Here is a 139,440-nt window from a genome sequence, read left to right as displayed (position 1 = left end):
TTACTAGTATTACAATACACTATATTTCTGTCCCTACAAGTTACTTACTAGTATTACAATACACTATATTTCTGTCCCTACAAGTTACTTACTAGTATTACAATACACTATATTTCTGTCCCTACAAGTTACTTACTAGTATTACAATACACTATATTTCTGTCCCTACAAGTTACTTACTAGTATTACAATACACTATATTTCTGTCCCTACAAGTTACTTACTAGTATTACAATACACTATATTTCTGTCCCTACAAGTTACTTACTAGTATTACAATACACTATATTTCTGTCCCTACAAGTTACTTACTAGTATTACAATACACTATATTTCTGTCCCTACAAGTTACTTACTAGTATTACAATACACTATATTTCTGTCCCTACAAGTTACTTACTACTAGTATTACAATACACTATATTTCTGTCCCTACAAGTTACTTACTAGTATTACAATACACTATATTTCTGTCCCTACAAGTTACTTACTAGTATTACAATACACTATATTTCTGTCCCTACAAGTTACTTACTAGTATTACAATACACTATATTTCTGTCCCTACAAGTTACTTACTAGTATTACAATACACTATATTTCTGTCCCTACAAGTTACTTACTAGTATTACAATACACTATATTTCTGTCCCTACAAGTTACTTACTAGTATTACAATACACTATATTTCTGTCCCTACAAGTTACTTACTAGTATTACAATACACTATATTTCTGTCCCTACAAGTTACTTACTTACTAGTATTACAGTTACTTCTATACACTATATTTCTGTCCCTACAAGTTACTTACTAGTATTACAATACACTATATTTCTGTCCCTACAAGTTACTTACTAGTATTACAATACACTATATTTCTGTCCCTACAAGTTACTTACTAGTATTACAATACACTATATTTCTGTCCCTACAAGTTACTTACTAGTATTACAATACACTATATTTCTGTCCCTACAAGTTACTTACTAGTATTACAATACACTATATTTCTGTCCCTACAAGTTACTTACTAGTATTACAATACACTATATTTCTGTCCCTACAAGTTACTTACTAGTATTACAATACACTATATTTCTGTCCCTACAAGTTACTTACTAGTATTACAATACACTATATTTCTGTCCCTACAAGTTACTTACTAGTATTACAATACACTATATTTCTGTCCCTACAAGTTACTTACTAGTATTACAATACACTATATTTCTGTCCCTACAAGTTACTTACTAGTATTACAATACACTATATTTCTGTCCCTACAAGTTACTTACTATTACTACACTATATACAATACACTATATTTATTTGTCCCTACAAGTTACTTACTAGTATTACAATACACTATATTTCTGTCCCTACAAGTTACTTACTAGTATTACAATACACTATATTTCTGTCCCTACAAGTTACTTACTAGTATTACAATACACTATATTTCTGTCCCTACAAGTTACTTACTAGTATTACAATACACTATATTTCTGTCCCTACAAGTTACTTACTAGTATTACAATACACTATATTTCTGTCCCTACAAGTTACTTACTAGTATTACAATACACTATATTTCTGTCCCTACAAGTTACTTACTAGTATTACAATACACTATATTTCTGTCCCTACAAGTTACTTACTAGTATTACAATACACTATATTTCTGTCCCTACAAGTTACTTACTAGTATTACAATACACTATATTTCTGTCCCTACAAGTTACTTACTAGTATTACAATACACTATATTTCTGTCCCTACAAGTTACTTACTAGTATTACAATACACTATATTTCTGTCCCTACAAGTTACTTACTAGTATTACAATACACTATATTTCTGTCCCTACAAGTTACTTACTAGTATTACAATACACTATATTTCTGTCCCTACAAGTTACTTACTAGTATTACAATACACTATATTTCTGTCCCTACAAGTTACTTACTAGTATTACAATACACTATATTTCTGTCCCTACAAGTTACTTACTAGTATTACAATACACTATATTTCTGTCCCTACAAGTTACTTACTAGTATTACAATACACTATATTTCTGTCCCTACAAGTTACTTACTACTAGTATTACAATACACTATATTTCTGTCCCTACAAGTTACTTACTAGTATTACAATACACTATATTTCTGTCCCTACAAGTTACTTACTAGTATTACAATACACTATATTTCTGTCCCTACAAGTTACCCTACTGTCCCTAAAGTTACTTACTAGTATTACAATACACTATATTTCTGTCCCTACAAGTTACTTACTAGTATTACAATACACTATATTTCTGTCCCTACAAGTTACTTACTAGTATTACAATACACTATATTTCTGTCCCTACAAGTTACTTACTAGTATTACAATACACTATATTTCTGTCCCTACAAGTTACTTACTAGTATTACAATACACTATATTTCTGTCCCTACAAGTTACTTACTAGTATTACAATACACTATATTTCTGTCCCTACAAGTTACTTACTAGTATTACAATACACTATATTTCTGTCCCTACAAGTTACTTACTACTAGTGCAATACACTATATTTCTGTCCCTACAAGTTACTTACTAGTATTACAATACACTATATTTCTGTCCCTACAAGTTACTTACTAGTATTACAATACACTATATTTCTGTCCCTACAAGTTACTTACTAGTATTACAATACACTATATTTCTGTCCCTACAAGTTACTTACTAGTATTACAATACACTATATTTCTGTCCCTACAAGTTACTTACTAGTATTACAATACACTATATTTCTGTCCCTACAAGTTACTTACTAGTATTACAATACACTATATTTCTGTCCCTACAAGTTACTTACTAGTATTACAATACACTATATTTCTGTCCCTACAAGTTACTTACTAGTATTACAATACACTATATTTCTGTCCCTACAAGTTACTTACTAGTATTACAATACACTATATTTCTGTCCCTACAAGTTACTTACTAGTATTACAATACACTATATTTCTGTCCCTACAAGTTACTTACTAGTATTACAATACACTATATTTCTGTCCCTACAAGTTACTTACTAGTATTACAATACACTATATTTCTGTCCCTACAAGTTACTTACTAGTATTACAATACACTATATTTCTGTCCCTACAAGTTACTTATTTCTGTCCCTACACTAGTATTACAATACACTATATTTCTGTCCCTACAAGTTACTTACTAGTATTACAATACACTATATTTCTGTCCCTACAAGTTACTTACTAGTATTACAATACACTATATTTCTGTCCCTACAAGTTACTTACTAGTATTACAATACACTATATTTCTGTCCCTACAAGTTACTTACTAGTATTACAATACACTATATTTCTGTCCCTACAAGTTACTTACTAGTATTACAATACACTATATTTCTGTCCCTACAAGTTACTTACTAGTATTACAATACACTATATTTCTGTCCCTACAAGTTACTTACTAGTATTACAATACACTATATTTCTGTCCCTACAAGTTACTTACTAGTATTACAATACACTATATTTCTGTCCCTACAAGTTACTTACTAGTATTACAATACACTATATTTCTGTCCCTACAAGTTACTTACTAGTATTACAATACACTATATTTCTGTCCCTACAAGTTACTTACTAGTATTACAATACACTATATTTCTGTCCCTACAAGTTACTTACTAGTATTACAATACACTATATTTCTGTCCCTACAAGTTACTTACTAGTATTACAATACACTATATTTCTGTCCCTACAAGTTACTTACTAGTATTACAATACACTATATTTCTGTCCCTACAAGTTACTTACTACTAGTGCAATACACTATATTTCTGTCCCTACAAGTTACTTACTAGTATTACAATACACTATATTTCTGTCCCTACAAGTTACTTACTAGTATTACAATACACTATATTTCTGTCCCTACAAGTTACTTACTAGTATTACAATACACTATATTTCTGTCCCTACAAGTTACTTACTAGTATTACAATACACTATATTTCTGTCCCTACAAGTTACTTACTAGTATTACAATACACTATATTTCTGTCCCTACAAGTTACTTACTAGTATTACAATACACTATATTTCTGTCCCTACAAGTTACTTACTACTATTACAATACACTATATTTCTGTCCCTACAAGTTACTTACTAGTATTACAATACACTATATTTCTGTCCCTACAAGTTACTTACTAGTATTACAATACACTATATTTCTGTCCCTACAAGTTACTTACTAGTATTACAATACACTATATTTCTGTCCCTACAAGTTACTTACTAGTATTACAATACACTATATTTCTGTCCCTACAAGTTACTTACTAGTATTACAATACACTATATTTCTGTCCCTACAAGTTACTTACTAGTATTACAATACACTATATTTCTGTCCCTACAAGTTACTTACTAGTATTACAATACACTATATTTCTGTCCCTACAAGTTACTTACTAGTATTACAATACACTATATTTCTGTCCCTACAAGTTACTTACTAGTATTACAATACACTATATTTCTGTCCCTACAAGTTACTTACTAGTATTACAATACACTATATTTCTGTCCCTACAAGTTACTTACACTATATACTTATTACAATACACTATATTTCTGTCCCTACAAGTTACTTACTAGTATTACAATACACTATATTTCTGTCCCTACAAGTTACTTACTAGTATTACAATACACTATATTTCTGTCCCTACAAGTTACTTACTAGTATTACAATACACTATATTTCTGTCCCTACAAGTTACTTACTAGTATTACAATACACTATATTTCTGTCCCTACAAGTTACTTACTAGTATTACAATACACTATATTTCTGTCCCTACAAGTTACTTACTACTATTACAATACACTATATTTCTGTCCCTACAAGTTACTTACTAGTATTACAATACACTATATTTCTGTCCCTACAAGTTACTTACTAGTATTACAATACACTATATTTCTGTCCCTACAAGTTACTTACTAGTATTACAATACACTATATTTCTGTCCCTACAAGTTACTTACTAGTATTACAATACACTATATTTCTGTCCCTACAAGTTACTTACTAGTATTACAATACACTATATTTCTGTCCCTACAAGTTACTTACTAGTATTACAATACACTATATTTCTGTCCCTACAAGTTACTTACTAGTATTACAATACACTATATTTCTGTCCCTACAAGTTACTTACTAGTATTACAATACACTATATTTCTGTCCCTACAAGTTACTTACTAGTATTACAATACACTATATTTCTGTCCCTACAAGTTACTTACTAGTATTACAATACACTATATTTCTGTCCCTACAAGTTACTTACTAGTATTACAATACACTATATTTCTGTCCCTACAAGTTACTTACTAGTATTACAATACACTATATTTCTGTCCCTACAAGTTACTTACTAGTATTACAATACACTATATTTCTGTCCCTACAAGTTACTTACTAGTATTACAATACACTATATTTCTGTCCCTACAAGTTACTTACTAGTATTACAATACACTATATTTCTGTCCCTACAAGTTACTTACTAGTATTACAATACACTATATTTCTGTCCCTACAAGTTACTTACTAGTATTACAATACACTATATTTCTGTCCCTACAAGTTACTTACTAGTAGTTACAATACACTATATTTCTGTCCCTACAAGTTACTTACTAGTATTACAATACACTATATTTCTGTCCCTACAAGTTACTTACTAGTATTACAATACACTATATTTCTGTCCCTACAAGTTACTTACTAGTATTACAATACACTATATTTCTGTCCCTACAAGTTACTTACTAGTATTACAATACACTATATTTCTGTCCCTACAAGTTACTTACTAGTATTACAATACACTATATTTCTGTCCCTACAAGTTACTTACTAGTATTACAATACACTATATTTCTGTCCCTACAAGTTACTTACTAGTATTACAATACACTATATTTCTGTCCCTACAAGTTACTTACTAGTATTACAATACACTATATTTCTGTCCCTACAAGTTACTTACTAGTATTACAATACACTATATTTCTGTCCCTACAAGTTACTTACTAGTATTACAATACACTATATTTCTGTCCCTACAAGTTACTTACTAGTATTACAATACACTATATTTCTGTCCCTACAAGTTACTTACTACAATACACTATATTTCTGTTACAATACACTATATTTCTGTCCCTACAAGTTACTTACTAGTATTACAATACACTATATTTCTGTCCCTACAAGTTACTTACTAGTATTACAATACACTATATTTCTGTCCCTACAAGTTACTTACTACTATTACAATACACTATATTTCTGTCCCTACAAGTTACTTACTAGTAGTACAATACACTATATTTCTGTCCCTACAAGTTACTTACTACTAGTGCAATACACTAGATTTCTGTCCCTACAAGTTACTTACTAGTATTACAATACACTATATTTCTGTCCCTACAAGTTACTTACTAGTATTACAATACACTATATTTCTGTCCCTACAAGTTACTTACTAGTATTACAATACACTATATTTCTGTCCCTACAAGTTACTTACTAGTATTACAATACACTATATTTCTGTCCCTACAAGTTACTTACTAGTATTACAATACACTATATTTCTGTCCCTACAAGTTACTTACTAGTATTACAATACACTATATTTCTGTCCCTACAAGTTACTTACTAGTATTACAATACACTATATTTCTGTCCCTACAAGTTACTTACTAGTATTACAATACACTATATTTCTGTCCCTACAAGTTACTTACTAGTATTACAATACACTATATTTCTGTCCCTACAAGTTACTTACTAGTATTACAATACACTATATTTCTGTCCCTACAAGTTACTTACTAGTATTACAATACACTATATTTCTGTCCCTACAAGTTACTTACTAGTATTACAATACACTATATTTCTGTCCCTACAAGTTACTTACTAGTATTACAATACACTATATTTCTGTCCCTACAAGTTACTTACTAGTATTACAATACACTATATTTCTGTCCCTACAAGTTACTTACTACTATTACAATACACTATATTTCTGTCCCTACAAGTTACTTACTAGTATTACAATACACTATATTTCTGTCCCTACAAGTTACTTACTAGTATTACAATACACTATATTTCTGTCCCTACAAGTTACTTACTAGTATTACAATACACTATATTTCTGTCCCTACAAGTTACTTACTAGTATTACAATACACTATATTTCTGTCCCTACAAGTTACTTACTAGTATTACAATACACTATATTTCTGTCCCTACAAGTTACTTACTAGTATTACAATACACTATATTTCTGTCCCTACAAGTTACTTACTAGTATTACAATACACTATATTTCTGTCCCTACAAGTTACTTACTAGTATTACAATACACTATATTTCTGTCCCTACAAGTTACTTACTAGTATTACAATACACTATATTTCTGTCCCTACAAGTTACTTACTAGTATTACAATACACTATATTTCTGTCCCTACAAGTTACTTACTAGTATTACAATACACTATATTTCTGTCCCTACAAGTTACTTACTAGTATTACAATACACTATATTTCTGTCCCTACAAGTTACTTACTAGTATTACAATACACTATATTTCTGTCCCTACAAGTTACTTACTAGTATTACAATACACTATATTTCTGTCCCTACAAGTTACTTACTAGTATTACAATACACTATATTTCTGTCCCTACAAGTTACTTACTAGTATACAATACACTATATTTCTGTCCCTACAAGTTACTTACTAGTAATACACTATATTTCTGTCCCTACAAGTTACTTACTAGTATTACAATACACTATATTTCTGTCCCTACAAGTTACTTACTACTAGTACAATACACTATATTTCTGTCCCTACAAGTTACTTACTAGTATTACAATACACTATATTTCTGTCCCTACAAGTTACTTACTAGTATTACAATACACTATATTTCTGTCCCTACAAGTTACTTACTAGTATTACAATACACTATATTTCTGTCCCTACAAGTTACTTACTAGTATTACAATACACTATATTTCTGTCCCTACAAGTTACTTACTAGTATTACAATACACTATATTTCTGTCCCTACAAGTTACTTACTAGTATTACAATACACTATATTTCTGTCCCTACAAGTTACTTACTAGTATTACAATACACTATATTTCTGTCCCTACAAGTTACTTACTACTATTACAATACACTATATTTCTGTCCCTACAAGTTACTTACTAGTACTAGTATTACAATACACTATATTTCTGTCCCTACAAGTTACTTACTAGTATTACAATACACTATATTTCTGTCCCTACAAGTTACTTACTAGTATTACAATACACTATATTTCTGTCCCTACAAGTTACTTACTAGTATTACAATACACTATATTTCTGTCCCTACAAGTTACTTACTAGTATTACAATACACTATATTTCTGTCCCTACAAGTTACTTACTAGTATTACAATACACTATATTTCTGTCCCTACAAGTTACTTACTAGTATTACAATACACTATATTTCTGTCCCTACAAGTTACTTACTAGTATTACAATACACTATATTTCTGTCCCTACAAGTTACTTACTAGTATTACAATACACTATATTTCTGTCCCTACAAGTTACTTACTAGTATTACAATACACTATATTTCTGTCCCTACAAGTTACTTACTAGTATTACAATACACTATATTTCTGTCCCTACAAGTTACTTACTAGTATTACAATACACTATATTTCTGTCCCTACAAGTTACTTACTAGTATTACAATACACTATATTTCTGTCCCTACAAGTTACTTACTAGTATTACAATACACTATATTTCTGTCCCTACAAGTTACTTACTAGTATTACAATACACTATATTTCTGTCCCTACAAGTTACTTACTAGTATTACAATACACTATATTTCTGTCCCTACAAGTTACTTACTAGTATTACAATACACTATATTTCTGTCCCTACAAGTTACTTACTAGTATTACAATACACTATATTTCTGTCCCTACAAGTTACTTACTAGTATTACAATACACTATATTTCTGTCCCTACAAGTTACTTACTAGTATTACAATACACTATATTTCTGTCCCTACAAGTTACTTACTAGTATTACAATACACTATATTTCTGTCCCTACAAGTTACTTACTAGTATTACAATACACTATATTTCTGTCCCTACAAGTTACTTACTAGTATTACAATACACTATATTTCTGTCCCTACAAGTTACTTACTAGTAGTATTACAATACACTATATTTCTGTCCCTACAAGTTACTTACTAGTATTACAATACACTATATTTCTGTCCCTACAAGTTACTTACTAGTATTACAATACACTATATTTCTGTCCCTACAAGTTACTTACTAGTATTACAATACACTATATTTCTGTCCCTACAAGTTACTTACTAGTATTACAATACACTATATTTCTGTCCCTACAAGTTACTTACTAGTATTACAATACACTATATTTCTGTCCCTACAAGTTACTTACTAGTATTACAATACACTATATTTCTGTCCCTACAAGTTACTTACTAGTATTACAATACACTATATTTCTGTCCCTACAAGTTACTTACTAGTATTACAATACACTATATTTCTGTCCCTACAAGTTACTTACTAGTATTACAATACACTATATTTCTGTCCCTACAAGTTACTTACTAGTATTACAATACACTATATTTCTGTCCCTACAAGTTACTTACTAGTATTACAATACACTATATTTCTGTCCCTACAAGTTACTTACTAGTATTACAATACACTATATTTCTGTCCCTACAAGTTACTTACTAGTATTACAATACACTATATTTCTGTCCCTACAAGTTACTTACTAGTATTACAATACACTATATTTCTGTCCCTACAAGTTACTTACTAGTATTACAATACACTATATTTCTGTCCCTACAAGTTACTTACTAGTATTACAATACACTATATTTCTGTCCCTACAAGTTACTTACTAGTATTACAATACACTATATTTCTGTCCCTACAAGTTACTTACTAGTATTACAATACACTATATTTCTGTCCCTACAAGTTACTTACTAGTATTACAATACACTATATTTCTGTCCCTACAAGTTACTTACTAGTATTACAATACACTATATTTCTGTCCCTACAAGTTACTTACTAGTATTACAATACACTATATTTCTGTCCCTACAAGTTACTTACTAGTATTACAATACACTATATTTCTGTCCCTACAAGTTACTTACTAGTATTACAATACACTATATTTCTGTCCCTACAAGTTACTTACTAGTATTACAATACACTATATTTCTGTCCCTACAAGTTACTTACTAGTATTACAATACACTATATTTCTGTCCCTACAAGTTACTTACTAGTATTACAATACACTATATTTCTGTCCCTACAAGTTACTTACTAGTATTACAATACACTATATTTCTGTCCCTACAAGTTACTTACTAGTATTACAATACACTATATTTCTGTCCCTACAAGTTACTTACTAGTATTACAATACACTATATTTCTGTCCCTACAAGTTACTTACTAGTATTACAATACACTATATTTCTGTCCCTACAAGTTACTTACTAGTATTACAATACACTATATTTCTGTCCCTACAAGTTACTTACTAGTATTACAATACACTATATTTCTGTCCCTACAAGTTACTTACTAGTATTACAATACACTATATTTCTGTCCCTACAAGTTACTTACTAGTATTACAATACACTATATTTCTGTCCCTACAAGTTACTTACTAGTATTACAATACACTATATTTCTGTCCCTACAAGTTACTTACTAGTATTACAATACACTATATTTCTGTCCCTACAAGTTACTTACTACTATTACAATACACTATATTTCTGTCCCTACAAGTTACTTACTAGTATTACAATACACTATATTTCTGTCCCTACAAGTTACTTACTAGTATTACAATACACTATATTTCTGTCCCTACAAGTTACTTACTAGTATTACAATACACTATATTTCTGTCCCTACAAGTTACTTACTAGTATTACAATACACTATATTTCTGTCCCTACAAGTTACTTACTAGTATTACAATACACTATATTTCTGTCCCTACAAGTTACTTACTAGTATTACAATACACTATATTTCTGTCCCTACAAGTTACTTACTAGTATTACAATACACTATATTTCTGTCCCTACAAGTTACTTACTAGTATTACAATACACTATATTTCTGTCCCTACAAGTTACTTACTAGTATTACAATACACTATATTTCTGTCCCTACAAGTTACTTACTAGTATTACAATACACTATATTTCTGTCCCTACAAGTTACTTACTAGTATTACAATACACTATATTTCTGTCCCTACAAGTTACTTACTAGTATTACAATACACTATATTTCTGTCCCTACAAGTTACTTACTAGTATTACAATACACTATATTTCTGTCCCTACAAGTTACTTACTAGTATTACAATACACTATATTTCTGTCCCTACAAGTTACTTACTAGTATTACAATACACTATATTTCTGTCCCTACAAGTTACTTACTAGTATTACAATACACTATATTTCTGTCCCTACAAGTTACTTACTAGTATTACAATACACTATATTTCTGTCCCTACAAGTTACTTACTAGTATTACAATACACTATATTTCTGTCCCTACAAGTTACTTACTACTAGTATTACAATACACTATATTTCTGTCCCTACAAGTTACTTACTACTAGTGCAATACACTAGATTTCTGTCCCTACAAGTTACTTACTAGTATTACAATACACTATATTTCTGTCCCTACAAGTTACTTACTAGTATTACAATACACTATATTTCTGTCCCTACAAGTTACTTACTAGTATTACAATACACTATATTTCTGTCCCTACAAGTTACTTACTAGTATTACAATACACTATATTTCTGTCCCTACAAGTTACTTACTAGTATTACAATACACTATATTTCTGTCCCTACAAGTTACTTACTAGTATTACAATACACTATATTTCTGTCCCTACAAGTTACTTACTAGTATTACAATACACTATATTTCTGTCCCTACAAGTTACTTACTAGTATTACAATACACTATATTTCTGTCCCTACAAGTTACTTACTAGTATTACAATACACTATATTTCTGTCCCTACAAGTTACTTACTAGTATTACAATACACTATATTTCTGTCCCTACAAGTTACTTACTAGTATTACAATACACTATATTTCTGTCCCTACAAGTTACTTACTAGTATTACAATACACTATATTTCTGTCCCTACAAGTTACTTACTAGTATTACAATACACTATATTTCTGTCCCTACAAGTTACTTACTAGTATTACAATACACTATATTTCTGTCCCTACAAGTTACTTACTAGTATTACAATACACTATATTTCTGTCCCTACAAGTTACTTACTAGTATTACAATACACTATATTTCTGTCCCTACAAGTTACTTACTAGTATTACAATACACTATATTTCTGTCCCTACAAGTTACTTACTAGTATTACAATACACTATATTTCTGTCCCTACAAGTTACTTACTAGTATTACAATACACTATATTTCTGTCCCTACAAGTTACTTACTAGTATTACAATACACTATATTTCTGTCCCTACAAGTTACTTACTAGTATTACAATACACTATATTTCTGTCCCTACAAGTTACTTACTAGTATTACAATACACTATATTTCTGTCCCTACAAGTTACTTACTAGTATTACAATACACTATATTTCTGTCCCTACAAGTTACTTACTACAATACACTATATTTCTGTCCCTACAAGTACTTACTAGTATTAATACACTATATTTCTGTCCCTACAAGTTACTTACTAGTATTACAATACACTATATTTCTGTCCCTACAAGTTACTTACTAGTATTACAATACACTATATTTCTGTCCCTACAAGTTACTTACTAGTATTACAATACACTATATTTCTGTCCCTACAAGTTACTTACTAGTATTACAATACACTATATTTCTGTCCCTACAAGTTACTTACTAGTATTACAATACACTATATTTCTGTCCCTACAAGTTACTTACTACTAGTGCAATACACTATATTTCTGTCCCTACAAGTTACTTACTAGTATTACAATACACTATATTTCTGTCCCTACAAGTTACTTACTAGTATTACAATACACTATATTTCTGTCCCTACAAGTTACTTACTAGTATTACAATACACTATATTTCTGTCCCTACAAGTTACTTACTAGTATTACAATACACTATATTTCTGTCCCTACAAGTTACTTACTAGTATTACAATACACTATATTTCTGTCCCTACAAGTTACTTACTAGTATTACAATACACTATATTTCTGTCCCTACAAGTTACTTACTAGTATTACAATACACTATATTTCTGTCCCTACAAGTTACTTACTAGTATTACAATACACTATATTTCTGTCCCTACAAGTTACTTACTTACTACACTATATTTCTGTCCCTATTACAATACACTATATTTCTGTCCCTACAAGTTACTTACTACTAATGCAATACACTATATTTCTGTCCCTACAAGTTACTTACTAGTATTACAATACACTATATTTCTGTCCCTACAAGTTACTTACTAGTATTACAATACACTATATTTCTGTCCCTACAAGTTACTTACTAGTATTACAATACACTATATTTCTGTCCCTACAAGTTACTTACTAGTATTACAATACACTATATTTCTGTCCCTACAAGTTACTTACTACTAGTACAATACACTATATTTCTGTCCCTACAAGTTACTTACTACTAGTACAATACACTATATTTCTGTCCCTACAAGTTACTCACTACTAGTGCAATACACTATATTTCTGTCCCTACAAGTTACTTACTAGTATTACAATACACTATATTTCTGTCCCTACAAGTTACTTACTAGTACAATACAATACACTATATTTCTGTCCCTACAAGTTACTTACTAGTATTACAATACACTATATTTCTGTCCCTACAAGTTACTTACTAGTATTACAATACACTATATTTCTGTCCCTACAAGTTACTTACTAGTATTACAATACACTATATTTCTGTCCCTACAAGTTACTTACTAGTATTACAATACACTATATTTCTGTCCCTACAAGTTACTTACTAGTATTACAATACACTATATTTCTGTCCCTACAAGTTACTTACTAGTATTACAATACACTATATTTCTGTCCCTACAAGTTACTTACTAGTATTACAATACACTGTCCCTACAAGTTACTTACTAGTATTACAATACACTATATTTCTGTCCCTACAAGTTACTTACTAGTATTACAATACACTATATTTCTGTCCCTACAAGTTACTTACTAGTATTACAATACACTATATTTCTGTCCCTACAAGTTACTTACTAGTATTACAATACACTATATTTCTGTCCCTACAAGTTACTTACTAGTATTACAATACACTATATTTCTGTCCCTACAAGTTACTTACTAGTATTACAATACACTATATTTCTGTCCCTACAAGTTACTTACTAGTATTACAATACACTATATTTCTGTCCCTACAAGTTACTTACTAGTATTACAATACACTATATTTCTGTCCCTACAAGTTACTTACTAGTATTACAATACACTATATTTCTGTCCCTACAAGTTACTTACTAGTATTACAATACACTATATTTCTGTCCCTACAAGTTACTTACTAGTATTACAATACACTATATTTCTGTCCCTACAAGTTACTTACTAGTATTACAATACACTATATTTCTGTCCCTACAAGTTACTTACTAGTATTACAATACACTATATTTCTGTCCCTACAAGTTACTTACTAGTATTACAATACACTATATTTCTGTCCCTACAAGTTACTTACTAGTATTACAATACACTATATTTCTGTCCCTACAAGTTACTTACTAGTATTACAATACACTATATTTCTGTCCCTACAAGTTACTTACTAGTATTACAATACACTATATTTCTGTCCCTACAAGTTACTTACTAGTATTACAATACACTATATTTCTGTCCCTACAAGTTACTTACTAGTATTACAATACACTATATTTCTGTCCCTACAAGTTACTTACTAGTATTACAATACACTATATTTCTGTCCCTACAAGTTACTTACTAGTATTACAATACACTATATTTCTGTCCCTACAAGTTACTTACTAGTATTACAATACACTATATTTCTGTCCCTACAAGTTACTTACTAGTATTACAATACACTATATTTCTGTCCCTACAAGTTACTTACTAGTATTACAATACACTATATTTCTGTCCCTACAAGTTACTTACTAGTATTACAATACACTATATTTCTGTCCCTACAAGTTACTTACTAGTATTACAATACACTATATTTCTGTCCCTACAAGTTACTTACTAGTATTACAATACACTATATTTCTGTCCCTACAAGTTACTTACTAGTATTACAATACACTATATTTCTGTCCCTACAAGTTACTTACTAGTATTACAATACACTATATTTCTGTCCCTACAAGTTACTTACTACTAGTGCAATACACTATATTTCTGTCCCTACAAGTTACTTACTAGTATTACAATACACTATATTTCTGTCCCTACAAGTTACTTACTACTAGTGCAATACACTATATTTCTGTCCCTACAAGTTACTTACTAGTATTACAATACACTATATTTCTGTCCCTACAAGTTACTTACTAGTATTACAATACACTATATTTCTGTCCCTACAAGTTACTCACTACTAGTTACAATACACTATATTTCTGTCCCGACAAGTTACTCACTACTAGTGCAATACACTATATTTCTGTCCCTACAAGTTACTCACTACTAGTGCAATACACTATATTTCTGTCCCTACAAGTTACTCACTACTAGTGCAATACACTATATTTCTGTCCCTACAAGTTACTTACTAGTATTACAATACACTATATTTCTGTCCCTACAAGTTACTTACTACTAGTGCAATACACTATATTTCTGTCCCTACAAGTTACTTACTAGTATTACAATACACTATATTTCTGTCCCTACAAGTTACTTACTAGTATTACAATACACTATATTTCTGTCCCTACAAGTTACTTACTAGTATTACAATACACTATATTTCTGTCCCTACAAGTTACTTACTAGTATTACAATACACTATATTTCTGTCCCTACAAGTTACTTACTAGTATTACAATACACTATATTTCTGTCCCTACAAGTTACTTACTAGTATTACAATACACTATATTTCTGTCCCTACAAGTTACTTACTAGTATTACAATACACTATATTTCTGTCCCTACAAGTTACTTACTAGTATTACAATACACTATATTTCTGTCCCTACAAGTTACTTACTAGTATTACAATACACTATATTTCTGTCCCTACAAGTTACTTACTAGTATTACAATACACTATATTTCTGTCCCTACAAGTTACTTACTAGTATTACAATACACTATATTTCTGTCCCTACAAGTTACTTACTAGTATTACAATACACTATATTTCTGTCCCTACAAGTTACTTACTAGTATTACAATACACTATATTTCTGTCCCTACAAGTTACTTACTAGTATTACAATACACTATATTTCTGTCCCTACAAGTTACTTACTAGTATTACAATACACTATATTTCTGTCCCTACAAGTTACTTACTAGTATTACAATACACTATATTTCTGTCCCTACAAGTTACTTACTAGTATTACAATACACTATATTTCTGTCCCTACAAGTTACTTACTAGTATTACAATACACTATATTTCTGTCCCTACAAGTTACTTACTAGTATTACAATACACTATATTTCTGTCCCTACAAGTTACTTACTAGTATTACAATACACTATATTTCTGTCCCTACAAGTTACTTACTAGTATTACAATACACTATATTTCTGTCCCTACAAGTTACTTACTAGTATTACAATACACTATATTTCTGTCCCTACAAGTTACTTACTAGTATTACAATACACTATATTTCTGTCCCTACAAGTTACTTACTAGTATTACAATACACTATATTTCTGTCCCTACAAGTTACTTACTAGTATTACAATACACTATATTTCTGTCCCTACAAGTTACTTACTAGTATTACAATACACTATATTTCTGTCCCTACAAGTTACTTACTAGTATTACAATACACTATATTTCTGTCCCTACAAGTTACTTACTAGTATTACAATACACTATATTTCTGTCCCTACAAGTTACTTACTAGTATTACAATACACTATATTTCTGTCCCTACAAGTTACTTACTAGTATTACAATACACTATATTTCTGTCCCTACAAGTTACTTACTAGTATTACAATACACTATATTTCTGTCCCTACAAGTTACTTACTAGTATTACAATACACTATATTTCTGTCCCTACAAGTTACTTACTAGTATTACAATACACTATATTTCTGTCCCTACAAGTTACTTACTAGTATTACAATACACTATATTTCTGTCCCTACAAGTTACTTACTACTAATGCAATACACTATATTTCTGTCCCTACAAGTTACTTACTACTAATGCAATAGACTGTATTTCTGTCCCTACAAGTTACTTACTACTAATGCAATAGACTGTATTTCTGTCCCTACAAGTTACTTACTAGTATTACAATACACTATATTTCTGTCCCTACAAGTTACTTACTAGTATTACAATCACTGCCAGTCCATCCAATCTCACATATGCACATTCCTGTAGCAGGATGGCAGGTGGAGTTATTTTTACAGTCACAAGAATTATTACACTCTGGACCCCAACGACCTCTTTCACAGTGACTGTTACAATGTAAACCTAAGAGAGAATGGAAAGATAAAAATTAATTGAAACTCTAATTGCAAACTGAAAATAACTTTGATTGTGACAAAATGTAAAGTACTACTGCTTTTTTATAGGTGAGATTTAATAACTGATAACAAACGAAATTTCAGATTGTAAAAAATAATCGACCACTCTCAAAACTTACATTTTTACTCAGGTTTTGTTGTGTTGACTAGGGATGTTTTCTTAGTAAAGATAAACTTATACATTGAACAAAGGTGATAAAAATTTACAAATGACACTCTCTGTACAGGTATCATAGTTTGAACATATTTTTAATTTTTCTTCGCAAATGAATACTAAATAAATGTGATGTAATGACATAATATGATTTCTAACACCACTGTGAGTTAAAAATTGTTTAAATATAGTTAGATTTAACATATCTACATAAGCAGTAAAATTTCACAATTTAAAAGTATATCCGGTATGTATAGAATTAACCCTTTAGCTACAGGATGAGAATAATATACATAAATTTCTGCACACGTTAAGAATTTTCACTATAGCCTTTGATATAGCAATTGTACCTTCACAAAATTTGGTAGACATCTAGTGAAGACTACAAGTATTTTGTATACAAAAAAATCAGATTTGTCATGAAATATTTTGAGTGCAAGGTGATTTCAAGTTATGATAAAAAATATATTGTTTGTCCCTAAAATCAAATATTGTTTGAGTAAACACTGAAACCCTAAATAGATTTCAAACGTTTGTTTTCAGTAAAACTTTATATTTTATTTTCTAGTAATTAACCAACCTCATAACCATCATGAATATTAGGAAATTTCTTCATGCTAGAATGAATACATATTATGACACAAAAATACAAAACTTTAGTCTAAATGGCTTATGTATCATAACATTATACTAACGTTCCAGTGACACCTAGCTAACATTATACAATTTGCATTGACATGGTGGATATATCCAGTAAAATAAAACTGACTTTTAGACCTTGTTTTAGATGTTTTAGTGGACTAGTATTTTGTAATATACAGTTACATTCCAATTATCATACAATATTTATTACTATTTAGAAATAAATTATTAAACTTATTTTTCTTAAAATATAGAACAATAAATCAAGAAGAAAAGTAAACAATTATATCTTCTCACTATGACCTTTATACTCTGTTGTTAAACCTTATGACCTTTATACTCTGTTGCTAGACAAAGGTCATTAAGCCTTTTAAAATTTTGCATGGGAGGATATCACATTTTTAGGTTTTATAAAACAAAATAAAGATAGAAGGTACTTATTTCATATTCTAGCTTGTCAATATTAATAATTTGAGTTCCTTATTTGTACAAAATTATAGACTTTGACATCACAAACATCTAAATTTAAACAGTGCTGTATTCAACATACCATGTGACTCACTAAAATATATATTTAAATGTGTTCTTTTAACATTTACTTTGATATTAAGAAATTAACTCATATATAAAGTCTTAATTATAATCTACAGCTTGATTCCAAACTTATTGACATAAATTCATAAAATAGTAGTTCAGTGGAATTTTTAATACAAGTCAACAAATGCGATAATAGGGCCTTTGAACATTGACCTATTGCCAAAGAATTAATTCAAACCAACAGTTCACTTATAACCACCATGACTGATAACATGTGCTTTCAGTAAAATATCTCTACTTTTTAAGGATTAAACTTGTTGTTGAAGTCTTCCTGGGGTCACAGTGGACATTTCAGTTTAAACAGTGTTCTACAATGTTTCCTCTAATTTCTTCAATCCATGTGCAGAATGAATGTTTTCCTGTGCACCAGTATCAAGACAGTGTGCAGATGTTTTCACGTGTGTGTGTTGTTTTTTGAGGGAGGAGGATATATTTACTGACCATCCATCATATTGAATTCTTAGGTCACTTACCACCAGTTGTTTATTTAAGCTTACTGACAGCCAGAATCATTAAAACCATCTATGTAATGTGACTCCTTACCATCACTTAGGATGTGTGTGGCTGTAATAAGTATGTGGCATTTGATTGGTTGTTTTGTAGCCTAGAGGAAATACCATTCTGCTGTAATAAGTATGTGGCATTTGATTGGTTGTTTTGTAGCCTAGAGGAAATACCATTCTGCTGTAATAAGTATGTGGCATTTGATTGGTTGTTTAGTAGCCTAGAGGAAATACCATTCTGCTGTAATAAGTATGTGGCATTTGATTGGTTGTTTTGTAGCCTAGAGGAAATACCATTCTTCAACAATAGAACAAACTTTTCAAGCTTTTATATTTTTCCTCTCGATAAAAGAAACTCTGCATACTGAAACTTCAATCATAGCAAGTTAATAGGGCTTTTACAAATAAAACAAGTAATTTAAAGTGCTTTAGCAACACTGAATCTTAAAATAATAAAAAACACATTATGTAACATTGAAATAACAGGAATCAGTAAAACTCAAATAATTAACAAAGTTAACCACCTTTAAAACCTTCCATACATCTGCAGTGTCCTGTTTCATGGTCACAGAAAAACGAGTGGTTCTCTTCACAGTCACATTCACGGCTACAGTTCAGACCAAACTGTCCTTCCTGATAAATGAAAGTAAACATAAATAATGACCTGACCACTGACAAAGAGACAAACCAAGATTAGACATATTAGTTATAACACAATAAAACATAGCTTCACACTTGAGACTGCTTTAACTCAAATGTTTTCTTAGAAGCTCAGAAGAGCAAGTACAATAAGGCCTAGACCTTAAACCATGCTGTCAGTAAGTAATAATAAATGAGGTTTTACAAATCTTTTGACAATAAGGAATACACTAATATCAAAAACACACACTGACTCGCACATGGAGAAAAATCAGGGCGAATATTTCTTATTGTCTCTGTATTACTTTGTCAAAAATTCAAGCTACCTCATGGTTTTGGTATAAAATAGTGCTAGAAGATTTATTTAGTAGACTGGAAAAGTAGTTTCCCATTTCTGTGTTCCATGTAATATGAAAAAGGCATGATGTTGTGTTTTGTATCTATGAATTAGTACTGTATGTATTTACTACCATTAAGTACCAAATTAAGTCTACATTAAACTATTAACCAACTAGAAAATGTTTCTTCATTTGCCACAAAACTCTATTGAAGTATTTCAGCAATACGTTTACAATAAGCTGTGTTTACAATGATATAATAATTTTATTAAACTTGTTCGTATCATAGAATTAACAGATTATTAAGGTATTCACAAGAAAAATATTGTACTTTAAATAATTTATTACCAACCCGTTCGTGCAGGAGTATTAAATTTGTTCAACATATTTTCTATTGTTCATTTTAAAAATGTACATAAAATATTACGCATTAGAGCAGATAAGTCACAACTTATAGAAAAATCGTTTTCGCTGATCAACTTCACAAACCAACCTGACGATGACCAAGAAGGTCAAACGTTGGTTCGCGAACCTCTATGTAAAGTGTTTCAAAAGACGAGCTGCAGTACAAATCTCAACAAGTGGGTTTCTCGTCATCACTGAAGTCACAACTTACCTTGCAAGTCTTGTCACACAAAAGGCCCAAGTATCCAGGCCTACAGCTACAAGCTCCAGTTACAGGGTCACAACCTGCATCATTCATACACTGACAGTGTTGACTACACTGACTGCCAAATCTACCTAGAGGACAGAGCATGTTGCAGTAGAATCCATGAAACCCTAGACAAGATATAAAAAAATAAATGTTAAAATAATCCAAACAGTTGAGACTTTCAAATAATTTTCATTAAAAACAAAACAATATACACACACTTTGACTAAACACTGATCTTACTCCATTTTTCATGGTTTCTATTCAAACTTGTACACTGTTGTCTTTAAAAAACAGAACAGACAAATGTTAAAATGACACTGTCCAACTGAAAGATACACAGAATTGGTTGGTTTCTATTCAAACTTGTACACTGTTGTCTTTATAAAACAGAACAAACAGACAACTGTTAAAATGACAGTGTCCAACTGAAAGATACACAGAATTGGTTGGTTTCTATTCAAACTTGTACACTGTTGTCTTTATAAAACAGAACAAACAGACAACTGTTAAAATGACAGTGTCCAACTGAAAGATACACAGAATAGAATGTCAACAAACCAAATGTTCACCAATGCATCTATAAGTTCTCAAGGATTTAGCCTAATACAAATTTATTTTATTTAAAACTGAGTTAAATTATTTAAGCCCAAACCACAAACATGTCCAAATCTGAAGCCACACTAACAGAAATTAACCGAATGACACTGAACTGTTATTAAAAAGTCTTGAATTTCTCAAGATTATTTTGAACTTGTCTGAAATCTGTTGGAGTTAATAATATACAGATATCAAAGTACACACTTGAAAATACACACTCGTACCACAAACCAATATGTGCAGTTAAAAACACACCCACTCATCAAATGATGCATAAACCCAAAAATACATGATACTTTATATGACTTTACACCTTGCTGGATATGAAGGCTTGTTTAGAACATGATAGTCACAGCAGACTTGGGTGGTGGTTGAAAGCTACACTAGTTTGGTTTGATAACTGAGTGGGATGCTGATATGGTTCATTTGCTGCACTGTCAATTTATGCCTTTCTACCTAATTGGGGTCTGAAATGCTAATTTAAAGAGGTAAGTTACCCCCTACCTTATTTCCTAGAGGTAAGTTACCCCCTACCTTATTTCCTAGAGGTAAGTTACCCCCTATCTTATTTCCTTTTTCTTACTTTTATTTCAATTATTTTTTTTTTTCTTCTTCACTTAGGACAGCAGTCATCTTCCCACAAATGTTTACAGGCAGTGAAGGGTGATATAGATATGGGACATTATGGGCTTAAAACCCACATCTAGTTCTGATAATTTCTATTTCTATATATATTACTACTATTTTGTTTCTTATGTGAGACTGGCGAATGGAGGTAAAGACTGATAGATGGTGTATCCCCACCACAATGTGGTTCCTACTTCTCAGTCACCTCCAAAACCTAGGATACATTTATTAATCCCACATTATAACTTGTGCCCTGGGATATTCTTAATTGGTACAGCATATTTTATTTACTTTATTTCTGTTTAAGCTTGTTTTTTAAGTTATAACAAACTCTAACATATGCATTTCAAAAATGTTTGATTTTATATATATTTGTACATCTTTATGAATACCTGTATCAACACACACCAGTATATAAATACGTTTTCATACAAACATTACCACACATACATTTGTTATCATTATATTTAATTTTGTTGAAACAGTCATATAGACTGAAATAATTACTTTAATTACAAAACTTCCTTTGCTAGTTCTATTAATAGAAACATTTGTTGCAATCCAAAGCAGAAACAAGTTTTCCAATCCAGCAGCACATATCACTTCTGTACACAATAAGAAAAACTGAAGTTTAAAATGTTTATGTATTTCCACTTTACTACACCATAAAAAAGTGAGTCAACACTGGTCAAATTGTAATTAGAAATGTCTTACGATTTTAGCCAAACAGCCATCATAAATGCAGTTAACATTTTGAAAACATGTCAGTCATAAGAAGCTCCCAGTTAAGGTGAAATACTGTTAACATTTCTGTCACAAACAGTTTTACATATTACACTGATGCAGGAGCAATGAATTATTATTTAGACTTTCAAGCAAACTATATTTGAGAGCAAGCCCTTGTTGTGCTACACCTCTTGTGCTTTGGAATCAGCAAGTTATAGATATGTTTTTCACTCACCTGTTTAATGTTTTTGCAAGCAAACTGTAGTATTTTGAATTTTTTAAGTCTAACAGTAACACAGAGATTTCTTGACGTAACTGTTTAACAAGTCATTCACTTCTATACGTGTTATTTATTGAATTGCATACAAAGCTAATCAAGAGTTATCTGCACTAGTTAACCCTAATTTAGGATTGATAAACTTGAGAGAAGGTAGCTAGTCAACACCACAGACCAACAAATTGTTGGACTACTTGTTTATCAATTAATAGTATGATTAACCATCACATTTTATTGCAACAAAGGCATTACGGGTACTTTCAATGATGGAATTCAAACCCTCAATTCACATCTTGACAGCCAGGAGCCTTAACTAGTAAACCATACCAGGTCTTTCAAAATACTACATAAAATAACAAGTTATTAGTCCAATAACTATGTTCTAAAATTCCTGTTTTACTGAAGAAACTTCATTATAAATGTCTGAGCTCAAAGAAAGCTATTGCGTTTACTTGTACACAGAAAAAATAATTTGTAAAAAAAATATGTCAGTGAAATTCAAATAGAGAGAACAATTCTTAAATGTTTCTCCAAATTTCTTACCTGGAGGACATGTACACTGTCCAGTAATATGTGAACAAGTTCCTTTGTTACTGCATGCACAGTTCTGAGTGCATCCTAATCCAAACTTGTCTTGAAGACACTGAACTTCACATCTAGAAAGATAGGGTTTAATCTTCTGTCACTGAAATGTTTACTCATTTGTTAAATAACTCTGAAAGTTTACGTACACTTAACACTAGATGTGTTTATGTTTTATGGTGTGAGTGAACCCGAAACTTTACTGAAAGTTTACATACACTTAACACTAGATGTGTTTATGTTTTATGGTGTGAGTGAACCCAAAACTTTACTGAAAATTTGCTTTACGTACACTTAACACTAGATGTGTTTGTTTTATGGTTTGCGTGAACCCAAAACTTTACTGAAAGTTTGCTTTACGTACACTTAACACTAGATGTGTTTATGTTTCATGGTGTGAACCCAAAACTTTACTGAAAGTTTGCTTTACTTACACTTAACACTAGATGTGTTTGTTTTATGGTTTGCGTTAACCCAAAACTTTACTGAAAGTTTGCTTTACGTACACTTAACACTAGATGTGTTTATGTTTCATGGTGTGAACCCAAAACTTTACTGAAAGTTTACATACACTTAACACTAGATGTGTTTATGTTTTATGGTGTGAGTGAACCCAAAACTTTACTGAAAGTTTGCTTTACGTACACTTAACACCAGATGTGTTTGTTTTATGGTTTGCGTGAACCCAAAACTTTACTGAAAGTTTGCTTTACGTACACTTAACACTAGCTGTGTTTGTTTTATGGTTTGCGTGAACCCAAAACTTTACTGAAAGTTTGCTTTACGTACACTTAACACTAGATGTGTTTATGTTTCATGGTGTGAACCCAAAACTTTACTGAAAGTTTGCTTTACGTACACTTAACACTAGATGTGTTTATGTTTCATGGTGTGAACCCAAAACTTTACTGAAAGTTTCCTTTACGCATTACTTAACACTAGATGTGTTTATGTTTCATGGTGTGAACCCAAAACTTTACTGAAAGTTTCCTTTACGCACACCTAACACTAGATGTGTTTATGTTTTATGGTGTGAGTGAACCCAAAACTTTACTGAAAGTTTGCTTTACGTACACTTAACACTAGATGTGTTTGTTTTATGGTTTGAGTGAACCCAAAACTTTACTGAAAGTTTGCTTTACGTACACTTAACACTAGATGTGTTTATGTTTCATGGTGTGAACCCAAAACTTTACTGAAAGTTTCCTTTACGTACACTTAACACTAGATGTGTTTATGTTTTATGGTGTGAGTGAACCCAAAACTTTACTGAAAGTTTGCTTTACGTACACTTAACACTAGATGTGTTTGTTTTATGGTTTGAGTGAACCCAAACTTTACTGAAAGTTTGTTTACGTACACTTAACACTAGATGTGTTTATGTTTCATGGTGTGAACCCAAAACTTTACTGAAAGTTTCCTTTACGCATTACCCTAACGCTAGATGTGTTTATGTTTTATGGTGTGAGTGAACCCAAAACTTTACTGAAAGTTTGCTTTATGTACACTTAACACTAGATGTGTTTGTTTTATGGTTTGAGTGAACCCAAAACTTTACTGAAAGTTTGCTTTACGTACACTTAACACTAGATGTGTTTATGTTTTATGGTGTGAGTGAACCCAAAACTTTACTGAAAGTTTACGTACACTTAACGCTAGATGTGTTTATGTTTTATGGTTGTGAACCCAAAACTTTACTGAAAGTTTGCTTTACGTACACTTAACGCTAGATGTGTTTATGTTTTAAGGTGTGAGTGAACCCAAAACTTTACTGAAAGTTTGCTTTACGTACACTTAACACTAGATGTGTTTATGTTTTATGGTTTGAGTGAACCCAAAACTTTACTGAAAGTTTACGTACACTTAACACTAGATGTGTTTATGTTTCATGGTGTGAACCCAAAACTTTACTGAAAGTTTACGTACACTTAACACAAGATGTGTTTATGTTTTATGGTGTGAGTGAACCCAAACCTTTACTAAAAGTTTCCTTTACGTACACTTAACACTAGATGTGTTTATGTTTCATGGTGTGAACTCAAAACTTTACTGAAAGTTTACGTACACTTAACACTAGATGTGTTTATGTTTTATGGTGTGAGTGAACCCAAAACTTTACTGAAAGTTTGCTTTACGTACACTTAACACTAGATATGTTTGTTTTATGGTTTGAGTGAACCCAAAACTTTACTGAAAGTTTGCTTTACGTACACTTAACACTAGATGTGTTTATGTTTTATGGTGTGAGTGAACCCAAAACTTTACTGAAAGTTTGCTTTACGTACACTTAACACTAGATGTGTTTATGTTTTATGGTGTGAACCCAAACCTTTACTGAAAGTTTACGTACACTTAACGCTAGATGTGTTTATGTTTTATGGTTGTGAACCCAAAACTTTACTGAAAGTTTGCTTTACGTACACTTAACGCTAGATGTGTTTATGTTTTAAGGTGTGAGTGAACCCAAAACTTTACTGAAAGTTTGCTTTATGTACACTTAACACTAGATGTGTTTATGTTTTATGGTTTGAGTGAACCCAAAACTTTACTGAAAGTTTGCTTTACGTACACTTAACACTAGATGTGTTTATGTTTTATGGTGTGAACCCAAACCTTTACTGAAAGTTTACGTACACTTAACACTAGATGTGTTTATGTTTCATGGTGTGAACCCAAAACTTTACTGAAAGTTTACGTACACTTAACACAAGATGTGTTTATGTTTTATGGTGTGAGTGAACCCAAACCTTTACTAAAAGTTTGCTTTACGTACATTTAACACTAGATGTGTTTATGTTTTATGGTGTGAGTGAACCCAAAACTTTACTGAAAGTTTACGTACACTTAACACTAGATGTGTTTATGTTTTATGGTGTGAGTGAACCCAAAACTTTACTGAAAGTTTCCTTTACGTACTCACTTAACACTAGATGTGTTTATGTTTTAAGGTGTGAGTGAACCCAAAGCCATCTTAATCACCTGTTAAACACAAAATGAAAATGTACAGTCTCAACAACCATGTAAAAAAGGTTTCTGTTTAAAAATGTCACTAACCAATGGCTGTTTAACAGTTTGAAACAGAGAATACAACAGAATGAGCTCTTACAAATCTGTTTAAAAAACCTGCTTATGCTTTCCTTATTGAACTAAGCCACAAGTGTCTCATCACTTTACCCCTGTACACTTTGGTTGCATATTTACCTGTTTCCTCTGTAACCTGGTTCACATATACATGTACCGGTTACAGGATCACACAAAGCATTATTCTCACAGTCACAGCGTTTCAAACACCCTTTCCCATACATCAGTGGCATACATGGACGTGAGCATGTCACTCCATCCCAGCCAGGTTTACAGTCGCACTTTCCAGTCCATGGGTGACAACTACAATGGAATGTAGTCCATTAATATAGTTGTTTAGAACCATTCTTTATATCTCATAATTTTAAAGACTGAGGAAATTATATGTTTATCCTGCACTCTGACTTTAACAAACATTAAGTATTTGACACAATAAATTGTCACATTAATCTGGAATAACATTTATAAGATATTATACCTACAGAACAATTTTATTTCTACCTTCCACAACTAAAACGAATATACACTTTAAGTATACTCACATAATTACAAATATACTTCACAAGATATAAGTATTAGGCATATTACATTTTTAAATAATACATTATTAATCTAGTCACTTAGGGATTTTCTAGAAGTAGAAGAGCACATAATAACAGTATTACAACCACTCTATATTTGCCATATCTACTGACGATGAAGTGTATAACAACAGTATTACAACCACAATATTTACCATATCTACTGAGGATGAAGTATATAACAACAGTATTACAACCACTCTATATTTACCATATCTACTGAGGATGAAGTATATAACAACAGCATTACAACCACTCTATATTTACCATATCTACTGAGGATGAAGTATATAACAACAGTATTACAACCACTCTATATTTACCATATCTACTGAGGATGAAGTATATAACAACAGCATTACAACCACTCTATATTTACCATATCTACTGAGGATGAAGTATATAACAACAGTATTACAACCACTCTATATTTACCATATCTACTGAGGATGAAGTATATAACAACAGTATTACAACCACTCTATATTTACCATATCTACTGAAAATGAAGTATATAACAGTATTACAACCACTCTATAATTACCATATCTACTGAAAATGAAGTATATAACAACAGTATTACAACCACTCTATAATTACCATATCTACTGAAAATGAAGTATATAACAACAGTATTACAACCACTCTATAATTACCATATCTACTGAGGATGAAGTATATAACAACAGTATTACAACCACTCTATATTTACCATATCTACTGAAGATGAAGTATATAACAACAGCATTACAACCACTCTATATTTACCATATCAACTGAGGATGAAGTATATAACAACAGCATTACAACCACTCTATATTTACCATATCTACTGAGGATGAAGTATATAACAACAGCATTACAACCACTCTATATTTACCATATCTACTGAGGATGAAGTATATAACAACAGTATTACAACCATTCTATATTTACCATATCTACTGAAGATGAAGTATATAACATCAGTATTACAACCACTCTATATTTGCCATATCCACTGACGATGAAGCATTTTGTTCAATCCAGAGTTCTTCAGGCCAGCTTAGATACAACAGCCACCGTGGCAGTCGGGTTCACCAGGCCAGCTTAGATACAACCGCCACCGTGGCAGTCGGGTTCACCAGGCCAGCTTAGATACAACCGCCACCGTGGCAGTCGGGTTCACCAGGCCAGCTTAGATACAACCGCCACCGTGGAGGTTGGGCTCTTCAGGCCAGCTTAGATACAACCGCCACCGTGGAGGTCGGGCTCTTCAGGCCAGCTTAGATACAACCGCCACCGTGGAGGTCGGGCTCTTCAGGCCAGCTTAGATACAACCACCACAGTGGAGGTTGGGTTCTTCAGGCCACCTTAGATACAACCACCACAGTGGATGTTGGGTTCTTCAGGCCACCTTAGATACAACCACCACAGTAGTGGCTGGGGATTCCTCAAGAAGTAAACCCCAAATCTGATATTTATTTACATGAGATACATAAATATGTAGGTCTAGTAATTACTGTTCGTAAGTTGGTTAAAGTAATTAAATTTACATCATGGTAGCAGTGATTATTAAACTAATAAAGTAAGGTAGTAATTTAAGTGTGTAATAATAATAAAGGTTTAATATAAACACTGTAACCACACACAGTTAATAGAAAACTGCCGGTCAGTATAAAAAAACTTAGATAAGTTGTCATTACTCTAACATTTAAAATATTTTACAGCTTTTAATTTAAAATAAAAGTATGACTTACGTAAGACTGGTTTCTTTTTGACACTGACATATTTCTTCACAATTTCTCCCGTAATAGTCATCTGCACAAGCTACAAAAAAAAAAATTCAGAATTTGTTTAAAACCATTGTATCGAGATTCCAAACTTCTTACGATTATCTTACAGAACACTGGTCACAATGTTACAAGTGTGTTATTCTCCTTATTATGACAAGGAAGTATTTCTGAGACGAGAACATCCAAGTTTTAGGTGTAGGTTTTCTTTACACACACGTTTTTATATTGTTCTGTTGCAGAAAAGATTTTCAGTTTACATTTGGCAATTCCATTATGAGTACTTCAGTTGACATCTCTTTGTGGTAAATTTTATAAGGACTAAACACATGGTACTATGAACAAACAAATGGTTCCAAAACCTCCAAGTGACAAAGAATAAAATCATATCTACTGAACAAGCATGAGAAATTGATACAAACCTCTTTCACCGCAACGAGGACCAGCAAAGCCTGGAGGACAAACACAATCACCTGTGGATGCATTACAACTTGCACCATTTTCACAATTGCAAACCTGTACATAAAATAAATGAAACATTTGATATCACCAAGAAACATTGTTCATGTCTCACTGTAAGCCAATCACATTTACTCCAAGTTTATTAGCTCAGAACATTACTGCCCATATAGAAAATGATATAAAATACAACAATGTTTATGATAATTCTAAGCCTTCTTAACATACCCTCACAACAATTCTGTGAAAGATTAGAAATATTCTGTACACAAAGAATAAGAACAGTTTAACCAAGTATTTCAACTAAAGCTTTTTGTTTTGAAATAAGCTGAACACAGACTCTGAATTCTGTCATACAGTGCAATGAAATATTTAAAATTAAAAACTAGAAAAATGTACAAACCTTTTAATGATTTGTTTAATAATCTGACAACATCTTCATTGTGTTATGTACTTACATTCTCTCAGTTTAATTGTAATGTTCTACTTTCCCCTGCTTCAACATCTTCATTGTGTTATGTACTTACAGAACTTATATTCTCACAATTTAATTGCAATGTCCTACTTTCCCCTGCTTCAACATCTTCATTGTGTTATGTACTTACAGAACTTACATTCTCACAGTTTAATTGTAATGTCCTACTTTCCCCTGCTTCAACATCTTCATTGTGTTATGTACTTACAGAACTTACATTCTTACAGTTTAATTGTAATGTTCTACTTTCCCCTGCTTCAACATCTTCATTGTGTTATGTACTTACAGAACTTATATTCTCACAATTTAATTGCAATGTTCTACTTTCCCCTGCTTCAACATCTTCATTGTGTTATGTACTTACAGAACTTACATTCTCACAGTTTAATTGTAATGTCCTACTTTCCCCTGCTTCAACATCTTCTTTGTGTTATGTACTTACAGAACTTACATTCTTACAGTTTAATTGTAATGTCCTACTTTCCCCTGCTTCAACATCTTCATTGTGTTATGTACTTACAGAACTTACATTCTCACAGTTTAATTGTAATGTCCTACTTTCCCCTGCTTCAACATCTTCATTGTGTTATGTACTTACAGAACTTACATTCTCACAGTTTAATTGTAATGTCCTACTTTCCCTGCTTCAACATCTTCATTGTGTTAAGTACTTACAGAACTTACATTCTCACAGTTTAATTGTAATGTCCTACTTTCCCCTCCTTCAACTTTATCATTTATCGAGATACAAGTTAAGGAGAATTTTCTCACAATCTTATGGTTTTGTACAGTGTGGGTTATAAATTTAAGTTATTAAACCTTCCTATACATATTAAAACATAAATAGCACATGATTAAGTAAGTATAATTCTAAAACATAAAGTGAATTTAATCTCAGCTAACATATTTCTACTAAGTTATGGCAACGACAACCATTATTAATACTAAGCACAATTTCAATTTAATGTAAGGAATACTGCGAGTCACTTTAAAAATAACCATCACTAAAATTGTAGTTTAAAACAGCTACTCTGATTGTTCTTAAACATGTACAGAAATAAACAGCACTGAGTGCAAAATCACGACTATATGCAGAGAGTGGGTGTGGCTTCAACTAAGAGTTCTCATGAGATTTGTTTTTCCTTTCTCAGAACTAAAAGGACATGTAAACAGAGTAACAGCCTAGTTTCTGTCGAAGCATTGATGTCTCGTGTATGAGAATAATTACTTAAATTACAGAGACCAAAATGTTGAGGCAACAAAACTGAGGATTCCATGTGTTTGAAATAAAGGAATTTAATCATAAAGAATATATAAAATATTACCTTATAATAATATATATAATAACAATAATGTAATTCACACACAATGATAGCATAGTTACTTAAACTTTGAACGTAACTCTGTAAAACCTCATGATAGTAATTCACACACAATGATAGTATAGTTACTTAAACTTTGAACGTAACTCCGTAAAACCTCATGATATGCATGGAAAAGAGTTCATACAAACTTAGGGTTAAGGTTTGGGAAAAGGAATTTATAGATTTCCAATGTAGTAATGTAGCATCAGTACATTCTATAAAAGAATGTAAAAGAGCACAAAATTCCTAGAGAAAAGAATACTATAAACACACGAGTCTGAAAAAATGATTTATACAATCTTAATGAGAACTAAAAAGAGAACAGAACATATATTAAAACACAACTGTATAAACCTCAGTTACAATACACACACACAATCATGTGAACTTCACTGTTAAAACAGTAGACTGTTTTCTTTACATACTATGAATGTTCTGAAACTCATAAGCCTTCTCTGTCACAACCATGACTGCTGCCCAAACAACTACTGTAAGGAACATGTTTCTTGGTGTTTCAGAATTTTGTCAAACTGCAGGATTTATGAACAAAATGAACAGTGTTACATTCTTACCCAGAAGGGTTGCTGTTAAATTAGGAAGGACCCGTAAAACACATAGCAGATGGCAACTCTACTCACAGCCTGATATATAACAAGTTGCTTGTTACACACCCCAAAATTACAAACCATGGTTAAAAAAAAACAATGTAACAGAGCACAAAAAAGAAAATACCTTTGAGCAGCTGGCCCCAAATGTTCCTAGCGGACACTCATCTTGGCAGCGTTTCCCTCTGTATCCTGGAGCACATAAACACTCCCCTGTCACATGATGACAAGATGCCTCATTGTAGCAAGTACACTGCTTTGTGCAGTTGCTACCATAGAAACCAGCTGGACAATGATTGGCACAAACATCTCCCTATTACAGTACAGACAAAAACATACATGTAAACATAAAGAAAACAGAAAAACTAATACATGAATGATTCAACAGACCTTGATCTTTGTAATTACAAATCTACACACACATACAAACAGGTTTTGTTCTGAATTATGGAGCAAGATAAATACGTGAATAAAAGCACAAAGTTTAATACTAAAACATCACACATTTCAGAAAAAATCTAACTTCTACACACACACACGTACTTTTTTATTTGTTCCCCAAGATGTAGGTACTGGTATGGCACTGCAATATATTCTCTGTGACTACCACTTCTGATATAACAATATACAAAGTTGACTTTCTTCTACATTTCTCTAAACTAAGTGTCAACTCACAGTAATACAAAGTAAATAATACTGTTTTAAAAACCACAACATTTAATGGTTTTATGGGCTTCATAACATCTTTGTCACTGATTAGCTGCCGATAGTTCAAAGTGTCGATCATGTCTAGTTGCATGTTTAAGTTCACATATGTACAAGACTATTTAACTATCATCATGCCATAAATGAAACTGTTCAGTTTTGACAAAGAAATAAAAAAATGATATGTGAACTTGCTTTGAATGTGTGACACCCACATGGGCCTACCCAAGTATTAAAGGTCAAACTACTGAAAACCAAGTTTAAAGGGTTTGCTGGAGGCCTTGCCCTACTAGCACTAGATGTGTTTCGATTTGTATTTTAAATCTCTACTGAAACGATAACAGTAAAATAGTTTCCTTTACACGTTTAGTTCACTGCACTACGACTCCTCGAAGCAGATATAACACCAACTAACAACAATGGAGGTAGAGAAACTGTGATTGGCTAAAAACTAATAAACCTACATACATTTGTATTCCAGTTATGTTAACACCATTTTGTTAAAAATGTTACCGCTTTCCTCCAGTGGGATACACCATATAAAGCTTCAAAACATTCAGGAAATTCACAAATGCCAATGATTTTCTTCTGAGTTGAAATCATTTCAAAATAAAAATTTGTAAAGGTTTTGATATATAAAGTTAAAAATAGAATATCTGTATTGAATATCTTCCATCTCCGAAGTTTTTGGGGTTTTTTTTTTTAATGATTGAAATAGCTACAAGTTTATTTTCTGTAATTATTTTAATTTTTGCCCTCACACACCCATTTAGAAATGATAAAACTAAAATAAAACATTTACTCAATAGGAAAACTTAACCAATGAAATTTTCTTTTTCTTTGTGATTATTGTTTTATTTTGGTTTAAAACACACCACAGCCATAAAACTACAGCGAGAAAACGATGTTTGTTTCAAACACCAAAAACAACGTATTTAACATGTAATAATGCCACAGTTTATATTTTTCATCTGTGCATTGTTCAGGCCAACCAAGTTATACAACAGGTTGTCCATGTTCTGCTTACTGCACAATGTAGAAATTCCATCTTTAGGTACTCTAGGCTCTCAGGCTTACCACTGGCACCACCAGGAGTGCCATAGATAAAGAGAAACTATTATTACACTTTCTCTTACGACTGTTCTAAACATTAAGTTTAAACATACACTGTTCACCAACTTGTTTAAGACATTTCACAAAAATTCTACAAAACTATCAACACCAAATTTTATTTAAATATATTACTACTTTGACTGAGAAAGATACCTAAACAAAAAGTTAAAATAGTGTACAAATTATACTGTCCCATGTACATAATGTACAGGCATAGTGAAAAACTTTGATACAGGTTTTGATACTAATTCAGATTACCACAGAAGCTAAAAGCCCAAAATAACCCTAAATGTCAGTATCACACACATAATTAGATTTACAATATTCCTACAATTCTGATGGTGTGCTCTTAATTTTGTTTTCCCTGGTTTTCCATCTTTGTTTTGTTTTTTCTTTTGGTTGTGGTGCTAGACAGATTTCCCATGGTTTAGAGTTTCTAAATTGTAATACAGGAAAACAGTTAAAATAGAAAAACTTACCATCCATCCAGAGGGACATGTACAAAAACCAGTCACATGATTGCACGATCCTCCATTTTGACAGGAACATCTGTTGCTACACTCTCTACCGTGGGTACCTTCAGGGCACACTTGTGAACACCTAGAAATTAGTTACAACCTTGTTAACACTGAACTTATTTCCAAACCAACAATAGTTTAAGTTTTTAAAATATCCTTGTGTTAACAAACATAACACAATATGAAAATTATGAACACTCAAAAATTTATAATTTTGGTTTTCTTTTTAAAAAGTTACAAAAACAATTACTTTTCTCCCTAATCACATAAAGATTTTTAATTACAAACTTGTCTAAACTAAAATATCTTACAGTTGTGATACTTTCAATGAAGAACTCTTTTCCTTTTCCATTTAGGTATTTTAAAGAAATAAAAAATTAGTGTTACTTTAAAAGTTTTCAAGGGTAAAAATTACAATTTAATAACCTTTAAAAAATATTATTCGTTAATCTTTTTAAACTGCTATGTCTGAGAGCAAAATGTTTACATACCTTTATGATAATATAATATGATAATACAAAATGTTTACATACCTTTATGATAATATAATATGATAATACAAAATGTTTACATACCTTTATGATAATACAAAATGTTTACATACCTTACGATAATATAATATGATAATACAAAATGTTTACATGCCTTTATGATAATACAATATGATAATACAAAATGTTTACATGCCTTTATGATAATATAATATGATAATACAAAATGTTTACATACCTTTATGATAATATAATATGATAATACAAAATGTTTACATGCCTTTATGATAATATAATATGATAATACAAAATGTTTACATACCTTTATGATAATATAATTAGAAGAAAACAATATGGAAAAACATCTTAACACCAAATAACACTTCTGTATAAGTGTTGCTAATGGAAGTGAATTAAAATAATATCCAAGGCCTACTCTGTACCTTCAAGATAAGTAATTTTAAAATCAAAACTGAAACCTACTTACCTACAATTCATTTGTATGCATGCTCAAACTTACAGAAGTCATTTTAAAACATGAGAAATAATTTTAAAAATAAAACTGATACCCTAATGCTTACTTACAGTGCATCTTTATATCCAGGAGGACACCTAACATGCTCCAGACACATGGTCACATGAGCCTCCATTCTCACATTTACAAACCTGGCTACATTCATAACCATAGAAACCTTCTGAACAAGAATTATTGCATTTTGGACCTTGCCATCCTAGAGAAAACATTAGAATAATATGCACAAACACATAACTATCAAGTACAAAACTTGTCACACAGCTTTACTTCCAATAAACATAATTGTTTGTGTGCATGCAAGACAGTTGAATAAAACATTCAAAATTCTGTTAAAATTAAATCTGACTGGTCAAAAGTGATTTAAGTTGGAGCAAATAATGAATATGTTACACCACAATAATGTTCAATTGTTTTCATTCTTCTAAAAGATCATAAGAATCAATTTCAGAATGTACAAAATTGAAATCTGACACTTCCTCTTATTTCACACCCATATGACAACTTCACAAGTCACTGATGAAAATCAGTTGAAGTGACAGCAACTGCCTGTTGTAGAAACATAGTCCTCTATATTTGTGTTTCTAGAACAGAAGTGTAGAGTACAACACAATCACAGTCTTCAAAACATAGTCCTCTATATTTGTGTTTCTAGAACAGAAGTGTAGAGTACAACACAATCACAGTCTTCAAAACATAGTCCTCTATATTTGTGTTTCTAGAACAGAAGTGTAGAGTACAACACAATCACAGTCTTCAAAACATAGTCCTCTATATTTGTGTTTCTAGAACAGGCAATTGCCAGTCATTCAGGCACAGATAGCACAGTTGTTTGCACAATAAAACACCAAACCAACCAAGAAATATCCAAATTCCTTCAACCAAGTTTCATAATGAATAATCCTCCTGAAGAATCTATTAAAGGCATTGTTACTTTAAGAAATAAATTTAAGAATACAAAACAATTATCAGAAACTTTTCCAGGCAACTGTTTTGTTTAATTGTTAATAAACAAATAAGTATCTATTAATACTTTTAAAACAAAATATGCTTGTATGTTAGTTTCTTTCTACTTAAAAAGAAAAATTATAAATCAGTCAGAAAAGTTTGGTATTAAAAATATCTACTACCAAATATTAAAGTAATTTTCAATTTAGTGTTATACTAAACTAAACTACTATCTCCATCAGAAGTTATCAAGTGTATGGTATAAACTTTTATAAAATAAATTAATATATCAAAATTACACCTATTTTTTGTTATCATTACAAGGATTTTAAGATCACTGCTATCACCTGAAGTTCCATAATGCATTTTTAAAACACTTTAAGGTAAAGGAGCACTTCCCACCCCACATCTTTTCAGGAAGACCCAAAACCATCCTGCTTGCTTTTAGCAAGTTGCTCAGAAAGGAATGGTTCAACAGATAACAATATATATTCATGGTAGTCATGGATTTGAGAAGAGAAACTTTTTTCTTCTTCTTAAGATCTCTTGTAAGAGCAAGACAGAAATGTGATAAATTACACAGTTGAGTAAATGAGCCCTCTTGCTACAGGCTCAGTCAATTTGACCAAGCTTGTAACCACAAGATAAGCATCAAAGTTTCTGTACCATAACTTGTAACAGTATACATTTATTTATTCACTGACCTTTGAACCTCATCTAACTAATAATCTGAACGCAAAAGTTGTAAATCACTTGGGAAACAAGCAGCTTATGTCCCTACATCGAGTTACATAATGCCTGAGGTTCTTGTAAGTGAAGAATTATTATTGTTAATATTCAATAACTCACCTAATCTGATGTTATTTAACAAATTTCTAATTTGTACCTTTTAGTTATTTTTATTATAATAAATAAAAAATATATACAAAAAGCAAGGAATACAGTAGTGAAACATTTCAGAAACCATCCCATTTCCTCTCTTCCCTCACTGTCAGAAACCATCCCATTTCCTCTCTTCCCCCACTTCAATCACTGCTGGTCCATAAAAATATAAAAACTTTAGAAAATTCAAAATTTAAAAGTCACTGAAAACCCAGTCCTTTGATAGTAATATGCTTCACATATTTTTATGTAATTAATAACAGAACATGACTGCATGTGTGGTCGTGACACTCACTGATGCCAAACTTTTGGGGAACCACTCCTAGGTCTAAAATACTAATATCTGTAATAAAAAAAATAGAACAATTTTGCACCTGGTTTGCACGTACATGCACCAGTCATAGGGTCACATCTTCCTCCATTTTCACATTCACAGCTCTGTTCACATAAAGAACCCCACTTTCCTTCAGGGCAAGCTGGCAGTGAATGTTAAAAAAAAAATTAAACAATTATCTTCATGCAGTAGTGTATTGATAAAGACTAAATGAAACATATAAAACACAGCCAACTTTATTTTATACACATATTACTGTCTTAGTAAAGGTTTATTTTACAAACCAATTCATTACCATCAAGTTGATCATTACAAAATTTAGAAATGATGCAGAGAAACAGATGTAATATAATTACTTTTAACAACAAGTTTTCAATATCGCAAGCATGTTGACAACAACAACACAACATGTTGACAATATAAAATCATACAGATTAATAGAACTTACCACTCCATACTTCCAGTCAGCATGTTAAAAGACAATGATTTAAATAAATATGACATTACTCAATAGTAAATACAGCAGAAAAATGTTTTAATAGCAACTACAATTCTCTAAACTGGATGGTTTCTGTTTTGTTTTTACAGTTTTATCACAAATAATGTAAAACAATGCTTTCTAAATCACATTTTTATTCTCACGTTTTCTTAACACAATATTAATTTGAAAAGATAAATTTTTACAAGTAGACTGTTTTAGCAGGAAATTTATCTTATTGATTAGAATTAAATACTTGTTTGATTTTTTTTTGTTGGATTTCAAACAAAGTTATTCATGACTATCCATACTAACATAAATTAGACAACTCTTGGAGCACCACTAACCATCTCATGATTAAAAATGATAGACTAGAGGGAAAGCAGCCTGTAAACATCACCCGACATCAGCTCTTCAGCTACTTCCAACCATCCCAAAATCAGAAGTAGACTAGAGGGAAGACAGCTTGTAAACACCACCCAACATTAAATCTTGGGCAACTTCTGATTTTGGGATGACTGGAAATAGCCTGTCAACATCAACTCTTGAGCTACTCTGGTCGATAATGGTCCCACAGATGAAAGACCAAACATGTTTGGTAACTGGATCAGAACCACCAAACTCTAATTATGAGTCAAATTCCCTAATCCCAAGTCCTACAAAGAAGGTTTAGAATTTAGTCAAAATATTGTACAATGTGTTATACTCAAGTAGATAATTAATTCTAGAAACTTGAATACTCTGACAACTTACAAATATTACATGTGTCACCACCCCACCCAGGCTGACAATCACATTTCTCAGGTGAAACACAGACTCCATGAATGCAAGGATTGTGACAATATGCTGAAAAACAAAGATAAGAACTATTTATTAACACATACATACTGCTAATACTGTAAGTTAACACATACATACTGCTAATACTGTAAGTTAACACATACATACTGCTAATACTGTAAGTTTATTCAACGATCATTTCTCCTTCTCTCTAATACATTTATTTATTCCCTCCCTGCAATAAATGTATGACAACTACAATGCACTTCTCATCTTCCATTGTTTTATAAAGTAATTGTGAAAATCATGAAACAAACAATAAGACAAACTTAACCTTACATCACATAACAGTTATACGTTGTTTCTGTCTAGAAAAATAAATTATCCTGAACTGTTAACATTACAAGCTTTCTACTAGCAAACAAACTTTAACTCAATTAACTTTTTGCCAAAATGAGGGCTAAAAACATCACTTACGAAGACATTTATCGTCATCACCACTAAGAATGTATCCTTTACAGCAAACATTCACTGTTTTTGTTGTCACCTTTGTTTCTAGTTTATAGCCTTTGGTGTAGCCAACCCTAGAAACGAAAAACGTCACTAAATATTTCACATATATACTGCACAAAAACATCTCAAATAGGTGTCGATCCTGTTGGGTAGTTTCTGATGGACTACCAAACAAAGTTACCCTTAGATCTAATAAAGAAAATACATTTGTTTCTACAAGTTTTGTGACCTGGTAGAACAACACCCTCTTCAACAACAAAAAAGTCAAGGATCCAACCCTGCTCTACAATATTTTGTGTGTCAAACAAAAACATATGCAACAAACTTAACAAAATATTATTGGTAGAACACTCCCGGCTCTAAACAATCTTTTGTGGAATTGAAGACTGCTAAGATTATGACAACAACTTTACATCTCAGCATAAACTGAAATTAATGATATCTTGGTACAAAAAAATACACACTTTACACATCAATAAAAGCTACTAAAAATAAAATTAATAATTTTAAAACTGATATCATGTTACTATATAGTTAGATGACATAGAAAACAATGACCATCATGTGTCTGTAAATATCTCAAATTAGATTCACTCACAAAGTTACATTAGCCAGTAATTAAACATGCAGAATGATTTCAGTCGAGGTACTCATTTCTAATACATCAGTGATGTTATAGAAAACTTTGCAAGTTGTTGAATAAAAAAATTACATTGAATTAATACTTCTCTAACTTACCATAATGTTGTAATTTTTATAATTAGCCATTAATTAAAACTATCACAATAATAAAACATACTTATAACAAAATTCAACATAATATTACTGTACAAATAAATTAATACATTTCACGGTATACAAAGTTCTTCTTGTTTACTGATTTTTGTTCCATGTGATTTCAAGATTAATATACTAGTTGTCCCCATTTTAGAAGTGACAGAGGGAAACAAACTATTCAATGTCACTCATCAACTAGCTAGTACAACTAGCAGTTAAATGTTTCTAACTAGTGGAACTGAAAGTTAAGTTCTAGCATTGCTACAGACTAGTGGTACTAAAAGTGAAGTTGTAGCATTGCTACAGACTAGTGGTACTAAAGTGAAGTTGTAGCATTGCTACAGACCAGTGGTACTAAAAGTCAAGTTCTAGCATTGCTACAGACCAGTGGTACTAAAGTCAAGTTGTAGCATTGCTACAGACTAGTGGTACTAAAGTGAAGTTGTAGCATTGCTACAGACCAGTGGTACTAAAAGTGAAGTTGTAGCATTGCTACAGACCAGTGGTACTAAAGCGAAGTTGTAGCATTGCTACAGACCAGTGGCACTAAAGCGAAGTTGCAGCATTGCTACAGACCAGTGGCACCAAAAGCGAAGCTGTAACATTGCTATAGGCCAGTGGCACCAAAAGCGAAGCCTTTAGCATTGCTATAGACCAGTGGCACCAAAAGTGAAGCCTTTAGCATTGCTATAGACCAGTGGTACTAAAAGTGAAGTTTTAGCATTGCTACAGACCAGTGGCACCTAAAGTGAAGCTTCAGCATTGCTACACACCAGTGGCACCAAAAGCGAAGTTGTAGCATTGCTACAGACCAGTGGCACCAAAAGCGAAGTTGCAGCATTGCTACAGACCAGTGGCACTAAAAGCAAAGTTGTAGCATTGCTACAGACCAGTGGCACTAAAAGTCAAGTTGTAGCATTGCTACAGACCAGTGGCACTAAAAGTGAAGTTGTAGCATTCCCACAGACCAGTGGTACTAAAGCGAAGCCAGTAGCATTGCTACAGACCAGTGGTACTAAAGTGAAGCCAGTAGCATTGCTACAGACCAGTGGCACTAAAAGCGAAGTTGTAACATTGCTATAGGCCAGTGGCACTAAAAGCGAAGCCTTTAGCATTGCTACAGACCAGTGGCACCAAAAGTGAAGTTTTAGCATTGCTACAGACCAGTGGCACTAAAAGCGAAGCCTTAGCATTGCTTACAGACCAGTGGCACTAAAGCGAAGCCTTTAGCATTGCTATAGACCAGCGATACCAAAAGCGAAGTTTCAGCATTGCCACACACCAGTGGCACCAAAAGCGAAGTTCCAGCATTGCTACAACACCAGTGGCACTAAAAGCGAAGTTTCAGCATTGCTACACACCAGTGGCACCAAAAGTGAAGTTGTAGCATTGCTATAGACCAGTGGCACCAAAAGCGAAGTTGCAGCATTGCTACAGACCAGTGGCACTAAAAGCAAAGTTGTAGCATTGCTACAGACCAGTGGCACTAAAAGCGAAGCTTGTAACATTGCTACAGGCCAGTGGCACCAAAAGTGAAGCCTTTTAGCATTGCTACAGACCAGTGGCACCAAAAGTGAAGTTTTAGCATTGCTATAGACCAGTGGCACTAAAAGCGAAGCCTTAGCATTGCTATAGACCAGTGGCACCAAAAGCGAAGTTTCAGCATTGCTACACCGACCAGTGGCACTAAAAGTGAAGTTGTAGCATTGCTACAGACCAGTGGCACTAAAAAGTGAAGTTGTAGCATTGCTACAGACCAGTGGCACTAAAGCGAAGTTGTAGCATTGCTACAGACCAGTGGCACCAAAAGTCAAGTTCCAGCATTGCTACAGACCAGTGGCACTAAAGTCAAGTTGTAGCATTGCTACAGACCAGCGGTACCAAAGCGAAGTTGCAGCATCCTACAGACCAGTGGTACTAAAGCGAAGCTGTAGCATTGCTACAGACCAGTGGCACCAAAGTGAAGTTGTAGCATTGCTACAGACCAGTGGCACCAAAAGCGAAGTTGTAACATCGCTATAGGCCAGTGGCACCAAAAGTGAAGCCTTTAGCATTGCTACAGACCAGTGGCACTAAAAGTGAAGCCTTAGCATCATTATAGACCAGTGGCACTAAAAGCGAAGTTTTAGCATTGCTATAGACCAGTGGCACCAAAAGTGAAGCCTTAGCATCATTACTAGACCAGCGATACTAAAGCGAAGTTTCAGCATTGCTACACACCAGTGGCACCAAAAGCGAAGTTCAGCATTGCTACACACCAGTGGCACTAAAAGTGAAGTTCCAGCATTGCTGCCACACACCAGTGGCACCAAAAGCGAAGCCAGTAGCATTGCTACAGACCAGTGGTACTAAAAGCGAAGTTGCAGCATTGCTACAGACCAGTGGTACTAAAAGCAAAGTTGTAGCATTGCTACAGACCAGTGGCACTAAAAGCGAAGCCAGTAGCATTGCTACAGACCAGTGGTACTAAAGTGAAGTTGTAGCATTGCTACAGACCAGTGGTATAAAAGCGAAGCCTGTAGCATTGCTACAGACCAGTGGCACTAAAAGTGAAGTTGTAACATCATTATAGGCCAGTGGCACTAAAAGCGAAGCCTTTTAGCATCGCTATAGACCAGTGGCACTAAAAGCGAAGCCTTTAGCATTGCTATAGACCAGTGGCACTAAAGTGAAGTTTAGCATCATTATAGACCAGTGGTACTAAAGCGAAGTTTTAGCATTGCTATAGACCAGTGGCACCAAAAGCGAAGCCTTTAGCATTGCTACACACCAGTGGCACCAAAGTGAAGTTTCAGCATCAGCTACACACTAGTGGCACCAAAAGCGAAGTTTCAGCATTGCTACAGACCAGTGGCACTAAAAGCGAAGTTGTAGCATTGCTACAGACCAGTGGCACTAAAAGCGAAGTTCCAGCATTGCTACAGACCAGTGGCACTAAAGCGCAAAGCCAGTAGCATTGCTACAGACCAGTGGTACAAAAAGCGAAGTTGTAGCATTGCTACAGACCAGTGGCACTAAAAGTGAAGTTCCAGCATTGCTATAGACTAGTATTACTAAAAGCAAAGTTGTAGCATTGCTACAGACCAGTGGCACCAAAAGTGAAGTTGTAACATTGCTATAGGCCAGTGGCACCAAAGTGAAGTTTTAGCATCGCTACAGACCAGTGGCACCAAAAGCGAAGTTTTAGCATTGCTATAGACCAGTGGCACCAAAAGTGAAGCCTTTAGCATTGCTATATAGACCAGTGGCACTAAAAGCGAAGCCTTAGCATTGCTACACACCAGTGGCACTAAAAGTGAAGTTTCAGCATTGCTACACACCAGTGGCACTAAAAGCGAAGCCAGTAGCATTGCTATAGACCAGTGGTACCAAAAGCGAAGTTGCAGCATTGCTACAGAGCAGTGGCACTAAAGCAAAGTTGCAGCATTGCTACAGACCAGTGGCACCAAAAGTGAAGTTCCAGCATTGCTACAGACCAGTGGCACTAAAAGCGAAGCCTTAGCATTGCTACAGACCAGTGGCACTAAAGCGAAGCCAGCATTGCTACAGACCAGTGGCACTAAAGCGAAGTTGCAGCACTGCTACAGACCAGTGGTACTAAAGCGAAGTTGTAGCATTGCTACAGACCAGTGGTACTAAAGTGAAGTTGTAGCATTGCTACAGACCAGTGGTACTAAAAGCGAAGTTTTAGCATTGCTATAAACTAGTGGTACTAAAAGTGAAATTTTAGCATTGCTATAAACTAGTGGTACTAAAAGTGAAGTTTCAGCATTGCTACACACTAGTGGTACTAAAAGCGAAGTTGTAGCATTGCTACAGACCAGTGGTACTAAAGTAAAGTTGTAGCATTGCTACAGACTAGTGGTACAAAAAGTGAAGTTCTAGCATTGCTATAGACTAGTATTACTAAAAGTGAAGTTGTAGCATTGCTGCAGACTAGTGGTACTAAAAGTGAAGTTGTAACATTGCTATAGACTAGTGGTACTAAAAGTGAAGTTTTAGCATTGCTACAGACTAGTGGTACTAAAAGTGAACTTGTAGCATTGCTACAGACTAGTGGTACTAAAAGTTAAATGGTTGCACTTTATACAGTAAAATGGCAGTAACGTAACTTCATATTGAGAAATATTGTAAACATACCTGTATTTTGAACAGCGTGGAGGAAAAGCGAGACACCATGTAAACGTACGAATTTGGTAAGGTTTACTGTAAGACACTCTTACTGTGTTGGTAACCCTATAACAAATTCAGATATCACTACATTTTGGAATACAAAATCAAACAGACATATCCTAAGACAGTAGTTTGTTACACATCCATCACTTAAAATGTTGCTACATAAACTACATTTTGTTTAAGGGTCCCTTGAAAGGTGGTGATCACTAAGATATATAGAAAAAAAGGAAATACACATTTTAAAACCATGTTTTCTGCTTCAACACATGTAAAATATATGAACGTACTCTGTGCAAAATTTAAACAAATAACATGCAGTAGGCACGAAGTAGTTTCCAACTACACCACAATGCCACACTGTGTGATATCTTCTATCTCTGGCATGACTGGTCTGTTAACAATTCATACTTTTAAGACCATTGTGGTTTGGTTTGAATTTCTCTCAAAGCCACTCGAGGGCTATCTGTGCTATTCGTCCCTAATTTTGCAATGTAAGACTAGATGGAAGACAGCAAGTCATCACCACCCATTGCCAACTCTTGGGCTACTCTTTTACCAAAGAATAGTGGGATTGACCATCACATTATAATGCTCCCACGGCTGAAAGGGCAAGCATGTTTGGTGTGATGGGGATTTAAACCTGCAACCATCAGATTACGAGACAAGTGCCTTAATCACCTGGGCAAGACTGCTGTGAAAAAAAACAACTTATTTTTCTACCATGCCTTCCTCTTGAAAAAATGATTTATGATTCACCAATTAAGTATTATAACCTGGGAGTTGATCCTTTAAACCTGCAATCTCCAGCTAGTCATAATAGGAATTATTTTTAATATTGCTGGCTGTTACAGTTTAAGTTCCATTTGAAGATTACACACATTTTTATTTTACAAAATATGATATAAAACAAGTTATTCCTTACTTCACTTTAATTTTTTGTCATGTTTTTTTTCAAATACATAAGAATTTAATGATAAAAATTGCAATAAAAATAAAGATTCCTAAACAATAGTTTTCACTGAACATATATCCTATCATACCATTCTGTCAAAGTTACAATACATGAAAATAAGACAAACATACGGTTCTTCTTTTCTACAGACATTAGGGCCATCTTCCAGTGCTAACACTAATGGAAAAACCAGAGCCAAAATATGTAAAGTGTTCATCCTTACTTCTCTGTGAAAAGAAACAAGTTCGTTTAGTAACAGAAATACTAACCAACAGATTAAGAAATAAAAATTATATAACCACTTCTACACAGACACTTCAATATAAACTTACCACAGTTTCATTTGCCTCCAACAAAGCTAATTTATTCAAATACAAACAATAAACATTCAAAATACATGTTTTTTTTGGAATTCATAAAATCCACATTTCATTCTTTCAGAAGACAACAACTCTGAGATTTAATAAAGTGAATACTATAAATAGTTATCCAGTTGAACATGCAGAGTTGTGGTCCCTTCAGTCCCTCTTAACATATTTTACTGTGACTGACTCACTAATCAACATTTATATTTACAAAATAGAAATAGTTTTGAAACACACGACACATTCAGGTTTTCTTTGATAAAGCTTACGATTATTAATATGCATCTGATAAAATTTGTCCCTCTAGATAATAGTTTAAAACAGGTATTTTTATATAATCACTGTTTCTGTAAGTGCTTAAAGAATGTGAAATGTGTAAACTTGAGACCAGTTTAATTTTAACACATAAATGAAATTGTGATGGTAGTTTAATAAAACAGGCCTTCAATAACAAATCTTTTAAGGTAATAAATTGAACAGAGTAGTAAAATAAACATATACAGATACAGGACCAGTCTTTCATAAATATGCAACAAAACATTTCATTATAAAACATTAGCAACATTACATTTTAAAAACATTTTGAAAGTGTGCAACAATATAAAGGTAACACCCATTAGTGAATGCAATCTCAATGTATCTATAAACTGTAACAGGTATTAAAAACAAAACATGTGGCACATAATGCTACACTTTATTTCTAATAACTACAGGGTTATCTTTCAAACATACAAGTCTGATAGATGTGCTACGTATAGACAGAATAGCACGATACACTTATCTTATTTAACACCTTTCTTCACCTGAAGCATATTGTATCGATAAGGCAAATACATGATGTTGAAATACTAACTGAGAAGAACAATGTACTTATTACTAAAACACACCTACTAGTCAGAAGAACAATGTACTTATTACTAAAACACACCTACTAGTTAGAAGAACAATGTACTTATCACTGAAACACACCTACTGGTTAGAAGAACACTGTACTTATTACTGAAACACACCTACTGGTTAGAAGAACAATGTACTTATTACTGAAACACACCTACTGGTTAGAAGAACAATGTACTTATTAGTGAAATACACCTACTGGTTAGAAGAACAATGTACTTATTACTGAAACACACCTACTGGTTAGAAGAACACTGTACTTATTACTGAAACACACCTACTGGTTAGAAGAACACTGTACTTATTACTGAAACACACCTACTGGTTAGAAGAACAATGTACTTATCACTGAAACACACCTACTGGTTAGAAGAACACTGTACTTATTACTGAAACACACCTACTGGTTAGAAGAACAATGCACTTATTACTGAAACACACCTACTGGTTAGAAGAACAATGCACTTATTACTGAAACACACCTACTGGTTAGAAGAACAATGTACTTATTACTGAAACACACCTACTGGTTAGAAGAACAATGTACTTATTACTGAAACACACCTACTGGTTAGAAGAACAATGTACTTATTACTGAAACACACCTACTGGTTAGAAGAACAATGTACTTATTACTGAAACACACCTACTGGTTAGAAGAACAATGTACTTATTACTGAAACACACCTACTGGTTAGAAGAACAATGTACTTATTACTGAAACACACCTACTGGTTAGAAGAACAATGTACTTATTACTGAAACACACCTACTGGTTAGAAGAACAATGTACTTATTACTGAAACACACCTACTGGTTAGAAGAACAATGTACTTATTACTGAAACACACCTACTGGTTAGAAGAACAATGTACTTATTACTGAAACACACCTACTGGTTAGAAGAACAATGTACTTATTACTGAAACACACCTACTGGTTAGAAGAACAATGTACTTATTACTGAAACACACCTACTGGTTAGAAGAACAATGTACTTATTACTGAAACACACCTACTGGTTAGAAGAACAATGTACTTATTACTGAAACACACCTACTGGTTAGAAGAACAATGTACTTATTACTGAAACACACCTACTGGTTAGAAGAACAATGTACTTATTACTGAAACACACCTACTGGTTAGAAGAACAATGTACTTATTACTAAAACACACCTACTAGTTATAAGAACAATGTACTTATCACTGAAACACACCTACTGGTTAGAAGAACAATGTACTTATTACTGAAACACACCTACTGGTTAGAAGAACACTGTACTTATTACTGAAACACACCTACTGGTTAGAAGAACACTGTACTTATTACTGAAACACACCTACTGGTTAGAAGAACACTGTACTTATTACTGAAACACACCTACTGGTTAGAAGAACACTGTACTTATTACTGAAACACACCTACTGGTTAGAAGAACACTGTACTTATTACTGAAACACACCTACTGGTTAGAAGAACACTGTACTTATTACTGAAACACACCTACTGGTTAGAAGAACACTGTACTTATTACTGAAACACACCTAATGGTTAGAAGAACACTGTACTTATTACTGAAACACACCTACAGGTTAGAAGAACAATGTACTTATTACTGAAACGCACCTACTGGTTAGAAGAACAATGTACTTATTACTGAAACGCACCTACTGGTTAGAAGAACAATGTACTTATTACTGAAACACACCTACTGGTTAGAAGAACACTGTACTTATTACTGAAACACACGTACTAGTTAGAAGAACACTGTACTTATTACTGAAACACACATACTGGTTAGAAGAACAATGTACTTATTACTGAAACACACCTACTGGTTAGAAGAACACTGTGCTTATTACTGAAACACCTACTGGTGAGAAGAACACTGTACTTATTACTGAAACACACCTACTGGTTACAAGAACAATGTACTTATTACTGAAACACACCTACTGGTTAGAAGAACAATGTACTTATTACTGAAACACACCTACTGGTTAGAAGAACAATGTACTTATTACTGAAACACACCTACTGGTTAGAAGAACAATGTACTTATTACTGAAACACACCTACTGGTTAGAAGAACAATGTACTTATTACTGAAACACACCTACTGGTTAGAAGAACAATGTACTTATTACTGAAACACACCTACTGGTTAGAAGAACAATGTACTTATTACTGAAACACACCAACTGGTTAGAAGAACACTGTGCTTATTACTGAAACACCTACTGGTGAGAAGAACACTGTACTTATTACTGAAACACACCTACTGGTTACAAGAACAATGTACTTATTACTGAAACACACCTACTGGTTAGAAGAACAATGCACTTATTACTGAAACACACCTACTGGTTAGAAGAACAATGTACTTATTACTGAAATACACCTACTGGTTAGAAGAACAATGTACTTATTACTGAAACACACCTACTGGTTAGAAGAACAATGTACTTATTACTGAAACACACCTACTGGTTAGAAGAACAATGTACTTATTACTGAAACACACCTACTGGTTAGAAGAACAATGTACTTATTACTGAAACACACCAACTGGTTAGAAGAACAATGTACTTATTACTGAAACACACCTACTGGTTAGAAGAACAATGTACTTATTACTGAAACACACCTACTGGTTAGAAGAACAATGTACTTATTACTGAAACACACCTACTGGTTAGAAGAACAATGTACTTATTACTGAAACACACCTACTGGTTAGAAGAACAATGTACTTATTACTGAAACACACCTACTGGTTAGAAGAACAATGTACTTATTACTGAAACACACCTACTGGTTAGAAGAACAATGTACTTATTATTGAAACACACCTACTGGTTAGAAGAACAATGTACTTATTATTGAAACACACCTACTGGTTAGAAGAACAATGTACTTATTACTGAAACACACCTACTGGTTAGAAGAACAATGTACTTATTACTGAAACACACCTACTGGTTAGAAGAACAATGTACTTATTACTAAAACACACCTACTAGTTAGAAGAACAATGTACTTATCACTGAAACACACCTACTGGTTAGAAGAACAATGTACTTATTACTGAAACACACCTACTGGTTAGAAGAACACTGTACTTATTACTGAAACACACCTACTGGTTAGAAGAACACTGTACTTATTACTGAAACACACCTACTGGTTAGAAGAACACTGTACTTATTACTGAAACACACCTACTGGTTAGAAGAACACTGTACTTATTACTGAAACACACCTACTGGTTAGAAGAACACTGTACTTATTACTGAAACACACCTACTGGTTAGAAGAACACTGTACTTATTACTGAAACACACCTACTGGTTAGAAGAACACTGTACTTATTACTGAAACACACCTACTGGTTAGAAGAACACTGTACTTATTACTGAAACACACCTACTGGTTAGAAGAACAATGTACTTATTACTGAAACACACCTACTGGTTAGAAGAACACTACTTATTACTGAAACACACCTACTAGTTAGAAGAACACTGTACTTATTACTGAAACACACCTACAAGTTAGAAGAACAATGTACTTATTACTGAAACACACCTACAGGTTAGAAGAACAATGTACTTATTACTGAAACGCACCTACTGGTTAGAAGAACAATGTACTTATTACTGAAACGCACCTACTGGTTAGAAGAACAATGTACTTCTTACTGAAACACACCTACTGGTTAGAAGAACAATGTACTTATTACTGAAACACACGTACTAGTTAGAAGAACACTGTACTTATTACTGAAACACACCTACTGGTTAGAAGAACAATGTACTTATTACTGAAACACACCTACTGGTTAGAAGAACACTGTGCTTATTACTGAAACACCTACTGGTGAGAAGAACACTGTACTTATTACTGAAACACACCTACTGGTTAGAAGAACAATGTACTTATTACTGAAACACACCTACTGGTTAGAAGAACACTGTGCTTATTACTGAAACACCTACTGGTGAGAAGAACACTGTACTTATTACTGAAACACACCTACTAGTTAGAAGAACACTGTACTTATTACTGAAACACACCTACTGGTTAGAAAAACAATGTACTTATTACTGAAACACACCTACTAGTTAGAAGAACAATGTACTTATTACTGAAACACACCTACTCGTTAGAAGAACAATGTACTTATTACTGAAACACACCTACTGGTTAGAAGAACAATGTACTTATTACTGAAACACACCTACTGGTTAGAAGAACACTGTACTTATTACTGAAACACACCTACTGATTAGAAGAACAATGTACTTATTACTGAAACACACCTACTGATTAGAAGAACAATGTACTTATTACTGAAACACACCTACTGGTTAGAAGAACAATGTACTTATTACTGAAACACACCTACTAGTTAGAAGAACAATGTACTTATTACTGAAACACACCTACTGGTTAGAAGAACAATGTACTTATTACTGAAACACACCTACTAGTTAGAATAACAATGTACTTATTACTGAAACACACCTACTGGTTAGAAGAACAATGAAGAACAATGTACTTATTACTGAAACACACCTACTGGTTAGAAGAACAATGTACTTATTACTGAAACACACCTACTGGTTAGAAGAACACTGTACTTATTACTGAAACACACCTACTGGTTAAAAGAACAATGTACTTATTACTGAAACACACCTACTGGTTAGAAGAACAATGTACTTATTACTGAAACACACCTACTGGTTAGAAGAACAATGTACTTATTACTGAAACACACCTACTGGTTAGAAGAACAATGTACTTATTACTGAAACACACCTCCTGGTTAGAAGAACAATGTACTTATTACTGAAACACACCTACTGGTTAGAAGAACAATGTACTTATTACTGAAACACACCTACTGGTTAGAAGAACACTGTACTTATTACTGAAACACACCTACTGATTAGAAGAACAATGTACTTATTACTGAAACACACCTACTGATTAGAAGAACAATGTACTTATTACTGAAACACACCTACTGGTTAGAAGAACAATGTACTTATTACTGAAACACACCTACTAGTTAGAAGAACAATGTACTTATTACTGAAACACACCTACTGGTTAGAAGAACAATGTACTTATTACTGAAACACACCTACTAGTTAGAATAACAATGTACTTATTACTGAAACACACCTACTGGTTAGAAGAACAATGAAGAACAATGTACTTATTACTGAAACACACCTACTGGTTAGAAGAACAATGTACTTATTACTGAAACACACCTACTAGTTAGAAGAACAATGTACTTATTACTGAAACACACCTACTGGTTAGAAGAACAATGTACTTATTACTGAAACACACCTACTGGTTAGAAGAACACTGTACTTATTACTGAAACACACCTACTAGTTATAAGAACACTGTACTTATTACTGAAACACACCTACTGGTTAAAAGAACAATGTACTTATTACTGAAACACACCTACTGGTTAAAAGAACAATGTACTTATTACTGAAACACACCTACTGGTTAGAAGAAAAATGTACTTATTACTGAAACACACCTACTGGTTAGAAGAACAATGTACTTATTACTGAAACACACCTACTAGTTAGAAGAACACTATACTTATTACTGAAACACACCTACTGGATAGAAGAACAATGTACTTATTACTGAAACACACCTACTGGTTAGAAGAACAATGTACTTATTACTGAAACACACCTACTGGTTAGAACAACACTGTACTTATTACTGAAAAACACCTACTGGTTAGAAGAACAATGTAATTATTACTGAAACACACCTACTAGTTAGAAGAACAATGTACTTATTACTGAAACACACCTATTGGTTAGAAGAACAATGTACTTATTACTGAAACACACCTACTGGTTAGAAGAACACTGTACTTATTACTGAAACACACCTACTGATTAGAAGAACAATGTACTTATTACTGAAACACACCTACTGGTTAGAAGAACAATGTACTTATTACTGAAACACACCTACTAGTTAGAAGAACAATGTACTTATTACTGAAACACACCTACTGGTTAGAAGAACAATGTACTTATTACTGAAACACACCTACTGGTTAGAACACTGTACTTATTACTGAAACACACCTACTGGTTAGAAGAACAATGTACTTATTACTGAAACACACCTACTGGTTAGAAGAACAATGTACTTATTACTGAAACACACCTACTGGTTAGAAGAACAATGTACTTATTACTGAAACACACCTACTGGTTAGAAGAACACTGTACTTATTACTGAAACACACCTACTGATTAGAAGAACAATGTACTTATTACTGAAACACACCTACTGGTTAGAAGAACAATGTACTTATTATTGAAACACACCTACTAGTTAGAAGAACAATGTACTTATTACTGAAACACACCTACTGGTTAGAAGAACAATGTACTTATTACTGAAACACACCTACTGGTTAGAAGAACACTGTACTTATTACTGAAACACACCTACTGATTAGAAGAACAATGTACTTATTACTGAAACACACCTACTGGTTAGAAGAACAATGTACTTATTACTGAAACACACCTACTAGTTAGAAGAACAATATACTTATTACTGAAACACACCTACTAGTTAGAAGAACAATGTACTTATTACTGAAACACACCTACTGGTTAGAAGAACAATGAAGAACAATGTACTTATTACTGAAACACACCTACTGGTTAGAAGAACACTGTACTTATTACTGAAACACACCTACTGGTTAGAAGAACAATGTACTTATTACTGAAACACACCTACTGGTTAGAAGAACAATGTACTTATTACTGAAACACACCTACTGGTTAGAAGAACAATGTACTTATTACTGAAACACACCTACTAGTTAAAAGAACAATGTACTTATTACTGAAACACACCTACTGGTTAGAAGAACAATGAAGAACAATGTACTTATTACTGAAACACACCTACTGGTTAGAAGAACAATGTACTTATTACTGAAACACACCTACTGGTTAGAAGAACAATGTACTTATTACTGAAACACACCTACTGGTTAGAAGAACAATGTACTTATTACTGAAACACACCTACTGGTTAGAAGAACAATGTACTTATTACTGAAACACACCTACTGGTTAGAAGAACAATGTACTTATTACTGAAACACACCTACTGGTTAGAAGAACAATGTATTTATTACTGAAACACACCTACTAGTTAGAAGAACAATGTACTTATTACTGAAACACACCAACTGGTTAGAAGAACAATGTACTTATTACTGAAACACACCTACTAGTTAGAAGAACAATATACTTATTACTGAAACACACCTACTAGTTAGAAGAACAATGTACTTATTACTGAAACACACCTACTGGTTAGAAGAACAATGAAGAACAATGTACTTATTACTGAAACACACCTACTGGTTAGAAGAACAATGTACTTATTACTGAAACACAACTACTTTATTTGTAATTACCTACATACATAAGGCATAATGTTTCATATCAGAACAGACAGTATTAGGGACTCACAAGACACATGCCAGTTAATAATACTTCTCTCTACCTAACACATATCTTAGTTAATATTCATGAGTAACAGATATTAAATAGAGACAAAGACTGTCTTCCTAAAGTAATCTTTAAATGTAATTCACAAAGTTTAACATTTGGTATAAATTCTTTGGAATATGCTAAACTATCAGCACTCAAAAATTAAAGACTTAAATATGTATATGGTATACAAATTATAATACATGATCCACAAAGGTGAGGGTAATTTTCAATAAAAAATCACTTCAATTAGTGTTTTTGTAAATTTAGTTCCAAAATCGCAAATAATTTATTTTTGAGCTAGTTATCAAGTGTTAATAAGTTTTAGAGATATTAAATAAAACAGCAAAATACATTTTATTGTAGGTCAGAAAAAAGTTACATACTTGAATTATAGGTTTTATTTTATTTTTTTTGCCTCCAGTTATACTTTGCACACTTAAGGTTTGTCTATTATACACTTACCAGGATTGTTATCCATATTTTTATTAGAATGAGTTACATTATTATATGCTAAAGCTGTAATAAAAATAGAGCTTACAGAGAGGGGGCTAATAGACTTAATAAACAAAAATCTAACACTAACAGATGGTGTGATTTGCTTGTTTTGAATTTTGCTCAAAGGTACATGAGAGTTATCGATACTAGCCATTTCTAATTTAGCAGTGAAAGACAAGAGGGAAGGCAGCTTGTCATCACCACCCACTGACAACTCTTGGGCTACTCTTTTTACCAATGAATAGTGGTATTGACTGTCACAATATAATGTCCTCATAGCTGAAGGGGTGAGCACATTTGGCATGACATGGACTTTGAACCCATGACTCTCAGACTGCAAGTCACACACCCTAACCACCTGGCCAAACTAAGCTCCAACAAACAGAATGATAACTGAATGGCCATTACTCCACTAGCTATCTTAAACATGCACTGTTATTAAACCAATCTAGATAACCAGCAGAAGAACTGGATACTTAGTGTAATATTATGATCAACTAATTGTCCAAAGACTAACTTAAACATGCACTATTATTAAACCAATCTAGATAACCAGCAGAAGAACTGGATACTTAGTGTAATATTATGATCAACTAATTGTCCAAAGACTAACTTAAACATGCACTATTATTAAACCAATCTAGATAACCAGCAGAAGAACTGGATACTTAGTGTAATATTATGACCAACTAATTGTCCAAAGACTAACAGTAGTTTAGAATTCAAGTTAAAGAAAAAAACCAGAATGTTGTGGCTTCCATAGGGCCTCTATATGTTTAATTCCATATAAATAAACAACAATTGATTTTTGTACTTTTTTCTTAGTAAAAAGTTATCAAACAAAAATATTTTTTTCTTATATAAAAATACAAAAGTAATTTTAAGGTGATATTTTAAAATGATAGAAAACATTGATTTATCATCAGAATTTATACAAAATTTAAAACTTGTGAATTTTGCCTTTTAATCAATGCATAACTAAATAACTATTTAATACATTATTCAAGATAAATGAAGGTTCATAACAGCACTATAATTAAATAAATAGAGCTAAGTTATTCAAGATAAATGAAGGTTCATAACACCACTATAATTAAATAAATAGGGCTAAGTTATTCAAGATAAATGAAGGTTCATAACAGCACTATAATTAAATAAAAAGAGCTAAGTTATTCAAGGTAAATGAAGGTTCATAACAGCACTATAATTAAATAAATAGGGTTAAGTTATTCAAGATAAATGAAGGTTCATAACAGCACTATAATTAAATAAATAGGGCTAAGTTATTCAAGATAAATGAAGGTTCATAACAGCACTATAATTAAATAAATAGGGCTAAGTTATTCAAGGTAAATGAAGATTGATAACAGCACTATAATTAAATAAATAGGGCTAAGTTATTCCAGATAAATGAAGATTGATAACAGCACTATAATTAAATAAATAGGGCTAAGTTATTCAAGGTAAATGAAGGTTCATAACAGCACTATAATTAAATAAATAGGGCTAAGTTATTCAAGGTAAATGAAGATTGATAACAGCACTATAATTAAATAAATAGGGCTAAGTTATTCAAGATAAATGAAGGTTCATAACAGCACTATAATTAAATAAATAGGGCTAAGTTATTCAAGGTAAATGAAGGTTCATAACAGCACTATAATTAAATAAATAGGGCTAAGTTATTCAAGGTAAATGAAGATTGATAACAGCACTATAATTAAATAAATAGGGCTAAGTTATTCAAGATAAATGAAGGTTCATAACAGCACTATAATTAAATAAATAGGGCTAAGTTATTCAAGATAAATGAAGGTTCATAACAGCACTATAATTAAATAAATAGGGCTAAGTTATTCAAGGTAAATGAAGGTTCATAACAGCACTATAATTAAATAAATAGGGCTAAGTTATTCAAGATAAATGAAGGTTCATAACAGCACTATAATTAAATAAATAGGGCTAAGTTATTCAAGGTAAATGAAGGTTCATAACAGCACTATAATTAAATAAATAGGGCTAAGCTATTCAAGATAAATGAAGGTTCATAACAGCACTATAATTAAAGAAATAGAGCTAAGTTATTCAAGATAAATGAAGGTTCATAACAGCACTATAATTAAATAAATAGAGCTAAGTTATTCAAGATAAATGAAGGTTCATAACAGCACTATAATTAAATAAATAGGGCTAAGTTATTCAAGATAAACGAAGGTTCATAACAGCACTATAATTAAATAAATAGGGCTAAGTTATTCAAGATAAATGAAGGTTCATAACAGCACTATAATTAAATAAATAGGGCTAAGTTATTCAAGGTAAATGAAGGTTCATAACAGCACTATAATTAAATAAATAGGGCTAAGTTATTCAAGATAAATGAAGGTTCATAACAGCACTATAATTAAATAAATAGGGCAAAGTTATTCAAGATAAATGAAGGTTCATAACAGCACTATAATTAAATAAATAGGGCAAAGTTATTCAAGATAAACGAAGGTTCATAACAGCACTATAATTAAATAAATAGGGCTAAGTTATTCAAGATAAATGAAGGTTCATAACAGCACTATAATTAAATAAATAGGGCTAAGTTATTCAAGACAAATGAAGGTTCATAACAGCACTATAATTAAATAAATAGGGCTAAGTTATTCAAGGTAAATGAAGGTTCATAACACCACTATAATTAAATAAATAGGGCTAAGTTATTCAAGGTAAATGAAGGTTCATAACAGCACTATAATTAAATAAATAGGGCTAAGTTATTCAAGATAAATGAAGGTTCATAACAGCACTATAATTAAATAAATAGGGCTAAGTTATTCAAGGTAAATGAAGGTTCATAACAGCACTATAATTAAATAAATAGGGCTAAGTTATTCAAGATAAATGAAGGTTCATAACAGCACTATAATTAAATAAATAGGGCTAAGTTATTCAAGATAAATGAAGGTTCATAACAGCACTATAATTAAATAAATAGGGCTAAGTTATTCAAGGTAAATGAAGGTTCATAACAGCACTATAATTAAATAAATAGGGCTAAGTTATTCAAGGTAAATGAAGGTTCATAACAGCACTATAATTAAATAAATAGGGTTAAGTTATTCAAGACAAATGAAGGTTCATAACAGCACTATAATTAAATAAATAGGGCTAAGTTATTCAAGATAAATGAAGGTTCATAACAGCACTATAATTAAATAAATAGGGCTAAGTTATTCAAGACAAATGAAGGTTCATAACAGCACTATAATTAAATAAATAGGGCTAAGTTATTCAAGGTAAATGAAGGTTCATAACACCACTATAATTAAATAAATAGGGCTAAGTTATTCAAGGTAAATGAAGGTTCATAACAGCACTAATTAAATAAATAGGGCTAAGTTATTCAAGATAAATGAAGGTTCATAACAGCACTATAATTAAATAAATAGGGCTAAGTTATTCAAGATAAATGAAGGTTCATAACAGCACTATAATTAAATAAATAGGGCTAAGTTATTCAAGATAAATGAAGGTTCATAACAGCACTATAATTAAATAAATAGGGCTAAGTTATTCAAGATAAATGAAGGTTCATAACAGCACTATAATTAAATAAATAGGGCTAAGTTATTCAAGATAAATGAAGGTTCATAACAGCACTATAATTAAATAAATAGGGCTAAGTTATTCAAGATAAATGAAGGTTCATAACAGCACTATAATTAAATAAATAGGGCTAAGTTATTCAAGATAAATGAAGGTTCATAACAGCACTATAATTAAATAAATAGGGCTAAGTTATTCAAGATAAATGAAGGTTCATAACAGCACTATAATTAAATAAATAGGGTTAAGTTATTCAAGATAAATGAAGGTTCATAACAGCACTATAATTAAATAAATAGGGTTAAGTTATTCAAGATAAATGAAGGTTCATAACAGCACTATAATTAAATAAATAGGGCTAAGTTATTCAAGATAAATGAAGGTTCATAACAGCACTATAATTAAATAAATAGGGCTAAGTTATTCAAGGTAAATGAAGGTTCATAACAGCACTATAATTAAATAAATAGGGCTAAGTTATTCAAGGTAAATGAAGGTTCATAACACCACTATAATTAAATAAATAGTGCTAAGTTATTCAAGGTAAATGAAGGTTCATAACAGCACTATAATTAAATAAATAGGGCTAAGTTATTCAAGGTAAATGAAGGTTCATAACAGCACTATAATTAAATAAATAGGGCTAAGTTATTCAAGATAAATGAAGGTTCATAACACCACTATAATTAAATAAATAGGGCTATGTTATTCAAGGTAAATGAAGGTTCATAACAGCACTATAATTAAATAAATAGGGCTAAGTTATTCAAGATAAATGAAGGTTCATAACAGCACTATAATTAAATAAATAGTGCTAAGTTATTCAAGGTAAATGAAGATTGATAACAGCACTATAATTAAATAAATAGGGCTAAGTTATTCAAGGTAAATGAAGGTTCATAACAGCACTATAATTAAATAAATAGGGCTAAGTTATTCAAGGTAAATGAAGATTGATAACAGCACTATAATTAAATAAATAGGGCTAAGTTATTCAAGGTAAATGAAGGTTCATAACAGCACTATAATTAAATAAATAGGGCTAAGTTATTCAAGGTAAATGAAGGTTTTGCTTTGCAGTTAAAAACTTCATTTCGTTTAAGGAATGTTTTATGGATCATACAATAATCTAGAGGGTTCTTTAAGGACCATCAACATATGTGCTGACTTCTGTATCCTCTGAAAACAAATAAGGTGGCCAGTTTCTTGGATGAAGCAAACAAACTAAAGAGCTTACTTCTCTTGCAAAGGATGGTATTCACAGCCCTCTTTTGGTCCCATGATTATAGGACCATTTCTTGACTTCTTGTTGCAAGAGCATTTAACTGGGTTCACTGACCAAAGATTCAGTGAAATGCCAGTCCAGTTTAAATCTGAGATCCAATGCTGGACTCACTGACCAAAGATTTGGTGAAACACCAGTCCAGTTTAAATATAGGATCTAGTGACACAGCCAAGCAGAAGACATTTCATTGCTCAAACCAAATCAGCCAGACATGAACAGATTTATTCAGCACACAGACAAGATTGAAATTATATCTGAAGTGCATGTTATCAACCTGAATCATCAGTCCATAAACTCATGGAACTGCATTACTGAAGGTAATAATATTCTGAACCCTGAATGAAAGCTGTTACCTCTTCAAAAGGTGTCACTAAATTTGCAATCACAGTTTGATCATTAAAAGAAAATTATCCAACTTCTACTAAGAAACCTTGAATTCAAACAATCATCTTATTTTCCGGGTTCCATTGTGTTGGTGTTACAAACTAAAATTAGCCTTTTCCTTCAAGTAGGTCAGCCTGCTTCTGTTGATTTTTGAATATGCGAAATGATGGTTGATGTCTTGGAAATTACTTTCAGTAGTGGTCCAGTTTTTTCCATGCCTTCTCTGCCCACAAGTTTTAGTGTGTTGGAATACCAAGGGTTACTTTCAGGAATAAATTCAAATAAATTCTAGATTCATCCAAAAGTTTGTCTGAGTCTGGACAAAGGGACTAGATGGGATTAATAACTAAGTAACACACCAACTTTTAAGGTAGTTAGATATTTACAGGAAGTTTAGTAGCCATCCTGAATTCTCTCAAGTGACTCAACTAAATTAATAACTAAGTTATACACTAACTTTTAAGGTAGTTGGATATTTACAAGAAGTTTAGTAGCCATCCTGAATTCTCTCAAGTGACTCGACTAAATTAATAACTAAGTTATACACTAACTTTTAAGGTAGTTGAATATTTACAAGAAGTTTAGTAGCCATCCTGAATTCTCTCAAGTGACTCGACTGGATTAATAACTAAGTTATACACTAACTTTTAAGGTAGTTGGATATTTACAGGAAGTTTAGTAGCCATCTTGAATTCTCTCAAGTGACTCAACTAAATTAATAACTAAGTTATACACTAACTTTTAAGGTAGTTGGATATTTACAAGAAGTTTAGTAGCCATCCTGAATTCTCTCAAGTGACTCGACTGGATTAATAACTAAGTTATACACTAACTTTTAAGGTAGTTGGGTATTTACAGGAAGTTTAGTAGCCATCTTGAATTCTCTCAAGTGACTCAACTAAATTAATAACTAAGTTATACACTAACATTTAAGGTAGTTGGATATTTACAGGAAGTTTAGCAGCCATCTTGAATTCTCTCAAGTGACTCAACTAAATTAATAACTAAGTTATACACTAACTTTTAAGGTAGTTGGATATTTACAAGAAGTTTAGTAGCCATCCTGAATTCTCTCAAGTGACTCAACTAGATTAATAACTAAGTTATACACTAACTTTTAAGGTAGTTGGGTATTTACAGGAAGTTTAGTAGCCATCTTGAATTCTCTCAAGTGACTCAACTAAATTAATAACTAAGTTATACACTAACATTTAAGGTAGTTGGATATTTACAAGAAGTTTAGTAGCCATCCTGAATTCTCTCAAGTGACTCGACTGGATTAATAACTAAGTTATACACTAACTTTTAAGGTAGTTGGATATTTACAAGAAGTTTAGTAGCCATCCTGAATTCTCTCAAGTGACTCGACTGGATTAATAACTAAGTTATACACTATATTTACTCACCTCCTGCCATAGTCACTCTTTATAGAGCATGTCACGATATGTTTAGCAAGTTACATTCAAAATTAAATGAAATTAGTATAGCATAAGATCATAGCTAATAATCAACATTTTAACAGTTTACAAGTTTTAAGTATTTAATTTTATGAAGTAATAACAAAAAAAACATTAATTTTCTAGTAGGAGAAATGCTAATATGTTAAATCAAGGTATTCCCACTTATATACTTTATTTACCAAGAAGTAAGACATTTAATGTAAATTATTCATTATAATGTTGTCCTCCCCCAGACAAAGCAAATTCTTCAAATTTTATTTAACTATATAAACATCAAATAAGAAAACCAGATTCCTCTTAGAACACCCTCTTTCTAGGATTTGTCAGTTGTTCTCTTGAATACTATATAACCAATACAAAACCAAAGGTTTAATCCATCAAATGACATTATATTCTGTACAGAGGAGTGTTGAATTATCTTTCAGTATAAACTTTGTTCCCATGAAAAGATGATTGTAATGAAAGAATCATTTACATGTTGAAGATTTAATAATGAAAGTCTAGAAACAAGATGACTATAAACATTGGCATTCACAACATTAAACATTCATTGAATAATTTGGTGTGTATGAATTATTTAATTTTCATGATCAAAGTGTTCAAACACAAATATCCCACAGCTTGCAGCTAGTCATCATTACCCATCACCAACTCTTCAGCTGGTCTTTACTAAAACACAAATATCCTACAGCTTGCAGCTAGTCATTATTACCCATCACCAACTCTTCAGCTGGGTTTTACTAAAACACAAATATCCCACAGCTTGCAGCTAGTCATTATTACCCATCACCAACTCTTCAGCTGGTCTTTACTAAAACATAAATATCCCACAGCTTGCAGCTAGTCATTATTACCCATCACCAACTCTTCAGCTGGTCTTTACTAAAACACAAATATCCCACAGCTTGCAGCTAGTCATTATTACCCATCACCAACTCTTCAGCTGGTCTTTACTAAAACATAAATATCCCACAGCTTGCAGCTAGTCATTATTACCCATCACCAACTCTTCAGCTGGTCTTTACTAAAACACAAATATCCCACAGCTTGCAGCTAGTCATTATTACCCATCACCAACTCTTCAGCTGGGTTTTACTAAAACACAAATATCCCACAGCTTGCAGCTAGTCATTATTAAAACACAAATATCCCACAGCTTGCGGCTGGTCATCATCACCAACTCTTCAGCTGGTCTTTACTAAAACACAAATATCCCACAGCTTGCAGCTAGTCATTATTACCCATCACCAACTCTTCAGCTGAATTTTACTAAAACACAAATATCCCACAGCTTGCAGCTAGTCATTATTACCCATCACCAACTCTTCAGCTGGGTTTTACTAAAACACAAATATCCCACAGCTTGCAGCTAGTCATTATTACCCATCACCAACTCTTCAGCTGGTCTTTACTAAAACACAAATATCCCACAGCTTGCAGCTAGTCATTATTACCCATCACAAACTCTTCAGCTGGTCTTTACAAAAATACAAATATCCCACAGCTTGCAGCTAGTCATCATCACCAACTCTTCAGCTGGTCTTTACTAAAACACAAATATCCCACAGCTCGCAGGTAGTTATTATTACCCATCACCAACTCTTCAGCTGGTCTTTACAAAAATACAAATATCCCACAGCTTGCAGCTAGTCATCATCACCAACTCTTCAGCTGGTCTTTACTAAAACACAACTATCCCACAGCTTGTAGCTAGTCATTATTACCCATCACCAACTCTTCAGCTGGTCTTTACTAAAACACAATATCCCACAGCTTGCAGCTAGTCATTATTGCCCATCACCAACTCTTCAGCTGGTCTTTACTAAAACACAATATCCCACAGCTTGCAGCTAGTCATTATTACCCATCACAAACTCTTCAGCTGGTCTTTACAAAATACAATATCCCACAGCTTGCAGCTAGTCATCATCACCAACTCTTCAGCTGGTCTTTACTAAAACACAACTATCCCACAGCTTGTAGCTAGTCATTATTACCCATCACCAACTCTTCAGCTGGTCTTTACTAAAACACAAATATCCCACAGCTTGCAGCTAGTCATTATTGCCCATCACCAACTCTTCAGCTGGTCTTTACTAAAACACAAATATCCCACAGCTTGCAGCTAGTCATTATTACCCATCACCAACTCTTCAGCTGGTCTTTACTAAAACACAAATATCCCACAGCTTGCAGCTAGTCATTATTACCCATGACCAACTCTTCAGCTGGTCTTTACTAAAACACAAATATCCCACAGCTTGCAGCTAGTCATTATTACCCATCACAAACTCTTCAGCTGGTCTTTACAAAAATACAATATCCCACAGCTTGCAGCTAGTCATCATCACCAACTCTTCAGCTGGTCTTTACTAAAACACAAATATCCCACAGCTCGCAGCTAGTTATTATTACCCATCACCAACTCTTCAGCTGGTCTTTACAAAATACAAATATCCCACAGCTTGCAGCTAGTCATCATCACCAACTCTTCAGCTGGTCTTTACTAAAACACAACTATCTCACAGCTTGTAGCTAGTCATTATTACCCAGCACCAACTCTTCAGCTGGTCTTTACTAAAACACAAATATCCCACAGCTTGCAGCTAGTCATTATTACCCATCACCAACTCTTCAGCTGGTCTTTACTAAAACACAAATATCCCACAGCTTGCAGCTAGTCATTATTACCCATCACCAACTCTTCAGCTGGTCTTTACTAAAACACAAATATCCCACAGCTTGCAGCTAGTCATCATCACCAACTCTTCAGCTGGTCTTTACTAAAACACAAATATCCCACAGCTTGCAGCTAGTCATCATCACCAACTCTTCAGCTGGTCTTTACTAAAACACAAATATCCCACAGCTTGCAGCTAGTCATTATTAAAACACAAATATCCCACAGCTTGCAGCTAGTCATTATTACCCATCACCAACTCTTCAGCTGGTCTTTACTAAAACACAAATATCCCACAGCTTGCAGCTAGTCATTATTAAAACACAAATATCCCACAGCTTGCAGCTAGTCATTATTACCCATCACCAACTCTTCAGCTGGTCTTTACTAAAACACAAATATCCCACAGCTTGCAGCTAGTCATTATCACCAACTCTTCAGCTGGTCTTTACTAAAACACAAATATCCCACAGCTTGCAGCTAGTCATTATTACCAACTCTTCAGCTGGTCTTCACTAAAACACAAATATCCCACAGCTTGCAGCTAGTCATTATTACCCATCACCAACTCTTCAGCTGGTCTTTATAAAAATACAAGTATCCCACAGCTTGCAGCTAGTCATTATTAAAACACAAATATCCCACAGCTTGCAGCTAGTCATTATCACCAACTCTTCAGCTGGTCTTTACTAAAACACAAATATCCCACAGCTTGCAGCTAGTCATCATCACCAACTCTTCAGCTGGTCTTTACTAAAACACAAATATGGTTATATGTATGAACTTGGAAACATCACTGATGTATAATACTTGATTTGATATTCAGTTTTTAAGTTTCACTAGAACTGTTACTAGATACTCCACCAGGTTTGTTTTTCTTTATCTCAACAATCAAGTCAAAGTGCCTTTTGTATTAAAGATGGATATTATGTTTTGAAATACGTTTAACTCAAGTAGGGTTAACGTCGCTGCCACTAACGATATGGCTGTTAGGTTAATTCAAAACTGTACAATTAAACCACACTTTTCTTTCATGTACAGCTTTTTCCTCGATAGAAGGAAAATCTAAGGGCTTTTGTGAAACATGGTAGATAACTTTAGCCAGTGAAGACACACTCGCATATAAATAAACCGTATGTGTATAAACAATAAACACGTCATATGTGGAAACAATGAAGTTGTTTAATCTCACAAAATGCTTTAGAAACATGCGGCTGCACCCACGTAAAAAACAGAACATTTAGGAACAAAAGAAACCATAAAAACAAAACTAACAGCAGAATGTGCGTAATGGTAGTCTCAATACAATATGGCTCAAAATAAAGAGGTTATCTGTGTTGTGCCCATCCATCACGGGTGTTGAAATCCGGTTTAAGCTTGCAGACTTAACACTGAGCTACAAGTTGACGAAACGTTGATTGATAGTTAAAACTATGTTGCTCATTACAAACACATCTCACTGTAAAATATTTATATTTAAAACGTTATTTCGAAGCTATCTGCATGCAGATCAAACTTGTACGACTTCCTGAGTCTAGAAGTTTTGCTTGAGGGTTTCCCTGAAACAATCAAAATACCAATACGTTCTTCACGCGAATACGATGATAAAAAAAAATGAGAAGAGGATATACAAGTTATCGCACTACAACACTCATAGTTCAAGTAGGAAGTTTTCAACTTCTGACAACTTCCTATTAGTGTTATACTCTAACCTTATTAATCACAAAACTGAGTGCGGCTTCGGAAATAAAATGTTTAATCAGAAATAGCGCCATCTAGCGGCAAAGGAGCAAACATGCATCGATAAGTAAGAATAATTTTTAAATTACCGTGGAAATAATAAAAATATGCTGACTTAAAGCATTTTTTTAAAAAACGTACTTAGAACTTCATTCTGAACCAAAGGAAAAAACCCCGAAAACATAACCCTGTACGTGTCTGTCTCATGTTGAACACTTTTATATTATTAAAGTATCACACTTCATGATCGAGCAGTAAGTACCTGAATTTAAACAGGGACATATTGATAAATTCACGGTATATCACAATTTTTTCCACTTTCTTGTTCAGAACTGCACTGATAACTAAGCCTTTTCACAATTCTCTAAACAAGTAGGTCCAATGATATAAACAAACCATATCCTTAATTTCTTATGAATTGTATCATGGAGTAAGTTTGTTTCTGACTGTTACAAAACTCCATGTAAAGACTAGATAAACACAGACTTAAAATTATCCGTTGTTTTCTGTGTACAACGTTTAGAAAAAAAGTAGATATGGCCCCATCATTAGTTAATATGATCGAAATATTGAAACGTGCAGTTCTAACCATCAGTAAAATAAGTGTAATTAATATAACCGTTAGCACCACATATGTACGAAGGAATCTTTCACGTACAGTATACACTGTATACATAACTGTCATGATACAAATACGACCATGTCTGTTGACTTAGGTGTTAACCACTGGTGACGTTCTTTTCTAGATCGCACGGTTAAAAATGAAGGTGAATGTGTTTGATATATATATATATATATATATATATATATATATAGCTAAGCCTAACTACTTTGCGCCATAAAACACCAACAAATACTCCAGTTACTCACGTGCAGGACTGTAATTAGTTTGTAGGTATTTTAAAATCCGTTTCGAACCTAACTGTTACTTACCATGAGACAATCATTAGAAATTAATCCCCAAAACTGTACAGACGTTTGTGTTCCTTCACTTAATACAACGACACTAAGCAGCCGTTTTCTTCTGAAAACCCTGATTATTCGAACAGCTTTCGTAGTTGGTGAACGTAAAGCGTTGCGCAGTGTTCTACTATACCAAACACTAAGCAGTCGAACGTGGAACTCAAACTGCAACGTAAGTAATACTAGAAACAAAGACAGGATGTTTGTTATAAATCAGCGACGAAACACTCAGGATTTGTTGGGACAACTCCGACAAACTTCCTTGTCTCTAGGTTCTGTTCCATATACACGAGCGACTCAGTTTTCACCATCCGCAGGTAAAGCAGGAACTCTTCCAGGTGAATGACCTGACTATTGTAACTAAACCTTTAAGGTGTATGAACAGGTTCTGACTTCTCCAGACAACAGCTTCGGGCTGAAACATTCTTCACTGACCGATCACATACTGTGTGACCTACAATCTCGCCCGAAGAGGTCCCAGTCTTAAAAAGGTTCATGGCCAATAACGGTATACACCCAGACTATTTGTCATGAATATATTATATATATTCAAGTACGTGCGTTTACATACATACACACATAGACGCTTTGCAATGCCCTATCCGAAACAGTTTCTCAATATTTTGTAATTCTGCACATTATGACTTCCACCGACATTAATGTGTTAACTTCTGCCCCCTCTTCAACTACCATGTTTCTCGAGACCTCTCAAATAAATAAAACCATAGGTTGGCAAGTATATACAAAAACATAAGAGATTCACGTGGTATGTCGATAAATCTTGAAGTACCAGGGGAGAAAGAGCTCGTGCTTCGCGTGCAAAACTTTTTTTTTCGTTGTTGTGTTTTATATTTGAATGTACAAAGTTCACAAAATGTACAGATAACACTGTGTTTTAAGAAATTAAAACAGTTAAGTGACCCGCTTAAACTATTCACGTGAGGTTGGGTACATACAGGTCTAAAAGAAACTAATGGCCTTGCAGAGCGTCTCAAAGACTGCGAGGTTAAACCTATTCAACAGTACACAATATCTACCAAGTACCTCTAGTACAAAATACACTGAAGACTAAATACACTCCGATCGACGTATCGAGAGCGCTTCCCAAACTGTTTTCATCCACGTCCCCTTCAATATATATATATATATTTTCTAGCGCGCCACCTGCTTTCTCTCTTTTTAAATAACTGAAATAGTAAGTGACAAAATATAACACTGTATGCACATTAAAGTGCTGAATGTGTTGACTCTACCCTAATCTCTCGCAGGAGAGGGAGAAAGCAAGCTTTGGGGAAAAGCTGAGAGATCTCGAAACCTGGGTATTAGAGAAAAGTACTAAAACTCAACAGTTGGCCTAACAGTATAAACAAATGAATAAATTCACATAAAACCTAACACAAACACTACTGTTTGAGACGAGGCCTGTTACTGCTTGATAACCACATCAACAATATACTATATATTCCGACTTCCAAAGACCTCCTCAAGGCGTGAATTGTACATCTTCGTCAAAGTTTGAAGCCACAAAAAAAGGTAGTCATGCCAACTACCGAGGCTGTTACCCTGTGACGAAAAAACAACAGGAAAGAAACCCTTAAACTTTCCAGCCAAATATTACAGTTCTACGCATTCATTTCATTCGGACAGACTTGCCAAATAGACAGTTTAATTTATGTTCGTCATGTTATCACGGTTTATAAAATTAGGGAGAACGGTAATAAAAATAGGAGTGTAGGTGTGTTAATTAGGGCATAACTTGGTTGAACATCAGCCACGCTATTGACAGTAAGTGAAGGGACTTGGAGATAACATGGTGCATGTGGCACGCGCACAATTAACAGAACACACAAAACAGTGATGTTTGTTGCATCCGAGATATTTGAAGTTACCACTAAACGACAGTTTTTCCCCTAGACATGATTCTACGAACCCACGAGCTAAAGCAAAGAACAGATCACGTGAACCAAATTACACCTGCTATAACCAATAACGACGAGGCCTGTCGTACAACACTAAGGAACATATCCGATACTAAATCCGTTCTTGGGAAACCGGTTAATTTGGTATGCAAAATACATCAAATACCTGAAATTCCATCAATATATTATGTCCAAGAAACACTGTCTAACAAAACACGTTATCACCTAAAGATGGATATTAAGTCAAGTATAACATAATGCTGATATAGTAATAATTAGACAAGCAACGATTGATAAGCCTAAAAGTTTTGTTGTTGGTGGAAAAACATCCGTCATTCTTCACATGAAATTAATATTATACAAGGTTTATATATTGTTATAAAGATGACAACAATGGTTGTAATTATCAGAAGTAGTCGACAAGGTCCAGCCATTGTTGATACACTTGACCAGACTCATTATTTACATGTATCCGTTTCGGTCACACGTATCTTTTGTCTTTATTATAATATATTTCATATGTACTCCTTAGAACACATTACGCCTGATAGGTCCACCCCTCACAACCACCATGAGTGAAGTGGTTGTTTCAGAGCGCCACCTAGAGCTTGGCTCTGAAGAATTCATACTAAAATATTTACAGGAAGTTTACTGTTTATATTTGAAGAAAAAGACGAATGTTCTGTCGAAACACGAACTTTGATCCACAACAACAAAACTTTTCGTCATGCTCAGAAGTTGTTCCTTGCCTACTTAGTAAAACTGGATATTTTATAAAAATCTAATAACACAAACAAGATATCAGTGTTTTAACATCAGTGTAGTCGCTCATAGTACAGTTGAATGATTGTAGCCATAACAATACAGGGTAAATAAAATGTGTGTACATTACTTACAACGTGGTCAGAAAAATTTGTTCTGAATTTTGCACAAAGTTATACAAGTGTTATCTGCGCTAGCCGTCCCTAATTTAGCAGTGGAAGGCAGCTAGTCATCACTACCCAATGCCAACTCTTGGGCTACTCTTTCACCAGCGAATAGTTGGATTGACCATAACTTTATAACGCCCCCACGGCCAAAAGGGCGAGTATGTTTGGTATGACGGGGATTCGAACCCGCGACCCTCAGGTTATGAGTCGAGTGCCTTAACCACCTGACCATGCCGGGCCTAATTTTTGTGGGAAATACCCGTTAGAAAGTTTACTAATTTCAGATCCTGATATATAATTATATATATTTAATATGCACTGTTGTCAAGAAAGAAACGAGATTTGGACTGGTCAAAGAACTCCCATTAGTTGTGCACAGCATCTTCACAAGTAGGTGTTTTGATACTGAATTTTGTGCTAGTTTTACTCTACGTTAATGAACGTATCAATCATTTATTTATTTGTTTCACAAAAACAAACGTTCACTGGCACTTATACTCACCATAGCTGTAAGCAAGCGCGAGCGGATTACACAGGTAATTTATGTTACATACCTACACATATTCATACATTCTACTGTAAGTCTATCTACTTACCTAGAATCTAGCGCATGTTAAAAGTCTAAAATACCCCTACAGCTACTGTGACAAAATGTTGGTCCGGCTGCTGCCGGATCTGCTTCAGCACGCACAAATATGGTGACTATTCAGCCAAAGAATACGGAAACGTTACGTCTGTAGTTTTCATAAAGCGCTAACTATGGAACATTCTGTAAGAGCAACATAAATAACTGAAGCACTAACAGGAGCGTCTCACGAACAAAGTATTCCGTATCTTAATAAAATGTACTAATGTGAAAGTTAAGACACTGACGCCTCAGTATTTGATTCATTAATATGAGAATACAATATAATGTTATTGTGCGAATAAAAGGATGATTGGTTTTAGAATTTCGCACAAAGCTACATGATGGTTATCTGCGCTTGCCATCTATAATTCAGCAGTATTCTGGTCTATAAATAAGACCAGAAGGAAAGCAGATAGTCATCACCACCCACTGCCAACTCTTGGGCTACTCTTTTACCAACGGCTGAAAGGACAAGCATGTTTGGTGTGACGAGGAATCGATTACTAGTTGAGTGCCTTAATCACATGTCTATGCCGGGCCCTTGAAAGGATGTCGGGTACTTATTAAAAACAATTCGGGGCATAATTCCCTATTACATATCTTGCTTTCCGGGGTACTGTATTGCTGAATTGTGGAATATCTCTACACATCCCTGGGCTTTTGGTTATATTTATTTCTCAGAATGTTTACACAATACTACACAAAGGGCTATCCACAGAAAGCCACCTATAACGTTTAAGTGACAGGCAAAAGTGACGACAGCTAGTCAACAACACCGACCGTTAGCTCTTTAAAACTCTCATTCGATCAAATACTGGGGTCATATTTATAGTAACAACCTCTATAAAGGGCGAAACACGAACCATGAATATACGGGTTTAAGATCCGCCCCATTTTGGTTGTCACAATAGAAGACACCAAGGTGGACACAGGTCACGTGGTACAATAATGCACACTAGCGTTTTCTTCACGTATTTACTTATCTTATTTTAATACACGTACAAGTATCTGTAAACTTCCTATCTGTTGTTGACGCCATATTGTTTTATTTTTCCCTAAACAGTCGTCACTTATATTGTTACAAAGTATACACGTTTGGCAACCTTTTTGAGGATAGAAGTAAAATTGAAATACCGACAGGTGCATGTTGATTACTATACGTAGCTCCAGTAAGGGAAGTTAATAAAAAGAAACCAACTACAAAGACAGCTGATGCTTTCCGAAGTATTTGTGTGGGTAAATAAAGACGTCATTCACCACGTTTTGTCTCACTCTTCCGTGAATACGAAACCCATGTTTATTTATGAAAGCATATTTGTGGGAAGGATACCAAAGAGAGAGGATATTGCGAAACACAAATATCACACCTACCGATCGGGTCGTTAACAACAAAATGTATAGCGGATATAATAAACATTTACTGATAAAACGAATATATTTATTCCTAGTCATCGCCACCAGGGTATTCAACAGAAAATGAGCGATTTATTCCGGTTTTTGTGAAAAGTCCTAAACTGCTCAAATTGAAGCAGTGGATAGAGCCCAGCCCAAAATAAAGCATAGTTACATGAATATTTACTTGTTTGTTGCCCAAAGAGAACGTATTACAAAACTACACAAACGAAAACATATTGTAGAGATTCGATCACGTGTGAAAAGATTTTTAGCTTTTGGGACGTGTGCACACGCGTTGGAGAAAAGAAGTACACGTGTACATATTAGCTAAGCACATCTACACGAGTAAGAAGCCTTTATAAAATAATAAAGCACATGGTCAGCAGAAATTACTCTTTGATCACTGTTGGTGCATCACCCCTGTCTCTCTGACAAAATAATAAAACTATATATACGTAACTGATACTGGCTACATTTTGTGATAAAACTTGTACATAGCCTCAAAATGGAAAATATGTAAAAAGTTCATTTTCAAATAAAAACTTTAAAATCTTGGGATATGTCATGTTAAAAAATGGGAAATAAAAATTATGAAAAAACATTTGATTATGCTTTAAGAATAAAAAATGACATAATAAAAACACACAGTGATGTGTTAAGGATATTTTTTTTTACTTTATTCCAATAAAGACCAATCACCCATTGAAAAGAGTTTCTATAGATCGTTTTCTAACCCTACAAATACTAAGAGGTCATTAGCCCACCTGATTTTTTAACACATTTTAGTATATTATCTCTGATCTACATTCTTCATGATAACAAACACTCTGATCGACATTCTTCATGATAACAAACACTCTGATCTACATTCTTCATGATAACAAACACTCTGATCTACATTCTTCATGATAACAAACACTGATCTACATTCTTCATGATAACAAACACTGATCTACATTCTTCATGATAACAAACACTCTGATCTACATTCTTCATGATAACAAACACTCTGATCTACATTCTTCATGATAACAAACACTCTGATCTACATTCTTCACGAACCCACGATAACAAACACTCTGATCTACATTCTTCACGAACCCACGATAACAAACACTCTGATCTACATTCTTCACGAACCAACAATAACAAACACTCTGATCTACATTCTTCACGAACCAACAATAACAAACACTCTGATCTACATTCTTCATGAACCAACAATAACAAACACTCTGATCTACATTCTTCATGATAACAAACACTCTGATCTACATTCTTCATGATAACAAACACTCTGATCTACATTCTTCATGATAACAAACACTCTGATCTACATTCTTTACGAACCCACGATAACACTCTGATCTACATTCTTCATGAACCCATGATAACAAACACTCTGATCTACATTCTTCATGATAACAAACACTCTGATCTACATTCTTCATGATAACAAACACTCTGATCTACATTCTTCATGATAACAAACACATCACGTAAGAAATACTATGAAGAGTTAATAACAATACTGGAGACTTCCTGTGTATTTTACACAGAAAATGGAAACATTTAACTAGTTTCATCAGTTATTTATACAGTGTTATAACAAGGAAACAGATAAAATCATTCAGCATATTACTATATATATAAAAGATCATGTGATCATTGGATCTACGAGTGAGTACAACATCAAGCAGAAACCAGAAAACACTTCAGTCATTAAAACCAGGACACAAATCCACAAGTGCTTGAATAGAACAGTGTAGGAAAACTGAGAAAACCGTGTCTTCTTTTCAAAGAGAAGCACAAATTTGACTTCAGATGTTGAGATTAAGAAGTTGAGAGAGTCCACAGAGGCTTTAGAAACATAACACAGGTCAAGTTCAATGTGAAATTGATAAATCTTCCTACATGTTCTACAGAGAAAAATAACTGGTTTCACATTTTGCATGAGTATAATGATAAATCTTCCTATATGTTCTACAGAGAAAAATAACTGGTTTCACATTTTGCATGAGTATAATGATAAATCTTCCTATATGTTCTACAGAGAAAAATAACTGGTTTCACATTTTGCATGAGTATAATGATAAATCTTCCTATATGTTCTACAGAGAAAAATAACTGGTTTCCCATTTTGCATGAGTATAATGATAAATCTTCCGAAATGTTCTACAGAGAAAAATAACTGGTTTCACATTTTGCATGAGTATAATGATAAATCTTCCGAAATGTTCTACAGAGAAAAATAACTGGTTTCACATTTTGCATGAGTAAAATGATAAATCTTCCAAAATGTTCTACAGAGAAAAATAACTGGTTTCACATTTTGCATGAGTATAATGATAAATCTTCCGAAATGTTCTACAGAGAAAAATAACTGGTTTCACATTTTGCATGAGTATAATGATAAATCTTCCTATATGTTCTACAGAGAAAAATAACTGGTTTCACATGTAGCATGAGTATAATGATAAATCTTCCGAAATGTTCTACAGAGAAAAATAACTGGTTTCACATTTTGCATGAGTATAATGATAAATCTTCCTATATGTTCTACAGAGAAAAATAACTGGTTTCACATGTTGCATGAGTATAATGATAAATCTTCCTATATGTTCTACAGAGAAAAATAACTGGTTTCACATTTTGCATGAGTATAATGATAAATCTTCCTATATGTTCTACAGAGTAAAATAACTGGTTTCACATTTTGCATGAGTATAATGATAAATCTTCCTATATGTTCTACAGAGAAAAATAACTGGTTTCACATTTTGCATGAGTATAATGATAAATCTTCCTATATGTTCTACAGAGAAAAATAACTGGTTTCCCATTTTGCATGAGTATAATGATAAATCTTCCTATATGTTCTACAGAGAAAAATAACTGGTTTCACATTTTGCATGAGTATAATGATAAATCTTCCTATATGTTCTACAGAGAAAAATAACTGGTTTCACATTTTGCATGAGTATAATGATAAATCTTCCAAAATGTTCTACAGAGAAAAATAACTGGTTTCACATTTTGCATGAGTATAATGATAAATCTTCCTATATGTTCTACAGAGAAAAATAACTGGTTTCACATTTTGCATGAGTATAATGATAAATCTTCCGAAATGTTCTACAGAGAAAAATAACTGGTTTCACATGTTGCATGAGTATAATGATAAATCTTCGAAATGTTCTACAGAGAAAAATAACTGGTTTCACATTTTGCATGAGTATAATGATAAATCTTCCGAAATGTTCTACAGAGAAAAATAACTGGTTTCACATGTTGCATGAGTATAATGATAAATCTTCCGAAATGTTCTACAGAGAAAAATAACTGGTTTCACATTTTGCATGAGTATAATGATAAATCTTCCGAAATGTTCTACAGAGAAAAATAACTGGTTTCACATTTTGCATGAGTATAATGATAAATCTTCCTATATGTTCTACAGAGAAAAATAACTGGTTTCACATTTTGCATGAGTATAATGATAAATCTTCCTATATGTTATACAGAGAAAAATAACTGGTTTCCCATTTTGCATGAGTATAATGATAAATCTTCCTATATGTTCTACAGAGAAAAATAACTGGTTTCACATTTTGCATGAGTATAATGATAAATCTTCCTATATGTTCTACAGAGAAAAATAACTGGTTTCACATTTTGCATGAGTATAATGATAAATCTTCCTATATGTTCTACAGAGAAAAATAACTGGTTTCACATTTTGCATGAGTATAATGATAAATCTTCCTATATGTTCTACAGAGAAAAATAACTGGTTTCACATTTTGCATGAGCATAATAAGGAACTGGATTTCAGATTAGCAGACAGGATTTTGTGGAACAACTGAAACTGTAATCCTTAAAATTTCTGTAATTAGTGAAGAATATAATTTTATTTACATACATTCAGGTAAACTTTTGTGTAGGTGTAGTTACTCAAGCTTTGTAAACTTGCATTATCTCAACCTTAGACAAAGGACAGCCAAAATAAGAGCCCATCAAGAGTTATTATTACTTGACCCTACTTCTATGTTTCACATACTTTGTGTTAGGTTATCCTCACTTCAGTGGATGGTACAGATACGTCTGCAAGTTAGTTCATCTCCCTTAAAAACATTTCAATTATAAAGGTAATAATCCTTGACATTTCTAGACTTTTTAGTATTATTTCTTGTATATCAGATAAACCAAATCAACTGAAAATCCTGGTCCATCAATGTGTGTGTGTACAGATTTGTAAGTAATATATAGGTAAAACAAATCCTGGTCTATCAATGTGTGTATGTACAAATTTGTATGTAATATATAGGTAAAACAAATCCTGGTCTATCAATGTGTGTATATACAGATTTGTATGTAATATATAGGTAAAACAAATCCTGGTCTATCAATGTGTGTATATACAGATTTGCAAGTAATATATAGGTAAAACAAATCCTGGTCTATCAATGTGTGTATGTACAAATATTTATGTAATATATAGGTAAAACAAATCCTGGTCTATCAATGTGTGTATATACAGATTTGTATGTAATATATAGGTAAAACAAATCCTGGTCTATCAATGTGTGTATATACAGATTTGCAAGTAATATATAGGTAAAACAAATCCTGGTCTATCAATGTGTGTATGTACAGATTTGTAAGTAATATATATGTAAAACAAATCCTGGTCTATCAATGTGTGTATGTACAGATTTGTATGTAATATATATGTAAAACAAATCCTGGTCTATCAATGTGTGTATGTACAGATTTGTATGTAATATATAGGTAAAACAAATCCTGGTCTATCAATGTGTGTATATACAGATTTGTATGTAATATATAGGTAAAACAAATCCTGGTCTATCAATGTGTGTATATACAGATTTGTAAGTAATATATAGGTAAGACAAATCCTGGTCCATCAATGTGTGTATGTACAGATTTGTAAGTAATATATATGTAAAACAAATCTTGGTCCATCAATGTGTGTATGTACAGATTTGTAAGTAATATATATGTAAAACAAATCCCAGTCCATCAATGTGTGTATATACAGATTTGTAAGTAATATATATGTAAAACAAATCCTGGTCCATCAATGTGTGTATGTACAGATTTGTAAGTAATATATAGGTAAAACAAATCCTGGTCCATCAATGTGTGTATGTACAGATTTGTATGTAATATATATGTAAAACAAATCCTGGTCCATCAATGTGTGTATATACAGATTTGCAAGTAATATATAGGTAAAACAAATCCTGGTCTATCAATGTGTGTATATACAGATTTGTAAGTAATATATATGTAAAACAAATCCTGGTCCATCAATGTGTGTATGTACAGATTTGTAAGTAATATATAGGTAAAACAAATCCCAGTCCATCAATGTGTGTATGTACAGATTTGTAAGTAATATATATGTAAAACAAATCCCAGTCCATCAATGTGTGTATGTACAGATTTGTAAGTAATATATAGGTAAAACAAATCCTGGTCCATCAATGTGTGTATGTACAGATTTGTAAGTAATATATATGTAAAACAAATCCTGGTCCATCAATGTGTGTATGTACAGATTTGTAAGTAATATATAGGTAAAATAAATCCTGGTCCATCAATGTGTGTATGTACAGATTTGCAAGTAATATATAGGTAAAACAAATCCCAGTCCATCAATGTGTGTATGTACAGATTTGTAAGTAATATATATGTAAAACAAATCCTGGTCCATCAATGTGTGTATATACAGATTTGTAGGTAATATATAGGTAAAACAAATCCTGTAAAGCAGATCTGAAGGCTTATGATGCTGTGCCTCTGGGGAGTTTTAAAAGTTGCTATTTGCCAGTTAGTTGTTAAACTCTGTTACAATTAGTGAATGTTAACCTTTATGGATCATTTAACTGAATATATATGGTGATGAGAACAGTTTTCCTTTTTCATTCAATATCGGTAAGTAACTTGTTTGCAACTAGTTGGATTCTTAATGTTTTGCTCATCTTCTGGATCACTTAGTTTATTTTCTGTAGATCAAATACAAGAATAGAGAAGTGCTGGTATTTTGGAAGACAGAAAAAACTACTTATAGTATGTGGTTCTGAAAAGTGTCCTCTAACAAGTGATTCCTAAAGTTTTGTTAACATTCCACATGTAAAATTGATAGTGAAAAGGCATTTGAACACCATTGACAGTTGTCCTAAGGTGAGATTTTAAATTCAAGAAACACATTCTTACAGTTTAAATCCTAACAAAATAAAGTGTAATGAGTCAAGGAACCACAGGAAAAATACAAGAGATGTCACAGCAGTACATTAAAGAATAATCGTGGAGGAGAGAGGAATTCCTAAAGTCTGTAATGATACTTATGTGAAAATCCCATAAAAACTATTCTTGTCACTTTGATGACTGAAATATTAAAAGTTTTATACTTTTGCTTCACAACTTTATTTTATTTGTAACTCTCTTACTATTTTTATGGAAAAACAAGAAACGTTCTTGGAACTGTGCCACTTGTGATGGTTAAATTGGGATATTGAATGGAACTGTGCCACTTGTGATGGTTAAATTGGGATATTGATGGAACTGTGCCACTTGTGATTGTTAAATTGGGATTTTGAAAGAGGCATAATTCCCTTTTGAGATCCACTTTGTTATTCCAATTCAAAGACCAGGAACATTATTGTGCCCCAGTGCAATCCCTATCTGCTTAGTATAATATGAAAATCATATTTTGGTCTACACAGTTCCACAATTTATCCTGGACTGTGACAGTTGTAAAAACTCCTACATACAAAGTTACAATAATGCCATTATAAAAATCAATAACACTATATCAGAATGAATACAAAAAGTTCAATGACACATACCCAATCACCTCCATCACCATAACAAGAATGGTGATATTTAATCTAATATTATATAATTGTTCAAATTTGGTTTACACTCATGTCACTATTGAGCATGTACTACATAAAATTTGTTCATAAGCTGAATTAAAGATAAAAAAAAATTGTCTTTATGATAATATCACGTTGATACTCTGAACTTCTTAAAAAATTTACTTAACTGATATAAGGACAAAAATAATCTAAGCATGGTTACATGAGAGATACATATTTCATGGTTAGGGATTATATAAAAATCTTGAATATAGATACAGATATGAATTGGTGTCAAATCCACCAATAAGTTAAATCAAAAAAGACACATGAACATGATTTTTGCATTAAAATTAAATCTGTTAAGATTAGTGTGAAAAATATAATATATAAATTATTAAAAAGAAATTCTTTAAATTTACAATTCAGTGAGCTTTTTAACAATGTTAAATGAGGTTGTGAGAAATGTAATACAACCGTAGGAGAAGTAACACTGTACAGTCAATTATGGCACCTAAATAAAACAGGCAATGGTATAAGAAACACTATTCTATTTGACAGTTTAGTATATATTCAGATGTTTAATATTATACTACACATTATATATCATACAACACTTGACAATAATAATATAATGATCACTAGGTATGAAGGAGAAACAAGTTACTGGTAATGTAGAAACGTAAAACGCAACCTAATAGTAAGAGTACCAATTCAAACTTACTAGTATACTAATAGTAGTATCACACTGACAGTCATAGAAGTTTATCAACACTCCAATCTTAGAAATTACATAACTTATAATCTATACATTGATAATGATAATCTGTTCGACAGAGATGGTATAAAAACTGTAAAAAATAAATACATCAGTAATCAATACAATAATTAAAATACATGGTAATCCTGTAACAGCATTACTAATACTACTGAACGAATCACTCATCTCTAACTCTCTGAATTTCAATTTATTACTTAGAAAATTTTAGCAAGTAACTTACAAAAAGGTAAATACTAAAAATAAAATAATTACTTCAAGTTTAATATTATGACTTTAAATTAAAAAATAAATACATTCTGACATTTTCTACAAAACAATAAATTCAACAATTACGATTTACTCACCATTTCTTACCACATACGAATGTGAATAATTCTGTTCCCTTTCCAGTACTAGTAATGGTATTATGGAAATATTCAGGCCTAAGTCTTACAAATGACATAGGAGGGACTATAGGGACCGTTTCAAATAACATTTATAAATTAATAATATTTTGTGTGAATATCTCTTTACTTTGCAATGCACATTTGTCATACCTTAAAATAATTCTACATCGCTTAAAAAATCTAATATTGTATATTTGCTAGACATATCAGACATCTATGTGAAGTTTTTTTTTATATAAGATGAAGGCACGAAATGCCTCATTCAGAAAAAAGAAACTCCAAAAGTATCTCAGGACGGCTGGTATGGGTGGATTTAACACTTTCACTCTCTCTTTGTTAACCTGAAGATGATCTAAGAAGGTCGAATCGTTGTTCTCTGCTTTATTTTGGTAAAAGTGTTAATACTATACCTGCCACCCTGAGATACATTTTTACTTCAAGTGGGTTTCTTGTCATTCCGGAAAAACTTCAAATGTTCTTAGTTCCAGCATTACAGTATTGTGCATTTTGTATTATCTGCTAGTTATTATATATTTTAGATAAAGAATATTTTACTAGAAACATTGTATTATTGAACAGATATAGCCCTTGCAGTTTAGGGGTTTTGTTTCTTTTATAGAGACAGATTGCGAATTCTGAAAGGACCCATGATTAATGAAGATTAATCTGTGGATGTTCTTTCCAAAAAAAAAAAAATGTTAAATTTGAATTTTTAGAATAAATTATTTACATTCGAAGTTAAACACAGAGATACAGAATGAGCTAACTTTGCTCTGCCTGCAATGGGTATAAAAATCCGGTTTATAGCGTTGTAAGTCCGTAAACATACTGCTGCGCCACGAGGTGAGGGTGAATTAACAACAGGGTTATATAGTTAGTTTGTTTACAGGTGGAAAATTATAGGATATTTTTATGTTTGAAAGTTTACCTAGGTTATTATTTAATTTAATAGGTAAACTCTTTTGTTTCTTTTCTGTTTTTGTCCAGTCAATAGCGTCACCTTCTTTTAGCTGATTTTATTTGTTTAAAATAAAATTAATATAACACATAAATTTCTCTGTAGTTGTGTAACACCTAAATTTTAATTACTACATTGTAGATAATTTATACTGGTATAGTGTGCTTTATCATAGGTGCTTTATTTTCACATGTTACTCTCAATAGACAATCGACATTAACATTGTCATTACATTTTTAACAATTGTATCTTTGTAAGAGTATTATCACACGTCTCGAAACACGCTCACATTCATTCCCAAGAACATTTTAGTATTGTTTAAAGCACAAATACAACTCTATTCTAATTATGGATTTCTGTCGCGACAGCTTAGTCAGTGAGCTCTAAAGATAACATAGTGATATCCTTAATTTCAAGTCATCAACAGCGAGGGATTGTGCTAATTATACCAGTAGAGGGTGCTAGTAACGAGGTTGCTCTCGTCTGTAATCAAATATCCGGATTTCTATGTTCTTTGTCTGTTTGCTTCATAAACATAGTAATTCTTCTTTTCATTGAGACATCTGTCTTTAATTGTTCACTTTTATGTTGAGCCAAGTTATAAAACTGTATTTTCAAAATTCACTTCCTCCATAATGTCCTACTTAGCTAACTTCAGTTTGGAAAATAATTTTAGTAGGCCCATAACAAGGCTAACGTAATGCATGATACCTGATAGAAACTGATATCTAAATAATACTTCTTTCGTATGTTAAGGGTCCGACATGCCAGGTGCTTGGGCGCCCAACTCGTAGTCTGATGGTCGCGGGTTCAAATCTCCGTCGTACCAAACATGCTCGCCCTTTCAGCCGTGGGGGCGTTATAAAGTTACGGTCAATCCCACTATTCTTTAGTAGAAGAGTATCTCAAGAGTGTCTTCCTTCTAGTCTTACACTACTCAACTATTTTTGCGCGAAATTCATAACAAACATTAAATGTGTAAATACTTGCTAAAACCGATGTCATGTATGTATTAGTTTGTTGTTAGCAGTTTCGCGCACGATCCCCCTATCGGCAGTAACCACATTAACTTTACACCTTATTTAATTATTGTTTGTTACTTTTGAAACATTTTCAATATTACTGTTATCTTCGTTTCAACACCAGGTATCGAAGGTAATTAGGATAACTGTAATACCATTACTCACATTATTATTTACACGCTGGGAAATTTGATATATTTGTTTGTTTAGAATTAATCACAATAAGCTATCTGTGCTCTGCTACCACGGATATCAAAACCTGGTTTCTAGCGTTGTAATTAAGTAGACACACCGCTGTGCCATCGAAGAAGAAGAAAAGAACCCATAAGAAACGACAAAGCATCTCAACTAAGTCTCTATATTAACACTGACTTATAAAATAAATACCAACAGAATTTCACCACTGTTTCTCCTACACTCTTTCTGTTTCCCACTGTTGTGTCGTTTTGTTCCCTTCATTGAATCTATAGCTTATTCATAACATAACCCAAACATCTTACCGAATTCCCCTAGAACTACAGTGGTCCAGTTTTTCAGTAAACAATATGCCAGCACAAACAATAATAAACCTATTGACCCATCTTGACCATTCCATTCTCTAAACTAATCTAACGCCATTTAAAGAAATCTAAAAGTCTGCCTTTATCATTCATATAGTTAACAAGCTTTTTCTTAAAATTGTTTAAATTTACTGCTTATACAACATATGAAGGCAATCCACTCTGTTAGAAAAATAAAATTGTCTTATCTGTACGCGGACTCTATTTTATCTGAACCTATATTTGTGTCCAACAGTTCCATATTTCTCGCTGTTAACTTTGAAAAATATTTATCCATCAACATTCTCAAATCATTTTACAATTTTAAACACTTCATTCAGATCCCCTCTAACATTTTTTTTTTAGAGAAAACAGTTTGAGAGATTTCAACCTCTCCTCATATGACAACCCCTCCATCCCAGGTATAATTCTGGTGACTCTTCACTGAACCCTTTTCAACATATTGGTGTCTTTCTTAAGGTGAGGAGCCCAAGACTGAACACATTACTCCAAATATGGCTTAAACTGTGACCTGTACAATGAAATTATATTATCTCTATACTTGTATTCAATATTTCTGTACATACAATCTAACACTAACAACAGTACACTGATTGGATGGCTTTAGAGACTGATCAATCATTACAACAAGATCCTTGTTTTGTCATGGAACTGTTGAGGTTATTCCAATCCAAACCATACTTATTATTTAAAATAGGATAATCTACATGCAATATATCGTGTTTATTATCATTAAAACCCATTTGCCATTTATTTGCCCAACTCACTAAATGATCTAAATCCTTTTGTAAAATAACAGTATCCTCTTCACAGCTAGCAAAACCCATGACCCTCAGATTACGAGTCGGGCGCACTAACCATCTGCCCATGCCAGGTCTGTGTCATATGTGAAATTATCTGAAAACAGTATATTAGCAACATTTTGAAAACGTTAAGCAAAATAAAAAGTTTACTTTTTAAAGTTGAAATAGAAAGAAAGTTTGGTACTTTGTGATAAATCACTCACACTAAAAAAGAAAATATGAAATAATCTATATAAATATTATTCTTACGTTTGTCTAAACGGAAGTTTTCTCACAAATTTCTCGATCAAACGCTATGAATATCGTGTCACTAAAAATGCCCGTATTCAAGGAGTCCGGATTCCATATTGTCTTTTCTATTCAGAATCACCTTACCTATTTCTTTCTCAGTCAAACTTTTTAATCTAACGAGGATGGTACAAGATGAAATCATCATGTAACGACTTGTTTCAATTTCAACTTTATATTTTTATTTGCAAAGTGTTTCACACACCACATTTAACACGCATGTCATTTCTTCAAACAACGAATATTACACTAAATGCAATTTATATGGGCTTTCTGGACTTATTTAATTCTAAAACAAGCATGCGCAATTCTTTGAAAATCATACCCAACTATTAGTTAGTTAGTTATCACCTTTAGATTCCATCTAGGAACATAGGGCCGCAATCGCTTGCGGATTCTTCAACAGGTATTTTAAGTGAGTAGGTTGTTAGCCCACTGCACCGAGCCGTCCCTAATTTCGTAGTGTAAGACTAGAGGGAAGGCAGCTAGTTATCACCACCCACCGCCAACTCTTTGGCTACTCTTTTGCCAACGAATAGTGGGATTGACCGTCACATTATAACGCCACCACGGCTGGGAGGGCGAGCATGTTTGGCGCGACGCGGGCGCGAACCCGCGACCATCGGATTACGAGTCGCACGCCTAACGCGCTTGGCCATACTAGGAAATCTACCGAACTATATATAGTGTATATACACTGCTGGCCAATCAACATAAAGAAAAAAATATGAATTTTGCGTTGTTAGACTCAATCACTTATTTGAATAGAGCTTCGAAAGATAAAAATAAGAAAAGGGAAAATAAAAATAAAAAACTTTTTTAGCATTTAATGTGGAAAATGTGAACACTAAGAAATTAGCCTAAGTACTAGCTGGTCAAAAGTTTAAGACCATACTGAAACGAAGCGTTAATCGGTAAACACATAACGAAACTTAGTCATTTGTGTTCAAGCATTAGCGTTGTCAACATCTCCCACTGACATCTCCTGTGTTACATTGAGTAAAAACATGGCAAAGCCTAAAAAGTTGACAGAGTTTGAACGTAGCAGAATTGTCGAGCTGCAAAAGTAAGGTCTCACTCAACGTGCCATCACTGGTGAGATTGAGCGTAGTAAAACTGCCTTTCAAAATTTCTTAAAAGACTCTGAGGGATACGAAACGGGAATATCAAGTGGTCGGCCCAAGAAAATGTAGCCGGCGTGGAGCAGGAGGATTCGACGGGTTGTCAGGCAAGACACCAGCCGATCGTCGAACCAGATTAAGGCCCTTACCGACGCAGAATGCAGCTAAAGAACAATAAGACGGTATCTACGAGAGAAAGGCTTTAAAAACCGTAAACTTCTTCAAAGGCTACGCCTCCTTCCACACCACGAAACAGTAGAAAAGTGGAAGAAAGTTTTGTTCTCTGATAAGAAAAACTTTAACCTGGATGGGCCAGATGACTTACAACGTTACTGGCACCATAAGGATATCCCACCGGAGACATTCTCTACACGACACAGTGGAGGAGGTTCCATCATGATCTGGGGTGCTTTCTCCTTCCATGGAACAATGGAGCTTCAGGTTATACAGGGGCGTCAAACAGCAGCTGGCTACATTGGCATGTTGGAGAGAGCATCCTTATTGACTGAAGGCCCTCGCTTGTGCGAAAATGACTGGATCTTTCAGCAGGACAATGCTGCAATCCACAGTGTCTGCAGGACAAAGGACTCTTTCATGGAGAATAATATGATTCCTTTGGACCATCCAGCGTGTTTGCCCAAACGGAACCCCATTGGAAATGTTTGGGGGTGATGGCAAGGGAATTCTATAGAAATGGACGTCAATTCCAAACAGTGCACGATCTTCGTGAAGCCATCTTCACCACTTGGAATAACATTTCAGCCAGTCTTCTGCAAACGCTTATATCGACCATGCTAAAGCGAATGTTTGCAGTTATTCGCAATGACGGCCGTGCAACTCACTACTGAGACCTCTTGTTGGGCATTTCCTACCCTGTTTAGGACTTATGTTTGGTATGGTCTTAAACTTTTGACCAGCTAGTTTTTAGACTTATTTCATAGTGTTCACATTTTCCATATTAAATGCTAAAAAAGTTTTTTTTTTATTTTCCCTTTCTTCAAATAAATGGTTGAGTCTAACAACGCAAAATGCATATTTTTTTTCTTTTTGTCCATTGGCCTTAAGATTTTGGACACTAGTGTATTCAGGTGTATGTAAAAACGGCTCGTTTGGGTTGAGAAAATATTTTACGTAGAGGAGCGAACAACGTGAACCTGATGATGACCGAAGAAGGTCGAAACGTTGTTCGCTCCTCTATGTAAAATATTTTCTCAACCCAAACGAGCCGTTTTTACATATATATTTCTTTATAAGTGGGTTTTATCGACATCAATGATTAGTGTATTCAGGTGCTTCTGCACAATCAGCTGAGTTTGCCTTCATTACAACTTCATATTTACTTTACTGTTCTATAACTTAGTTTTAATTTTTTTTTCATAATCTGCTATAAACACCTTGCAGCTGTTTTTCTATTTACTACAGGGTTTAATTATTCGTCTTATCTTTTAGAGTTTCTTTATTTCGACTAGAGAAACCGTCTATACAATTTCTTGTGCGTCATTACTAATAACGTTACTTTACTTTATTGTTGAATTTATGTGTAGCTTTATTAAATGAAGTTACGTCTACGTGAATTTATTTCCGCACCTGACATGGCCAGGTGTGTTAAGGCGTTTGACGCGTAATCCGAGGGTTGCGGGTTCGAATCTCCATCACACTAAACATGCATGCCTTCTGAGGGCGTTATAATATGACGGTCAATCCAACTATTTGTTGGTAAGAAAGTAGCCAAAGCGTTGGCGGTGGGTGGTGATGACTAGCTGCTTTCCCTCGTGTTGCTTTGCGCAAAATTCCAAAATCAACCGCGTAAAAGTGTTTCAAACAGACCAGAATTTATTGATCTAATACATACAACCTGCAACAACAACAACACAGTGGTATCTTTACAAAATTATACTGCTACAAACCAGGTTTTGATACCCTGGTGATCTATTGAGTAGCTTTGTGCATGACAACAAACGAGCAAGAAAACGTAGCTTAAATGGCGTCCGTGAAAATAATAGAATGAGGAACATTTACGAGAAGGGCATAAGAAGTGCCGTTAATATTTAGCGAGCTGAGACTAGTTTGAATAATTCAATTAAAGAGACATTATAACATCACATTTATCAAACTTCTATTCATCATTAAATTTTGAAGTACCTCTGAGGCGAAACTCCGGGGTAGAGACTGAGTCATTTCAAATAATTGATAACGTGATTGTGGTGAAATGTAGAATAGTCTTTGTTTTCAAATTACTAATCTATCTGATAAAGTGTTCTTTAAATTAAATGAAAAAACAGATACACAATGTGTGTATTTTGTTATAGCAAAACCACAGCGAGGCAATTTACTGAGTCCACCGAGGTGAACCGAACCACTGATTTTAGCGTTATAAATCCGTACACTTATCGCTGTACTAGTGAGGGTAACACGACATGACAACTTGAAACTAACTTACAGATAACTTACTATAGATTATTGAAAAATAAAAAGCCTTCCAGTGACACAGCGGTATGTCTGCGGACTTACAACGTTATAAACCGAGTTTTGATACCCGTCCTGTGTTGTTTTGTGCTTAACTTCAAACAAACAAACAAACAAACGTAAAAAGAAATGATATGGAAATATTGCTTAAGTGAATAAACAAAGAAGTACTAGTAATGCCATCTGTTGATATAATTTTTAACATATAATTTTCTGTAACACAATAGTGACTTGGCAGTTATGACGCTCATCTTGTTTTTTGTGGGTTGAAAGTACGATTCCTCTCACCGAACGTGCTCGCCCTTTCAGTCATGGAGAAGTTATAATGTGATATCAATCTCGCTTTTTGTTGGTAAAAGAGTTGTCCAATAGTTACTGGTGGACGGCATTGATTACACTGGGGAACACTCATTTTGTTGCATTTAAAAAAAGACCTTTCCATAGTCAATTTGAGTGTGTTGATTTCAAATCTGAAGTCGGTTTTTGTCTGGAAGCTACAGATTTTATGCAATTTGAACTTCAAAATATGCCTTGTAGGCACGCTTGACGAACGAGGATATGTTACGTCTCTGACGATTGAGTGTGTAGCATCCACATATGTAGCAGAAGGCATCAGGCTTGTTTCTGCAATGATATCTATTTTTGGAAGCCATGTTTGAAACAAAAGAAGAATGATCAAAATATTAGAAGCTATCTATATATCTGGACGTGAAAATGCTCATACATGGTTTACGCAAGTTCACATTTGTACAATTTCATTAACCTCAAATTGCATACAAACTAGAGCTTGTAGAGAAAAACTAATTTCAGATTTGAAATCAGCGCCTAAAACTTCTCCAGAATCAGTTAAAATATCCAATGCAACTCAAAGTTACTGAAAAAGTGTTCCGCTGTGTTATATATATATATTTAGCTGCCTTCCTTATAGTCTATCACTTTAAAATTAGGGACGACTAGCGCAGATAATCCTCGACTAGCTTTGAGTGAAATAAAAAAACAAACAAATATAAACGTTCGTGAATAACTCGTTCAAAGTCGCGAAGGAAAAATCAAATCAAAAGAGCCGAAACAAACGAAAAAAAAAAGAAACTAATGTATTTCTCAAATAAAAACAGTTTTATTCGTTTTGTTTCGAGTTTACTTTCAGATTATAAGCATTATTTTATTACAAGTTACAGATTTACAGTAAGGGAGAATATTTTAAAAACAGACGTTTCATTAACTGGTGCGATCAAACTCGTGTACCTGAGAAAGGCTGCATCAAATGTAAATATCTGAAAAATAAACTTCATTATAAAAGTTATAACTTGCCATAATGTACCAAGCAGTTTTTGTTCTTTTACAACTCACAGAGGAGATAAATTAATACCTAGCAAATGTGCACGGACTGTTTTCTGAGTTAAAAAACTTTTCCTTAATCCATTTAGCAATAAAGTAAATGAGAGATCAAACAAGGAAAGTTGAACATTGTGTCATGAATATGTTTTTTGAATGAGTAACCGCCTCGGAATTTTCTATCCGCATTTTCTTATATAAATCGTGTGTGTGTTTTCTTATAACAAAGCCACATCGGGCTATCTGCTGTATCTACCCAAGAAGAATCGAACCATAAACTAGCGTTGTAAATCCGTAGACTTACCGCGGTACCAGCTGGAGACTTCATACAGTATTGTTGTTGTTTTTTACATTCATATAATTCTAGTCCGTTTCTATTTGGTATTTTTTCCGATTTTATTAAAAGCAGGTTTGAGTTTATTATATTTTTTATACGTAAGTAGCAGAAGAGCTTTCATTCTTGGGAGAGGGGGAGTTTTACCGATTTGAACACTTTTAACTTATACCGTGTAAATACCTTGAAGGTTTTGTTCGTTTTTGAATTTCGCGCAAAGCAACACGAGGGCCATCTGCACTAGCCGTCCCTAATTTAGTAGTGTAAGACTAGAGGGAAGGCAACTAGTCATTACTACCCATCGCCAACTCTTGGGCTGCTCTTTTACCAACGAATAACGGGATTGACCATCACAATATAACGCCCCTCCGACCCTCAGATTACGAGTCAAGTGCCTTAACTACCTAGCCATGCCGGGCCAACATTTAAAATGATAGTAATTTTAAATATATTTTATCAGCAAATTACAATAAATAACATTTCAATGAAATATTAAACACTCTACCTATTGAGGATTGTAGACAAATGGATGTTTGGAACACCCTCATAACCCTCTTAGCAATAAAACTCAGATTTTGTAGACAAATAGGTGCTTGGAACACCCTCATAACCCTCTTAGCAATAAAACTCAGATTTTATAGACAAATGGATGCTTGGAACACCCTCATAACCCTCTTAGCAATAAAACTCACATTTTGACCATGTTCAAATTTTCCTTAAAATAAGGGGAAGAAACTGAATTCTGATACAGTAAATAACTCAACATAATTCAAAAGGAATTTTATCATCAATTTCAAGAAAAATAAAGAAATAAACATCAACTTATTTCTGGAATTAATAGTTTACCAAGACAACTGTGGAGTCCCGTCGACGCACGTTTGTCATGGCGCAGTCTAGTTTTCGCTACGTCATCCCTAATCCGAACCACCGACTACACGAAAACATCTGACAGAAAAATACTTTATCAATATTCATTATTTTATACAATTTTCTAAATATTTTTTACTCTCAATTCCAGGTATTCAGTGTAATTAAGACGAGTTTATTATTATTTCTACAATTAGTTTACGCTTGGGCAGTTTGGACTAGTCTTAGCACAAGTCTTCTGCCCTCTAGTGGTTAATAATATACTAAAGTAATATCTGCCCTTATTACACAATTCATTCCACTTCCACACTTCATGTTGTTTCCTCAGTTCCTCCCATTAAGTAGTCTATTACGTCTCTTCCTGTTCATTTGGTGTACATGCTGTTTTACTAAGAGACATCAGTTGCAGATATTTTCAGGTTGTACGGAGTTCCAGAGGCACTTAGTACCCAGTTTCGTCAGCTCTTATCACATGAGCATGTACTAGGTTCTAGGGCCACCTGGTGTCCAGCATAGCCAATATTTATCGTACGAGAATTACGTGTTCCAAAGTCACCTGGTGTCCACTAAAGCCAGTTCTTATTATATGAAGATGTACGAGGTTATAGGGCCATCTGGTATTCAGAATAGCCAGTTTGTAGCACGAGATTCTTGATTCACCTGTTGTCCAGCATAGCAAATATTCATTGTATCATTGTATGAAGAATGCGAGCTTCCAGAGCCACCTGGTGTCCAGCAAAGCCAGTATTTATCGTATGAAAATGCACAAAAGTTCTATAGCCTTGCACTTCCTACAAATGTTATTCTGTTTGTGTTTGAAATTCCAAGCTTTGTCAAATTAAATTTTAGAATTCACTTATCTATCATTGCACACTAGTTCGGCATTTTTATACACAAAGGCTGCATTGTTGTTATCTACAAAAGTAAGAGGTTAGACTTGTTTATTACTTTTGAAGCTCAGACAAAACGTTTTATTGTGTAAAATATATTCCTTCGATGGATAAAAGTATTAAAGAAATTAATAAAGCTTTAAATTTATGCTTGGAACTTCCATTCAACAGTTTTCAAACGGTACAACTTGTCTACGAATGTTTTATTTCGAAAAATAACAGCTGAACTTTCGGTCTAATCCAATATTTAGTTAGAATCTAATGAATGCAGACTGACAGAACTTCTATTTAAGAAGATAGTAAGAAGAACAGTAAGTGAGGAATGAATTTGTATGTTGTAACAAAACGAAACAAAATCTAAATGTATCGATCTTGGCTTCACGTAAAAAATCACTAAAACACTACAAGTGTAGTTAACTAGTCTACATATAAAAATGTTTTATTTGGTCTGTGTGTTTTATATTTCACTCAAAGCCCCTCGAGGGCTATCTGCGTTAGCCGTCCCTAATTTAGCAGTGTAAGACGAGAGGGAAGACAGCTAGTCATCACCACCCACTGCCAACTCTTGGACTACTCTATTCCCAACGACTAATGGGATTGACCGTAACTCTATGTCGCCCACACGGGTGTGATGGGGATTCGAACCCGCGATCCTCATATTACGAGTTGCGCGTCCTAACCACCTTGCCATGTCGGGCCGCCTTCAATCGGAGTGACATATAAACACAGTTTTATTTTTGTATGTAACAGCGAGTTTCTATATTTCAGGGATAAACACACCGTAATTGAAGTTTTCAAATTTAAACAGTAAGAAAAGTTACGATTGAGGAATGTTTTATTTTGTGTTGTTACTGCTATAGAGCTAAAAAAGTAATACATAATATACGAGTAAATACGGCCAGGTCTAAAAGTTTACTTTTTTTAAATTTCTGGAAGTTTTATTTCTATATTATGCCAGATACAAGATTCTATATTGCATATTTATAATAATTATTTTAAATCTGGTGAGTTTATATTTTTAAAAAATCCATCTTATATAGTGAGAACAACAAAACGTGGCATTGATAAAAGTAGCCCCCCCGTTAGTACAGCGGTATGTCTCCGGATTTACAACGCTAAAATCAGGGGTTCGATTCCCCTCGGTGAGTTGAGAAGATAGCCTTTGTGGCTTTGCTAAAAGAAAAACACACTGATAAAAGTAATAAAATTAGATTTCAGATATTTGAAACGACCTCTTACAAAAGCGCCGACTAGTGTGAATTTTTGTTATAAAATTGTGACCTCATTTACATATTTCGAAATATAATAATTATTTCTATTATCATTTTCAATAAGGACCGAATAATGAGCAAGAAAGGAAATACAAAATATCTGTTTTGCAGTAACCAATTGTTAACAACTAAATTTCATAGATATACAGCAAGCAACCAATCCTAGTTAAGACGCTTCCATTTGTTCTATAGGTCGGTTAAAGTTTTGTAGATACTGTATTCCAACTCAAGTGTCAGTTCTGAAGATTCAAGTTTACCACACTAACCTATCTGTCCAGTGTAATGGCGGTGTTTCTAGTACAGTTCGAGCTTCTAGCTACGATTCATCGATTTTTTAGCTCTTTCTGACGTCTTTGTTGTCTCCCCTTTCTCCAAGGTGTGGGTTTAAACCGTTCAATAAACGCCATCTGATTTCGTTTCTTACTTAAGATATTCAAGCGGAAAATCGTGTTGAGCAAATTCATTATAATTATCATTTTGAGAAAAGTTCATCTGAGTTTACTTTACCGAAATATTTTTCTGTTAAATACGAGGACAAATGTGACGACACACTAGGCGTAACTGGCGTGGCTTCTTAGGCGAAGCGTTCCCATGGGTCTCAGCTGTAGAAACAAAAATCCTCATTCCGAGTGACAGACAAGAAACTGTACGCGTGTAAGTCTGATCAGTGGCATTGAGTATTTCGGTTTGTCTTTCTCTTATCATTTCTCGGACATGTAGGCGTGAACAAAAATATACAAGAAGATAAGAACACGAATGAAACAAATACAAAGAACAGGATGACTTGTGGGTTTCTACAGGCGGTCCAGTTGTCAGGATGTGTTGACTTTGAAATTTGTTGGTGATAAAAGATGGTGTACAGCCTAGTCTGTCCAACACTGGGTTTCAGCCTTGCGGTCTCTGTTGTCATTCTTACTTCTGTTTCCTCAGGCAAGTGTTGTTTACTAATATCTTCAATAACTAACTCTGTTTATGGAGAATTTCAATAACATATAAAACATCAAACACGTGTTAGGGAACAAAAAACACCCAACAAATGTGTAAATCAACTATAGTAAATGTTTACTTGTCTAATGTAGTTAGGCTTAACTCCGGGATAACTTATTTGTGAAACGTACTTCTTTAGATCTACCAGGTGACGACTGGTGGCAAACAAAGTAAACAAATAAAATAAACGATGATTCCAGGTGATTTTTATTTAAGTTCGCCTTCACGGCATAATAAGTTGTTTTTGGAAAAAGCGAGTTCTACAGGGTTAAAAACTTAAATTAAATTCCTATAGGACGCCATTGATTAGGTTAAAAATTATATAAATTATCACTATATGTTATGTGAGAAAGTTTGAGTGATGTTTTATCACGTTTGAAATGTGAGAAAGTTTAAGTTGAAATACCACATATAATAATTGTAACTCCCATCTCGCACGTTGAAATACCACATATATTATTGTAACTCCCATCTCGCACGTTGAAATACCACATATAATAATTGTAACTCCCATCTCTCACTTTGAAATACCACATATAATAATTGTAACTCCCATCTCTCACTTTGAAATAAATACCACATATAATAATTGTAACTCCCATCTCTCACTTTGAAATACATACAATAATTGTAACTCCCATCTCTCACTTTGAAATACATACAATAATTGTAACTCCCATCTCGCACGTTGAAATACCACATATAATTATTGTAACTCCCATTTCTCACGTTGAAATACCACATATAATAATTGTAACTCCCATCTCTCACTTTGAAATACCACATATAATAATTGTAACTCCCATCTCTCACTTTGAAATACCACATATAATAATTGTAACTCCTATATTGAAATACAATGTGCAATAATTGTCACTCTCGTGTACCATGTAAAATAGCTGTAACTCACATGTACCATGTTGAAACAGTAGGTGTAATACATTTCACTAACTCACGTCCAGCTTGTTTGTAACAACGCATCATTGGGTTAATGTTTTTATGTGTATAAATTATAGTTGTTATATATAGCAGATTTCGAAGATCTAATTATTAAACCGGGTTCTTTACTTGGTCTTACATCACACAAATCAGAGGCTGAGTAGAGATTCACCTGTTCTGTTAATCTTACCTCACAATTTATCGCTGTCAAGAATACTGTAGAGTTTTCATATTCAGATTTAAAGACATCAACAACATAAACAAAAATGCATCATTTCTGGGATTCTTGGTTTGTTTGTTTGTTTTTAAGTGCAAGACTGTATAATGAGCCATCCGTGCTTTGCTAATCAATGGTATCGAAATTCAAATTTTAACGTCGCAGACTTACCGCTGAGAAACTGGGAGCTTTTAAGAATCTTTCTGTAAGAGTTATTCTACCGATGAAACATTGGCACGAGCCTCGGATCTATCACGTGACACAAGTCTGTTAAACGTCCTTTCAAAATACAATCTTCGTGTCATGTGAAATACACTTTTTATGATATGTTTCGTTCCAACGTGAGCGAATCGCCGCACGTTCGCAGATGGCAACATAATTATTTAACGAATTTAATATTACTGCAGTAAACAACTGTAAACAGATGATATTATAACGTTTCTGTGGTCTCCAACAACAACAGTAAACAGATGATATTTTAACGTTTCTGTGGTCTCCAACAACGGCAGTAAACAGATGATATTTTAACGTTTCTGTGGTCTCCAACAACAACAGTAAACAGATGATATTTTAACGTTTCTGTGGTCTCCAACAACAGCAGTAAACAGATGATATTTTAACGTTTCTGCGGTCTCCAAGGTTTATTTGTTTAAAATCAAATCCACATTCGGTTATCTGCTGCGTTATACTCTGATAATGGAATCACGGATTCTTTTGTTGTAAGTCTGTATGTGGACTTATCGCTGTTTCATCGGGGTTGGGATTAAAAAGAGACATGTCTCTAAATACAGTTAAATATTAGTATGAAAGAAGGTCTGTATTGTTGAAAGTCTGTATGTGGACTTATCGCTGTTTCATCGGTGTTGGGATTAAAAAGAGACATGTCTCTAAATACAGTTAAATATTAGTATGAAAGAAGGTCTGTATTGTTGAAAGTCTGTATGTGGACTTATCGCTGTTTCATCGGTGTTGGGATTAAAAAGAGACATGTCTCTAAATACAGGTAAATATTAGTATCAAAGAAGGTCTGTAAGCCCATATTTTAGAAAGCAGAAACGTTTACGAGTAAATCGATAGATATATTGAAATTAGAACAAAAATTATATGTTGGTACGTTGTTAAATTAATTAATTCACAATGGAATACCCATACTATGCGTTTGTTTGTTTTTTTCTTATAGCAAAGCCACACCGGGCTATCTGCTAAGCGCACCGAGGGAATCGAACCCAAGATTTTAGCGTTGTAAATCCGTATACTTACCGCTTTACTAGCGGGGAACTCTATTATGCCCATTATGAGTATGGAAGTCCGATTTTTTGCATTATAAGCCTTCAGACTTACCGTTGAGCCTCAAGAGGGCGCAAAACAAATGTTAGGTCATTCGAGCAATAAAGTGATAACCTATGTGTTAGTTTTAATGTCTTTACTCTCCACTGATATTCTAAGATATTTTAGTGGTTTGAATAAAATGTGATATACCGTCACAATTAATCATTAAATGGACCAACTGGTTGTTTATTTATTTGCAAATTTATTTTCTTTACCCGAACGCGAAATTCAATGAAGATGTGTCAATGTACAGGTCTAAATCTATTTTTTACAATGAAGGTGTGACAATGTACAGGTCTTTATCTATTTTTTACAATGAAGATGTGACAATGTACAGGTCTATATCGATTTATTACAATGAAGGTGTGACAATGTACAGGTCTTTATCTATTTTTTACAATGAAGATGTGACAATGTACAGGTCTATATCGATTTATTACAGTGAAGGTATGACAATGTACAGGTCTATATCTATTTTTTACAATGAAGGTGTGACAATGTACAGGTCTATATCGATTTTTTACAATGAAGATGTGACAATGTACAGGTCTATATCGATTTATTACAATGAAGGTGTGACAATGTACAGGTCTATATCTATTTTTTACAATGAAGATGTGACAATGTACAGGTCTATATCGATTTATTACAATGAAGATGTGACAATGTACAGGTCTATATCTATTATTTATAATGAAGATGTGACAATGTACAGGTCTGTATCTATTTTTTACAATGAAGATGTGACAATGTCTATATCGATTTATTACAATGAAGATGTGACAATGTACAGGTCTATATCTATTTTTTACAATGAAGATGTGACAATGTACAGGTCTATATCTATTTTTTACAATGAAGGTGTGACAATGTACAGGTCTATATCGATTTTTTACAATGAAGATGTGACAATGTACAGGTCTATATCGATTTATTACAATGAAGGTGTGACAATGTACAGGTCTATATCGATTTTTTACAATGAAGATGTTACAATGTATAGGGCTATATTTATTTTTTACAATGAAGATGTGACAATGTACAGGTCTATATCTATTTTTTACAATGAAGGTATGACAATGTACAGGTCTATATCTATTTATTACAATGAAGATGTGACAATGTACAGGTCTATATCTATTTTTTACAATGAAGATGTGACAATGTACAGGTCTATATCTATTTTTTACAATGAAGGTATGACAATGTACAGGTCTGTATCTATTTATTACAATGAAGATGTGACAATGTACAGGGCTATATCTATTTTTTACAATGAAGATGTGACAATGTACAGGTCTATATCGATTTATTACAATGAAGGTATGACAATGTACAGGTCTATATCTATTTTTACAATGAAGATGTGACAATGTACAGGTCTATATCTATTTTTTACAATGAAGATGTGACAATGTACAGGTCTATATCTATTTTTTACAATGAAGGTGTGACAATGTACAGGTCTATCTATTTTTTACAATGAAGATGTGACAATGTACAGGTCTATATCGATTTATTACAATGAAGATGTGACAATGTACAGGTCTATATTATTTACAATGAAGATGTGACAATGTCTATATCGATTTATTACAATGAAGATGTGACAATGTACAGGTCTATATCTATTTTTTACAATGAAGATGTGACAATGTACAGGTCTATAACTATTTTTTACAATGAAGGTGTGACAATGTACAGGTCTATATCGATTTTTTACAATGAAGATGTGACAATGTACAGGTCTATATCGATTTATTACAATGAAGGTGTGACAATGTACAGGTCTATATCGATTTTTTACAATGAAGATGTTACAATGTACAGGTCTATATCGATTTATTACAATAAAGATGTGACAATGTACAGGTCTATATCTATTTTTTGATTTGCTACTATCGTTGCAACAGATCAGTTTCGCTGAAATCATGACTTATCAGTGTTGCCAGGAAGAGCTGAACACATTTAACAATCTCAGCGAATCATATAATAGGTTTAGGTCTGCACATCGTCTGTTTTTATACCGAATTTGACATTTTGTGGAAGTAAAAAAATTGAAAAATAAATAAATGAGTAGATAGACAGAATAACACATGCACGGAAGAATAAAGAGTTAGATAAGTGAACAGAGAAATAGATTAATAGAAAAATAAACATTATATTTTTGTCCTGTTATTACAAGTTTGTCACCCTCGGAATGTTCATTGTTAATATATATATACCGTTGTTTAACATATTTAAATGATAACTTAGGACTGGCGTTGTTTAGATATAGAAATGAAATCCCCAAAGTTTTGTTTAGCATCGAAGAAGTACAATATGGAAACAATAACGTCAAGAAATGTGATAACTGCTTTTACAGAATTATCTTCTTTCCACGTGGCATTGTATTGGAATCCTAATTCTAGATAGCACAGAAGGAGAGAGGCTAATGGTAACGTTAACAGTGCACTTTAGTCAGTCTCTACATTCGCTACAAGGAGATAATAAAATGTGTGTCATGTGATGGTCGAAAGCCGCGGGGAAACACGAGATAGAAGATGAACGAATTGAGCATTTGGGTTTTATCTTTAACGCTAATCGTACCATGTGTACCATACAAGTGATTACCTATCTGATAGAAGGAACCGTAATGTGGGTCATACAAGCCAATAACACTATTTTTGGTTTTTATTTCGCTGATATTAACGGAAATCGACGAACGCCATGCTGTCACGAACCATTATTTTTATATCTTATTTTAACAAAAGATGGACGAGGCACATTATCTCTATGATAGAAGATTTTTATTTTAACCTAAGTAATTTTCTTCAAGCACCTCAGTAAACAAAATGTTGTCTTCCCCTTCAGCAACTTCTAGATTCGCCATCAGCCCATACGTTTCGTAAATGCGTTTTTCAGCTCCTCGTATTTACGTTTAAAATGTGTGTTCTAGTCTCTTGTGTATATTTTCAATTCCTTGTTTATAGAGTGTATATTTTTTCAGTTCCATATCTAGTTTTATATGTGTTTTTCAGGTCCTTGTTTATACGCTTCATTAATGTGTATTTCAGTTCTTATATATTTTATATTATATTGTATTTTTATGCTCCTTGCCTGGGCGTTTTATATGTCTTTCAATTTATATGTTCTATGTTGTTGTTTTTTTTAATTCCTAGTCTTAAAGTTTTAAGAGCAAATGCATTTTGTTTGTGAAGTCAATAATTTTTACGGATAGGCGTCTCTTCAATCATTTTAGTGTTATTAAAAATTTCACGTTTCTGTTCGGTACGAATGTCAGTTGAAATATTTTTCGATCAATAACAATTTATATTTATTAACCAAACCGTAACTGACTGATAAAATACAATATTTTTGTTACAGTTAACTAGGCCTAAGAACTGGATGCCTTCAGCTGTTCATGTTTCGTAAGAACGAAGTGGTTTTTCCTAACATTCATTCCTGTGTTGTTCTTATCTCCACTTCAGTTTATAAAAGGATTTATTGACGTAATGTAACCTTGCCCCAGAAAACTTTTCGTTGCCATAAGACATTTTTGAGAGGCAAAAAAAACATTATTGTTAAATAAATTCTATTTTTGATGTGGTTAGGTTTTGGTTTTATTGTTGACAGTTTGATCAGTATAATTTATTATTATATACTTCCGTCACTGCAACCAATGCGACTTCAATCCTAAACATGCGAGTTAGATGTCAGCCATAAACACAACATTCAAATGTGGAACAAAACAATATAATTATTTTAAAAACATATCAGAAGCATAACAACAAATTCTGTTCATATCTTTCTCTAAATCGTTTATATTTCAGCTCTTCGTGCTATCTACGGAGTGTTTATCGCGTCTCGTGTTTATCCACCTGGTGAGAAAATATGATCCCTCAGTGAGAATCTGGAAAATATTATGAAGCAAGGAAGGAGTTTCGTTATTTTACTTAGAATTCGTCCGCCTGGTAATAAAATTTTCCATAAAGAAATAGTTAAGGCGAAATGTCCTATTATATTGGTTGTGTTGGAAAAATAAAAGAAAAATGGCGAAGTTTATACAGCAGGTCGTTTGAACCATAAGAAAACAAAATATATATATGTGTATTCTCGAAATCACTGATTATATATATATGTATGAGTATTTTTAGTTTGTTCAACGAGCGAGCATTCTGTATAATAACAATAAATTATAAGCTGCATATTAAAATATACTAAGGGCTGCGTGTGATAGGCTTAGCTGTTAGCGTGATTGAGTTGTGATTTAGAAAATTCATGGTTCGCGACCCGTCGCCGCAACAAACGCGCTCAACACTTTCGACTCATGGGTACGTTATTAGAGTGCCAGTCGAATCCCACTATTATTTTAAATATTCAAATCAGCAAGTCACGTGAAAAACACAGCCGATATATAGTCGTAGTGGAAATACATGTATCAGCACTACATTTTGACCTTACTTGGTGTTTCGAAGGTAGTTTTACAATACGAAAAATCTGTTAATTTCGGGAAGTGGTATGTAGCAGAATGTTCCCCAGTAGCAGTTTGGTGTGTCTAGAACTTACGACTCCAGAATCCGGGTTTCGATACTCGTGGTGGGTAAAGCACAGGTGGTTCATTGTGTTGCTTTGTGCTTAACTTCAAACAAACAAATAACACAAAATATTCACTTACTCTAAGATCATAAAGATGTGTTTAGATTGGGGATTTGTAATTCTTAAGATGGGAAGATATCCCTTATCCTTAATGGGAAGCAAAAAACAGAAAATAGATCAATTTGGTGACCCAGTATTATCTTAAACTGATCTGCAACAAGTCGTACCACGATCATAGTAGGCAAAGCGCAACGTAAGATTCTACGAACACAAAGGTTAGTGGCAAAAGCCACCTACCTGCCCTAGGCAACAGTACACAAGGTGATGAAGAAGAGATTTCCATTTGAAAAACGACACACGTTACGTGCACACACATAGCGTTCGCTAAACATGTTTTTCAAACGTTTCATGCTTCAGTGGTACCATGCTTCAACTTATATTTGTGTCCAATAGTTCTATAATACTTGCTGTTAACTTTGAAAAATATTTATCCATCAACATTCTCAAATCATTTTACAATCTTAAACACTTCATTCAGATCCCCTCTAACATTTTTTTTTAGAGAAAACAGTTTGAGAGATTTCAACCTCTCCTCATATGACAACCCCTCCATCCCAGGTACAATTTTGGTGACTCTTCACTGAACCCTTTTCAACATATTGGTGTCTTTCTTAAGGTGAGGAGCCCAAGACTGAACACATTACTCCAAATATGGCGTAAACTGTGACCTGTACAATGAAATTATATTCTCTCTATACTTGTATTCAATATTTCTGTACATACAATCTAACATTCTACTTGTCCTAACACTAACAACAGTACACTGATTGGATGGCTTTAGAGACTGATCAATCATTACAACAAGATCCTTGTTTTGTCATGAAACTGTTGAGGTTATTCCAATCCAAACCATACTTATTATTTAAAATATGATAATCTACATGCAATATATCGTGTTTATTATAATTAAAACCCATCTACCATTTATTTGCCCAATTATCTATCCAATTAGTTATTTTAATTCCCACATCTTTTGAGATGCTTCTTTACAAACTTTTTATGTGGAACTTTGTCGAATGCTTCCTGAAACTCCAGTTACACCAGATCTACACCCTTACCCTCATCTACAAATACAGTAATAGCTGCATCTTAATCAAGCCATTATACACAGCGCCTATGAATTTCTGTGCAATCGAAAACCATCGCTTTCGTATATTAGATGTACTATGGAAGGCATGATTAAATGAATGATCTGCTTTGGACATGACAGCTTACGACGGAACTCTTTGCAATAGAAACTACCGTGCAAGGCTATTATTTAATGATGCACGGTCGTCCAAACAATTAGGCCCAAAAGCAAATAGTGTGCACATACAGGACAGACAAATAAAACTAGATTACAATGATGTATAGTAATAGTACAACGTACCGTAGTGGCGGTGAGCAGCAAACAATGATGTATAGTAATAGTACAACGTACCGTAGTGGCGGTGAGCAGCAAACAATGATGTATAGTAATATCTATGTATAGTAACGCCTTTATCCTTTGTGTAGCTTTGTGCTTAACAATAACCAAATCAAGGATGTAGTAACTGAGATGTGACTCACGTGAGGGCTGGAATGCGCTGTTCCCCAAATCAAGGATGTAGTAACTGAGATGTGACTCACGTGAGGGCTGGAATGCGCTGTTCCCCAAATCAAGGATGTAGTAACTGAGATGTGACTCACGTGAGGGCTGGAATGCGCTGTTCTCCAAATCAAGGATGTAGTGACTGAGATGTGACTCACGTGAGGGCTGGAATGCGCTGTTCCCCAAATCAAGGATGTAGTGACTGAGATGTGACTCACTTGAGGGCTGGAATGAGCTGTTCTCCAAATCAAGGATGTAGTAACTGAGATGTGACTCACGTGAGGGCTGGAATGCGCTGTTCCCCAAAAAAAGGATGTTGTAATTGAGATGTGACTCACGTGAGGGCTGGAATACGCTGTTCTCCAAATCAAGGATGTAGTAACTGAGATGTGACTCACGTGAGGGCTGGAATGCGCTGTTCTCCAAACAGATCACGTGATACGCGTGAGATGTACTTTTTTTTGCACGTTTTTGACTACAAGTATTCTACCTTTCTGTGGGCACAGTGGGGATTTATACCCAATTAATATATATATATTAAAATAAAACTGAAAACACACAAACAAGTATAAAACGGTGTAGTGCGTGTGTTTTTTTATAGTAAAGCCACATTGGGTTATTTGCTGAGCTCACCGAGGGGAATCGAACCCATGATTTTAGAGCTGTACCTCCGTATACTTACCGCTGTACTAGCGGGACGCGAAAACGGTGGAAAGACAGCATATTCAGCTTGAAATGAATATGAAGGGTGAACTTGTGTGTGTATACACTTGGTATTCTCTCATATTAAACCTGTTTAATGTTCTAAGTTAATATAATTTTATTTTTGTAGCACAGTTATCAGATAAACACTAATTGTGGCGGTATTTAACCGCCAAAATCTCTAAGATGTTCATGCTAACGTTGTGAAAGGCCCTGTTGCACATTAGTTATGTCTTCAAGAGTTCATGCTAACGATGTGAAAGACACTGTTCCACATTAGTTATGACTTCAAGAGTTCATGCTAACGTTGTGAAAGACACTGTTCCACATTAGTTATGACTTCAAGAGTTCATATTAACGTTGTGAAAGACACTGTTCCACATTAGTTATGACTTCAAGAGTTCATGCTAACGTTGTGAAAGACACTGTTCCACATTAGTTATGTCTTCAAGAGTTCATGCTAACGTTGTGAAAGACACTGTTCCACATTAGTTATGTCTTCAAGAGTTCATGCTAACATTGTGAAAGGCCCTGTTGCACATTAGTTATGTCTTCAAGAGTTCATGCTAACGTTGTGAAACACACTGTTCCACATTAGTTATGTCTTCAAGAGTTCATGCTAACGTTGTGAAAGGCCCTGTTGCACATTAGTTATGTCTTCAAGAGTTCATGCTAACGTTGTGAAAGACACTGTTCCACATTAGTTATGTCTTCAAGAGTTCATGCTAACATTGTGAAAGACACTGTTCCACATTAGTTATGTCTTCAAGAGTTCATGCTAACGTTGTGAAAGACACTGTTCCACATTAGTTATGTCTTCAAGAGTTCATGCTAACATTGTGAAAGGCCCTGTTGCACATTAGTTATGTCTTCAAGAGTTCATGCTAACATTGTGAAAGGCCCTGTTGCACATTAGTTATGTCTTCAAGAGTTCATGCTAACGTTGTGAAAGACACTGTTCCACATTAGTTATGTCTTCAAGAGTTCATGCTAACATTGTGAAAGGCCCTGTTGCACATTAGTTATGTCTTCAAGAGTTCATGCTAACGTTGTGAAACACATTGTTCCACATTAGTTATGTCTTCAAGAGTTCATGCTAACGTTGTGAAAGGCCCTGTTGCACATTAGTTATGTCTTCAAGAGTTCATGCTAACATTGTGAAAGGCCCTGTTGCACATTAGTTATGTCTTCAAGAGTTCATCCTAACGTTGTGAAAGACACTGTTCCACATTAGTTATGTCTTCAAGAGTTCCTGCTAACGTTGTGAAAGACACTGTTCCACATTAGTTATGTCTTCAAGAGTTCATGCTAACGTTATGAAAGGTACTGTTCTACATCAGTTATGTCTTCAAGAGTTCATGCTAACGTTGTGAAAGACACTGTTCCACATTAGTTACGTCTTCAAGAGTTCATGCTAACGTTGTGAAAGACACTGTTCCACATTAGTTATGTCTTGAAGAGTTCATGCTAACGTTGTGAAAGACACTGTTCCACATTAGTTATGTCTTGAAGAGTTCATGCTAACGTTGTGAAAGACACTGTTCCACATTAGTTATGTCTTGAAGAGTTCATGCTAACATTGTGAAAGGCCCTGTTGCACATTAGTTATGTCTTCAAGAGTTCATGCTAGCGTTGTGAAAGACACTGTTCCACATTAGTTATGTCTTCATGAGTTCCTGCTAACGTTGTGAAAGACACTGTTCCACATTAGTTATGTCTTCAAGAGTTCATGCTAACGTTGTGAAAGGTACTGTTCTACATTAGTTATGTCTTCAAGAGTTCATGCTAACGTTGTGAAAGGCACTGTTCCACATTAGTTATGTCTTGAAGAGTTCATGCTAACGTTGTGAAAGACACTGTTCCACATTAGTTATGTCTTGAAGAGTTCATGCTAACATTGTGAAAGGCCCTGTTGCACATTAGTTATGTCTTCAAGAGTTCCTGCTAACGTTGTGAAAGACACTGTTCCACATTAGTTATGTCTTCAAGAGTTCCTGCTAACGTTGTGAAAGACACTGTTCCACATTAGTTATGTCTTCAAGAGTTCATGCTAACGTTGTGAAAGGTACTGTTCTACATTAGTTATGTCTTCAAGAGTTCATGTTAACGTTGTGAAAGACACTGTTCCACATTAGTTATGTCTTCAAGTGTTCATGCTAACGTTTTGAAAGACACTGTTCCACATTAGTTATGTCTTCAAGAGTTCATGTTAACGTTGTGAAAGACACTGTTCCACATTAGTTACGTCTTCAAGAGTTCATGCTAACGTTATGAAAGACACTGTTCCACATTAGTTACGTCTTCAAGAGTATTCATTTGATAGACATAATGCAAGATTAAATAACACTACAGTTTTGCACAAACAAAACAACAATTCTCCCTGGGTTGATATAATTAATTATTCAGTATTTTAGTTAATTACATTTAACATAAAAATAATTGTTATTTATTTTACTACTTCAAACAAACCTTCTATATTATTATAGTTAAAACAATTTGTTTATTTAAATTTAGTTACATTGTTGTAATTGATTACAGTTTAATTAATGCGATAATCCATGAATGATATTAAAACGAACATTATATTTCATTTGAAAGTAATAACGTTTATTCAATTACTCTTTATCGAATATTATTACTGCAGTTTTAAACGTCTTCAAGGTACGGTTATCGCTGTTCTTAGGCTTCACCGTAATCGAATTATGACGTCAGTAAATTAACCGCCCGACGACGGCGTTTATTGGATACCTACCCTAAAAATGTGACCGAGTAGCTACTTTAGTTAAGTGTGTGTATATTATTGTTGTATTCAAGGGTTTTCGCAAAGCTTCTTTAAGTATTTATTGTCAGTTGTTGTTTGTCTTGGTTTCAAAAATATAATTGTACGGATTCATAAAGCAACTTATTTTGCACAACCAGGAAGTAATTACGGGTTGAACGAAGTTGGAAAATATATTACAGACAAATAGCAATTGACAGAAGCGAGCTACGAAGGTTTTCTATCTGTAATTTTTTGTCTTTATAAGTTTAAGCTTTATAAGCCGTGACCATTAAATATACTGTAACATCAGTTTACAAGGTGATTGTGGTGTTGCCGCTAGTCAGTCTAATTTACAAGCTGTGAGGGTTTATCCTATTTGTTATGTAGTCTGGTATATGTCAACAACACCCATTCTTTATATGAAGAGTAAACTACGTTATCTTTGATTTAAAAAAATCAAATAAAGAAATGGCTTCTTGATAAATTGTTAAGACAGTCTGTTTAATATTTAGTTGGTTATCTTTTTTTGCAAACAACCGATTTTCTAACCGCTAAACGATATTGCTCAACCAAAGGGAATCAGATCAGAATTGAAAAAAAAAATCGAATTTTTGTTTAGCCTATTTATAAGTATTCGCTTACAGTATGATTGTAGGCTTAGGCAAGCGATGCGCAATTAGTGCCATCTTTAATTTCTCACCAAAAAAATAAAAACATTAAGTGACGGATAGTTGAGAAATTATTTCAGTGTTCGGTCGAATGGAATTTTTAAATTTGCTTTTCAATTTTTGAAAGTGAGATCGTTTTTCATCGACTTCAGGAAATGTTGTACGAGAAACTGTACCGAAAACCTTTATATCTTATTTGTGTGTGTTGTGTTAGTTTCAATCCCTCACAGTTGGCTGGTTTGATGACTTTTTGTGCGGTAACTGGAAACTGGTCGACAACGTACATGAGATGTTTTGTTTTAGGCTTTTGTCCGAGAAGGGAAATATGAACATCCAGAAAGAGGAGAACATTTTTATATTTGTGTATATTTTTAGCCTTGAATTTAAAGATACAACTACTTAATTAGTGAAATGAGTTAATCATTAACTTCTACAAAACAAATTAGCATTTGATGAGTGAGGTCATTAGGGTTTTAATAATAAAACAAAGAACGGTGGAACAGAAATTGTTTGTTTTTTAATCTCCCGCAAAGGTTCACGAGGGTTATCTGCGAGGGCTATCTGTGCTAGCCGTCCCTAATTTAGCAGTGTAAGACAAGAGGGAAGGCAGCTAATCATCACCACTCACCGCCAACTCTTGGGCTACTCTTTTACCAATAAATAGTGGGATTGACCATAATTTTATAACGCCACACGGTTGAAAGGGCGAGCATGTTTGGCTTGACGGGGATTCTAACAACCGACCCTCAGATTACGACTTGAGCGCCCCCTAACCATCTGGCCATGCAGGGCCAGAAGGTGATGAACACTTGTGAAACTGAGTGTGTAAACCTACTTGAATACGTATAAAGCGGGTACAGCTACGTGGTGTGGTACACTCAGAGCATACTTGGCGTGACAGTGATTCTAACAAGCGATCCTCAGATTGCGAATCGAACGACTTGACCACTTGACCATGCTAAGCCAAGCACCCTTTTAACTGACATTTTACTTTTGGTTTCGATTTGACGATTTCAGCCTTTCACCAAACATACATGTCATTACGGTGATGTAAGTTATATTGACATGTCATTACGGTGATGTAAGTTATATTGACATACATGTCATTACGGTGATATAAGTTATATTGACATACATGTCATTACGGTGATGTAAGTTATATTGACATACATGTGGTTACGGTGATGTAAGTTATATTGACATGTCATTACGGTGATGTAAGTTATATTGACATGTCATTACGGTGATGTAAGTTATATTGACATACATGTCATTACGGTGATGTAAGTTATATTGACATGTCATTACGGTGATGTAAGTTATATTGACATGTCATTACGGTGATGTAAGTTATACTGACATACATGTCATTACGGTGATGTAAGTTATATTGACATACATGTCATTACGGTGATGTAAGTTATACTGACATACATGTCATTACGGTGATGTAAGTTATATTGACATACTGAGTGAATTATAATATTATAATTATAACACTTTTATACTTTTATTGTTTATGGTCACAATTGTCACATGAACCAATTATTTACGCCTGATACTTTTAGGTAGTTAATAGACGTTAGGAATTAATTAAAGCTGGGATATTTTCACTTTAGTGATTTCTACAAACCTAATAAGTCTGTACTTAGAGTCTTTAAATACTGTCAACTTTTACAAATAGTTTTTAAATTTTTTTACTCTTCAAGAGTATGTCCAGTTTGTTCATCCTGGGTAAAATGCGCCATCTAACGATATTCAGTGAAAGTGATAGTTATGGTGACAGAAATAAATAACTTAGTGATACAAGTGTTGTTGTAAGTTAGAGCGATCGCTATTTTAAAGTCTGAGTATTGAAGTAATGGTACTTCATAGACAGGATACTACAGTGATTTAGGATAACTGGAGTTTCAAAAGTAGGACATTGAAATAATGTATTGTCACGGTGGATGTAGGTGAGTGCTTGCTTATTTAGTTTAAGGAAGTACAACAAAAAACCTGTGATCAAATAACGATACAGGAACCAGATAACTTCTTGAAGATTGATAGAGCATTTTAAGTTGATTATAACTTGGTGGGTGTGAGAAGAGCTCAGTTACAACGTCGACGAAATTGGGTTAGTTTGGTTTATTGAATTCCGAGCAAAGTTACATGAGGGCTATCTGCGCTATCCGTCACTAATTTTCAAGTGTAAGACAAGAGGGAAGACAGCTAGTTATCACTACCCACCGCCAACTCTTGGGCTACTCTTTTAGCAACGAAGAGTGAGATTGACCTAACTTTATAACGCCCCCACGGCTGAAAGGGTGAGCATGTTTGATGTGACGGGGATTCGAACCCGCGACCCTCACATTACGAGTCGAGTGTCTTAACCACCTGGCTCTGCCGGGGCCCGAAATTGTGTTAAACTGAAGGAGTATGAAGCTACTCACTGATGGTGCAATAAAAAAAATCTAAAAACACTAAAATCTTTCTTTGTCACTTTTTGATACATAAACCCGCCACCTTTCTCTAGAAGTAGTCCTGCAATGTGGCCTGGATTAGTCAGTTAACTAAGAGTAGCAATAAGTTTGACATGAAGGGAATGAACAAGGCGAGTTTATTAGAAACAGATAAGAATTATAAGTTTATCAAACACAGTAATACAATGGAGAATCATTACCAATGTAAAACTCGCATTTTATTACGAATATATATTACAGTACAGTTGCCTCCCGGTGATGAATCAGCGGTGAGTTTCAGAACTTATAACGTTAATGTTTGGGTTTCGATACCTGCAGTGTGAGCACAACACAGATAGCCCATTTTATAACTCTGTGGTTAGCATGAAAACAAAGCGAAATTAATTTTGTTTGTTTGTTTGTTTTGGAATTTCGCACAAAGTTACTCGTGGGTTATCTGTGCTAGCCGTCCCTAATTTAGCAGTGTAAGACTAGAGGGAAGGCAGCTAGTCATCACCACCCACCGCCAATTCTTGGGCTACTCTTTTACCAACGAAAAGTGGGATTGACCGCGCATTATAACGCCCCCACGGCTGGGAGGGCGAGCATGTTTGGCGCGACTCGGGTGCGAACCCGCGACCCTCAGATTACGAAGCGCACGCCTTAATGCGCTAAGCCATGCCAGGCCCGAAATTAATTTTGAAGGACACTTTATTTGATTATTATTGAGCACAATGGGCTATCTGTGGTGTGCCTACTGGAGGTATCGAAACCCTATTTTAACGTTATAATCCTTCAGACTTACCGTCAAGACATCGTTGGGCGGGGTGGGGTGTGGACATTTATCAATGGAGGTATCAACGTTTCTAAATGTAGTTGTGTTTAAAATGGTTCACATATATTTTATGAGTATTAATTCACTTAGCTGACTAGAAATATGCAACTTATCTTAACTATAAGTGGGACTGTCATTTCTCATCGATTTCCTAATTGGATTCTTATTTAGATAAACTTCGGACGAAACGATTTACATGGACATTTTCATTATCGTCTTACGGAAAGACTCTGAATAAGTTGTAAATTATTTCGCGTAACTTCATTTCCAAGCACGGCACGCAAACTGAAACAACTGTTCGCTGTTTCTGCAGCCCCTGTTCGCTGCTGTCTTGTAATCATACACTGTTCACCGAACTAATTCCAATTACTCTAATTGTAGACTAGCGTGAATTTGTTCCAAGCTGAAAATGCGTAGTTTGAGGCCTAGCTAGGTACGCAATACTTGTTGAAAGCGTTTTGATTTGTATCCAGCAGAATAATAACTGAGAACAATGTTCGAGTTCGTAGATGTAAGAAACATTGTATTTTAATCTTTCTATCTATAGTTGACAGATGGGGTAAAAACCGTTTGACGTTACCAGGTAGTTCAAGTACAAACTGTTGGTGTGAAAACCGCCTGACGTTGACAGATGGGGTAAAAACCGTCTGACGTTACCAGGTAGTTCAGGTAAAAACTGTTGGAGTGAAAACCGCCTGACGTTGACAGATGGAGTAAAAACCGTCTGACGTTGACTGTTGGAGTGAAACTGTCTAACGTTGACAAATGGAGAGAATGAAAAAGCATCTAACATTAACTGTCGGAGTGAAAACCCTCTGACGTTGAAAGATAGGGTAAAAGATGTTGAATATGACAATTGGTGTGAAAACTGAGTTGACCGATGAAGAGAACAAAAACCGTTTGACATTGACAGATGGAATAAAATTGACGTTGAAAGATGGAGTGAAAGACAACTTCTGACATTGACAGATGGAATAAAACTGACGTTGAAAGATGGAGTGAAAAACAACTGTCTGACATTGACAGATGGAATAAAACTGACGTTGAAAGATGGAGTGAAAGACAACTGTCTAACATTGACAGATGGAATAAAACTGACGTTGAAAGATGGAGTGAAAGACAACTGTCTAACATTGACAGATGGAATAAAACTGACGTTGAAAGATGGAGTGAAAGACAACTGTCTAACATTGACAGATGGAATAAAACTGACGTTGAAAGATGGAGTGAAAGACAACTGTCTAACATTGACAGATGGAATAAAACTGACGTTGAGAGATGGAGTGAAAGACAAATGTCTAACATTGACAGATGGAATAAAACTGACGCTGAAAGATGGAGTGAAAGACAACTTCTGACATTGACAGATAGAATAAAACTGACGTTGAAAGATGGAGTAAAAGATAACTGTCTGACATTGACAGATGGAATAAAACTGACGTTGAAAGATGGAATGAAAGACAACTTCTGACATTGACAGATAGAATAAAACTGACGTTGAAAGATGGAGTGAAAGACAACTGTCTAACATTGACAGATAGAATAAAACTGACGTTGAAAGATGGAGTGAAAGATAACTGTCTAACATTGACAGATGGAATAAAACTGACGTTGAAAGATGGAGTGAAAGACAACTTCTGACATTGACAGATAGAATAAAATTGACGTTGAAAGATGGAGTGAAAGACAACTGTCTAACATTGACAGATGGAATAAAACTGACGTTGAAAGATGGAATGAAAAACAACTGTCTGACATTAACAGATAGAATAAAACTGACGTTGAAAGATGGAGTGAAAGATAACTGTCTAACATTGACAGATGGAATAAAACTGACGTTGAAAGATGGAGTGAAAGACAACTTCTGACATTGACAGATAGAATAAAACTGACGTTGAAAGATGGAGTGAAAGACAACTGTCTAACATTGACAGATGGAATAAAACTGACGTTGAAAGATGGAATGAAAAACAACTGTCTGACATTGACAGATAGAATAAAACTGACGTTGAAAGATGGAGTGAAAGATAATTGTCTAACATTGACAGATGGAATAAAACTGGCGTTGAAAGATGGAGTGAAAGACAACTTCTGACATTGACAGATAGAATAAAACTGACGTTGAAAGATGGAGTGAAAGACAACTGTCTAACGTTGACAGATGGAATAAAACTGACGTTGAAAGATGGAGTGAAAGACAACCGTCTGACATTAACAGATAGGGTGAAAAAATTTTGAATGTTGACAACTGAGGATAAACCTTATAACGAAATTCGAGGCGAAACTCGTATAAATTTGACAGTAGGAGTGAAAACTGTTTGATGTAGACAGTCTAAGTGAGAACACGGTTTTGACAACTAACATACAGGCTGTGAGATACAATAGAATTGTACTTTCTCTAAGGCCTGAACATAAGTATCTGTCCAACACAACTAACAAAAGTATCAACTCGTCTGTTAATTGTTAAAATATATTTTAAGTAAGGTCGCTTCATATCGCTCGAGTTTTTTAATAGTTTATACACGACAGTCAGATACAAACAGAACAACATCCACGTCATATCCGGTCTGTTACACCCTAGAACGTAAACGCTTGCTTTCAGTTAGTTTCTGTATTAATTCACCACTGATCGCAGCACCAAGAGGGAGAGAGAAACGTTACAGCATCTTCTTCGATCCTATCCAATGTTTTAAAGGAGAGGCGAGCGAAGCCAAAAAAGAACATTTATTAATTAAGCGACGATAATAAACTCAAGTGGTCTTAATTAGAAACTTATCAAATATAATTTAGTTTGTAACGTCCTTATTTATAATTTGAAATGAATTGTGTGAACACAGCGCATGTATATTTCATGTGGGTGATTATAATATAAATTCACTGTTTGAGTTTTGAATGGAATGATCATGGTTACTATAACAAATAAGGTTACCCTTATCGGCCGTACCCTCCACCCCAAAATCAGATATGTTTTGCCAACTGTGTATATAATCAGAATATTTATTCCGGCCTACAGTACTCCAGTTTCTTGTACTTATATGTATTTTATTTGATTTCCATGGGGTGGGATGGCCTAGTTATAAATATGCCCGTACTGCAAATCTGATAGTTCATGGGTCGCGTCCCGTTGCTGCAGAAATGCACTTTAGGGATCTGAGGACACATAAGAGTGACAGCCAATCCCTTTGTTGAATGGCAGTGTGCTATTGATAACCTCAGTACCTTTTTCGTAAGTAAGGACATATAAATACGTATAAATATAAATGCATATAATTTCAGATAGTCGATTTTGTATTTTTGCACAGAAATAAAAAGTATATGTTCTTTTTGCATAACATTAAGTTGAGGTCATCCAGTAACTTATCATTTTAGTTATTTTCAGATCTAACAGTGACAATGTTTCGTATCCTTATGGTACTTCGGTTATTCAAAGTCCTTAAGCTGTGTATTGATTTATTCCCCTAACAATACACTTAAAGTACACTGGGGGGGGGAGCATAAATTACGTTATTTTTGTACAACACATACGCCTCCTGCTGTGACACAGCGATAACTGTAGGGATTTACAACACTGAAATCTCGGGGTTTCATTCCCCGCAGTGAACACAACAGATAGCCGAATGTAGCCTTACTCTACTGTACTAAGTAGTACAACATAGAAGACCTGATAATATCTACATTAAAACGTTCATGTTATGTCACTTAGCTGTCTTAAGCCTGAATGTAAGGAAATTCAAATACACTTAGCTGTAACGTATTAGCCTCCAAGTGGCACAGCGGCCTCATAACTCTAGAAACCGAATTTCGGTACCTATGGTGGGCAGGTGACCCATTTGATAGCTTGATGTTTATTTTCAAAGAAGAAACAGCTTGTAACGTATTATATCAGGGACTTCGGGTTCTCGAAATTATTTGATAGCTTGATGTTTATTTTCAAAGAAGAAACAGCTTGTAACGTATTATATCAGGGACTTCGGGTTTTCCAAATTATTTGATAGCTTGATGTTTATTTTCAAAGAAGAAACAGTTTGTAACGTATTATATCAGGGACGTCAGGTTCTCCAAATTATTTAATAGCTTGATGTTTATTTTTAAAGAAGAAACAGTTTGTAACGTATTATATCAGGGACGTCAGGTTCTTCAAATTATTTAATAGCTTGATGTTTATTTTTAAAGAAGAAACAGTTTGTAACGTATTATATCAGGGACGTCAGGTTCTTCAAATTATTTAATAGCTTGATGTTTATTGTCAAAGAAGAAACAGTTTGTAACGTATTATATCAGGGGCTTCAGGTACTCCAAATTATTTAATAGCTTGATGTTTATTTTCAAAGAAGAAACAGTTTGTAACGTATTATATCAGGGACGTCAGGTTCTCCAAATTATTTAATAGCTTGATGTTTATTTTAAAGAAGAAACAGTTTGTAACGTATTATATCAGGGACGTCAGGTTCTTCAAATTATTTAATAGCTTGATGTTTATTTTTAAAGAAGAAACAGTTTGTAACGTATTATATCAGGGACGTCAGGTTCTTCAAATTATTTAATAGCTTGATGTTTATTTTCAAAGAAGAAACAGTTTGTAACGTATTATATCAGGGGCTTCAGGTACTCCAAATTATTTAATAGCTTGATGTTTATTTTCAAAGAAGAAACAGTTTGTAACGTATTATATCAGGGACGTCAGGTTCTCCAAATTATTTAATAGCTTGATGTTTATTTTTAAAGAAGAAACAGTTTGTAACGTATTATATCAGGGACGTCAGGTTCTTCAAATTATTTAATAGCTTGATGTTTATTTTTAAAGAAGAAACAGTTTGTAACGTATTATATCAGGGACGTCAGGTTCTTCAAATTATTTAATAGCTTGATGTTTATTTTCAAAGAAGAAACAGTTTGTAACGTATTATATCAGGGACTTCGGGTTCTCCAAATTATTTAATAGCTTGATGTTTATTTTTAAAGAAGAAACAGTTTGTAACGTATTATATCAGGGACGTCAGGTTCTTCAAATTATTTAATAGCTTGATGTTTATTTTCAAAGAAGAAACAGTTTGTAACGTATTATATCAGGGGCTTCAGGTACTCCAAATTATTTAATAGCTTGATGTTTATTTTCAAAGAAGAAACAGTTTGTAACGTTTTATATCAGGGACGTCAGGTACTCCAAATTATTTAATAGCTTGATGTTTATTTTTAAAGAAGAAACAGTTTGTAACGTATTATATCAGGGACTTCGGGTTCTCCAAATTATTTAATAGCTTGATGTTTATTTTTAAAGAAGAAACAGTCTTTAGCTATGTTTTTCTAATGTTTGGAATCCATTAGCTCAAATCTCTAGCTATGTTTTTCTACTGGTTGGAATCCATTAGCTTAAGTCTCTAGCTATGTTTTTCTAATGTTTGAAATCCATTAGCTCAAGTCTCTAGCTATGTTTTTCTAATGTTTGGAATCCATTAGCTCAAGTCTCTAGCTATGTTTTTCTAATGTTTGGAATCTATTAGCTCAAGTCTCTAGCTATGTTTTTCTAATGTTTGGAATCCATTAGCTCAAGTCTCTAGCTATGTTTTTCTACTGGTTGGAATCCACTGCCAATTTAAATCTTTTGATTTAGTTACGTTTTATTAGTAACGCTCATCAAAGTGGTTACACAGCAAGTGAGACCAGTTTGTGCTAACGTGTGTCTTCCTATTTCCTGGGTAACATTCACACCTGTATTTACATTAAAGTCGTTTACTAGATATATTCTCCAGCGCTGTCTATCTCGTAACAAGCATACCCTGATATGTAACATCACTTCTGGAAGACTCTGTTTCTACTTAGAACTTTTGCATTTCCAACTGCACTAGTTTTAGTTCCAGAGTATTAATTAAAGCATCTAGTGAAATATAGAGCTCTACTTTACTTTTTTCGCATGGGATGTTCTAGAGCAGTTAAAACTGTTATTTATACACACGGTCTGTGGGCCAGTATTGAATGTATACTATTACTGGGTACAGTATATATACGTTCTATACCGGTTTGGAGTTTCTGTAAACTATCAGCACGTGAGTGAAACCTGATTATTTTCACGGACTGTCGTTCTTTAATTATGTGTTTTTCATATCATTTTCTTGTGGTTATTTTAAATACTGTAACTAAGTGTACGCAACGCGGGAACCACTGTTCCATTGATCGCATGTTATCATTTGTAAATTGTTAATAATTTCAAACTTAGCACCAAAGTTAGGTGCAGAACTTGTATGATCCAACTGACTCTTTGAAGGTCGAATCTTTAATCCAGTTGTCTCGTTGAAGGTCGGGTCTTCAAATATGTAAACGTATTTGGGAGTTCAATAAACAAGATAAAAACTCAATTATATTTTTATACTAGCTTAACTTACGAACATTTACATTCTCGACGCTTTACAAAATACGATTTTAGATGCATACAAAGAGTAAAAACTATCCACACTTCGTTTTTGTCTTACTGAACTATATGTACGTTTTTACATTGTGTTGAATTTATTATTTATATTAACTAAAATGTTTAACAAGATATGTATTAAACAGCTTTGCCTGATAAAGTGAGCTAAGCCTCCCCCTCTTGCCCTTTGAAGATGCTCCCTGTTACTCAGAGGAGAAGGAAACAAATGCTCCTCGCTGCTCGGAGAAGTAGATAGAGGCTCCTATCCTGCTCTGAGGAGTAAGAAAAACCGTTCCTGCCCATTTAGTGGACGTCTTCTCTAATAAATCCAATCTAGTCCTGTGAAATGAATTATGTAAAGAAAAAGGTCTGTAATGTTTACGTCATGACTGAATGAATGTTTTATTTCAATTTATATTCTTGGTCTTAACAAAACACATTCTGGATGGATTGTTATTAATTGAGGGCTGAACAAGTATGCGCTTCAGTTATTGTCGAATTGTTCTCATATATAACCATCATAAATATTCATAGCTGTTGCTTACAGAAGGACCTTTAGAGTATAGCGGTTTCTGTGTTATGTATGAATTGTGAATGAGTTTCTTATAAGAAAGTAAAACCACTTAAAAAGTCAACCAAGTTAGTTTTACCTTCGTGTACAACATGCTGGTTCATATAATATCAAACTTTTCTTTACATTCTGAAATGAATTTCAGGTTTAACATTTCATTAATTATTTATAGAATCAAATATGTCGTGAATAGAAGGAAATACACTTGTCGATGTCAAAGTCTGACAACAACTACACCTCTCTCTGTATTACGTCTTCCATTACCATCATCAAAACACGTGCACATGTCACTAAACAATAATGGCCGCTTGAAACCAAAAAATCTCCCTTTTGCGTTGGTTTTTATAGTTAATTTTATGTGTCTGTGTGTGTGTTTTTCTTATAGCAAAGCCACAAAGGGCTATCTGCTCAGCCCACCGAGGGGAATCGAACCCTTGATTTTAGCGTTGTAAATCCGGAGACATACCGCTGCACTAGCGGGGGGCATTTTATGTGTCAACGCTGATAATAGTTAAAAAAATTCCCAGGTTTTTTAAAAACAAAATATGAACGTTAATAAAACGAAACAACACTTTATATGATAATACATCACATTATTGTTGAAAGTCAAGAACCACGATGATCTTTGCTAATTCATTTTGTTATTCGAACTTCAATTTTTTTATCGAATTATTTTCAAATCTTCAAAATCTATATTATTTCATATATAGCCACGGTAACTACAGCTTTCTCTTTCAGCGTATGAAATTCAGTTTTAAAGAATACATTTAGAATCGTTTCTTTTTCAAATTTTTATCATAATCTTTTCGAACACATAGATTAAAATTCATGACAAAGCCTCTCTACTTTCCAAGAAAGTTTAATAAGGGAAGCAGCGTTAAGGAATCATTGAATATTTTAAATGTCGTATGTTCCTAACGGGAGATAGACGAAAAACAAACAAACAAGTCTCTAAAGCTTTTACCTAAAACTTATTGTCTTCATCTTGTCTCCATAATTCCTCACGTGAATCGTCTGAATAAAAAGTAAGCCTCCAGCGACAGAAAAAACAAATGTAAACTACTTATATATTAGAGATAATAGCTTCAGTATGGTTCCACTTTCGTTTTGATTGCTTAGTAACTTTCCCTATAGGGTAAAAACTATTTGGACTCAACTTTTCTGTAATGGCTATGGACCCCAAGTCGCAGGCGTTGACAAATATAAAGCTGTTTACAGCGGCCATAGTAAATGGTAAATATAAAATATAATAAAATATATAAAATTGGTGAAGGACTTCGTTTAATCAGCCTTAGAACCTGATATTAAAACCAGGTCACCTCTGTTTCCTTAAATATTCTAAGTATTCTGTAATCTCTGCGTGTTTGTGTTTTCTTATAGCAAAGCCATATTGGGTTATCTGCTGAGCCCACCGAGGTGAATCGAACCTCTGATTTTAGCGGTGTAAACCCGTAAACATACCGCTGTACTAGTAGGGGGCTCTGTTCTGTCAGCAACAAGTTCTGATTTTGTCAGTAAAAGTTTAATATTTATTACAAGTTACGTATTAGTCTCACTCGAGTAACTCAGTATTGTCGGTCCGTCTTTTGAAAGCGGTCGGGTTATAGGATTTCTACTTCATTTTTATCAAGACTTCTTGGCCCTACGTGTTTTTAGAATATTATAAATATTGTGTAGATAGAGAAATAATCAAAGAGGTTATTTGTATCTTGAAGTGTCTTTTACTCAAAACGAAAACCACATTTGCAAGCCAACTGTAAAAATGAATAAATAAATATTTATATTCGTATTGTATATTAATATTTTTACTTGTCGATGTGTCTGCGGGAACGTATACCCGAAAAGATGTTTGGTATACATGTTGACTCAATTTTTTTTCTCTCACTCAGTTTTAAGCCGTGACGTCATGTTTTGTAATAAAAAAAATGAATAATTTTCCATGATGGTTAATATGTTTGCTACAGCCTTTTTTAACAACACGATACTTTCAAAATAACCATAAAGGTAACCATTACATAAGTTAGAATGGTTCAAGTGTAGGATAAAAAAAACAAATTTTCATTTTCTGTCTCTGTCGTACACGTTTACAAGCAAAGCATTATTGATTGCAAACATTCGCACCACAATAGGCAGCGCTTTAGAGATTCTCACGCAGCTGTTACGCACCAACACGTTTCTGATTTCAGCAGACAAGCAAGCATAGGTCATAATTGTTATTTTCCTTTCTAAACAGTTCTTCGCTTGTTTCGATTTTAGTGTTTATTAACAAATAAAAACTGAAAGTAAAAATAATTCAAATAATAATCAACAGTAACGTACACTCCCGTTTCTGTCGAGATTAATATATTTTTAGTTTATAATAATAATAAAATCCAATGGAAATGTATGTACATCTTTCTATCGTGGGGGTCTTCTCTGAAGCTAGCAATCGAAGTTCATATCCGTGCCATACCATAAAAAAAACCCTTCAAACTTAAGCTGTGGATGTGCTATAAGAATGACAGTCAGCGTACATTTCAATTGTACATGATGGGTGTTACTGATTTTCTGCCTTCCTTATAACTATCAGATAGTCTCAATAACTTTACCACAAATAGCGGTACTTTCTAACGATTAATTAGGTACTTTAAAGCGAAGTGCGTGTTAATATCCGCTTCACATACCGTTTCGTTTCTTGGGCCCATATAAAGTTTGTCGGGATTGCCGTTTCAAGATGGCTGTGAGTCACATAGAATAAAATACATTTATTATTTCTCCGTATCTTCGTGGATTCCCTACAATAATATCACGAAGATGCGCGCCGTTTAACTAACCCTACTTTTGATACACTTGGAATTGATATGATATTTTATTCATCGACTTTCGAATACTTGTTTATGTTCGTCGTAGAATGTGATGGTTTATCATGTATCCTCGTTAACAAAACACGCTGAGCTGTAAGAAGCAGTCTTTGTGACTAATTAAATCAAGCGGTAATGGCTCACATTTAGACACGTAATCAATAAATTCCACATGTTTCTTTTTTTTTCTAAGTGAGATGTCGGAAAACTTAAAATAATAACAAGTTGCCATGTTATTATCATAGTGTTTGCACCCATGATTGTTTTATTACCAAAGCGGATTGCATATTAGCAACTAATTCGAATTATCATACATGCTTTATTTACCAAATACACGTCGTGGGAAACATTGGGCAAAGAAGCCAAGTTTTACTTAAAATCAACATTATGAAGCTACAGAAAAACAAAACAAATAATATAAAAAAGGTTCAGAAATTCAGTCATACTCTGACTACATAAAATCACAGAAAAATCTTTAATGAAAAATACTTAATGAAAAATCTACCTATTTGTATGAAAAGTATTTAAAATATTTTCTAAAAGCTTGCTAACTTTTCTGATGTTCTTATTACAGTGTGTAATTTTTTTGGTTATATGGAGGTTAATATGTCGGCCATTTTGACCGATCTCGTATTTAAAGGGTTAGTAGTAGATTTGTACAAAAATGAAGCACGTGATTTACATTTACCCAGAGTTATAGTTTGAAAATGCCTTTGGAAGCACTATTATACTACCGACATAGAAGTAAACAAGAAATGTTGAAGCTTTTGAATCGAATTTTACTGTATTCATCAACTGTTATTCGCTTAACTTGACACCAAGAATTTATTTTTTGCTATAGAAAAGAGAACTGAGATATGGAAGTTCACAACACAGTCAACAGAAATTGTAATGTTGTCGTAGGCGGATAGGGCTAAACTCCTGTTTTGCTCTGGTACTCTATCGATTTCCTTTTAAGCTTTTCATTTGCGCTGTTTCTAATTTAGTTGAAAAGTAAATCATATTTGAAATAAACTCAAATGACAACAGATGGGGAGAATTAAAGGAAGATAAAACATTCTCAGACATAATAATCTGAAATCCGTCAACAGAATGTACTAAGTGAAGAAAACGTTGTCTGACTAAAATCATAGACTCTTCTCATCTCTTTATTCGAATGGTGTTAGAAGATCGAACTTTTTCATTGTTACTATAGCAACTACTTTCACTATTCGTTATATAACACCAAAAGTCTGTTAAAACTAACAGGTTTTAAGGTGTAATTTGCTACGCTAAATACGCACATTACACGTTGAGCAGCTCGAAATATTTTAAATATTGCTGTCAAAGTATAAGCTACTATAGCAATTGCGTTTCATAAACATTATAATTTCTAGAGTTTATTAGGTTACTTTGAGAATGTAAGTTGTTATAGCAACTTGTTTTATGAGATATAAATCATTTCATTGTATGAAACTTTCAAAGCCTATTAACCTTACTCTCAGTTTATAACTTTTCAAAACTCCATTAACTGCGCTTATGCTTACAGTTGGAAGTTTTTCACAATAACCTGTATCACACGAGAAACCACGTGACATCATGAAATGTCGGTAAAAGATAAAATATGGCCAGTCGACTTACTACAACACAAAACCTTGGAAAATATTTAGTCTATCTAGAGTATGTACAATAGGCCTGTTAGTTAGAGTTTGTGTAGTTATTATTTGAACACGCTGTTACACTGAGGGTTCGACAACATAAAGTTAATTTTTTCAACAATAACAACAATTAGAAATAAATTAATTCTTCCCAAAACACAATTATATAAACACGTGCCACGCCAGGACAGATGCTACTGAACAATATGTCAGTATTATTTCAAATAATGGAATCATAAAAAGGAACCAGAAAAACTACACAATCCCTCCTAAATATATATACAACGAACACAAAAATAGTTTTCAATATTAGTAACAATATCGAGTGGTAAACAACAACAGTTCACTAGCTATCTTGTGAATTTATCTCTTAGTGTACCTTATGCAAGGTATTTATTCACTGCGTAGGTCACGAGAGTGCATCTCATGTGACCATAAACTTACATAATATTCTGCTACATTAATAGTATTTCTAATACCGCTAGGGAAGCGGGTGTCAGTTTCATCAAATACATATATTGACTTAAAGTATAAGTGATTAGCTAGAAGGTGAGTTATCGTTTTAATGCAAGTAAACATTCATAGATAAATTAAACGATAGAAGGAAATAATAAATGAACGATAAATACAACCATTGGATACGTTGTAACTTGGAATTATCAGGTCATAGATGTCTAAATATTAACCAAGCTTATTCTACTAGAAGTCTGTGTGTGGAACTTTATAAATAATTCTCCTTAATAGTAAAGAACTTTCTTTATGCCGTAGATAATATCTGAAGTACATACTCACGAGACCACGGACTTTTTACGACATTGACATCAGACCGGATGTGATGTCATTACCAAATATCATCCTTTACAACTTATTTTACTCCTTTGTGTTACTGCTCTTGTGGAGGTGAAATATTGCAAAGGAAGATTTTTCGATTTTTTGTGTGTGTCTTGAATTGTGCGCAAAGCTATACGAGGGCTATCTGCGCTATCCGTCCCTAATTTAGTAGCGTAAGACTAGAGGGAAGGCAGCCAGTTATCACCACCCACCGCCGACTCCTATTGTAGCTTTGTTTGATTGTTAACAATCAAATTTGCCTTTTTACCAGTATATCCAGACATAAACCATATCTTAGCGCTGATAGCTGTATTGTAGCTTTGTTTGAATGTTAACAATTAAGCGTGCAGCTCAGTCAGGCAGCAAGACAGTCAGGATATCCTCTCAGCCACACAGGGACACGAGACAACAGTCTCCAAAAGCAGACAAAGGAACATTTAATATAACTCAATATATGTTTAGGCAGTCTGATCTTGAACTGAAGAAGAGACAATCAATGAAAAAAGAGAAGAAAACGAAAGCCAGCAAGGAAGTAACCAAGAAAAGTTATGTACAGAGCAAGTTAGATAAGTTAACAGTTTCTTGGACAACAAAATGAACTTGTTATTTTGTCTTTATCTTCAGTCTGCAATTCATCTATTTGAGCAAACGAATTTGATATTGCAAAGAGAAGAACCTTGCATACACATTATGCATAGAACTCTGATTACACAAGTTAAAAATATACTTGTCAGATACATCAAGCCAGAATATCTTGAAGGTAACATCATTGAACTTGACTACAACAATGAATACTTACATATATCTGATGAGGCAGTTTCTATTGGAAATGCTGCCAAGGAATACATTGTTAAATATGAAAAGGACCTGACCTGATCAGCTTCTACACCAGTGTCAAGAAATGCTATATTGCAGCTACAAATTACATGATGAAATATTTCTCTCTAAATGATGAACTTCTGATTCATGCAGAGGTTTCTGATCCAAAACTGAAAGTCACCAAAGATTTCTCTTCTCTACACTTCTTCACAGACAGTTATTCTGTCCTTGTCAATACACATGAGCACAACACTATTGACAAGTTGGAAGAGCAATATTTGAACTATCAAATTGATACTTTCTCAGAAACTGTCCTTCAGTTGAATGTTGACAAGTTTTGGGTTCAGCTGTCTACAGTTAAGGATGGAAATGGTAACCAGAAGTATGACATTCTGTGTAGGGTTATGCTTGGAATTCTTACAATCTTCCATTCTAATGCTGACAGTAAAAGGATATTTAGTTTAGTGACTAAAAACAAAAGCAAGTTCAGACCAAACTTGAGCACCTCAGTTTTGAGCAGTATTATAACACACAAGATGTGTATGCAGTCAAATGGACAATGTTGTTGTAACTCCCAACCATCCAGAGACATTCTCATGAAAGCAAAGGCTGCAACAGCTGCAAAACTATTACAATAAGTGTCATAAACATGATACAAACTAGTCCTTACACAAAGGCTTTTTCTGTTTACTGTTTGTGCATGTTCAATGTTGTTTTACCAATATGTTTGTTACTTGAACTAAATGAAAAACATAATTTCAAAATAATGTTTTTAAATATATTTATTAAATACACAAAACAAGGTCATAAAGGAGCAATCTATAGCAGTAATAAATAATAATAGTTATAATAATAATATAATAATAAACAGCTAAGAGACATTGGTCAGGCCTAGTAGCCGCAAATGATAAAGGGCTCTGTTTGCAATCATTACGCTCAGTCATTTGAAATAGTTGGCACCTCTGTTACCAGTTTAAGTGTAACTAAAAGTTAAAATATCCCATCATTGAGATGGTAATGTTCACCACACTTTGTTGGGATCATCCACCCGTTCCAGGAACTTTCTTTTCATTTCACACTGGAAGATTAATGTAAAAAAAACACGATTGTTGTTTTAGAAAGAGAGTGAAGAATGAAAAGGTCCACTGACTGACCTGGTCAGACACAACTAAACGACGCGAATTTCTGACTCTTATAAAAGTTGGACACAGTTTTCTTACAAAATTTGGTGACCTTGTTCTTTGTTAAACTCCACAGATGTTCTGAGTCGTGACCCCAAGGATTACATTAAGAAGGTTAAGGCATTTAGAAGTCCACCTTTCAAAATGAGTTCTGTTTGTTTGTCGTTAAGTGCAAAGCTAGTTGTACTGTACTCACCACGAGTATCGAAACCATGTTTCTAGTATTGTAAGTCCACAGAGAGAGCTCTTATTAATGAAATACCCAATACATTATTACTGGTAACAGATATTAAGCGCATCTCTTCACGTATACAGCTCCCTCTCTCATCATTTGGGAGAACTAGGAACTATCATGATTCCAGCATAAAGAAAAGCTTGCTTGAAGAGTAATAGGAGTGACTGAATGAGGCACGGCACGTTACACTCTGTATTCGGTGATTAATTGACAGTCTCAGTTAAAAATACCAACAAATTATTCCAATGGTTCGGTATCTCCGCAGGGAACACAATACATTTGATGTGAACGCCAAGTTCCATTATATTGGCTCTGATCCACTTCTTCAAGAGCTCAGCGGTAAATCTAAGAACTTATAACGTTACAAATTGGGTTTCTATATATGTGGTTGGCATAGATAGTCCATTATGCAGCGTTCTGTTTTACAACAAGCAAAGAAAACAGCCCGTTACACATGTACTAAGGTTTTGACTGAATAAGTAATGTAGACTTAATGTAGAAAGCTAGGAACATACAGGGAAACATAAGAAGCACATATAACTGTGTATGTTCCTATGGAAACAACAAGTAATCTAAGAGATTGATTCTCGTGCACTGCAAGTACTCTGGATCAAAGTACCAACACCATAGGCAGCAAAACCAAGGGGGCACATACCCGCTACATCTGAGCCAGTAGGTAAGTGCCCCTTTGAATGTGGAATATAATTTAATGGCTAGAGTTAACACAGTAAATAAGTTGTAACCCTCATTCAAATACGAATTTATGTTTTGCCGCTTATGGCCAATATGGTATTGAATTTGAGCATAAATAAACAGTTTAATTAAAGAAAATCATTCGGTTTACGTTTCTCTTTATTTCAGTAATTAGAAATAATATATATATAAATCACTTTGGATTGCTGATTCAAAAAACTGTGAAATAACATAGGAAAACTGTGAAATAACAGGAAAAAACTGTGAAATGACATAGGAAAAAACTGTGAAATAACACAGGAAAAGCTGTGAAATAACATAGGAAAAACTGTGAAATAACATAGGAAAAAACTGTGAAATAACATAGGAAAAAACTGTGAAATAACATAGGAAAAAACTGTGAAATAACATAGGAAAAAACTGTGAAATAACACAGGAAAAAACTGTGAAATAACATAACATAGGAAAAAACTGTGAAATAACATAGGAAAACAGTGAAATAACATAGGAAAAAACTGTGAAATAACATAGGAAAAAAACTGTGAAATAACATAGGAAAAACTGTGAAATAACACAGGAAAAAACTGTGAAATGACATGGGAAAAACTGTGAAATAACATAGGAAAAAACTGTGAAATAACATAGGAAAAACCTGTGAAATAACATAGGTAAAAAACAGTGAAATAACATAGGAAAAAACTGTGAAATAACATTGGAAAACCGTTTTCTTTTATTTGCTTATTGAACGAGATCTTTGGGAAATATTCGTCTAAAAGTCATGTCAAACTACGTGATGTGTGTTTATGTGGAGATTTAATACCGTATTTTGAGCAACGTAGAGGGTTCTTCGTACAACCAGGCGTGGCTTCATGTTATAATTGTTTAATGATAATATACACGTTACAATGTAAAGTTGAAGGGGCGAGCCTTGCCCATTTCCACGTGACTTCCACTACCATTTGAAGTCTGCGAGAAAACAGAACGAAAGATAACCACAGTTTTCTGCGAATTTATGTATTTGTTGTTAGCTTGTCTGATACAAATTATATTAATGAATACAGAAGTGACAGTAGAGGTGACGGGGAAATGTATGAGTAAAGAGATTATTATGAGAATACATTCATTCATACCCAGACCACAGATTATTATGAGAATATATTAATGAATACAGAAGTGACAGTAGAGGTGACGGGGAAATGTATGAGTAAAGAGATTATTATGAGAATACATTCATTCATACCCAGACCACAGATTATTATGAGAATATATTAATGAATACAGAAGTGACAGTAGAGGTGACGGGGAAATGTATGAGTAAAGAAATTATTATGAGAATACATCCGTTCCTCCCCAGATCCTCCAGTGGCTCAGCGGTATGTCTGCGGACTCACACCGCTAAACCCGAGTTTCGATACTCGTGGTGAGCAAAGCACAGATAGCCCATTGTGTAGCTTTGTGTTTAATTTAAAAGAACAACATTCATCCCCTGGTGGGTCGGTGATAAGTTTAGGGACTTACAAACCTGAAAGCAGTGGTTCGATTCTCCGCGGTGTTCTCGGCAGGTGGGCCTTGTGGCCTTGTTCTAAAACGACAAGCATTACATTCAACCGTATTCGCTAATCACATACAAATTATTAAAAAGGCCAGTGAGGCCGAATAATATTTTAGTAAAGTCAAAACACGTTGTTGATGACTGTTGTTATCCCGAGTCTTCCTGTGTTATATACTTTCTCTCTGTCTATTTCTTACACACACGTTTTGAGAAAAATCCGTTTCAACTATAGCCACGCCTACTTTAATATTTGTACGAAGTAACGCACGTTCTTTTGATGACGTGAGTACTAGGTAAACGAATCGCATAACCAAAACAGAACATTCCTTAGAAAGACTGTATTCCCTATTAAATATTACTTTAATTACAATGTCATGTTATATTTCAGTCCTACTGGTATTATGAGCTATTTTCTGACAAGACGACTCGAAACGATTAGGAAAAACATTACCATTACGTCATTATTCTTGTGGCTTTATTTTATAACCTGGCGCCTGAAGCATAATGAGGAAAAGTGATTCGATTAGGCCCTACGGAAAAGTGATTCAATTAGGCCCTACGGAGAAGTGATTAGATTAGGCCCTACGGAAAAGTGATTAGTTTAGGTCCTACGGAAAAGTGATTAGATTAGGCCCTACGGAAAAGTGATTCGATTAGGTCCTACGGAAAAGTGATTAGATTAGGCCCTACGGAAAAGTGATTCGATTAGGCCCTACGGAAAAGTGATTAGATTAGGCCCTACGGAAAAGTGATTAGTTTAGGTCCTACGGAAAAGTGATTAGATTAGGCCCTACGGAAAAGTGATTCGATTAGGTCCTACGGAAAAGTGATTAGATTAGGCCCTACGGAAAAGTGATTCGATTAGGCCCTACGGAAAAGTGATTCGATTAGGCCCTACGGAAAATTGATTCGATTAGGCCCTACATATGTTAGAATCTCTGAAGAAGAAATAAGAAAATGAATTTATCATAACTGTTACTATGTTCAATTTTATCTTGAGTCATGCGAGCTTAAAACCATGTGTTTAAAATACCAAAGAATGTTTGGGGATTTTACCATCTAGCGACGAAATAAGTTTTCAACACACACCCCCTAACAAGTGACACTTTTAAGTATATTTTAAATTCCAGATATATTTAACATGGAAAAAGAAACGTTGCTTTAAGGTCAAATGAAAGTTTCTTCACTGTTAGCGAAATATTTCCATTTAAAAAACACGGAAAAATAAACACTTGTGCTTAATAACAGATAAAAATGTAACACCAAACAACAAAGAAAAATCTGTCGTGTCTATTGTGCAACATCAGAGACCATAGAGTCTTAAAACAATTAGAAATATTACAGTTTTTACTTGACAACAATATACACGTCATATGGCTGTTCAACAATATGACATGACAATTGAATAATAATGAAAATGACCACACAGCTGTTTAAAAACAAAGAAATAACTGTCACCAAGAAATATGGTTGTCACATCTCCAAGCTACAGGGTTCAGCAAAGAGAAATACATGTCACATATATATATATATATGAATAATGTATGACCAGTAACTCAGATCATAAGGGAATTCATGATGTATTGCAATGACAACAAACAAAACCCACTTTCGAAAGAATGAAATCCCAGGATTCCACTAGAAAGCTATCCATTCCGTCAAGAGACCTAACCGGAATCTGGAACTATATTTTCCTGGAGAAAAACGATAATTCATTAGTTCTGTCCTGGTTCAAATCGACTTTTATATTCTCAGCCAGTAAATGGTGTAGGATAATTATATTTGTAAAATTAGTAACATTATTAAGATAGTTATTCAAAAACAAAAATTAATGACCATTTCTCACCCGTCTCTGTCAACCACCATTCGCTATTCGCTCGTGATCCGTAGGCCAATCATTCATAGATTAAGAGTCACACGTTCCCATCTAATGTTTAGAATGATATCTTAGCGCGTTTCGTCTTGCGATTTTGTAGCAGTGACGGGTTGAATATCATATACTATAGTCTCTTTGTTTGTAATTAAGTGCAGAGTTACACATTGTTGTTGTTCTACCAAGCACGTTGTAAGTCCGTACGGTTGTGTCAGCTGGGGAACGAACGTTGTTATAAGAAACATTCGAATATAAACATTTGTATATTTCAATTTTGTTGAAATTTAACTTTTATTTTAAAATGATTTCTCTGAGCCCAGAAATTCACGGAGGATTCAGCTGTCAGATTACAGACTCACAATTCTGGAAACCATGTGGCTTTACTCAAAAACAGAGATCGACAACAAGCAAGCCAAGAAAATGTAGAGTAATAATCAGTACTAGTTTGTTATGTGTTTACTCATTTTAGTGTTCGAAAATTGACAGTTGCGTGTTTCTAGTTGTTGGGTATCGTATTGAAAAATTAAATAACCAAAAATCACCAACAACATGGACATTGATGATGGCCGATTCCCGATTTTTATACGAAAATAATTCGTTTGAAGTGGAATTTTAATGTGTATCTGGAACATGTTTCAACTTGTTACTTCATGTTCAGCGGGAAATCCTGCTGTTGCATATGGTACGAAAATCAATATTACGTCTTCGTCACAGCAATCGATTTTATCAGACATCAAAAAAGCAGTACAGGTTCCTACAAATTGAAGCACTCGTCGATTCAGAGAATGTAGAAAATAATAATAATCTAAAGTTGAGAAGTAAACCAAGAGGGAAGTTTGGAGAAAACGAAATTAGAACTAAAACGACATAAAACATAATAATAATCTAAAGTTGAGAAGTAAACCAAGAGGGAAGTTTGGAGAAAACGAAATTAGAACTGGACCGATATAAAAAATAATAATAATAATCTAAAGTTGAGAAGTAAACCAAGAGGGAAGTTTGGAGAAAACGAAATTAGAACTGGACCGATATAAAAAAAAAATAATAATCTAAAGTTGAGAAGTAAACCAAGAGGAAAGTTTGGAGAAAACTAAATTAGAACTGGACCGATATAAAAAATAATAATAGTCTAAAGTTGAGAAGTAAACCAAGAGGGAAGTTTGGAGAAAACGAAATTAGAACTGGACCGATATAAAAAATAATAATAATAATCTAAAGTTGAGAAGTAAACCAAGAGGAAAGTTTGGAGAAAACGAAATTAGAACTGGAACGATATAAAAAATAATGATAATCTAAAGTTGAGAAAAAAACCAAGAGGAAAGTTTGGAGAAAACGAAATTAGAACTGGAACGACATAAAAAATAATAATAATCTAAAGTTGAGAAGTAAACCAAGAGGGAAGTTTGGAGAAAACGAAATTAGAACTGGACCGATATAAAAAATAATAATAATCTAAAGTTGAGAAGTAAACCAAGAGGAAAGTTTGGAGAAAACTAAATTAGAATTGGAACGATATAAAAAATAATAATAATCTAAAGTTGAGAAGAAAACCAAAAGGAAAGTGTGGATAAAACTAAATTAGAAGTGGAACGATATAAAAAATAATAATAATCTAAAGTTGAAAAGTAAACCAAGAGGGAAGTTTGAAGAAAACTAAATTAGAACTGGACCGATTTAAAAAATAATAATAATCTAAAGTTGAGAAGAAAACCAAGAGGAAAGTTTGGAGAAAACGAAATTAGAACTGGACCGATATAAAAAATAATAATAATCTAAAGTTGAGAAGTAAACCAAGAGGAAAGTTTGGAGAAAACTAAATTAGAACTGGACCGATATAAAAAATAATAATAATCTAAAGTTGAGAAGTAAACCAAGAGGGAAGTTTGGAGAAAACGAAATTAGAACTGGACCGATATAAAAAATAATAATAATAATCTAAAGTTGAGAAGTAAACCAAGAGGGAAGTTTGGAGAAAACGAAATTAGAACTGGAACGATATAAAAAATAATGATAATCTAAAGTTGAGAAGTAAACCAAGAGGAAAGTTTGGAGAAAACTAAATTAGAACTGGACCGATATAAAAAAAAATAATAATAATCTAAAGTTGAGAAGTAAACCAAGAGGAAAGTTTGGAGAAAACGAAATTAGAACTGGAACGATATAAAAAATAATGATAATCTAAAGTTGAGAAGTAAACCAAGAGGAAAGTTTGGCGAAAACGAAATTAGAACTGGACCGATATAAAAAAATAATAATAATCTAAAGTTGAGAAGTTGAGAAGTAAACCAAGAGGAAAGTTTGGATAAAACGAAATTAGAACTGGAACGATATAAAAAATAATGATAATCTAAAGTTGAGAAGTAAACCAAGAGGAAAGTTTGGAGAAAACTAAATTAGAACTGGACCGATATAAAAAATAATAATAATCTAAAGTTGAGAAGTAAACCAAGAGGAAAGTTTGGAGAAAACGAAATTAGAACTGGAACGACATAAAAAATAATAATAATCTAAAGTTGAGAAGAAAACCAAGAGGAAAGTTTGGAGAAAACGAAATTAGAACTGGAACGACATAAAAAATAATAATAATCTAAAGTTGAGAAGTAAACCAAGAGGGAAGTTTGGAGAAAACGAAATTAGAACTGGACCGATATAAAAAATAATAATAATCTAAAGTTGAGAAGTAAACCAAGAGGAAAGTTTGGAGAAAACGAAATTAGAACTGGAACGACATAAAAAATAATAATAATCTAAAGTTGAGAAAAAAACCAAGAGGAAAGTTTGGAGAAAACGAAATTAGAACTGGAACGACATAAAACATAATAATAATCTAAAGTTGAGAAGTAAACCAAGAGGGAAGTTTGGAGAAAACGAAATTAGAACTGGACCGATATAAAAAATAATAATAATCTAAAGTTGAGAAGTAAACCAAGAGGAAAGTTTGGAGAAAACTAAATTAGAATTGGAACGATATAAAAAATAATAATAATCTAAAGTTGAAAAGTAAACCAAGAGGGAAGTTTGAAGAAAACTAAATTAGAACTGGACCGATTTAAAAAATAATAATAATCTAAAGTTGAGAAGAAAACCAAGAGGAAAGTTTGGAGAAAACGAAATTAGAAGTGGACCGATATAAAAACTAATAATAATCTAAAGTTGAGAAGTAAACCAAGAGGGAAGTTTGGAGAAAACTAAATTAGAACTGGAACGACATAAAAAATAATAATAATCTAAAGTTGAGAAGTAAACCAAGAGGAAAGTTTGGAGAAAACTAAATTAGAACTGGACCGATTTAAAAAATAATAATAATCTAAAGTTGAGAAGAAAACCAAGAGGAAAGTTTGGAGAAAACTAAATTATAACTGGACCGATTTAAAAAATAATAATAATCTAAAGTTGAGAAGAAAACCAAGAGGAAAGTTTGGAGAAAACTAAATTAGAACTGGAACGACATAAAAAATAATATTTGTATTTTTAACCTACGTGAGCTGAATATTCTTGACAAATATTTTCAGTATATATAAAAATAAATTGTTTAATAACTAATCTTCACCAATGTTGCTTAAAATTAGTTAGGTTACTATCAAGACAAATTAAGAGACCCTTGGAATACTAATAATTAGAGAATCCTGAAATTTGTTTGTCTGCGTGTGTATCTGTTATCTAACTATTCCTGAGTCGCTGAGACAATCTCGATCATACTCTGTGTGATGGAACTTCAAAACAAGAGTCATGTTATTGAGTTTCACCAACCCCAGTGTTACTGTTATGGAATATTTATTGTCTTTGACGTAATTTATCATTAAATAATTCAGAAATGATGTCACGTCCGTAGATCGAAACAAAAAATGCTACATTAAATTTTTACTACAACACAACATAAACAGTGTGTTTTGGGTGATGGGGCACACAAACCTCTTATATATATATCAGATATGATGCTAGCACCCTCTATGAAGGAATGCAATAAGGTAAAAATGAATACGACATAAACCCAGTTGAAGTTTCTACTCCAACAACAGCCACCATAAAGCTGATATGAAGGGTCTTTTCTTGAGTTATACTCACTTTCTACTTTGACTCGTGACCTTTCAACTGCGACCCATAAGACACTTCTGTGACTAATGATCTTCAATTAATTAATCACTTAAGACACTGTGAAAAGACATTAACTGCTGGGTGTTGAAAGCAAGTAACAGAAAGCACTCCTATCTCCACTACTTTTCAGCTACCTCTTCCTACAATGCCACCCCAACCATCACACAGTGTATAACATGTTTTAACTACATAGACCAGTGGTTCTTAACCTTGTTGGAGGTACTGAACCAGACCAGTGGTTCTTAACCTTGTTGGAGGTACTGAACCAGACCAGTGGTTCTTAACCTTGCTGGAGTTACTGAACCAGACCAGTGTTTTTTAACCTTGTTGGAGGTACTGAACCAGACCAGTGGTTCTTAACCTTGTTGGAGGTACTAAACCAGATCAGTGGTTCTTAACCTTGTTGGAGGTACTGAACCAGACCAGTGGTTCTTAACCTTGTTGGAAGTACTGAACCAGACCAGTGGTTTTTAACCTTGTTGGAGTTACTGAACCAGACCAGTGTTTTTTAACCTTGTTGGAGGTACTGAACCAGACCAGTGGTTCTTAACCTTGTTGGAGGTACTAAACCAGATCAGTGGTTCTTAACCTTGTTGGAGGTACTGAACCAGACCAGTGGTTCTTAACCTTGTTGGAAGTACTGAACCAGACCAGTGGTTCTTAACCTTGTTGGAGGTACTGAACCAGATCAGTGGTTCTTAACCTTGTTGGAGGTACTGAACCAGACCAGTGGTTCTTAATCTTGTTGGAGGTACTGAACCAGACCAGTGGTTCTTAACCTTGTTGGAGGTACTGAACTAGACCAGTGGTTCTTAACCTTGTTGGAGGTACTGAACCAGACCAGTGGTTCTTAACCTTGCTGGAGGTAATGAACCTCGGAAGTTTTGTACTTGCATTCACTGAACCATTCGTAATTGGAAAAATAAAATGATTTTTTTAAAATTCAAAACACAACCATGCATCAGTTGCACAAAAGAACAAAACCAACAAAACATGAATTTCACACAAAAACACATTTGCAAAACATGCAAATTGGCTTTGCATGAAATTCAAAACAAACCAAACGAATCTTTTAGAGAGTAAATAAAAACAATAGATAATCAGTCGAGTATTTATTTTTTAATATCTTTATTGTGTGACGTGTCTCAAACACAGTTAGGATGAATATTTCGACATAAACTCTGCAATTAATTGCAGACCTCACTTTAAATATAACGTTTTAATACAAAATTGAGATGTATGCCCAACTTAGTTACTTAGCTCTGAGATGATCATATGAAATCTAAATAAATAAACTCTCGAATTTTACTTAGCATATTTCAAATATTTCCTTATAAATATTCACGATTTGTTCAATCACGTGCTTCCTAGTTCTGAACACCAAAGAGATCCACAGGTGACGTATCTTGTTTGTTATGTCAGCAAAACCTACAATTGAAACTGAATTATTGTATGTGGTTAAAGATCACATTAGATTTCGAACAATCGATGTCATTTATATATTTTACCTAATTTCTTTAACAATCGCCACATTTCAATCATATATTGATTTATCTACACACACACACACACACGCTGTTTTCTGTATAAATTACGTAGAAGGGAAATTATGTTTTAACAAAAGTGATTGACACGAACCTAGGGTAACTGAAGAGCATTATAGAGTAGCTGCCTTCCATGTTGTCTGTAAGTTGAAATTTATGGACGACTATACGCAGATAGCTCTTTATATGTGGCTTTGCGTAAGTATTCTTAACATATTGATAGAAGTTATTTTAGAAGTTACTATACATTAAAATATGACTGTTTAACTAAATTTAAACTCTCATTTTAGAAGTTACTATGCATTAAAATACAACTGTTTAGCTAAATTAAAACTCTCACTTTAGAAGTTTCTAAAATGAGAGTTTCAATTTTAGAAGTTACTATACATTAAAATATAATGCAAATATAAATATGCTTTCTCTTTCAGCCGTGGGAGTGTCATAATATGATGGTCAATCCTACTATTTGTTGGTAAAAGAGTAGTTTAAGAGTTGGCTGTGGGCGGTGATGACTTGTTGCCTTCCCTCTAGTCTTACAATGCTAAATTCGGGACTATCAGCGCATATAGCCCTCGTGTAATTTTGGGCGATATTAAAAATATAAAGAAATAAATTTTTCAAAACAAACGATGCGGTCTAGTTGTTAGCGCAAGTAATGAAATGATTTTTGTATCGTTTTTTATGTTGTTTCTATTATATTTTCTCCCTATATGTTTTATTTTGAACTGCTGAACTGCTATGTTTACATGCTTTTGGTTCTAAACTTGTCAACTGCGGGTATCAAAACACGAGTTTTAGTGTTATAAGCCCAAAAACTCATCACTGAACCACCGACAGGAAGACTTATGGTCTTGGTCAAAATGTTTGCATACTGTTCCACTTTGATGTTATTGTCTACATATTGTCTAGAGGGCAGTGTATGATTGAACAAACATGCACGAGTTGTTATTCTGGTCTGTAGTCTATATAATGTTGGTTTGAGCGTTTGTTTGTCACAACACACCTACACACCTATTTTGTATAAAAGGGTGTGTTTTGGTTTAATCTTTTTCGAAACAGATCAACGCTTCGTTCAGACATTTTCTCTGTACATGGTGTAGAGTTATCCCTTCTTACGTGCCAGAAGTTATAAGGCTTAAAATTGTTAACTGTCCATAAATGGTATGAAGCAAATAGACCCTGTTAGAACAGTAGGGTACTGTATCTAGAATCCTGAAACGTCATCAGACTACAGGAAACATTGTTGCAGGAAAACTACTGCCCGAGATGACCTTGTTTTGATCAGGTTAACATGTCAAGGTTGAAAGAAGTCTTGCAACATCTTACGACAGGAATGGCATGAACACATCCATTCCAGGGTGTCCAGAAGAACTATGAATAGGAGACTGATCAAACATGGCTATTTTGTAAGAAGGATTATCTATAAATCGCTACTAACTATAATTCGCCACTATAACCATGTTACTTGGGCAAGACAGCATGCCAGCTTACAGTTAGGACATGGAGACATGTCATCTTTTAAGATGAATCATATTTTCAGTTTGTTAAAGTTGTTGGTAGGATTCGTTTTTTGTTATTTGTCTGGAGAACAGGTGAGAGAAGACAGGAGGTGGTGCAGTATATATTTGGGCAGCTGTTCATCATAATGGAAAAACAGCTCTTCATATCCTTGAGGTAAACGTTAATGGCCCTTCTGAAGGAATCACAGTAAGACAATATGCTAAGCCCTAGAGCATGATTTCACAACAACTTTGTTTTCCAGAATGACAGTGCCACTGCCCACAGAACACATGTTATATTATTACATTTATGAAACATTTTCTATTGTAATTTTAAGAGTTCAACTTAATTACTTTCACATGATGGTCGGTCACAACCAACTCAAAGTACGTACTTTGTGATATGCGATTTGCTGATAGGTTCACATGATGGTCGGTCACAACCAACTCAAAGTGCGTACTTTGTAATATGCGATTTGCTGATAAGTTCACATGAAGGTCAGTAATTAGATACAGCTTTCTGTTATTTAGGTTCGATCCTTTTTTGGAATCTTATTCTTCATTGTACGTACAGATGGACAATGCAGCCAGACAGCCAGATGAGACACCACTTAGGTGGACAATACAGCCAGATGAGACACCTCTTAGAGTTTCGGTAGAGCAGTCCCTAATTTTCAAGTACTGAGTCAGGCAGCCGCCACGAGGGCCTTTTCAATTATTTGAACCGAACAATGGGATCGTCTTTATAACGTACCTACAACTGAATATACTAAACGTATTTAAGAGCAGCATTCTTTGAAACCCAGGTCGGAAATCTAACGTCTTGTTCATTACGCCTCGCTCACTTAGCCTTTTGTTTTTTTTTAAAGAGTGGACGTCATCATCTCGTGAATTTACAATGAAGGGCAGTTACAATGTTTCAGCAGTTGTTACCAGCAAATTATCAAAAACGAAAAACTCGTAAACATCTGACCTTGTTTCTTTATGTCTGGTCGAAACTTTTCGCTACCTATGTGACGTCACCGACGTACGCAGAGCTTCCGTGTTGATTCGTGATGAATTATTCAACAGTCTACCCGAGATAAAAATCAGTATCTTCATGTGACCGAGAAATTAATAGTTTCTTTCCTTCTTCGAGCTGCTGTACTTTAACTTACAGATTATTGTTTCTATCACGTGCTCTAACCTTACTTACACGTTATCGTTTCTATCACGTGACGGATACACGGATGTCCTCATACATTTATTTTTAATAACAGAAATCAACCATGCGAGTCGGTGTTTATAAATATTTATATCTGTGTTTTTTGTATATGGACGTGCATACATATAAATGTGTATTCCTCTGTATAAACACTGTACTGCTCCACAATTTGCATATATATTATAATACTATTTTCAAATTTTAATTAAATATACATCATTTTATCACTAATGAGGTTCCTTGAAGCGCGAAAGCAGTTTCTAAAGAAGTACAAATATTAGATGAATTAAAAATTTATTATTTACATTAATAAATTGTTTCTACAAATAAGTTTCTGTTTTACTATTTACCCGGTATGTTTGCGATTCACAGTGTTATATTTATTATCTTTTCTGCCTATTGATTTAATTTTATTAAGGAAATAACGAAAACAAATAAACACTGATTTTTATTAACGTTATTTAATGAGGGAAGAGAAAGCGTGATTCAGCAATCTTCATTGATGAATATGAAGTACTGTTAGATACTGGTATTCTATACAATCTTCAGTGATGAATGTGAAGTATTGTTAGATACTGGTATTCTATACAAACTTCAGTGATGAATATGAAGTACTGTTAGATACTGGTATTCTATACAATCTTCAGTGATGAATACGAAGTACTGTTAGATACTGGTATTCTATACAATCTTCAGTGATGAATACGAAGTACTGTTAGATACTGGTATTCTATACAATCTTCAGTGATGAATACGAAGTACTGTTAGATACTGGTATTCTATACAATCTTCAGTGATGAATACGAAGTACTGTTAGATACTGGTATTCTATACAATCTTCAGTGATGAATACGAAGTACTGTTAGATACTGGTATTCTATACAATCTTCAGTGATGAATACGAAGTACTGTTAGATACTGGTATTCTATACAATCTTCAGTGATGAATATTAAGTACTGTTAGATACTGGTATTCTATACAATCTTCAGTGATGAATATGAAGTACTGTTAGATACTGGTATTCTATACAATCTTCAGTGATGAATGTGAAGTACTGTTAGATACTGGTATTCTATACAATCTTCAGTGATGAATATGAAGTACTGTTAGATACTGGTATTCTATACAATCTTCAGTGATGAATATGAAGTACTGTTAGATACTGGTATTCTATACAATCTTCAGTGATGAATATGAAGTACTGTAGGATACTGGTATCTATACAATCTTCAGTGATGAATACGAAGTACTGTTAGATACTGGTATTCTATACAATCTTCAGTGATGAATACGAAGTACTGTTAGATACTGGTATCCTATACAATCTTCAGTGATGAATGTGAAGTACTGTTATTACTGGTATTCTATATAATCTTCAGTGATGAATGTGAAGTACTGTTATTACTGGTATTCTATACAATCTTCAGTGATGAATGTGAAGTACTGTTAGATACTGGTATTCTATACAATCTTCAGTGATGAATGTGAAGTAGTGTTAGATACTGGTATTCTATACAATCTTCAGTGATGAATGTGAAGTACTGTTAAATACTGGTATTCTATACAACCTTCACTGATGAATACGAAGTACTGTTAGATACTGGTATTCTATACAATCTTCAGTGATGAATACGAAGTACTGTTAGATACTGGTATTCTATACAATCTTCAGTGATGAATGTGAAGTACTGTTAGATACTGGTATTCTATACAATCTTCAGTGATGAATGTGAAGTACTGTTAGATACTGGTATTCTATACAATCTTCAGTGATGAATATGAAGTACTGTTAGATACTGGTATTCTATACAATCTTCAGTGATGAATATGAAGTACTGTTAGATACTGGTATTCTATACAATCTTCAGTGATGAATGTGAAGTACTGTTAGATACTGGTATTCTATACAATCTTCAGTGATGAATATGAAGTACTGTTAGATACTGGTATTCTATACAATCTTCAGTGATGAATACGAAGTACTGTTAGATACTGGTATTCTATACAATCTTCAGTGATGAATACGAAGTACTGTTAGATACTGGTATTCTATACAATCTTCAGTGATGAATACGAAGTACTGTTAGATACTGGTATTCTATACAATCTTCAGTGATGAATACGAAGTACTGTTAGATACTGGTATTCTATACAATCTTCAGTGATGAATATGAAGTACTGTTAGATACTGGTATTCTATACAATCTTCAGTGATGAATATGAAGTACTGTTAGATACTGGTATTCTATACAATCTTCAGTGATGAATGTGAAGTACTGTTAGATACTGGTATTCTATACAATCTTCAGTGATGAATATGAAGTACTGTTAGATACTGGTATTCTATACAATCTTCAGTGATGAATATGAAGTACTGTTAGATACTGGTATTCTATACAATCTTCAGTGATGAATACTGAAGTATTCTGTTGAGATACTGGTATTCTATACAATCTTCAGTGATGAATACGAAGTACTGTTAGATACTGGTATTCTATACAATCTTCAGTGATGAATACGAAGTACTGTTAGATACTGGTATTCTATACAATCTTCAGTGATGAATGTGAAGTACTGTTAGATACTGGTATTCTATACAATCTTCAGTGATGAATATGAAGTACTGTTAGATACTGGTATTCTATACAATCTTCAGTGATGAATACGAAGTACTGTTAGATACTGGTATTCTATACAATCTTCAGTGATGAATACGAAGTACTGAAGTACTGTGATAGATACTGGTATTCTATACAATCTTCAGTGATGAATGTGAAGTACTGTTAGATACTGGTATTCTATACAATCTTCAGTGATGAATGTGAAGTACTGTTAGATACTGGTATTCTATACAATCTTCAGTGATGAATGTGAAGTACTGTTAGATACTGGTATTCTATACAATCTTCAGTGATGAATGTGAAGTACTGTTAGATACTGGTATTCTATACAATCTTCAGTGATGAATGTGAAGTACTGTTAGATACTGGTATTCTATACAATCTTCAGTGATGAATGTGAAGTACTGTTAGATACTGGTATTCTATACAATCTTCAGTGATGAATGTGAAGTACTGTTAGATACTGGTATTCTATACAATCTTCAGTGATGAATGTGAAGTACTGTTAG

The 139,440-nt window shown here is 33.6% G+C and overlaps 1 pseudogene across 1 annotated transcript; it reads right to left on the bottom strand.

The window, feature by feature from the left end:
* Positions 1-17,871: 17,871 nt before the first annotated feature.
* Positions 17,872-80,307, bottom strand: LOC143237453 (uncharacterized; annotated as a pseudogene). The gene is made up of 17 exons (XR_013020074.1): positions 80,289-80,307; positions 76,310-76,400; positions 46,084-46,179; positions 44,965-45,060; positions 40,012-40,118; positions 39,508-39,600; positions 38,317-38,418; positions 36,166-36,311; positions 35,051-35,171; positions 32,881-33,066; positions 30,273-30,366; positions 29,818-29,887; positions 27,618-27,800; positions 24,378-24,490; positions 21,569-21,732; positions 20,500-20,608; positions 17,872-18,026 (listed from the first exon to the last, which is right to left on the bottom strand). The product of XR_013020074.1 is annotated as an uncharacterized LOC143237453 (transcript).
* Positions 80,308-139,440: the final 59,133 nt, after the last annotated feature.

This window comes from Tachypleus tridentatus, chromosome 2, assembly GCF_004210375.1.
Source record: "Tachypleus tridentatus isolate NWPU-2018 chromosome 2, ASM421037v1, whole genome shotgun sequence".
Lineage (NCBI taxonomy): Eukaryota > Metazoa > Arthropoda > Merostomata > Xiphosura > Limulidae > Tachypleus > Tachypleus tridentatus.
Note: the sequence above shows the minus strand (reverse complement) of the source record. Positions and strands in the feature narration are given on the sequence as shown.